We start from the raw sequence: 144,179 nt of genomic DNA on the forward strand, positions 1-144,179 counted from the left end.
CAGTGGGAATCTTTTATTTCAAAGTGTAGTAGAGTGGGAGGGTTGAGGAAATGTTAAGAAACTGAAATGTGGCTCATCAGATTTGACTTGAGTAATATCGTAAAGTGACCACTAGATGGTGCCACTAACCCACTGTGTCTTGTCACTGTGGTGAGCTCAGAGGGACAACAATCTCCTGTGAATTATTGTGCTTAAATGAATAATTATAGCATATAAAAGACTGAATATTCATAAAGACTGACACAAGAAAATAAATACAGGAAGTTTAGCATGTAGGCGCAATTTTCAAGAGAGTAATGGATGCATCAGGTGTACCTGTACTAAACTACATTAATGAATATTTCTGAAAGACTATGGGTCTTCTGTTTAGCTTACAGAACTTCACGTGGTTGATGGTTTGCACCACATACTGAACATGAGAAGTTTTTATGCGTTCATAAAACACTGTGACTAAACATGTAGACTTCTCTGTGAAGCGTTCGGCAAACACTATATAATCTTCTTTCTGTATTTGGCAGAACCTACACGCCCTTTATGGGGCTCTTTAGTTTAAAGTCATGTCACCATAAAATCCATAAGACTTTTAGAGGCTGCAGGGAGAAAACAAATATTCAAACATTGTGCAAACCAAGGTTGAATAAAAGTGAATCTTTGCTTTTATTATTGATTATGAAAATGAACAGGCACCTATTACATGGACCTTGCACATCCCAGAACAAAATGTCAAATATAAATAACACACCCTCAGTGTTGATCACTCACAACAACCTGCAAGCTAAGAGTTCAAACCACATTAAGGAGAAAAAAAAAAAAAAAAAACTTAAGAAAAGAAAACAGAAAAAAAACAAGTCACATCCAAACCCTTGTAACATTTTCACTCTCAAGTTTTTCAAATGTCTCCTGATCTACTGGGTGACTTTGTGTCCCCACACAAACGCTGTCGACTGCATTTCACAATCATTTTCAGGCCCGTCGTCTTGTTCCCAGCGCCGTGACAGCAGACTTTTACAATGAAGCTAATAAAAGAAATCATTGGTTAAATAGATGTCTTTAAGTTATCAATATAGTTTTTGAGATAGCGGTGTGCCGTGGTAATCTCCTCTACAGTATAGAGTATCATCACATTCACTCAAGTTCATTCAGCTAGACCCTGGAAAAAAGCAAATGCAATACAAACAACCCAAGATGTAAAATTCAAGTATCTGTCTGGATGGCGATAATCGTTTCTGTGGGAATAGAGTGATTACCGTCTGATGACTAAAGAGCCACACAGCCTCTGGAGGTGACGTTTGTAATATCCATCCCATAAACCATTGCCTAAATTATGGAAAGACTAAAAGTTGTCACAATGTCTGATGCCAATAAGAAAAAGTAGGGTTTAAAATGGCATGCACCCCCACTGTAAAACTACTAAACTTTTTTTTTGTTTGCTGCCGACCGACTATACACACACCCTTATTAGCAAAAGATGCAGACTAACTTCCAATGAAATAAAGCACTCCTATCATCATTCTGCTATAAAGTAAATGCATCCTCTGCTAGTCTTTCACTTCATCCAACAATTTAAAGACTTATATACAATAGTATCAGACGTGTTATAAGTTTACAACATAACAGTCTCTTTTGGTGAAAATATAGTTAAATTCAAAATATCTGATAAGTATTTTTTTTAGAGGCGATCCTCTTTATTGAAAAAAGTACCTGAGCCAAAACTCTGAGCAGGGGAATCAAACTATTAAGACTCCTTTTCCTCATTCTTTTCCCATTCTGGAGATCAAAACGAAGATTTAAATTAAATAACAAATACAAAAAAAAAATCCTAAATATACTGACCCATCAACACAACTCTCCTTTATAAAGTTTCAGCTAAATTAAAAATAAAAAATCAACCATTTTAGAAGATTAAAGCATGAAATGAAAAAAAACGTCATAAAAATGGATCACGCTACTCCTGCAGACATTCTTTAAATGAAGAGAAGCCACTGCACATCTTCAAGGCCGGACCGGTGAACCCTACACGAGCTCAGCCCAACGTTACGAGGAGACGCACTCTTAGGTCATCTGCTTTTCTGTTTAATTCACATCCGTACTGACATTTTGTCTAACAGCAGAAGAGCTGCAGCCAGGTCTCAGGGTGGAAGATGTTTTACTCTTGATACAGTGGTTACAAACTAAAACCCTTTAACCTGATAAATAAGTGGAGGACCGCTTGGTTACTGTATAACTGCAAGTTGGGGATAACGTTCTAATAATAGTGCCTTTTTTAAACTACATACTTTCACAGTGCATATCATTTAAAACAAAAACAAATAGATGAAGCGTTTTCTCGGGTTGTGATGTTCAGATCCCGTCCAGAAAACGATAAGATTTGGATTTCTCTTTGTAGGCCCAAGCATGCATCCATCAGTTATTATTGCACAACACAAGGACCTTAAAAATGCACCCACACACACACACACACAAACAAAAAAGTAACAATAATAATCTTAAAACAGGAATTATAATTATCTCACTACGACTCCACCTTGCTTGCTGCTTCACTATCTTTCTGCCAAAAACGATCCATCTTGGGTGCATCTAAAAAGTTCCATTATTTTTGCTGTTTATATTACAACTGACTAAAACATGCATCCAACTGCCCGCGTGGGGTGGGGTGGGGGGGAAGGGGGGGAATGCAGACAAGAGCCTCCAGCGCATGGTGTCCATTGTTCCAGTCAAAGGTCAGAGTTCAAAGACTGAATGATTCAAAAGTGCTTTACGTAGGTCAGTAGGACTTCTTTCTTCTACGATTATTACAAAGTTTATACATTAGCATGTATCATCTGTGAAGGAAGACAACAATTATTTAAATGATGTCACTTTTTACAAGCCATTTCTTTTATAGAGCAGGTGGAAAATACTCACCATGATACCACCATTTTGTCTTCTTTGGATTTTTGTTACACGTTCTTACATAAAAGGAGTTATCAGGCGGTCGTCTCTGCAAGAAGAACACATTTATATTTAACAAGCTTATGATTTACATCCCTATATGTGTTCCCTCCCCCCGGGCGGCATCATCACAGGGTTCATACCTTTTCTTTGCAGCTGGACAACATGCTGATGATGCTAAGACAAACTGATTGCACTGAGAGGGCTGGCGACCAATCCTCCGTTAGAATAGATAGACAGATGTGGCCGTTACTATACACATGAGGGTGCACAGGTATATTCTCTCCTGTGAACATTACCTGCAACAGGGAAACAAAGGAAAACAAAACAGCGGTTATTAAGATGATTCATTAAATGTCATAATGATAAGCCTCTAAAAGGTGGACGACTTTAAAGGGTTACTTTGGCATTTTCTCATGTTTTTGTGACCAAGTGACTAATGGGGATAACACTTTGCTTTTATTGCGCTTTAAACATGAGTGAGAGTTGGAGGAAGGAGTGCCGGGAAAAGTTTGTTGGGTTGTTATTGTTATCTAAAAGATTTTTCACCCACGGGGACGAGACTGAACCCTCTTCGTTCAACGTAATCACGCGAAAGGTAAATAAAAACGTTGCATTTCTCTTGTTGTCTCCATAATGTTGTCAGACACTTAGAACAACAATCTGAGCCTTTCAGTGGCAAACAAACACTTTCAGTGGACGTACTTTGACGTTGACATTGGAGTCCTCATCACTGGACCAATTTCAAAATGTGTTTCCCCATTATTCTGTATTTTACACTGAATTGAGGGCATGTTGATGGTCAAAGATACAACTTAGAAGAGCACAAAAAGTGACGATTTTTTCCTTAATGACAGAAAATAATGAGACTTGCTGTATAAGCTCAGGCTTAGCCCTCTACAGCGACATGAGGCTCTGGGATTAGGACAGAGGGGCCGGGATGGGGTGAGAGAGAGGAAGAGAGAATGGAAGACAAAAAAAAAAAGAAGAAAAAAAAGGGACGTGTTCTATAAAAAGTATCAGGAGATGTCAGCCAGTAAAAGGGAGCAAGAGTCATGGAAGATACAGGAAGTGTGAGGAGAAGAGAGGAATTCCAGATTGAGGTGTGGGAGTAGAGAGACGGGGGAGTCAGAGTGGGTGAAGAGGGGAATGAAGGCTAACAATGGGTGGAGGCGGTCTGGCACCAGACAGGGCCTCACAGGAGAGTGCCTCACAGGAGAGTACAGTGCGGAGCGGGGGGGGGGACGTGTTACAGATAGGAGCAGAAAAGTAAAACTGAGCTTGTTGCTTACAGAAAGATCAAATATTTACTGAAACGTCCAATACAGAAATGTCCTGTAGGTAATCTACAAGTTACTATATCCATGTACCATTACAGCTACTCGTGTTCGTCTCCTTTCGAATAAAATAATAAAGTATTTTATTTATTCATTTATTTATTCATTCTATTTTATTTCATTTATTGTATTGATTTTAATTTTATTTCATTGTATTTATTTATTTAAAAAAGAAATTGATTATTAAAATAAATATTTTCCCTTTAACAAGCTGCCCACTTTCTTTCTGATGCAACTGTTGAGTTTGTTTTTTTAAGTGTAACATGAAGAAAATCAACTCTTTCACACAGGCTAAATTTCAGCGACCATAACAGGGCGATACATTCAGCTTTGATTGCCAAATATATCACCTCACGTTCACCATGTAGGTCAACTGAGTCAGGACGACATACGACGAGAAAACCAAGAAAACACAATTAATAATTGCAACTATTGACCTGAGACTGTAGACAAAATGCAGAATAAAGTGTGTTGTAAGGAGCTTAACGTCGCTGTGAGAATAAATGTGGTAGGGTTTCATGTGTAACAGAAATAAGAGGAAACAGAAGCTGTTAATACAAAAGCAATGATCCCAATGTTTGATTAGATTGAATCCCCAGTGAAGCTCCTCTCAACAACAATGCACTGAAGGTCCCTGCGGGGCCCCGAGGACTCCACCAGAGGGCCACTCTGACAGCTTGTCCTTCCTATTTGAGAGGATACGAGCTAAGTATCTAAGTTTATCTAATTTTCTCTACACCTACTCATCCTCTATTTTTAGGTGGCCAGGCTCCTAATGAGTGAAACAAGATTGTGGAGATGAACTAATCCCCTCAACTGTGGCTTCAGACGCAGCCTGTCAGGGACTCCTGGCTCCAATGAGATTCAGCCCACTAACAACTGCAGAGCCGCTGTGCTTCAGCATCACAGTGGATATAAAACATCGTTTACACAGGTAAACCGGCAGCATATGAATCTGTTTTGGAAACCACTTCAATAGTTAAGATCTTCATTCTTTGGTCAACCGTCACGGTGACAACTGCACAGTTTAAACTAAGAGGAACCAGACTGCAGGTCTGTTGGTTCTTTGGTTCATTCAACTAAGCAGTGAAAAAGATTGTCGTAAATTTAATACAAACAATTTCCTTTAAAACTAAACTGAAACGATATTGCCTGGTTAAAATATTAATACAAATGAACACATTTATTTCAGTTTTCTCAAGTTGATTCCAAAATCAAAAGATTTAAATATTAATACCATCCCTACACAGTTCTCCAACCATTACTTTCTGTATATAGAAACTTCTGAGACATTATAGCTGGCCTTAACTAAAAGTCAAATCTAAAATAAAATAAATACAACTTGAAAACTATTATAACTTTGGTTTCCACACCGAGCAAAGCAGCTTGTGGTTGAAGAGAGACGAAGAGCCTCACACTCTCTCTCACACACACGCTCACACACACACACACACACACACACACACACACACACACACACACACACACACACACACACACACACACACACACACACACACACACACACACACACACACACACACACACACACACACAGAGAGAGAGAGAGAGAAACTTACCTGAGGTGAATCAAAAGGATATCGACCACTAAATTTGAAAAGCAGCTGAAATCTCTCTCCTTCGTACAGTGTGCCAGAGGCTCCCTCCATGTCGACAATCCAGCTGGAAGAAAGGCACAATATTAAAAACATGTTAAAATGTCACTCAAACAGAAAGAGTACAAACTTTATACAGAACACAAAAATAAAAAAAAACACATTTAACTTTGTTTACAGCTCAGACTGAAACAGTTTGTCGGCTGTTTTTGACCTCGTAGAGCTGCGACGATTATTCAACTCATCGACTATATTAAATGGAAATGTTGTTTATGAAGGATTATGTTATATATAAATATGTATCTTCACTCTGGAGTAGATTAGTAGGAAACAGAATAACTTGCACATCTCACCATCATTAGAAAAGGCTCATACTGCAGTTAGTGTGCAATCAAAAGCTTTTAGCCTGACTCCATCTGGTGACATTCAATATTCAGCTGGGTTATGACAGCGCTTAGTAATAATGTGATACTCTATTGATCTAGTAGACAAAATCTGTTTTCGTCTCTGCAGCCCGACTACAGAACTGTGCTGACGGAGCCGGGAGGGATTCAGTGTCTTGCTCAGAATGGGAGCTGACGGCACACAGAGGCTGGATCCTGGCGCTGTGATGAAGGACAGTCTACCTGACGGCTTTATAAAACCCAGAGGCTTCACTGGCAAGAAAAGACAAATATTTAAATCCAGTGCTGAACATTTATGTGTATTGCCTGCTCAGAAGAGAGGACAAGGGAGCTCTGATGGCAGCGTCACAATATCTGGCCTAATTTCTTCCGGGTAAGCAGTGCCGACAGGTCACCACTGTGTACAGCCTCGTCTCTCTTTCAAATGTAGCCTCGAGCACTTGATTATTCAAGCCATACATTAGAGGTCAGCCCTGTTTATAATGAACCCTTATAAAGTCCGATGGTCAGAGCGTCTGAAAGGAGCCGTGTTTCCTCAGGAAGTAGAGCTTCGAGGGAGGCAGCAGTATCACTGCACATGATGCTGAGCTACACCTAATGCAACCCACGCTGATCAAAGCCAAAGGACCCCAAGGACATTATGCGCCATTCGCTCAAATTCCCCATCTATAGCCTGGCGATCATATGATCCAGTCAACAGAAATAACAGTGAATCATTTAGAGACAGTGGGGAGAACAAATGTGAGAGACTGCACATTGTTATCTAATGAGCAGCACAGAGACAAAGTGTACTATAAACAAAAGCTATAAAACTAAACACATTTTTATCTCCGTCACAGGCGTCGTCACTGGAGAGGTTTTCTATTTTCTTGATTCTTTAAAAGAATGAATAAGGTTGACTATTTTACTCCACCAGGACACGCTCGAGTAAATCTCTACTAATGTCACCATGACAAAAAGAAAACCCAGGCTTAACAGACCTTTCAACATCAGAGCTGAAGACAAAGACACACCCAGACACGTCAAAGCTCGATGAACTGGTTCATAGACCTTTCAGTCATGTAAACACACAAAAACATTCATTCAGTCTGACGTCGGGCGATTGTTATCTAATGAGGGAGATGCCATTGTAATGGAACATTTTTATTGAATTTTAAACAAGCGAACCTAATATACAAAAGGAAAATTGTAGAGTGCACAGCACATAACTCAATTTAACGGAGAACATCTATGACGGAGGAGCACAGCGAGCAATCTTGTCCCAATCAAACCTAACCCCCACTCGCCATCTACAAGCCAAAGCACCGAATATTAGAAAGGTACTCGTCCTTGGGAGTAATACAGGAAGGTGCTCGAAGTCAGATTTTTATATTTAGAAAAGAGAGAATGGAAATATTTTGAATAAATAAAAAGGGGGATTTAGAAATGGATAAACCGGATATTACATGTTGTATTACTGACAGAAAAACACACAAAGACAAAAGAAGAATGAGGAAATAAGTCTTCAGTGTTACTTTTGTTTGAGTTAGAAACTATCTAAAGTATCTTATCTTTTCAAGGTATAGACAGGACTTGATGTCCTTCAGCCACTAAGAATCTCTCCATCTCAGAGTAATACTGCACGTCTGGCCAAAAGAGAGAAGGACAGTGCGCAGCGTTTGATCGAAGTCTTCCTCTACAGCGGTGCCAAAAGGAGACGAGAGTTCGTTTCTAGGTCAAAATTGAGGATTATGGAAAAGGTTTGGGAAACGTCCCTCCAGTATTTCTCCAGGCGAGGACACGCCCAGAACACGAGAAGCGAAACTCTCCTTCATTTGTCAAAGCACGGATTCACATCTCGATACATACAAGATAGTTTAGCTTTGCACACAGGGGCTCCGTGTGCACGACCTTAAACTGTAGCAGTTTGAATCTACGTCGTCCGACAGTGAAAGTAATGGATCTGTCATTGTTATAAGATTACTAACCACAAGCACTGCAACATGCATTTCATCTTTAAAGTGCCAAACCTTAAGATTTCAGCCCTGCTGGATTCGGGGAAGATATTTACTACAGATCCCTTCAGGGTGCAAAACTAAGTATTTTGTCCAGCGGCCAAATAGCAAAAGAATGTTCAACTTTTACAGTTGAACAGTTGCAGTAGTAGTACCTCACTGAATAGTTGAGAGTGAGCATTCTGCTGCCTACAGCTCTACATTTAACAAGTCACTGTGGCTGCTCCTGACTGTTAGATTACTCAGCGATGCGATATGATATGATATAATATATATATTATATTTTATATTATATATTATATTTGTATTTATAATATACATATATAATATACATATATAATATAAATATATTATATACATATATAATATATATAAAAAATAAATATATATAAAATAAATATATATATTAAATATATATAAAATAAATAAATATATATATTAAATATATATAAAATAAATAAATAAATAAATATATATAAAATAAATAAATATATATATAAAAAAAAAATATATATATATATATATATATATATATATATATATATTTTTCAAACTCATTTGCGGTCACAAAATGACAACTGTCTTGACCCATTTTTGATGAATGATACACACATTGTATGTCCTGTGACTACTTCATAATAAAAGTCAGATAAATGCTTTAAATACAAAGCTGCTGCTGCTGCTGCTGCCGGAAATGTTCTGTTTGCGTGAGCAGTAATTTAATACAACATTTCTTCCGGAAATGTCGCCACAGACTCCCAATTCATAATGCTGCATATAAATATTGCAATACTTTCATCAGTGGCTCAATCACCACAGTGTTACCTCAGTAGGGATGTAACAGACTTATTTAAATGGAAATCTATAATTCTATTACTTTAAGACGGCAGAAGTGCCTCACAATGGTTCTGACCAGGTAGTAACTTTGAAGGTCAATGTTGCGAGCGCACAGCTGAAAGACATTTGAATGACGGAAATGTGTATTGAATGGATTTACAGGACAACTCAGTTGATCCTTACTGCTTATAACACACAATCTGACTCGATCAGTAATCAATCGATAAGGTAATCATGGGCGTTTAAAGGGAAGACACGCAGACTGAAAGGTAAGCTAAGCTGCTTCTGTTCCTTGCTACTCTAACCCAACTCCTGCATGCCAAGCCAAGCAGTAAATATTTTATGAGGATGAACGGTGACACTGTGCATTAAAGACACTCCTGAGAGCTGCCAGTCACTGGAATGACCCCGATTCTACCTCACCAGTAACTGCTGATACAGAAGCTTTGCATCTTAATACTTCATGTTATCGCAACAGTTTACTTGTTCATGCATGTTTCTTTCAAGGAATACTAATACATTTTATTTAAATAGCTTTTCAAAGTACACAAAGACGCTTTACAATAGAGAAACATTTCATACAAGCAACAGACATGTAGTACACACAAGATGCAAAAAATAAGTAAATCTGTAATGCTCTCTTCCAAAACAATCCACTAATAAACTACAATTAATTCAGGACTCTGCTGCCAGGCTTTTACAAGCTTTTTAGAAAGATAGAACATATCAGTGTTAGCTAACCAGTGTCTTTTAGGATTAATTTTAAACCTATTTTAGTTGTTTACAAGGACGGCATACGTTACTAATTCTTTGTTGTTTAATAATCCTTCAACAGCCTCTTAGATCCTCTGCTGCCCTTTTAAAAAATGTATAAAAAACTATAACACAAATAAGAAAATCAGCAGCTTTGTGAACATTTTTAAACGACAATTGAAAACGTATTTATTCAGTCTGTGTTTCTGTGAGGCTCTGTAGACTGTGGCAACAATAAATAATCCATCTATCTTTAACTAACTATTCTTCCTTTTTTTTTATTCTCATCTTTTATTGTTATTATGCCTTCCTTTGTTTTATTTCTATCTTTCCATATTCTATTGTTTTTAGCATACCTGTTCTTATTATTTGCATATCTAGATGCATATCTTATTGAATGATGGTCAGTGGTTCCCAACCCTTTTTTTTTTTTTAAAGACACAAAGCTACAGCCCTATGAGATTAACTCAAGTATCCTTTCATCAGCACCAAATGTGTTCATTTTAATTTATCATTAACTGGATATTATCAACACACTTTTTTTTTCATAAAATGAAACTGTCAATGTTTAGTTAGTTAGAATTTGTACTATTATAAGCAAAAGCTGGACGTTTTATCTATTACTTTCTATCTTTACTTTCTAATACTGTTTAGTCTTCTCTGGTTGCTCACTAACTACTTTTTCACGCAGTCTCAATTCAAACAAAAATAATCAAATTGTTATGGAAAATAATTGTAATTAGTTGAGCTCCATGGCAACGTTTCCATGAACCCTCTGGTAACTGTCCCCCTGCTCAGAAGATGAAGGAACAAACACTTACTGTGTGATGGTGTTTTGTACACTCTTTTCGTTAAGAGTCATTCCTGGGGGTGGATCATTTTGCATGGCTAATAATTCCTTTTGTAGCCTTTTCTGTTGGGGAAAATCAAATAGAAACAAATTTAGCGTGTAGAAAAGATTGCCTACTCGATGCTTCGTTTTATTAAGAGGTCAATAATCAAACCACGGTCAAATATCAGTGATGTTTGTTCATATGATGTATCTTTTATAGCTGTAAATAGTGTACATGTAGTTAAAGCCAAACCCTGACTGATACGACTCGATCCGCCAAATCAAAAGAAACGTTAAATGTTAGACATGAAAACAACAGTTCATCAGATTAATGTATGAAGTTGTCTTTATTTGTTTGTATAAATAATCTAAAATGTGAAGAAAGCGACGCACCTGTTCAGCTCGAGAGGAAACTACAACAGCTCAATCTGCTGCGCACTGGCTCGTTAGCTAGCTAACGACAACGCCAGCCAAACAGCAGCTAGCGCTCATTTAAAATATGAACTTTTAATTTCAACTCATAACATTACATTCCTTGAGTTATCATCTATGTGATGCTGCGATAAAAATACACCACCAGTCATCATTAAATTCACAGGAAGCTGGTTTCTATGTTAGCCTTGGCTCGGTGCTGTTGATGATGATGATGCTAAGTTGTATTGCTAGCAAACACCAGAGCGCAAACAGTTTACAATAAATATCATCGCTTTTACTTTGATGTCATCACTACCTCGAACAAATACATGTACGTAAAGGAAGCGGTTAATAAACTGCCAGGAAAGACCACACTGAAGGTCAGCTGAATTATAAATATGCGGTCGCTGTCAATTGTATTCTTACCTGCATCGACGCCATGATGGAAACCCCCTGCAGCAGCAGAGTGAGGACGCTACGTCAGGCGGTCACGTGACCCAGACAAGTTGTTTTGACAGAGGCCGAGGTCACCTCACGCTCATTTTATTACTATTTTGCGACTTTGTAAACAGAAATTCACAAAATAAAAAAATAAAATAAAGTGTTAAATCTACTGAGGTCATGTGGGTCGATGAGGCATCTGCAATTTCAAGAAACACTGGAGGACAAATATTCAGAGATTGGGAATAAATATTATTTTGGCAGAAATCTTTTATACGCAAATGTCGTTTCTTAACTATTCCCATATTTGCTGCATATCTAAACAAAATAATATTATTACAATTATGAATCCTGATTGACTGCGTGTGTTTATTTTCAAATACATACTTTTTTCGTCTTAAATTTCCTTTTTTATTATTATTGTTGTCGCTCACTCGTTTTTGTTGTGATTTTGTGGACTGTTCTCTTGAATATGTCATGTGCCTTTTTTACAGTGCAATAACCATCTCTTTTTAATCAAGAAGCACTGAGGATAGAACCCCTTTTGGTGATAAATGGTATTGACATTATGAATGCTAAATGCAACAATAAACATAACATTATATGAAAGAAGAAACATCACTCCTACAGGAAAAGCTTTTGGGGACAACATTTTTAAAGGCATTGATTTTGCAGAGTCCTATTACCATATACTGTACATTATTTATTACCAATAAGATTAGACATTGAAAAATAAATTTAAATAAAGTTATTTTACCATTGTATAGTTTATTACATTTTTGGACTAAATAAAATGATATATATTGTATAAAATAAATATAACATAAAAAAAATTAGATTAAAAATGCCATTATACATTTCGAACATGATAAAATAACATACAATTAATTATAAAGATTATATTCTGTTAATGATATGCATATATAACATTATACTGTTCTAAATTATGTTTGTATCACATTGCATACATTATGGATGACCCGTTTGCCTTTAATCATGGCATCTGCTTTTACACTTGTGATAAATTAATATCTTGTTTATGTTGTCAAGAGCTCCCTTTCATGAAGCATGAATGTATAACTTGTTTAGAACCTTTTAGCTTCTCTTTGTACAACGCAGATTGTCTAAACCAGTCTATTTATTTATCTGTCAGCAACATTCAGAGCTTTTTATTCAACTTAACTGTAAAGCCTTTATTATTTTACTTTGTCTACTGTAAATCATCCACGCTAATAACAGGGTTAAATCTGAGGAAATAAAGCAAGCTGACATTTTCAACTGCATTTATTTCCAGAACTATCTATAAACAAAGACATACACGAAGGCTACTAAGAGCTAAATAAAAGCCTAAAGTCAGAAGTGTCACACACACACAGTTTCCATGCCGTTACACTTTTGCCCTAAAAGAGCATTTGACACATCTTATATCTTCCAAACATCATGTTTCAAGCCAGAGCTCCTTCCTGTTATGTCTATAATTATATATAATATGCATTTTAGTGTATACAATCTTTGAAAACTGATCTTTTAAATATTTTAGTTTTGTTTTAACTCGAGCTCAAGCAAAATACAGTTAAAGTTGGATGCAGGTCTTTGTGAAAGTGGTATTGAAAGTCAGCTGTACATGCAAAGTGAGGTAGCCACTGGAAATAAAGTGTGCTCACCAAACAGGTCTTTATTAATCTGGAGAGGTGAGGAAACATTTATGGAGTGGGGACACATTTATCACATTTGGGGGCAAGTGATGCACCCTGCCATTTCCATTTATTACATTAAAATGAAATCCTTTAATACTAATAAAATTATGACAGGAAGCCAGGTGAAAAAAAAAAAAAATAACCAACATGGTGACATACTTATTCATGTTTCATATAAGTAAATGGCGAAAACAATTTAAATATTCAAAAAAATCTAAAACTGTTTTAAGCTGCTACATTACTTGTGTAACTTTAGCAATCCAAAAAGTTTGCAGCCATAAGCAGTTCCAGTGCGATCTCCGGAGCGATGGGGAATTCAGGTATTTCCGTGGAGCTGTTGGTGTAACGGACCTTGTAGGTGAAGTACATGCAGACCTTGGACAGGACGTGAGACGGGATCTCCCTGAAGTTCACTTCGTTGGTTTCATTTTCAGCAAACTGACCTGCAGATGAAGGGTGACAGCAGGTGTCAGAGGTTAGAAACAATGAAAAACACCTTTCAATATTCAATCCTGGAAACAGCCATCAAGATGCTTCCGACTAATAAAATAAAAAACTAGAATTACCGCCTCGCGGTGTTACGCCTCCCCCACAATGTGAAGTTGCAGTTTTCATCCATGACTGTTTAAAGTGTCATCACTTCATAATTTAATCCTAGTAGACATTTGTGTGAAATTGTCAGTTAGTGTGCGATCATTTTAATTAGTGGCATCATGGTCTATGAAGTCGGTTCTACAGAACAAGCTGTGACCAGTTTTCAATTAGGTCCAGAGGTCCAGTTATATGGAACAGCTTTTCTGCTTCACTGCAGTCAATCCTCATTTGATTAATAAAAGAAGATCTTAATGCAACTTCTGTTGATGGCGTACGGTACGATTTATATAAAAAAAAAAAAAAAAAAAAAAAGAGTATAAACGCAAATATTTGTTATTGTAATCTTTAATTTTCTTTCTCTCTTTGATCTCTAATATCTCTGCTTTGGAAATTGTATTCTTTTCTTTCTTTAAAATATTTTTAAAGTATATGTCTGTTTGTAATTTGTTAGTGGGGATAAAGAGTACAGCTGTCTCATGTTAGGTGGGTTCCTTTTACAAGCCCTCAGGGTTTCCTGTGCATCTTCTGATTTTATTGTAATTTATTCTCTCTTGCTTTATTTTATCATATGCACAATTTTATTTAAAAAATGTTTAATACGAGGAAACAAAGCCGCTGTATGGAGGGAGACTAGTGCCATCAACTGGACATGCCAAATAAACTCGATTAAATAAACACCAATACGTTAATTATGATCTTAAACTAGCAGACTCAATCTCCTGCATAAATCTCAAGCAAGCAAAGCTTCCCCACTGCACACCTTTCCTCTACACCTTACAGGATGCAGGCCGGTAGTGTGGGTACACTTAATGGAATGAGCCACTACACCAGTGATACTAATGTAGCTACTTTTTAATGCCCAGTAAAAATAATCTCAGGTTACACATCTCCACAGGTCTTAAAACAGCACTGCCTTAAAGTATCCAAGCAAAAGGTTTGTTCAATATTACCTTCTACAGTTAACAATAAAGTCATAAATATCTGAGTGGCACTAATGGCCAAAAAGCATAACGCTCCGACACTCCTTTCCAAACCCTCCAATGCTCAGTTTATTGTCTGGTCTCGCGTTAGGCCCTTAGAAGAGCAAACCTGTATAACTGGCAACATTCAGCAAATCATTTCAAGCGTAACGCACCTGGACAAAACTAAGTATTTCAATCTACAGGTATATCCAACCTTCTTGTTACTGATCGGTGTTGATTCTACAACATGTAGCTGAACCTCTTGTTCAAGCTGAACTTGGAAAAAGTGGGTTTAAATGCTTTGCTGCATACAAATGGAACAAGCTCCAAAAACATATGAAGTTACATTCTCTTATTTCACTTGAACATTTAAAAAAAAAAAGTTGTGCTTATGTATTTTTAATCACACTTGTAAATTCTTATTGTCAAAATGTATTATGTATGTCTGAATTATCTGTGCGTCTATGCTTGAACTGTATGCGTTTTTTTTGTACACAGGTCTCTCTTGAAAAAGAGACCAACAGGAGTCCAGCAGTGTGGATAGAAATCATCATGAGCTAATCCTCCACTTGTTTCTGACAGCTCCTAAAAATGTGTCACATCGTTGCCTTGTAAACTGGACTTCTTTACCACTCAATGTGTGGAGGATTTCATTTATTCGTTACCTATGATTTCAGTTATTATAATAATAATAATAATAATAATAATAATAATAATAATAATAAGAAGAAGAAGCTTTATTTGTATAGCCCCTCTCATACAAGAATTGCAGCCCAAAGTGCTTCACGTAGTACAAGATTAGACAGAAGAGCATTTACAGTACAATAATCACAGTGATGATATAGTCGAAATAATATAATATAGCAGAATTAAAATTGTATAATAATAGCTGAATTAAAATAGCAGATAACGCGTTATGGTTTCCCCAATTGTTAGTTGTGTTAAACTTTTAGACTTCTCTGGTCGATACTTTACATCCCTTTGTCCCCTTTGTCCCCGTTGTACAAAGTAAGTTAAATCACAATCGTCACTGAGTCCCAGATTTCGTTTATGGTAAAAATCCAGATAAAACCATTAAACATGCTGGTTTAACCTTTTCAGTCTAAGGCAATATTTGACTACTCGTCTTCTCTGCTGTGACTCGTATGAAATACCTCTGTCAAATATCTCTTAGGTCAAAGGACTTCAGTTAAAGTAAAATAGCCTTTAGTTGGCTGTACTTTGAGTAATTTGCCTGAATCCTCACCTGGTCCGCTTAACATGGCTTTGATAGTCCCAGATGTCAAGGCGTGTTCTCTTTTCACTATAAATTCATGGCCATCTGAAGAGATCAGCTTCACATACATGGCATCTGGCCCTTCACAGCCGCCGTAGGTTCTCTCTTCACCGTCTGTGAAGCAACACATATTGACAATCTCAAACAGGTGGAAGACAAATGTTACACATTTGGCCAACTGTAATACTAACAGTTGTTACTTTGGAGATAAAGCCAAAAGAAAATTCTATTGAAAGTTCTGTGAGTGGGCACACGCACACCACCAGGCATTTGATGAATGCATGAAAACACCACAACCGTATGCATTAATGGGAAGGTCAATATAGGACAGGACAATATAAACATACTTTCACAATCTCTCTATTGTTTTATGTGTTTTTAAAACACTGAATTGTTTTTTTAAAAGTGCTGTATAAATATAGTTACTGTTATTATATCATTATTAATAGTAATATAATCAGTTAATTACTTACCCATCCTGCTCCGGGATTTTAGTTTACCCTGAAAGGAAACACAGAAATACAAGTTACAATCCATCACTCGCACCAACACAGTATAAAGTGACCTAGGCTGGAAAATGGCTGTAATGCTGTCATGTTAAGTAATTACTTGTAAGATAAATAATTACGTTAAGGATCCTGCTAACAGTTAGCTAGGCCTTACATTTAGTTTTTTTGTGAATTTGTGACAGTCACCCTGTAACGTTGAGCCAGCACAAACAAATTGCTAACGTTACCAGTAATGTACAACAGCGTAACGTGGCTACCGTTGACATAAACCTGAATAACTTAAGTTACAGCTGTCACTTCACTGCACAGATCCAGTTTAAAGTTGGATGAGTGCTAATTTCTTTCTCTATCCAAAATGTTTTAAGCGAGTCGGCGTTAGCTAGCGATGGCTAACAAGCTAACGCCTCGCCAAACCAACGATAACGTTGTTATTTCTTTTTTCAGGGCATACAATTAATATCGGATAAACAGTCCGAGACACACAAACACACAACTTGTAACCACAAACACAACATTATTACTTACCACTCTGTAGAAGAATGAGGAGTGGAGGATTGCGTTTCAGCTAACTTTAGCCACCAGGCTGTTGATACCCGGAACTAGTTTAGATGAACACCCTCCGCGATAAATGTCTTCCGTGGGATTTCCTTTGCAGAGAGAAACGGTCCCCTTTACTACACACCCTGCTCATCGCGAAAAAACAAATAATATGAATTTAATATTTAAATTTTCCAAAGAGAAAAATATTACTTATGTTATTATCACAACATGCGCAAGAGAAAATGTAACATGCAAAGCAGAGGCTATTTCTGGATAATGAACATTAGGCATCTCCTCTGTCCAAAAAGGACAAAACAACTACAAAGAGAAACAAAACGACTACAAAACGGGCAAAATATCCACAAACAACAAAATAACAAAAGGACAATGACAAAAAGACACAAAATGACCACCAAGAGACACACAATGACTACAAAGAGAGTCAAAATTCCCACAAAGACACAAACGACTATATAGTGATGCACAATGACCACACAAAGACACTAAATCACTACAAAGACACTAAAAAAACAACAACAAAAAGAGGATAAACAATTATAAAGTCTATGTTTTGCTCTTATGTATAGATTGTGTGCATGTGGTCGCGCTTATTTCCCAACCATGCCATGTTGGTTGGAATACACAACCAAGCCTGCGCCCGTTCACGTGTGAGTTGCTGCAACGCTTCGTAATTTTCTTTGTATTTAAACGTCTAAGATTGAAAGAAAATGCCAATCTTGTGCGCAGTGTATAATTGTTGTAATAACGCTACTCGTGACCCAGAGAAACGGTTCTTTAGATTTCCTAAAATTATCAAAAACAACGATCCACAAAAGAGGGATGAATTGCTGTCTACCGAACGCCGTAAGCTGGTTTAGCAACATAACTCGTGAGGATTTAACAGAAGAAAAAGCACAATTCACCCGTGTGTGTGTGGCGACCACTTTATATCTGGTAAGAGCTCATGCTAAAGCTATGTTTTCAATGTTTACGTTAAACATTTGTGCTTATGATATACCCGAACACTGTAAGACCTTACTTATTGCTGACTGGTAAATAAGGCACTTTCTTTACATGTGATGGAAGCCATTTGCTCTTTTCTTCTGTGCATGTTTTTGTTTGTCTTATTCTTGAGCCTACTTCACTTGTGAAAAGCACAAATCCTCAATATAATCCGACGGCTTTAGCGTGTACGGGTCAAGGCCGCACATTTGGACTTTTTCTCTGAATCTTGCCTTTGCAGAGGACTCCAGAGAGTCAGAATACTTTGAAGAAGTCGGAGTTGTTGTTGTTCGCTTTAGACGCCATTGTTGATTTGTTTTCCAACCAACATGGCGTCGCACGCATACGTCACACAGTTTTGTCACGTGTTTGCACACTACCTATTGGGCCTTTTCCGTCTTTGTGCCCAGAGGCCCAGTGTCTCATTATCCACCCATGGTGTCACGAGATAATACGTTTAGATAAGAAGGGGGAAATAAGGACATGAATGTTCATGGATGGCCTTTAAACCAGTGTACATTTGACAAGTCATCTTAGCTCTTTAATAAAATAAAAGAGACAATACTGTCCTGTTAAGCCTGCAGGGGGCGCCTGTATTTCAGGTTACCCTCCCTCACTGTCTCCACGAGCTGTGATGAGTGAGAGCAGGTGCTGATTGGACATGACAGAGACATTTTGCCCATAAATCTGGATTCAAGAAAGAATGGAGAGAGAGAGAGAGAGAGAGAGAGAGAGAGAGAGAGAGAGAGAGAGAGAGAGAGTGTGACATGTACTCTGCTCTTACTCAATCAATTCGCTATATTTTCATTTTATTTTATGCACAGACATAACACTGCATTAAGTCCAGATAATGAAAAAATGGAAATGTGACAGAAAAGGTCAAGAAGTCACAGACTCAACTTATGAGAAAAACATACGGTAACAAATAAGGAAAAACTAAATGAACATAATGTGTAAACATACAATAACAACAAAAAGCACACAACATGAGCAGAAAAATAACCAATCAGTAGACAATCCAATAAAAACAAAGAAATACATTAAAAAACAATAATAATAATTATAAATAATAATTACAATAAATTAAAATATACACGTCAAGAAATAATACCTTTTATTCTCTTTATTGAACCTTGTAAACTTACAAACTAAACTTAAATTAAAGGGTCCAGACTGATAAAAGATATAAATCAAATAAGCAAAAGAAAAAAGTGTTATCTTAAGATCCTTTATTTATTTATATATTAAAATTACACATGAATTAAATATGATGAAAATGTCCTTTTAAAAGTTCTAAGGATAACAAGCTCTCAGTATAAAACCCCCTCCCCATATTGTGCATAACCTTGCAGTGTCATCCACAAACACCAACATTTTCTCAACCAAGTAAATGTTTGTTGTTTGCACCAACACGCGACCAAAGCAGCTAATAAAGTCTCTTGTAGCAGGTAGTGTGTCTGCAGAGACGGCTGAGATTAAGTGGGCACATACTGTAGTCACGATCAGGTTCAGAATGTGACTTTGCCCTGATCCTGCTTCTGTCATGCAGGAAAAGTGATGACTGCTGAAATGTGAGGCTTGCATATGGACGCAGTTATCTGAGCTGGGACACTAAGAGTAGACTGAGCGTGCCAGTAAGCTGTGTGTAATGCTCCTCATAGAAGACGTGCGGAATTTCCCCTCATGTTGTTGTTCATGTACACACAGATATGAAAGAATTGTAGACAGAGAAGATGATTTGTTCTGGCTCTGCTCGTTGTCACAGCACATGTCGATGGTGACTCCTGCAGAGGTGACACCTGACCTGGTATTTGTCTTACAGTAATACCAGGCTTAGCTATGCTGTCAGTTTGTGTTCCAGAAAGTTCCAGTAGCCTCCTGCCTGTTGACTCACACACATACACACTTAGATACACAACCAAAAACAATCACTGACCTTCCAGTCCCCCATTACACCATTAGTGCTTATGATCAGAGCAGGCGGGTGGCGGCAGCCGCTTTGATGTCTCTCTGATACGACTCCCCTCGCTGCAGCTGCTCTCAGCTCTATTTTGGGGAGGCTGCTGTGGGCCCTTAGAACAGGGCTTCCTTAACACACACACACACACACACACACACACACACACACACACACACACACACACACACACACACACACAATGCATTTAAACAATCTTGCCTTGCCAAATGACTTCATCCGTCCCTTTAACACATCTCAGATCTCACTTTCTTGCACATACTCAGGCCATTCTTTAAATGGTGGGATGCAGTTAACTTGCTAGAAAAAGAAAGCCACTTGTCCATCTTTATGGTTGTTAGTTTTATTAAATGTTAATGTGTGCTGCACATGGTTTATATTTGTATAGGCTTGCAGATACAAGGATGTTGACTTACTCTACTTGTGCTCACAGTGGTGGAAGAAGTGCTCAGATCTTTTACTGAAGTAAAAGTTCTGCAGTGTAAGTTGTTATAGGGCTGGGAGAAAACTCTAAATTATATTTTATCGTCTTTCAATGGAATTGTATAGAGATTAAATCATATATCAAGATATCGTGATACACAATTAAGTCGTCTAAATTGATAATAACGAGCAGCCGACATACTAACTCAAACTTCTCAGAAAATCAAACTCAGTTAAATCAAAATATTGTCTTAATTTAATTTCTCTGTATTTGTGTGCAAGCATGTAAACACAGTCAGTGTATAGCTGGAAATATATTTTTATTTCTTCTCTATATTTTCACTTTAAACTGTTAATTTGTCATTTTGCACAAAGTTCTTTATTAAAAAGGAAAATATTTAATTCACATTGGAGAATATAAAACAGGCTGTGGTTACATCATATAGACTTTTTATTTATTGAATTAACAGAAATCATGCAATATCGTGATATATCGTTATTGAAATATGAACTGACCTATATCTGTACTAAAGTACAGTACTTGTAAGTGTACTTAGTTACTTTCCCCCACGCTTCACTATACCGATGGGTAAGTAGACTCGCCCTTTCAATAATTTGACCAGCATACCAACATTTCTGCTTCTTCTTACCACCAGCTTCAACCTGAGTCGGTCAGATGTCAATCATTTATGAGGAGGACAATAGTTGAGTTGAAGAGGCCCCGAATGAAACCAGGTCAGAGTCATGATAGGGAGAGATGGGGGAGGAAAGTCTTTGGGCCTTTCTTCCGTGAAAAGAAGGAAATGCTTGTCACAATGAATTTGAGGGTGCTGTCCCTTTGGCCTGCAGCGAGACACAGTGCCCCGCAATCCTCATGTTGCTCCTAATCTCATGATGAACCTTTGCTAGAGGAGCATCGTCGGCAAGCCACGGCACGTCAGACAGTCACGTCTATAAAATGATTATATGTAATGTAATTAATAATGAGTATTTATTTCAATCATCTGTCTCGATCAGGTGCAGAATGTGACTTCGCCCTGATCCTGCTTCTGTCACTCAATTATTCAGGAAACTCATTACACAATTTAACAATAAAAAAAGTTGGTCTCACATCTATAATGAATGATAAACATGTGTTATAAGCTGTTTATAGAATTCTATAATTATAGTTATAAGCACTCAATATTCATTCATGCTTTATAACAATAATTATAACACATTTTACTGACATTTCTGTTTTTTGCAGGGATCATAGTGTATAATTCCCATAGTTGTAATAATTATATATTTTAATAATGCATTATAATGTGATTATAATTTACCCTAAGTGGTCAACGCAAAACAATATAATATGTAATACATTTAATTTAAAGCCTCCAGTACCCAGAGTCACTTATAATGACATTATAAAGTATTATAACAGTACAAAGAGGCTGAAAGCATTGAATGGCTGAGCAGACAGATAAGTGGACATGACAAGCGTTTACTCTCAGCAGCTCGAGGCTGATGCTCTGTTGCTTGTTTGAACTCTATGACTCAGACCGCGATGATAAAACCTCACATGTCGTTAGACAAACAGGACATGAAGTCTTATATCAAAAACGGCATGTGGGAGCGTTAGCATGAGACAGAAAAAGAAAGTGCAGCATGTTTATTTTATAATCATTAACTTTAGATGATGAGTGATAGCTTTATGGTGTTACGGCTGAGATTTGTTTGTGTAAATATAACAGACGAAGTGATGCTATGCTAAGCTAAGCTATGTCAGGCATGGAAAGGGGATCTGCTTAATACTGATGTCTTAGCAACAAAAAAAACCCGATATCCCCTCACTGCTTACAAGCCTTAATCCAATTTTAGAAGCACAAGCAAGTTGCGTTTGAGTGAGAAGGTGGAGGCTCGCTCTCAGAGCGCGAGGTTAAATATACACACGAGAAACTCTTGCTTTCATCTGACATGCCAGACTTTTTTATACTGAATGTCCAAGCCAGTCCTTACAGACACATATACTTATGTTGTTATATGTAATAATTAGGGCTGTGAAATTAGTGCGTTAATTTAGATTAATTAATCAGAGAAACATTAACGCAGATTAATCGCGCTCTTAGATGACCCATGACCCTTTACGTCACCACGCGGCGCGGCCACAGCAGCCTCGTCAACATGATGAAGCAGATGAGAAAACGTTACTTGGCCCAGTGAATGGAAAGTTTACATTGAATAAACTCCCGGATGTAACTGTTGATGCTCCGTTCTGTGAGATTCCTGCAGCAGAGAATGTTCGAACCATCGGAGAACTTCAAACTGAAATATCACCTCAACGCAAATCACTTAGCAGCTAGCTCGGAACTAGCCAGCACCGTCGCTGATGCTAAAGTGAGCGACCTGTCTCGTCATCTCTCGATCAAGTGTTCAGACACAGAATGAGTCGGTCTACCTGAGACACATTAACAACTCCATCATAAATGTATTGCAATGGACTGCAGGTGGTAGAGGACAGGGGGCTAACGGAGGCTTTACACATGGCGTCAAATGACACAACTTTTAAAGATATTGTTTATTGTGCAATGAAAGATGTTATGCCAGATTTTAATTGCACTTTATGTCAAACTGTTGCTCTGTGTCATACCTGTCAACATTGGAATTTCAAAATTAAGGAAATTTTTTGCCGGACTCCGCCCATATTTTAACGGATCTCAGCCACCAACGTAAACGTAAACACATAAGGGACGGGTATATACATTCAGGAAATACATGTTTATTTAAAGTATGTATTACATGTACAGACATGTTTATAAGATTTATATATTTTATTTATTAGTTATAAGTTATTATCATCAATTTATTTGATGATTGATGAGTTGTGTGGCTTTTGTTTCCCCCTACGAGTAGCCTACTTCCTTGCGATGGCAGAGTCGGGAAACATGTCCGCTACACTGCGACTGAAATCAACGCAGAAGCTGAAGGCTACATTATTTTTAACGCAAAGCATCGACATCTTTCCCTCAGCTTTGGTCACTTGGTCTGCCTCCGACACAGTTCTTGTCACACATGAAGTCATTGACAGTGTATGTTTTTGTGCCTCTTGGCGTGCTTGTGCTTGGACGATTTTTCTTGCTGGCGAACATCGCTTATTCCGCCGTGTGCAATGCTAACATCTGAATGGCACACTTTACAAAAACCACGAGTTTGCCCGACTCTACTTTTAATAAATAAGGGAAGGTCTCCTCCCATTTGGTACTTACATAAAGTTTTAACTTGTTTGGCAGGTACAACTGCGTCTCCATCTATCTCCCGTTCACTGTGACTCTCATCCATATGTTTTAGTCTTCTGTGTTGTTCCTGTTTTCTTCTTCTGTGTGTTTACTGGCAGATAATGTTTTTCAGCTAAAGTTAAACATAATACTGCCACCTGCTCTACCGGAGGCCACTTTACACTTTTTTATAATAGGCCTATTTTTTTTTTCTTTGAAAGGTTAAAAATACGGGATAATTACGGGAAATATTTAAGCGGGAGAAAAACGGGATGGAAGTAATAATACGGGATAATCCCGGGAAAAACGGGAGGGTTGACAGGTATGGTCTGTGTTGTCTAAGATAATTGTGGCATACAAGATATTGGAGAAATAGTATTGAAATAAAAGACATGTTGACCAGTTCATAATGCTACTCATTGATTCACTCATCTTCCAAAATCCATATGCAATTCATTTAGATTAATTAATCACAAAGCATGTAATTAGTTAGATAAAAAAATGTAATCGCATGACAGCCCTAATAATAGTATGTTATAACACAGAATAACAGGTGTGAGCAGTCATATACTAATTATTCAGGTTTAAATCTTATTCATTTTATATGATTGAAAAAAATCGGAATATTTCTGCTTCTAGATTGTCGTCTTTTAAAGGTAGACTATATTATGTAACTTCTCCACATTCAAATGTCTAAAAAGGTCTGTGTTATATATTTAGTTTAGTGTTCCAGAGAAATGTGTAATGTTCCTGAAGGTAACGTTTCCTCTCTTTCCTGTCATGGTGTCATCAGTCCTGTGTTGTATATGTAGTGAGACAGAGAGATGTGTAATGTTCCTGAAGGTAACGTTTCCTCTCTCTCCTGTCATGGTGTCATCAGTCCTGTGTTGTATATGTAGTGAGACAGAGAGATGTGTAATGTTCCTGAAGGTAACGTTTCCTCTCTCTCCTGTCATGGTGTCATCAGTCCTGTGTTGTATATGTAGTGAGACAGATAAATGTGTAATGTTCCTGAAGGTAACGTTTCCTCTCTCTCCTGTCATGGTGTCATCAGTCCTGTGTTGTGTATGTAGTGAGACAGATAAATGGGTAATGTTCCTGAAGGTAACGTTTCCTCTCTCTCCTGTCATGGTGTCATCAGTCCTGTGTTGTGTATGTAGTGAAACAGATACATGGGTAATGTTCCTGAAGGTAATGTTTCCTCTGTCTCCTGTCATGGTGTCATCAGTCCTGTGTTGTATATGTAGTGAGACAGAAAAATGTGTAATGTTCCTGAAGGTAACGTTTCCTCAATCTCCTGTCATGGTGTCATCAGTCCTGTGTTGTATATGTAGTGAGACAGAGAGATGTGTAATGTTCTTGAAGGTAATGTTTCCTCTCTCTCCTGTCATGGTGTCATCAGTCCTGTGTTGTATATGTAGTGAGACAGAGAAATGTGTAATGTTTCTGAAGGTAACGTTTCCTCTCTCTCCTGTCATGGTGTCATCAGTCCTGTGTTGTATATGTAGTGAGACAGAGAGATGTGTAATATTCCTGAAGGTAACATTTCCTCTCTCCTGTCATGGTGTCATCAGTGCTGTGTTGTATATGTAGTGAGACAGAGAGATGTGTGATGTTCCTGAAGGTAACGTTTCCTCTCTCTCCTGTCATGGTGTCATCAGTCCTGTGTTGTATATGTAGTGAGACAGAGAGATGTGTAATGTTCCTGAAGGTAACGTTTCCTCTCTCTCCTGTCATGGTGTCATCAGTCCTGTGTTGTGTATGTAGTGAGACAGATAAATGGGTAATGTTCCTGAAGGTAATGTTTCCTCTGTCTCCTGTCATGGTGTCATCAGTCCTGTGTTGTATATGGAGTGAGACAGATAAATGTGTAATGTTCCTGAAGGTAATGTTTCCTCTGTCTCCTGTCATGGTGTCATCAGTCCTGTGTTGTATATGGAGTGAGACAGATAAATGTGTAATGTTCCTGAAGGTAACGTTTCCTCAATCTCCTGTCATGGTGTCATTACTCCTGTGTTGTATATGTAGTGAGACAGAGAAATGTGTAATGTTCCTGAAGGTACTGTTTCCTCTCTCTCCTGTCATGGTGTCATCAGTCATGTGTTGTATATGTAGTGAGACAGACAGATGTGTAATGTTCCTGAAGGTAATGTTTCCTCTCTCTCCTGTCATGGTGTCATCAGTCCTGTGTTGTATATGTAGTGAGACAGAGAATTGTGTAATGTTCCTGAAGGTAACGTTTCCTCTCTCTCCTGTCATGGTGTCATCAGTCCTGTGTTGTATATGTAGTGAGACAGATAAATGTGTAATGTTCCTGAAGGTAACGTTTCCTCTCTCTCCTGTCATGGTGTCATCAGTCCTGTGTTGTGTATGTAGTGAGACAGATAAATGTGTAATGTTCCTGAAGGTAACGTTTCCTCTGTCTCCTGTCATGGTGTCATCAGTCCTGTGTTGTATATGGAGTGAGACAGATAAATGTGTAATGTTCCTGAAGGTAATGTTTCCTCTGTCTCCTGTCATGGTGTCATCAGTCCTGTGTTGTATATGTAGTGAGACAGAGAAATGTGTAATGTTCCTGAAGGTAACGTTTCCTCAATCTCCTGTCATGGTGTCATCAGTCCTGTGTTGTATATGTAGTGAGACAGAGAAATGTGTAATGTTCCTGAAGGTACTGTTTCCTCTCTCTCCTGTCATGGTGTCATCAGTCATGTGTTGTATATGTAGTGAGACAGAGACATGTGTAATGTTCCTGAAGGTAACGTTTCCTCTGTCTCCTGTCATGGTGTCATCAGTCCTGTGTTGTATATGGAGTGAGACAGATAAATGTGTAATGTTCCTGAAGGTAATGTTTCCTCTGTCTCCTGTCATGGTGTCATCAGTCCTGTGTTGTATATGGAGTGAGACAGATAAATGTGTAATGTTCCTGAAGGTAATGTTTCCTCTCTCTCCTGACATGGCGTCGTCTCCCCTTTGAGCAGCGTCAGTGTTGTGTTTGTATCCAGTTTTAAGACATTTTTTACATCTTGGTGTTTTTAACTATATATATATTTGAAGCGGATGAAGGATTTTAGTCCTTGGACGTCTGGATCTTAAGTTCTCAGAGAAACAAGCTGAGCAAACGTTAGCGGCAGCCGAATGTTTAACCTTTAAATCAGAGGAGAGGAGGAGACCTCAGTGGAGGATTCTTCACCCTAACCCAAAAAACCCAGGGTATCGTAAGAAAACCTAACCGGGAGAAGCTGACTGCAGCATCTTCATGGTGGTGAAGACAACAACTCCCATGATTCAATGCTATTTCACCAAACTCTGTCTTTGGTATTGTCTCGATTGAGCTAAAATGTTGGTTAAATTCTGATGTAATCAGACAGTAAGCACAACAGGAAATATGGAGGTCAGTAAAATTGACTTCTGGACATGTCCATATATCATAAGATACGTCGTACGTGATCATCGTGACCTAGTTGAGCAGGTAGAGTTGCTGCTAAATCCACCATTGCTGAATATAAACAAGATAATTGTAGATTGTCCACTCTGCTTAAACTCAAAGCTGTCACCAGAATGTGTTAAAGAGCTTCTATGAAGGCAGGATACGCTTATAAGGTTTTGGTTTATATTTGTCGAGGACTGCATGAGCAACCAAATTGTATCCAGCATACTGTGCCATATCAGAATAGTAACAGAGATATTCTATACTATCACTGACAAGTTCGGCTTCACAAGTGAAGCGCCAGGATTCAGAATATTCCTTCAGAGGCAAAACGTCTATGATGCTATAATCAGCACGAATATTGACGCCTAACATAATATGTGAGACAAAGTAAACTACTAATATGTTATGATAAACAAAGCAATTTGAATTATGAGCTGACATTTACTGCTCCAGAATTTACACTACGAAATTGTGAGATCAGAAAACTGTGTGCAGGTTTGTTATGGTGTGTCTGCTGGCGTCGGGGCAGAGGGCACAGCATGTGCACAACATGGCAGATTCCAGGCAGGTGCCACTGCTGCCGTAACTCTACACTAATCCCAGGCTCATCAGCAGTGGAAACAGTACAAACTGACCCCAGACAAACTGGGGCACCTGCACCACTAATGTGAGACCCCGACGAAGATGCTTTGATTTCATGCCTCCTCTTTTCCCCCCGGATCTCATTATGAGAAGGTCATCGTGAGGCCATCATTGCTGGGAGGCTGAACATGAGACTGGAATTTAAAACTTTCTTATAAGACGAGAAGGAATCCATCAACACAAATGCATCTGTAGATGTTCAGTCAGTGTTACTGTATATGCTGCATTAAGGTGAGACATTACAGGAAATGTTTTTCAATGCGCTGGTAAATTGAGTTTTGGATGTTTTGTTTCTTCTGTCAGACGAGTGGAGAGAAAACATCAGAACATCAGAGTTTCTGTTTCTAACTTTGTGTGTGTGTAGAGTTCTCAGTTACATCACATAATGCCTCATTTACATATTGAACATGTCAGAACACTTGTAATATAAAAAGTAATTGTGAGTTAATGTGAGTAATGAAGTGGGGAAGTTTCATGCTGATATCTGTTAGTTACATGGTTTACTCTCTTCACCTGCAGCGTCTCCTCTTAATGTTGTTGTATAGTGCATGCAAAAAAATATCCAAAATATAGTTTAACAAGGCATAACATCTTTATTGTTATACACATAACTTCATCGCCAAAGACTTTGCACAAATCAGTGGGGTAACATGAACCTTGAGATATCAAAAGTCTCCCGCAGTTCCTCGTTATATCCTGAAATACTCAAACAATACATCTGCCTTTCACTTCCCCAAATGGTACATACAGTACAACCAATTAGAAATAAACTATATTTTTTCACTGTCAAACATTATCATATGTGCATTACATTACCAATTACAAACAAGTTATATTCATTGTCAAAATACAGGTGTGCAAATTGTTAGAAAAATACCAACTCATACCAGATTCTGGATTGTGCTCTGTAAAAATCCTTACAAATAGTATATAATATCTATATATAAATGACTCCAACATGCAATGTTGCATTTCAAAAAATATCCCATAAACTGTTCTGTTAAACCCTCCGAAACGTCTCCACCATGCTCGAGTGAAGACCGTCAAAACAAGAAAAGAGGGTGTGGCAAAGAAAGGGTGAAAAACTGTTAATGCGTCACATTTGTAATATAACAATGTTTGTGAATAATTTAGTGTCCTGGTCTGCTTTTATTGTCTATTCCACATTTTGAATATATTTTAATAGTTATGTGGACGTTTTGCAAACAGACTGAAGCATTCATGAGCTGCTCGTTGTGTAACAGTGGAACTTCAAAACTGAAATGCAGCAAAGAAAACCTATCGATATTAAAGCCCTTTTTTATGATTTTATGATGACAATGCTCACAAACACATAAGTTTACATTGAATAAATAATTAACCTCGGTAGTGGCGACAGTAAATGTCAACCATATAAATAACCACTTTTTAAAATCAAAGAAACTCATGCCATACCTGCAACAAAGACTACAAACAGCTACGATGAGGCTCGTTAAAAGCGTGATTCAGGTGATGACAACAGTCAAAGTGTTCCCCACGCGACAAAGTTAAGACAAGGATGGCATCTCTTCCCCTCCCCCTTCCTCATCTTTTTCTGAGGTAAACAGAAGTACTGTTAAAGACTTTTAAAGGCATCTCTCCTCCCTGGTGCCACATTCCCCATGGCCTCAACCTGAATAAATTCCACCTCCACTGTCCACACGTCTCCATCCAGCCTGACACGCACGCGAGCGCCGCCGGGCCGACAGAAGCAGCTGCGTGACGGCGTCTTTGCATTTTAGTGGTTTACTGAAACATTGAAAGCAAAGAATAGAGCGAAGGAATTCAAGCAAAATGGTTCATTGACATGTGCAATGAAGTTTCCTTCTGGTTTAATAAATAACATAAGACATTACTTCACTCTCACAGAGCTCAGTAGCTTTTAAAGTGGGAACCTCCTTCCTAAACACAACGCCGGCTCAAAACCAGAATATTCAAATTATGAGAGTCTGACAAAATGAATGGAACATAAGGATTTTTTAAATATAATGGTACAACCCCCCTTCTTTTTTCTTTTTGGCAAAATATACTATAAGCTTTTCTTTGAAAAAATAAAACATATTGCACTTTCAGTAACATGAATGTGTAATGTCAAATTACAACTCAGTTGTTAGAGATGAGTAACATTTCCAAAATAAAAAGGGAAAACTAAAAGTTATTTACTCTTTTTGAGCGGAGGAGAAATTTCCTTTTCAACTACTAGCAGGTAACATTCAGAGAACAACAATGAACAAAAAAAAACAAAAAAACAAGATGTTCAAACTGTACCATGCACGGGGAGTTTCAGAGCAGTGTATCCTGGGTTACAATGGACGGAGCTCGAGAACGCTGCGGTGGTGATTGGGTAAACAGAGTAAGACTGGCGAGTGACCGTGCGAGCACTGACTGCTGCTGGCACCGGCCGTGCCCAGTTTCCTGTTGCAAGAGTAGTGTGAATCCCAGAAAACGCTCCCAACGCCGGAGCACCCGTTGCGACTGTGCCCCCCCCCCCTCCCCTCACATCTCCCCATCAAAACGTCAGATGGCAAAATAGAAAGGCAGCTGTTTGCTCCCGTCATCTAAAAGTGCATCTCCACACTCGTCCAGCAAAGTCCGTCAGCCCGCCGCTCGCTCTGCCAAGGCGGCGGGCCACAGAGACCAGTGCTTGGATCAGCACACGTGTGGGTTTCAATTACTTCTTTTTTCAGACTGTGTATGTTTGGTTGCATTTAAAAACTTTTTTTATTTTTATTTATCTCACTAGACACGACATTTCACCTCAGCTGTCAGAGAAGCCGGAGGAGCTAATTGACAGGGCGGGCCCTGAAGAAGGCCCGTGACGATGCCTTCACTTCCTGATTCTCCTCGGTGTCACGCTGGTTCCTAAACACCTTCGGCCGCCCCGTGTCTCACTGGCACCATTTTCATTTCTCAAGGCCGGCGATGCAACTGGACCGGTTGCCATAGTTTCACTGCAACATAAAAACAGTTGGTTTGGATTTAATTGGCAGAGAAGAAAAAAAGGTCAGATTCATCTTTATAAATACATTAATACAGGGTTCAAAGTGCGACACTGTGGGCCTCCCCGCAGACGAAGCTGGGGAAAAGGTTCCTTCAAATTAAATTAATCTACAACTATTTTTATAATCGGTTTGAGTCATTTTGAAAGAAAAAAAGTTCTGTTTCGAGCTTCTTAAATGTGAAATGTTCTGGTTTCTTTACTCTGCTACGACAGTGAAATTAATATCTCGGAGTTGTGGATAAAACAAGACTTGTGAGGACGTCGTCTTGGGCTTTGGGAAACACTGATTGACATTTTTTGACTTTTTGCAGAGCAAACAAATCGATAGATCAACAATGAACACAATTGCTAGTTGCAGCTCTATGTGTGATCTTGTTTGGATAACTAACGTCACACTGGTCCACATGCATTCACTGAGCCTCTTTAATAACCTTAATAACATTAATTCTGCTCCTTGTTCATGTTTTATTGTTGATGAATAAAAGTGTCGGGGAGAATAAATGAACTTACCTTAGAAACAGCATCATCATGTCAGAAAATGGACAAATATAATTGCAAGGCCAATATTCAGCAGCATCACCATAGCAACAAGGACCGAGTTAGGACCCTGCAAAAAAAATAAAAAAGACATTAAGATCAGATATCACATAATAATCTACAACAACAGTCACATGAACTGTCTATCTTCATTCTAACTGTTAGAATAGAAAGACACAGGCAGCATGAAAGGAAATCCGCTCCTTGGCTTTCATCAAAGTTAGATGAGAAAATAGATTCTCATGTCTGTACGGTAGATATGGAGTTACAGCAGACAGTTAGCTTAGCTTAGCACAAAGGCTTAAAACAGGGGGAAACTGCTAGCCCAGGGGTGTCAAACATGCGGCCCAGGGGCCAAAACCGGCCCGCCAAAGGGTCCAATCCGGCCCACGGGATGACTTTGCAAAGTGTAAAAATTTGTTGTAAACTACTGTTCCAGATACCTGTGACAAAATGTTTTGTGCCTTTGTAGATACAATGTGATCTGTAAGTTGTAATGCACATGTGTAAATGATAAACTGAAGCATAATATTGTTGAAATTGCACATTCTTTTCTCAAGAGATTTCAGGTAGTTCATAATGTGTAGTAAAAAAGATTACATTTGAACATTTTCAGAATGTACTTGTATTTTCTTGCACTAAAACGAAGGGAAGATTTTGGAGTTGTCGTTATTTATAGGTTATTATGCTCTGATTTTACTGGTCCAGCCCACTTGAGATCAAAATTTGCTGTTTGTGGCCAATGAAATATAATGAGTTTGACACCCCTGTGCTAGCCTGTCTGTCTGTATTACACTTGTTAGTCGGACCAATCATCAGGCAACCAGAGGACACTCCAGGAAGTTACTGATTGGGTAAGGGTTGTAGAAAATGTGTCGGTATCACATCCTTAGTGAAGACATAAGAGTACAATAAATCTTCTCATCTTACTTACGGCAAGAAAGCAAATAAGCTTATTTCCCAAAATATCAAACAATTCCTCCAAAAAACAACTTTCAATCCTACAACGGGCACTTACTGTTTCTTCCATGTTCTCTGCAATCTCCATACTGGCTTTCTTTGCGTCTGCGAGGCTCTTTGGCTTTAGGGAATCCTGCTTCCTGAGTTTCGGGTCGCTCTTGTTCTCCCGTAGGGAGGCTGGCTTAGGAGGGATACTGTAGGATTTGGGGGGTTGTGGGGGCATGCGTGCCAGGTCCAGGATACTCGGCTCTTCTTCTATGTCCTCCTCGGGGTCCGGGGGTGGAGGGATCCTTGTCGGGGCCTTGACGTAGTAACTGTGGTACTCGCTGTGGAGCTCGCCGTTGACTGGGACCGCAGGAGGCTGTGGAGTAGGAGCAGAGGCCGCGGCAGGCTGCTGAACCTTAGCGGGTTTGGGTGGAGCCTCGGCATGCACATGAGAACCTTTGGGGCCATCAGTGACGGACGGCCTCTCCTCTTTACTCAGCTTTCTACTAGACCGCTCATCCTTGCTCGTCTTATGACTTGACTTCTCTTCTTTGCTCGACTTGCGGGAAGGTTTTTCCTCTTTGCTGGTTTTGCGGCTGGTGCTGTTGGCGAGCTGACCTTTCTTCTTGCTGGAGTGAGGCGAGGGGGGAGGCGGGGTCACAGGACTGCCCACAGGGGAGCGGGGAGGAGTGGTACCTTTGCGGTAGAAGTTGGGAGAATCTTTTGGGGACTTTTCCTTTTTTTCCACAGGGATCTCTTTAATCTCCACAGGCTCCTTCACCGGTTGTTTTAAGTAGTCAGGTCCTGCAGAGAGGAGAGAAGTGACACACGTAATGAATACATGCCGAAAACTGTGCACCCCAACGCTTTAAACATATTTTAAATTCCGCAAACAAGCGGCGACCTCCGGGTCTGAAAAGTGAAGCCAATGCTGAAGTGCTTAAAGCTAAATGTAACATTTGGTCGACTAAAAATGTCTTCTTCAGTTGCACTTAGCTCCACCCTCTCGTGTCACTGTCGGTGACGACAAAGATGGCGACGGACAAAACGGGTGACATCACTGTGACTACGTCTGCTTCTTATATACAGTCAGCAATGTGATGATCTGATGCGTCTTTAAGAAGAAAACTGTTTCAAAACTGTGGTCAGTTTAGCTTTCTAACTTTCTGGGTTTACCCCTCATAAAAACCCCTGCCTCGTTCATACAGACTCACCTGAATTCAAAATGCTCCATTATCGGAGGTTCAGAACCAAACAAACCCTGAACCAATGCTATTCAGACATTTCGACGCCAGATTGGGAAATCTCTTAATTTGCGATCCATCCTGCCTGCGCTGAGCCGGCCCTAAGCACAGTTGAACTTTCAATTAAAATATTCATGAATCAACATTATATATGCAATCATTCTGCAAAGACTGGAGGAGACAGGGGAACATAGACTGATTAATGCAGGGTCACAAACACCATCTCACAAAGGAAGCCTCCTCTGCAGGCTCATCTTTATCATCAGCCATTCTCTTTTATCAGCACGTTGTTTGTCACATCAAACCTCAGCATCCAACTAGCACGGCTGCACAGATAAAGAGAGTCGACCTCATGAAGTCTGGGGCTCATACATATCACAAATACTTCTGCGTTATTGAACACAGACACTCAGATCTACTGCATCTAGACTAAATGCACGCTCCTCTTTTAACTTTATGTTTTGAATTTCCATCATGGACTAATGTCCTCAATGTCCACTAATGTCCATGTCCTCTAATGCGTGAACAAAAGGGCCTGAACCTGAATGTAAATGCCTTTTTTTTGCATGTGAGAAAAATGACACTTTATCCGTCCCTTTGTTTTGTACTGAATTAATATTTATTAGAGACATCGGGCTCTTTGTTCGCCTGGTTTTTGTTTTTCACTTCGCCTCTAAATGTTCACCAGAAAAGGATCCTCTGCAGCCCAATAGATGATGTGAAAGAGAAATAAATCTAGAAAATATATAGAAATGGATTTTATATTTTCAAGGAGAAAGAAAGGCTTTTTTCACTCCTATTCACCCCACCACATACTATATACTCAGTCAGTGACTGTGTTTACGTGCATAAAATATTCATTTTTTTACCCTTATTCCGTAAAAAGACAATATCCCTACTGAGCTGAAAATTATGAAAAAAAATTTCACTGTACTGTATCGGTACTATAGAAACAATAGGTCTTATATGCTTTGGCCTAAATATAAATAAAACAAACATTAAAAAAAAGAAATCTGTCAAAGTGAACCCGTTTTAGCCATTTGCGCATGGTGGGAAATATTACAATGTAACACATCAAAGGCTCTCTGCTAGTGTGAAGGAGAATAGCTTCTTACAAGGACTAGATAAATGTTCACAGAGTGATAACAGTGGTACTATGTGTTATAGAGGGGATTCTGCCCGGATATGAACACAGGTGTGCCTTGAGATTTTGGCTTGGTCTTTGCTGTGCCTTGGCCACAGAAAGTTTGGGAACCACTGCTATAGAGTATGCATGGCTGCTTGTAAATCCTAATATAAGTTGAATATACATTTTCACTAGTCATGCAAACAGTTTAGTAGGAATATTGTCTGTTTCTGAATAAGAGCAAAAAGCAGAAACGATTCTGTTCATATTTCGTTCAGTCTCGTTTAAATCCAGTTCATCTCAGAGAGATCAATCCAAAGCATTAACGAGATGCACGACACACATTAAGTTAGCGCACTGTAATAGATTTAGATTGGACATCATCCCGTCTTGGAGCCATTGTGCAAACATCAAATCCAGAGAGGAACAAGTACATGCAATCAGCGTAAACGGCCTTAACGCAGAATCTTTTGGGCCTCAGTGCTCATAAGCTCAAAGTATTTTTCGGCCGCATGGCATTCATAATTTGTTTCATAACCGCCACAACCAATAAGACCCACTACAAAGAGACTGGGGGGACATTCGAACATCTGCGGGGCTTAATATATCCGCGCAGCTTAATTTCACACCATAACTCAATAAGAGTTAAGGCTTCGTGGGCGGGCCGGAGCAGTTTCACGCTGTTTGGAGACAGATTCCTGCGAGAAGTTCCAGACATTTTCAGAATCGTTCTGGGCACTAAAATGACCCCCAGCCTCACACACTCACATAGTGGTGCAATACCAGCACTTAAAAAGTACTTCCACATGAAGCCGTGCTGGATGTCAACAATATGCTGAACGTGATTTTATTCAACACTAGAATCTTAGCTGGAGGAATCTTAGATTAATCTAATTACTTGTGGTTGTTTTGTAGATATTTTAGCGCGTGTAGATCTTGTTGTGATTTACTCGACTAAAGAATCCTGCCAGGACAGCTGGAGCATGAACTAGGACTGAAATGCTCGTTGTCGATCAGCTGATCAGTCTGCAGCCATTAAAACGGGCCATTGTGTTAGTCATGACCGAAACAAAAACACGAATAAACACTGGGGCTGAAAGTATTTTCATTATCGATTAATCTGCAGATTATCTTCGTTTGGGAAAACGTCAGACAATAGTGAAAAATGTCCGTCCCAGTTTCGTCCGAGCGGATTCTTTAAATGTCTTGTTTTGTCCAAAACCCAAAGATATTCACTTTAATCTGATATAAAACAGAAACTTGCTGATTATCTTTTAGCGGCTCGTTGCACACTTGATGGCAGAGATGTCTCTTTGAGGTTATTAGAAATATAAAGCTTTTCTTTAAGCTCTGGTGGCCAGTAATCCACAGCACATTTTCTGCTCCAGTGCACTGTTGGCAAAACACACGTGTTGACACACACACACACACACACACACACACACACACACACACACACACACACACACACACACACACACACACAATCATATACTCTCATAAACACACCGGATCGGCCGTTTAAGACCCGGCCTAACCCCTACTGACCTGAATATGAGATGAACAGCAGCGGCAGGAGGGGAGCGTCAGTCTGAGTGTGCATGTATGTATGCGTGTGTGTGTGTGTGTGTGTGTGTATAGGGGGGGGGGGAGTACAGTGTGTGCTATTATCACATCTGTTGCTATTGTGCATCATTTTAGCTTCAACGGAAGATGCATCCAGGGACAGTAGCATATAATCCAAACTGAATTGAAAAGGCCATTCAGCAACTTTTTATTCAACATACTTTATAATCTGCTGCTCTATATGTCATTATGTAATCGGGTGCTTTACGTAAAGAAATGATTGATTTTACAACGTTTTCTGTTCTTGCATAACTTTATGGATCTTTTTGTCACATGTAACTTTTGTCGAATCGTGTTTTTCATGACAATTTAAACATTGACGCAACGCTGTTGCTACTATGAATGCATCTTTGTCAGAAATAAACATCAGAGTTTCATTGAGTCTATATGTCAAATATAATAACGTCTTCCAAGTAGTAGTGAAAAGCATTTCCTTGGTTTGTGTTCTTTGTTTATTTTTGCCATTCTTATATTATATACTGTGTTATATATGTATTAGTGTGTTCTGTGGGTTGTGATCTCAGCATGCTCTTTACACAGTTATATTTAATATTCATGACTCAATTTGCTGATTTTCTCTTTCTTCCTCCCACTCACAGGCAGATGGGCGGCCATCACGGTAGCAGTAGGCAAACGTTCATTCTACTACAGGAGAGACTTCATGCTCTTTGATATTAGAGGAATATAATATGTGTGTGTATCGGTGTCAGCAATCGGCCAAGATGAGCTGAAAAATATCTTCAAAATCCAATATCATGCATCCCTAAAATAATGTTGTCTCCTTGAGAGAAGTTCCTTCAAACCTTTGAACTTCAGCTGAACTTCTTGAAACTAACTCCACGACACCTGCTGCTGAATATAAAGCAGCACCTGCTCATGTCTGCTTTTCAGCTCTGACAGGTCCAGGTGTACCTTGACTGGGTCAAACAGGGCGGTCTCGGATCCCTAACCCGCCACCCCCCCCCCCCGACCGGCTGAAGGAAGGGACAGCTGCTCTGCGTCAGCCCAGGAGAGCGGGGCCCAGCTCCTCAGTGCATAAGGATTCCAGCTATGTCTCCATTAGACCCCTGTGAGCACACATACAGCACCAAATATAGCCCAATTAACGTCACGCCGCAGGCCACGCCCCGCTAACCCTCGCTGCTCCCCCTCCAGAGTGCTGTGTGTGAACCAATCATAAAGGTCAGGGTCCTATTCCCTGTGACCCTGTCTTCCCTTTTGAAGTGCACACTCCCAATCTGGGTGATAATCTGCTATGAGTCTGAAATGCCAATTACAAACAACAAGGGGTTTAGACCCCTGGTTGTTACCGTGGAGAGGACTTATTAGAAGCTGTGTGGGACGGGGATAAGTGAGAATATTTCCACTGTGGAGGTAGACAGGGAGGAAGCAAAGCGGATTAGTTTGGGAAAGTCACACAAATCAATGCTTGGTGCTCAGATTGAGCAGCTTTGTCGCACTGTAACATCGGGATGGACAAATTAAAAATGGTGGCGCTCGTAGCGGCAAACAGGAGAAACTGCTGAAGGACAAACCAGCAACAAGTAGACCGAGATTCACCAAACTGCTTCTGGAAGAATCTAACTTATAGCAATTCAGTGTTGTTTTGCAGGGCAGGTAAATACCTACATGCACCCACATAAACACACACACACACACACACACACACACACACACACACACACACACACACACACACACACACACACACACACACACACACACAAAGAATGTCACATTCTCTGCAGCCCTTATTTATAAAGACTTTCACGAGGTAGGAATAAAAGTAATGTATGGACCAGGGTTTGGCTATCAGCAGGTGCCCGTCTGTCTTCTGGCTGGTTTTCCAGACACGTTTACGTAATTGAACGTTTAAGTGCTGCGGCTCAGATGTCGCCCCACGCTGCACATTATTATGACATCGCCTGTTTCTCATTCATGATCTGACTTATAAGGCAAGGACACTCTCGACTTGTGAACCAGGAGATCAGCCGGCCTGCCAAGCATGATGGCCGTTTTCCACAACACAAACATGCCGCAGGATGTCTCCGGCTTCGTGCGGGGACATGCTTGAATGGGTCCCTCTGTCGACCCTTTTGTCTCCCGCTGTTTTGTGGCGGCTCCTGGCAAGGGCCCAAGGTCGGCCAGCTCAGAGGCCTAAATATATTACAAACAGTGTAAGAGGCAACGCTTGTAAAGATCTTACACGGTCAATAAAAATACACAGAAATGTGTGACAGGGCACTTCTGGTTCTGTCCATCCAAATGAAGGCGATAGAACAATTTCTAATTAACTCAATGTATGAGTTTGCTTTGTTGACATTCTTACAAAACTTAGAACAGGGTTCCTACGCCTTCTTAAACATCCAATTCAAGGACTTTTCAAGGACTTTCCAGGCCCAGCAATTAATGCCTTATTCTTAGACTATTGAATTCAACGCGTTATTTAGAATTCAAGGACCGAAGGACACGGATGAAAGTTAATTTCTGTTACAACACTAAGAATTATTATAATGAAACTATCTATAAGAAAATCTATTCTTGCACAAAATATATAAATTCAAGCACCTTTGTCTATTTATTAAATATTTTCAAAAATATTCAAAAACTTTCAAGGACTGGCTGAACTGCTTAGTAGGTTGAATGCTTGTCAATGCAGGATTATTTCTAAAAAAAAATTATATAATGATAAGATTAAACCTGCTCCTAGAAAATACCAGAATTAACCAAGAAGGGACAACGCTACATTAAAAACTCAATTTAGATTCACCCTTTTCTGATGTTGCCCTCGTTGTGCCCTTGAGTTGAACCTGTTTGACCCAAAATGATTTGTACCCTCACTATTTGTGCAGTATTATATGTCCAGCACTGCCTTGTTAAACTCAGCTTACCTTGTAAACGAGTGGACACCCTATGCTGCGAGCCGCTGCTGCTTAAACCTTCGTGTAGAGGAAAGACGAGACTTTTGAGCAGTCGGGCTCCTTGACCTCCGCGTACACACTGTACCTCACATTCCGCTAAAGCTCGAGATGATCTGAACAGAAAACATTTAGCTTTTCTCACTTTCCTTTGGCAGAGTTCATGGCTGCAACATTTAGCAAGTGTTCCCCGAGCTGTTACAACAGACCGCTGAGAGACCAGGCTTCAATCCAGAATCCAGCAGGCTCTGCCGAAGAACACTCACAGGCCGCTACTGTGGCGTTAAAAGTCCTCAATACCTCTGTAGTCTTCGATTACAGTCCTGGACACCAAACCATTTGTGCACAACAAGCTCATTACCGACAGACAGACAAAGCAGACAAAGAACCTTCTTCCTAAAACTTGGTTTGAACGGACAAATTGGTTTCTGGAGAAGGGTGCAGCTAAAAGACTTATAACAAATAAATAAATCTACTTCCCTTGATGATGTCATTCTTTATATATTCTGCCTATCGATTGCTTTTAAGCTCAATGAACACAGATCATTTCTCGGGCTTGTTGTTAAAAGTTACCTGGTTGGTAGAAGTTGGGGGAGAGTTCCCTCGCAACCGCTCTGGCAATTTCTGAGTCGTGCACCGCGGAGATGGCGGCCTGGTCTGCAGCCTCGCTTTTTGTCCTGGCATGGGCCGTTCTGGAGCAAACAGAGACAAGAGTCAATTATTTTAATTTCGTTGTTTCTTAAATCCCAACATAACGTCCTCAAATGTCTTTATTTGTCACACACACACACACACACACACACACACACACACACACACACACACACACACACACACACACACACACACACACACACATTTTTGAGTCATCCGTGACCCTTACATCATCAGCGGCTTCCCTCTACTCTCTACTCTCTTTTCTCTTTCTTGCTCCTCTCTGACCCGCCATTCCTCCCTCTCTCTCCTCGTCTTTGAGCTGTATCACTCAGCCTGTCCCTCTGGGGATAACATAACACCTCCCCTTGTGCTTCTATCTCAAATCCAAATCCTGATTTTCCAAATGGAGCGCAGCCACATCCAAGCAAGACCTTAATCCAGTCTAGAGCACTGCAGCACTGCTGGACCGTACGAGAGCAGAGCCAAAAGGCATACACACACGCACGCGCACGCACGCACACACCCACACACACACACACACACGTAAACACATATCATATCATGCATTCAGCAGGTGGTGTAGTGAAGGCTTAGGTCTGAATCCCATGTCAGTCAGCAGTAGAGATGCAAATAACGACTATTTTCATTATCGAATAATCTACAGACTATTTTCTAGATTCATCGTTTCGTCTATAAAATGTCAGAAAATATGATTTTTTTTTAATCTTAGCTCCTCAAAGTCCAAAGTGACGTCTTTAAATCTTTAAGTCCTGTTTTGTCCGTAAAATCCCCAACAATATTCACTTTAATATGATATGAAACAGAGAAAAGCAGCAAATCTCCATATTTGAGAGGCTGAAAACAGCATTTTAAAGAAGGAAAATGTCTTAAATGTTCTTTTTTTAAACCAAAATAGTCAAATATAATGTAATAATCAACTAATCATTGCAGCTGATGAGTTATAAAGATAATCTATACAATAATAAACAAAAAATAACAAAATTACAAAGATCTCGTCAGCTCTACTCTATAAACGTCCATCATCATTGAGCCTAAAATAAAAAACTAACTGTAATGACAACACTACTGAGCAGTGCCCTAACATCCGCCTGCAGCCACATCTACTATGCTGATGCTCAAAAACCAAAAAGGCAGAAGATTAATAGTTTCTGGAATCAATGTGAGCTCAGCATTAGCACGGAGAGGTATTATGGGAGCGCACCATGGTGAGACAGACAGACAGACAGACAGACAGACAGACAGACAGACAGGCCCGGGGGTGACCTGCTTAACAAATCCCTTGAAAACTCCAGTGAAAGATATGACCATGCTCACACAGAGCGTGAAGTGTAGGAGGACAGGGAGGATGTTACACTGCTACCACCAGACTCCCTTAAAAAAAGACCTAATTGTGCAACAATATGAGATGCATCAGTTAAAGTCAGTGGATCAGTCACTTGAACCCTTTTCCCACCAAAATCAGCGAATATATGCAGCTTTTTATAAAGATGGGAAAAAAATGCTAAAGATCGGTGATAGACGGTCAGTGGACGAATCTGCTTCTCTGATTTGTTTTGGTGTGTTTCGATGTCATGAAGCCGCTGTCTTGCACCGGATGCAGGGTTAATAAACTGAAAATGTTACGGTGGTTACTCCTTTTATAATATTACTTTAATTAATGTTACTTAATCAGTTTCTCTTTCAAACTCTGAGACCAGAGTTGGTGATTGTTTGACAGTGAACAACTAACAAAGAAGCTTTTTATGAATGACTGTTAAATTACCGTTTCTGTCAATGAAGTCTGGTGGCTTTGAAGAGAGTATATTAAAAGTTAATATATTCTAATAATTGTCCAAATCCCTGTTGACTTTATTTGTTATATATTCACATCAACATGCGTCACATAGCATTGCGCCAGAAAAAAAGTAAAAAAACAAGTGTGTCCATGTGTCGTGTTTCATCTGGTAAAGAGTCGATACATACTGTGACTACTGCAGAGTCATTTGTCCTGGCAATGAATGCTGATTGAAACCTTTCCCACTTAAGACATAAGCCAGATGTTAGTGGGTGTTTTGTTCGGTAGGAAAAATAATTTACTGTATACACTGAGTGGATCTCTGATACAATACATTACAGTGCAACATGCACTGCAAAGATCCAGATGGGCTGTAAGTATTGACAGCTGTGCGTCCTGCTTAACCCCACTCATCCATCTTCCTCTCCCACTTTCCTTCACCATCTCTTCTCTCTTTCAATCAATGCTCCTGTTCCTTCTTCATCTGTCCATTGATGCAGCATCTCCTCATCCTCCCCTCCCTCTGTCAGAGTGACCCCAGCGGACAGATGTCTCTATTTCAGACTCTTTGGACTCTGGGCTGTCCTGCTTTTGACGGGCTGGGACAGTGAGACATTAAAATGCATGAGAAGCCATATGCTGGGGGGAGAGACGGACAGTTCCCTCTCTCTGCATCACCCACTGACAAAGGACACACTCAGGCTGTGTTTGTTACAGCCGCTGGAAAACTGACCAGCTGCAGATAAAAATAAGATTGAAGAAATTATAAGTATATCACACAATGCTTTGCTTCTTACTATGAGTATTACAAACACGTCAGTGGGGCTAAAAGCAGCTTTGTGGTCTTATTTAAGAGCACTTCCCCGTTAAAAACTGACATTAAAGCATTCCTGTTACATCACACCTCTGACATGCAGACATCCACTTGCCACACATGCTACTGCAAGGACATACATGCTTCTATTTCTGAAATGTGTGAACTGTGCAGGCAAATGAAAGGCGTCATGAATGTATACAGCGTGCCCATGACATGTCCTAAGGATCTTAACAGTTCCCTTTAGGTACACTGAGCATAAAGTCACGGGCAGACAGGAAGCGATGCAGACTGTTCACAGACAGGACGTCTGGTGGTGGGAGGTGAAAGCAGAGAATGATGGGAGTAGAGGTGTGATAGAGGAGTGGAACGAGAGTGAAATGAAAGGCGCGAAAACATGGGCATGTGGAGCGTAGAGACGAAAGGGTTGGTTGGGTTTCTTCCAGGCATCGGAGAGTTTTAATCAAACTAGCGAGTGACACCAGCACCTTCCACAATGCATGGACTGTTAAACCTGCAATAATGCATGTTTTGTCCACTTGGGGGCAGCGCAACAAGCTGAAATCAAAACATTGACATATTATCTTCTAATATTCCTTATCTGGCTCTTTAAATCTTTACTTTTTGTAGGTATAAGTACGAACAGAGAAGGAGAACAGTCTGAGTACAGTGAGGTTATCAGAGCGGTAAAAAAGCTTGTAAAACCAAAACAACAAGCTGAAAGATGATAAGATGCTTCGTATAGCAGAGGGAATTGCAGAGTAATGATAATTCTATTGTCAATGCAAATATATAACTTGTAGCAGCTTTAATCTGCATTACTTTGTGCCTTGCTATGCCTGTCGACAATGCGTGAAGACAGACAAACACATTTTTCAGGCCAAATGATGTAATGCATTGTCACACATTCAAGGCAACAAAAGTCTGAGTAAACAACTACATGCAAGCTCACGATTGACCTTCGTAAAAGTTTTAAGTTCTATAACTTGTCAGACAGTCTGAAGCCGATCTGCCTCTGAATACAAAGCAACACCTGTTCATGTCTAGTTTCGGGCTCTGCAGGCTCCTGTCTAGTTGAGTGCTGGGATGGGTCCAAACAAATCAAGGTATTTAAATCCATAAATGCACCTGCTGGCACCAATGCAAATATCACACAAACACACACGTACACACACACAACAGTTTGAAGAAATTTGGATAAAGTGTAGAAAGGAGAAAAGACTTTGAAGCAATTCCTTTTGGACTGAGGCTGGATATTGATGAAGGCCTGGATGGTTGTTTCATTACTGTGACAAATGACTTGTGTGAAAAGTGTTGAGTCAGTTTGGCAGTCAGCGAGGCGGGCACGGCGCTTTCTCTCTGTGGAATGTGTGTCTACGTGTGTGTTTGAGATGGGTGGGAAAAACAAAGAGAGAAGTACAAAACACAGACCAAGAGAAAGGTACAGAAGATAACAGCAGAGACAGAACTGGAGAGAGAGAGAGAGAGAGAGAGAGAGAGAGAGAGAGAGAGAGAGAGAGAGAGAGCAAGAACGAGAGACAGAGACAGACAGACAGAGAGACAGAACTGGAGAGAGACAGAGAGAGAGAGAGAGAGACAGAGAGAGAGAACGAGAGAGACCGAGACAGACAGAGAGAGACACACAAAGAGAGAGAGAGAGGCAGAGAGAGAGAGAGAGAGAGAGACAGAAAGAGACAGAGAGAGGCTGACAGAGCGAGAGCGAGAGACACAAAGAGAGAGTGAGACAGAGCGAGAGAGAGAGCGAGAGACAGAGACAAAGAGAGACAGAGCAAGACAGAGAGAGACAGAGAGAGACAGACAGAGAGAGAGCGAGAGAGAGAGACACAAAGCGAGAGCGAGTCAGCGCGAGAGAGAGAAAGAGAGACAGAGCGAGAGCGAGAGAGACACAAAGCAAGAACAAGCGAGAGAGACCGAGCGAGAGAGACCGAGCGAGAGAGACCGAGCGAGAGAGACCGAGCGAGAGAGAGCAAGGCGGAGTGAGAGAGAGAGACAGAGCGAGTGAGAGAGACATAGAGAGAGAGCGAGTGAGAGAGACACAGAGAGAGAGAGGGACAGAGCGAGAGAGAGAAAGAGAGACAGAGCGAGAGCGAGAGAGACACAAAGCAAGAACAAGCGAGAGAGACCGAGCGAGAGAGACCGAGCGAGAGAGACCGAGCGAGAGAGAGCAAGGCGGAGCGAGAGAGAGAGACAGAGCGAGTGAGAGAGACATAGAGAGAGAGCGAGTGAGAGAGACACAGAGAGAGAGAGGGACAGAGCGAGAGAGAGAGACAGAGCGAGCGAGAGAGACACAGAGAGAGAGAGACAGAGCGAGAGCGAGAGAGACACAGAGCAAGAGAGGCGGAGCGAGAGAGAGAGAGACAGAGCGAGCGAGACACAGAGAGAGCGCGAGTGAGAGAGACACAGAGAGAGAGAGAGACAGAGCGAGAGAGAGAGAGAGAGACAGAGCGAGCGAGAGAGACACAGAGAGAGAGAGAGAGACAGAGCGAGTGAGAGAGACACAGAGAGAGCGCGAGTGAGAGAGACATAGAGAGAGAGAGACAGAGCGAGAGAGAGAGAGAGACAGAGCGAGCGAGAGAGACACAGAGAGAGAGACAGAGCGAGAGAGACACAGAGCAAGAGAGGCGGAGCGAGAGAGAGACAGAGCGAGCGAGAGAAACACAGAGAGAGAGAGACAGAGCGAGAGAGATAGAAGAGAGAGCGAGAGAGAGAGAGACAGAGGGAGCGAGAGAGACACAGAGAGAGAGAGACGCAGAGAGAGAGAGCGAGAGAGAGAGAGAGAGAGAGAGAGAGAGAGAGAGAGAGAGAGAGAGAGAGAGAGAGAGACCCTTTAAAGACTTCTGGGTATTTAGAACTGCTGAGTTATGCATCTCAGCTCCTCTAATTTTACTGTTGGGTTAAATTTCAAACCCCAGCTCACATGTAGCACGGTGCTTCCTCCTTTAAGATTTTCATACCTCTGTGTCTGTTATGTGTGATTGTGAGTTGTATGTGCACATTAGGGATGTCACTCGTTCTACGACGACAGGTACCGGGAATCAGGAATCAGGAATCAGGACAGAGGACTAATGGCTTCCTGTCGTCCATATCTTTCCCCCGATAATGTTACATTGTGAAAATCAAATCCGTGTTGAAATTGACAGGAGAGCTAGCTAATGTTAGCAGTTAGCACAGTCCTGCTCTTATAACTAACAGAACTAACAGCTAACGTTAACAGAGCTCAAAAATGAGTATTGGGCGAAATGTAATCTTGTAGAATTTAGTTTTTGGCGAGAAACTTGAATAAATACATTTGTTTGAAGGAGATGTTTTCAAAGTAATATCAAATATTAGCGAGGGAGTTATGACCTTTGACTAACAAAAAACGGTATGCTAACCGTAATAAACGCGTGCATGTTGGAGAACATCCTTGTTTTGTTTTTGGTGGAGTATCGAGGAGTTTCACGGGTATTGGTATCGACTACAACATTTATTGTAACGTGACATCCCGAGTGCACAATCCCTCGAGTGAAGCTCCAGTCCAGCCATCCCCGGGCTATGGCCTATTTGAGGAATCTCTCTCACATATGCTGACACAGTTCTGCACCCCCTTCGTCTCTTGGTCTCCTCCAACCCCGCCTTTGCTTCTTCCAATATCGCTGCCTCCCCTTTCCCTCATCTTCCTTCTCTCCATCACAGCCTCAGTCCCCCTCCCCCTGCTGACGGGTACAGTATATAATAAGATAGAAGATGAATCTTGACCTTGCACGTGGTAAACATCAGCACTCACTCGCCGTCATCGCCCACAATCAAGAGATCAAATCTGCTCATGAATGGATATTAAGACTGGCCTGTATGTAACCCACACACTCCCCAGGTCCAGAAGAGCAGCACAGAACATCACAGAAAGTCTGCACAAATTAGCACTTAGTTTGCCCTGCGCATATCTGTTATATCCGTGCACGCCTGCTATTGAATTCCCGGCTGGTGCTAATTCAGGATTACTCAAGCATGACTAACACCATTAGGGGTTAGCTAAAACCAACTCCGAAATTATTCAGGAATTATTCCTGGGTTGAGGTCTGGGCTCACATTACCAGGGGCTGCAGTGGCGGGGGGGACAATGGCTACAGCAAATGAGGCTTTAAATGGGAGAAGACGTGGCTGTTATTATGAGATAAGAAGAGAGAGACATGCTGCTGTATAATGAGAACATTTGGCCACGTCCCGTACATGAAGTGTTTTAGATATTAGAACGTGGTGGTGGTTTGGCGTGCTCTGTGCTCATCCCCTGCTTCCTCCTTTCAGTAAAAGTAGAGATATGCATGTCCAAAATAGAAAAGCATCAATTAGGCTTATTGCAATTCTCCCAGTCTTATGACTGGCCTAACATAATACTATGCTTTTTCCTTCACTTTAAACATGCAAGGTTTGTTCTAGGTAGAAAAGCATATATGCAAATAGCACTGCAGCAACAAAAACAGGCACAAATAATGTGCATAGCACAACAATATGAAAAACACTTGCAAGGGTGAAAGCATAATGCAGGGTGTAGGGAAATGACTGTGTCAAGTAATGAAAAGACATTTGTCTATCGTAGAAGAAAAGGAACAAGGCAGGATCCTTACATCTGGAGAATCCCTGGAGGAAAACAATCGTCTTTACTAAATGCACGGCACTGTATGACATCGCTTAAAGGAGAAGAGAAAGTATTTGGAAATTACACAGAGTTACATTTAAAAATCTGCAAAAACCATAAAAACATGACAATAAAAACAAAGACAAAAAAATAGAAAGGCATCTATCACCGTGAGTTAAAAGTCATCGTTCCACAGTGTGGGAGCTGCAAGCCCCGGTCTCCCCTGTGCGTTAACCTTGACCCAACGACAACAAGGAGCATCTGGTCAGCTGACCTGAGTGACCTTGAAGACGTTAAAGGTTGGAGAGATAGGTTGGAGCGAGACATGTTTAAAACTGTGTTAATCCAGGAGAAAATACGTTTCCCTCGAGGGTAATTGAGAATGCAGTTTAGATGTATGGGACCGTCATTTTGTGGGAGAGGAAGTCTTGGCCCAGATATCCGCTAAATCATCGTCAGACAGATAGATGATGGGAAGAGACAGATTGAAATTCAGCTCCCAAACAGACTCGATTTCTGGGAAGAAGAATGAGTAGAATCCATTTTGATTAAACAGAATAAAGTCCCCAAACTCTACTGACATTTGTGCTGTGGATTACAGACGGACCTAATCTCCACTGGGGTTCTCTACTCAGACTTCACCTGGCCTCCATCCAGAAACACATGGCTACAGGTATGTATGTATGTGTGTGTGTGTGTGTGTGTGTGTGTGTGTGTGTGTGTGTGTGTGTGTGTGTGTGTGTGTGTGTGTGTGTGTGTGTGTGTGTGTGTGTGCCTCTGCATCAGGAATGCTTCTCAGAAACTGCTGCAAATATACTGAACTCCGACCGTGCACGTGTCTGTGTGTTCAGAGCTCTGTTATGTCTGCAGTCTGGGACGCTCTCCTCTGACTGCTGATGTGAGTCCTCATTGGTGCGTTGAGAGAGTGACATAGAATCCTTGCTGGGATGATCTCTCTGGTTCTGGTGAAGGGCAGCGGCAGGGATTCTGCTCGCTGCTCTTTGTGTCAACACCGCGAGTGAAACATGGCCGCAGCTGATACAGCTAATGACACAAGGGGGGGGGCTAAACCACACACAGGGACGTAATATCTGTGACGTGTTGAAGCTTGGATTTGATGTTACTGTCGCTTTAAGGCAGACTATTCAGAGAAGAGATGAAGAAACAACTATTGAAGCTGAGACACCTGTCAATCAAGCAAACCTTTCTTCTTTTAAGACTTAAGTGTATCCAAAGAAAACTCATTTTTAAAATCACCAACAAGAAGCACATATAAGACACATGAATGAAGTGGAAACGTATTAAACACCTAAAGGCAGAGTTAGTTAGGAAATGCATCTTAAAGCAAACTGTGTGTTCCTCGATCATTCTCATGCACATTTAACTGACATGTAACTTATATAAAGAATTGGAAGAATTATACAATTAGTGGCAATTACAATCAACGAATAAAGTTTAGAGTTCAAACATACAAAGTTTACTGGTGAAAGGACAAGAGAAGAAGGACAGGAAATCCAAAATGAAGTAAAATGAAGTTCGGTTGCAACTATTATTTTCATTAATGGTCATTTCTCTGATTTATTGTTTAATTGATTGGTTTCCAAATCTGTATTAAGAGATCTGTCTGCTGTTAGCCAGAGATACAAAGAGTTAATGATGTAACCTGAGGTTGTGCTGCACCACAGACACACACAGCGCCTGTCGCTCTGCAAACAGGAACACATGCAAAATCTTTTCCCCGGCACCTTAGAAACACATTTACTCACACACACACACACACACACACACACACACACACACACACACACACACACACACACACACACACACACACACACACACACACACATCAAGTGTGCATGAGAAGTTGAAAAGGAGCATTAGTGGGACGTGCCGTAATGAGACCCAGTGGGACTCCGTGTGAACTAAAGACACCGAGACTCTTCGCAGTGTTGATCTGCGCTAACACACAGTCCATGAATCTTTTGTAAATCTCCAACTGGAACCAGAGATGTTGTTGAAGCCTTAGATGATGAATAAACACAATGTCAAACTAACAACGCCTCCTCACTCCACTACTCCATAAAGAAAATCAACAAATGGCTGACAAGGTGATGACGGCGGTGAGGCAGTAACCACGGTAACCACCAGAGACACTTGAGCGAGCTGTCCAACGAGGCATCTGGTCCGTATTAATGAATCTGCAAATGAACAAACCCACACTAACAGCCAACTGTACGGTACAATCTGCACACAAACACACAAACATCTTCCAAAAGGTGAGACATTTAAGTGAGCTTTGGCAGAGTGAACACACTGCAGGAGGGTTACAACTTGGCTGGAAACACACACACACACACACACACTCCATGCTGTGTCTCATTTAACTATGAGGCTCAACATCCGACGCTGAACCTGTTCGAGTAAAGGTCACATTGCCTGGCAACCACTTGAGCTTAAGGAATAGTTTTAATTATGGTCTGTGCTCTCTCCTCCAATCTCCTGCCACTATTCACCCCACTGTCTGCACACACACACACACACACACGCACACACACACACACACACACACACACACAATCATATAACCACAACCATCAATTTCCTCTCCCGTGCAGAGCCAACAGGAGCATTAGGTTTTATCTGCCCACTGCTGAACAATTGTGATACAATCTTTGTACAATCTGTCTTTTATGGCTATTTCATGAGCTAAATGGAAAACTGATAGTGACATAAAAAAGTATTATGAAAAACGTCCGAGTTGACGTCTTTAAATTTGTTGTTCTGTCCAACACACAAAGATATTCATTTTAATATGATATAAAGCAGAGAAAATCAGAAAATCACCATATTTGAGACGCTAAAAACAGCATAAAAAAAAAAGCAATACTCTGAATCAACAGGAGAAGGGATAAATCCATAATCCAATATGTGAACATCTGGAGGGAAAGCGGCCTAGCTAGCCAATCAGAGAGGCTGCACAGATTTAGCGGGACACATTAGTATCCAGAGGTTAAACACACGGCTGCAGCAGCAGGTACAAAAAAAAAAGAGAGATTTAAGAGTTCAGGCGACTCAAACTGAAATGACAGACTCTTCTTCTTTATCTGTTGACTGTTACATGTGTGTAGAACTGTCTGAAACCAAAGATATCCAACTTAATATTATTTAAATTACATATAAATTTCATCTCTTTCCCTGTCATCATGTCTAAATGAATGCCCCGTTGCAGAAATGATTCAGGCATAATAACCTTATATAAAGTATATAAAGAAATGTTAAACATATGGTATCTCTGGTGGCTGTTAAGGGCCTGACACTCTCACAGTTTGCGTACAGTGGACACTATAGTGAGGATTTATTCTCCTGTACCTCCGGAGCAGCTCATCGACCTGCATCGACAGTTTTTAAAGATGTCTTCCTCACAGAGTCCACAGCTCATTATAATGAACTCGTCACGGACTTCAATGTGGATCCATCAGGAGACTTGTAAAGTTAACAGCTCCGGAACAGGTGCAGAGACACGATTGCACAGTGACATTTTTGGGATTTTTACGTAATATCTTGTCACGTCATGGGACATTCTCAGGAGTGCAACACACACGCACGCACGCACGCACGCACGCACGCACGCACGCACGCACGCACGCACGCACACACACACACACACACACACACACACACACACACACACACACACACACACACACACACACACAGAAAGGGAAATCCTTAGAGATCAAGCTCATTGAACAGTAAATGTGCTTGCTCTCATTATTTCCGTAGTCTACATCTCGGATATGTAACTCACTCCACTGACTCTCTTTAACCGCTGTGACAAACACAATTAACGAGGGGGGGGGGGGGATTGATTTATAAATAAGTTTTCTTTTCTACAAAAGAACAAAGACATTGCTACTGATGGAGAGTAATCCTACACACCAAGTTGTGTCAAACATTATTGAGTTAATTGCTAAGAAGTACAAACAGTTTTTGTTATTTTGTGTACAAATTATTTTTGAAATTGGCCAGATGTAAAAAATAAAAGGACAGTTAGCCTAAGCCTAACAACTTTATATATGTAAATAATTATGTATATATGAAGTCACTGAGAATTGCAAAATATTCTTTTTGTAAAAAGTGTTTATTTTTGCAAGTTTAGCACAAATAAATCATACTTTGTGTCTCAGCTTTGCCTCAGTGTCTTTACATTATTACAATCAGTTGATATAACTTTAAAAAATATAAAAACTCCATAATCTCATTCACACTTTATTCTGCTTTCATGCATCATTGCCACAGCGCCTGTATCTGCACACAGCGGACTGCAGGAGATCCTGACACATATTATATTCTGAATCCAGAATCACTTTTAAAGATTCACAGCAGACACGATCACCTGTTTGAGAATGTAAGGAGTACAGTCTTGCACTAAATGGAGGAAAGCATCTGAACAATGAGTACTTTTACATGTTTAATGGTTGCAGGTGAACCACTGCTTGAGGTCACATGACTCCTCTCATGTCGCTGTCTGTGCTCAGAGAGATTACAAACCACAGCCACAGTGTGATGGCATGTTGGTGAAACCCAATCCCATCGACACGACCCTGCACTCCACGCACGCACGCACGCACGCACGCACGCACGCACGCACGCACGCACGCACGCACGCACACTCAGTCTTTTCTCCTCTGCTCCTGAACAAAGCTTTCATACAGTGGAAGTGGAAGTCACATCCTTTAGATTCTTCACACTTTATTTCCTTTATCAAACATTTACCTTCGATGTAAACTTCTCTTGCTGGACCTGCAGGTCGCAGATAGATTTCTGCCAAATATTTCTCCTCTTGGGAATCGAGAGAAAAATAGCTTTTTTACTCTCACTCTGAAAACGTATTCAGTTTTTCTTTCTACATCCTTCCTATTTGCTGGGATGTATGATATCATAATGTGCATCAGCAGCAGATTTTAGATACATAAATCTGCTCCCCTCTGTCTGGTATGAGCTCTGATTTGTAACATCTCTTTAATCTGTGTGTTTATTGTGTGTTTTAAATGTTTTACAGCTGAGCTGGTGGCACTTATGCACCGCGGTGCTGTAAGCTAAACGCTAACGTCAACATGGGAATCTTGAATTTCATGGAAATCCTCCCAAAAGTTGCTGCAAGTTGAGCTAAAATCTAACAAACTAAGTTCATAATGTTTTTCATTTGTATGAAGAATTTGGTGGAATGCATAAAAGTGGAGCAATATTCATTATTTTGAAGACAAGATTGATTATTTTATTATTGTTGTACGTCATAAGATATGTTAATATTTAACATATTTTTATAGTATTTTTTCAGATTTACATTGTCATTTTCTTTTATTCATATTATTAAATGTTCTCTACGTGTCAATAAACCGGGTTCTGATTGCTGTCACTCAGAGCTCACATACCGTCAGCCTTAAATCATAACATAAACTGCGTATGACATGTTTCCATGACTCTGATGCTACATACTGATAACTTGGTGAAGAATAAGATTACATGCACACACTGTAATTTGATTTCACTGAGGGTCATTTGAAGTCTGCCCAACTAACTCATGATGCATGAGCCATTGCATCAGCTACATTATTTATAGATTTTTCATATGTACAAGCTGGCAATGACGCCGGCCATTAATGTCACTGATATAGATAACACGAGGCACATGTGGCCAGTTATTTCTTGTGTGTGTGTGTGTGTGTGTGTGCCATTTGATTCTGTCAGCAATAAATGTTGTGTTACCTCACACCATCACATCGCCATAAATACGAGACATGTGGAGGATAAATATACGGTGCGCTCCTCTAACACTGGATGCAGACGGCTGGCTGTCATTCCCACAGTTACAGTTACTGTACACTTCATGGCTTCGTTTGCTACTGTACATTTTGTCACTTCATAAAAGAACAAACTTCACATACTTTTAAAAGGTGTGTGGCGCCGCTTCATAACAACTCCATAAGAGGAGGCACCGGCCCTGAGATTAAACTCTCGCGTGGACAAAGAAAACATTTACCCAATTACACCTCAAGTCCCGTAGAGAGGCCAAGTGCCAATGATTATTACGTACCATGAATTACACATGATGTGTGTGAGTTTAAAAGATCATTTCATAAGTAGTAAAAACTAATAAAGTATAAGACTATGAAAATACGTAATTAGAAAGACTACACACACACAAACACACACACACACACACACACACACACACACACAGAGTCGCGTGAGTGTCGTCATAACTTTCTCTCGAGCTGAAGCTCCGTCAGTGTTTTTCTCACGGGCAGCGGGTCTTACTAGTTGTTACGCTTTCCTGTTAAGTTACATTTGTGCGTGGAACATAGCTATGTTACCTAGCCAAGGAAGCGACCATGTTGGTGTTGGCGACGTACATTGTGCGATACGAGAGATTTAAACACTGTGTGGTTTTGCAGAAAGATAAACTGTACTGCAACAAAATTACATATTAAGGGTCCACGGGGGACACCGGACTTCAACTCTCTATTTGGAGCCGAAGAAGTCATCCCCTCCGAGGACAGCCAAGATGGAATCCAACGTGATGGACTGAGGGTCGGGATTATTTTGTTCACATGTTGAAACACAGGCTGATCTATAACTCTCTCCAAAAAGGGCAGGTGGTGAGAGGCTGAGGTCATCACACAGCAGGTGATAAACAAACACCCTCGGATAACACACACACACACACACACACACATACACACACACATTTCCTCTGTTCTCCTGCCAAAACGATAGCAACCTTATCTCATCTCTCACATCTACACACACACACACACACACACACACACACACACACACACACACACACACACACACACATCCACACACACAGGTTCTCCCATTCTCTTCAAATCTTTCCCTCACATTTGTGTGAACATGCACACGCACAGACATTTAGGAGAGATGAGAGTGTGAGTGAGATGGCGGGATGCTATATCAGTGGTGGGACGGGTATATATTCCTGGCTGGTGCTGATAAGCCAACTGATGCCTTGCCTTATTTAGTCAGTACTCACTGCTGACACTCTAGCACCAACACATGCATACTCACTGTATGTTTGTCTGTGTGTGTGTGTGTGTGTGTGTGTGTGTGTGTGTGTGTGTGTGTGTGTGTGTGTGTGTGTGTGTGTGTGTGTGTGTGTGTGTGTGTGTGTGTGTGGAGAGGTGAGTTCTCATTAGGAGCATATAGATAATCTGTGTGTCTGTTTGTAATTGTGTGTGTGTGTGAGAGCACGTGCACTTAAGTTTTTACTACTTATATGTACAGTTGATACTTTTTTATTTATTAAATTGTAAATGTTTCTCCTTTTTAATTTTAGTTTTAGCTATTTATACAATTTTGAAGTGATATTTTTTATTATTACTTTTTGCTAATAGTACCACATTTGGGTACTTAATTTGGGTTTAGGTCAAGTTGTGTATGTATAATATGTTAAATGTAAAAAATCAATAAATATAGTAAAGAAATCTCAGCAGGAAGACAAATAAACTAAAGTAAGTATAAAAGATAAAAACACCTTTGAAATTAAAACTAATTCCCCAACATATTTTAGGGATTTGAAATTATGTAATAACCTCTGACCCAGTGATTTCATAATACAGTAAACAGTTATAATTATGCAAAGTATAACTGTCTGTATTAGTTGGATGTTATACTGAAACAGAAACATGTGATGATGGTAAACATTCAACACTCCCTCGTCTCAACTTTGTGCTGAATGCTGTAAAGAAATAAGCATCATATAAATATCTTTACTCGTCCGGAGAAGCTGCATCGTGTTGGTTAACCGTTCTGCAGAGGCTGCAGAGCAAACACTATCTTAGCATCGTAGCAGCAGCGTGCTGCTTAATCATCTTAATCTGAGGAGAAAGTAGAAAGAAGCTGTGCAGTAATGTTTGCTAAAGCTCGTTTCCCACCGGACAAAAAACACCAACATCTGGCGTTTGTGTTCGGAGGGAAAGGTTAGAATCTGCATTCATCCCCGGGACAATCGACTCTGCAGGCGTCTCGGTGTTCATCACGGGAGAAACAAGACTCGAGCATTTTCAACTCTTTTGAATGCACGCATTGAAATGAAAATATAATAAATCAAATCAACAGGGATTTGGACAATTATTCTAATTTATTAGCATAGAAAAGAAAATGCTTTACCGATCCGGACTCCATTGATAAAAACTGTAATTGTACCAAAACTGTCTTTGTTAGAGTTTCCACTGTTCAACAATCACCGGGTTGTCCTGAATTTAAGAAACCTGCATACATAGATGTGAATTGTTATTTTAAACACACTTCATTTTAAGACTTGTGCTTTTATGAGATAGCACGGTGAGTTCAGGTACAACAAAGACCATAACAGTAGATTACACAGTGACACAGCGCAGAGCCACCAGGACACACAGACTGCTGATCTGTAACAAAAAGGCTTTGTGGGAGAAGCATCATGACACGGTGAACTGTTCAATGACACAGTCACTTATCTCAGTTCACAGGCCTCTGACACACACACATACACACACACACCCAGTATCCAGTGTGTGTGTGTGTGTGTGTGTGTGTGTATAGAAGTCCATTTTACACAGATAAGGCTGACAGCAGTGAATGGGGGGCCACAAACGCAGAACTCCCTCCACCTCATCGCACTCTCTCTCTATTGATTGGCTGATGACGGGCATGAGGTCATCAGCTTCATCCCCAGAGAATGATGGGAATGCTCTTTCGGTACAGTAATTCACAAGGGAGGGGGGGAGGGGGGGGGTTATTTTAAAATTCTGCTCTTTTCATTTCTGTCCACTCCTGACTCCTCAGAAACATCTTGCTCAGCAAAGTTCCCCCCCTCCATCTTATCCAATCACCATTTATCCCCTGGCTCTTTCACTTCAATCCATTTCTACTCTCTCTGTACTCCCCCCCCCCCTGCCAGGGATACGCTCCACATTCAAAGACAGAGCGTCACGTGACCAGAACTGGATCGATACGAGTGCATCTTTTGCCATGCACTGTATAATGACACTTACATAACCTGCTTACGCACAACCGTCACAGTCTCGCTGTTTAGAACACAAACACAAACAGATTTCAGTCAGGAGAGCGGAGGAGCAGCACATGATGGAGCGGCACGTACCAGACAGTAATGTGATCACTTACTACGGTACAGGGGACCTTGTTTGCGTCCATAAACACTTTGTATCAGCTTGAATGCTTTTACTGTTGTTGCTTTGGCACTGTGCACCAGGTCATGTGTTTCCATCTGCAGTAAACTGATCAGCCGAAGAGTGTTTGTGGGTTTACTGCAGCCTCCCTGACAGACACAGACTCATGTACCGGGGTCTTCTCTGTGGGAGATACAGTATGGAGGATGCATGTTAAATCCACCTTATGTAATCTTTATCTCATAGAAATCCGCAGCATAAAGCGTTTTCTCTTCCTCCCGCTCACTGGAGAGGAATTAATATATGTTCAAAAGAATGTCTGGATATTATAATAAAGCTATTCATAGAGTCTGATATTAATGCATCGCTGTCTCCATAATAGTATCCATAATCATTCAGTCTAAATAATGTCGAAATAATGATACTCTTTATAAATAACCAGAGCAATTATTATTGTTTATCTGGTATATATATATATATATATATATATATATATATATAGGATAAAAGACACATTTTAATGATTAATTAATACATTAATTAAAGATAAATTTGCGTTTGTGTAAAATAAAATCTTTTTAATAAGTTTTCTAGCTTGAAGGTTCCTGTGCACCTCTGGAGAGAAAGAGAACAATGAAAACACGCGAGACACAGCTTCAGTCTAACGATTCCCTGATGCTCTGAAACCAGAGGATGTCAAAGCGATGCTGCGTACGCTGAACTGTGTCCCAGTAGGAGGGGGGGCTTTACATGAAAAGGTCACCTCCCATCCACCTGTTAAAGAGCAGATGCCACTTCAGAGCAATACAATACTCGGCAGGAGGAGCAGGTATCGTTATTGGGCACACGAGACGCAGTTGGCGATGCCGCAGGTATGTATATACTGCTCACACACATGAACGCGCAGGTACAAATCTCTCTCTCACACACACACACACACACACACACACACACACACACACACACACACACACACACACACACACACACCGGCCCCTTCTCCCTGGGCATGAAAGATATGGGCAGAGAATAGAAGCAGAACATTTTCAAGGGATGATCACAGAAGCCTCGGAGCAGACTGACATAAGACTGAACCTTCAATCACACCAGCAGATATTCTTCAGCCGCTGCTCTGACTCAACGGTGACAATAAAGTCCAGAGGATGTTCGCCTTGTCCTTCTTGTGTTTACACAGTACACACACACACACACACACACACACACACACACACACACACACACACACACAGTACCTGGAAGCTGCTATTTCCACTTTACTCCTGGCAATGGCTGCAGCCCGCTGTGCCGCCTCCACAGCTCGATCCACCTTCTCTTTGGTTTTGGGGTTCTTAAGAGGAATCAACTGCTTCCTTATTCCACGCACCAGCACGTTATTTTTGTACTTCCCTTCTTCTTTGGTGGCATCTGGGAAAACTGTGCACCCGTACCCATGGCGCTTGTTGTTAAGCCATTCTCCCTCGTACTTCATCCCGTTGGATCTCTCTGAAACACCAAATCCATTGCGCTTGTCATTCTTCCACTCCCCCATGTAGGTCTCGGTGGTGGTGGCATCCACATGGTCCTCCAGAGGTAAATCCTCATCCGGCAGCTCGCCATCACCGATGGATATGGTTGAGTTGGCGTCACTGGAGCTGATGCGGCTCATGGCGGCATCGCTGCGTGCAGAGCTGCGCTTGCTGGAGATTGAGGTCCGAGAGTCAGACTTTCGCAACTGCCGGAGGCTGCCGAAGAGCGAGCCTCGGCGGAACAGGCCCTTCTTCTTGCCGGTGACGACCTCGCTGTCGGAGTGGAAGTTAAGCACGAAGCCGCCACGACTGCCTGTCGCCGTGTCTGCGGGGGAGGAGAGGTCCTGGAGCACGGTGCCGTTGCTCTGCTCAGAGCGCAGCGAGGCCAGAGACGTGCGGAGAGGAGAGCGGATAACGGTGGCCATGCCATACGGGACGCTCTGACGCACGCCGTAGCCATGTCGCATCCCACCCATCCACTGGCCTTGATAGGTACCTGAGGAACCAGGAGACATGGTCAGTGATTACATCATCAGATCCTGATACGTCACAACATTTTAACCTCATGGGCCCTTTAAATGAAGCTTCGTCTGTTGCTTATGTCAATGAATTGTGAGTTTTTCCACTAACGAAGAAGAAGAAGAAGAAGAAGAAGAAGAAGAAGAAGAAGAAGAAGAAGAAGAAGAAGAAGAAGAAGAAGAAGAAGAAGTTTTGCTTGTTTCAAGTGAATATTTTTTAGAATCCAAAGGAGGTCAAACTTTACAGTTCTTCTCAAGAAACAAGCAAAGATAAGAGAAAGTACAGACACAATATGTTATTTCAGAAAGCAGAAGTATGTTTTGTCTTCTTGTCTGTCCTGTATGTACATGTTAGGAACCACTGAAACAATGCAACACAGTAATCATGATAATAATGATAATAATGCACGATGACAAGAGCACTTAGTAGAAGCTGCTGTATTTTCTCTTTTGTTTGATAGCACTATTTGGGCAAGTCCTGTTTATCCATTACTTTACACTAACTATTTTAACTGTTTAACAAACGATTTTAGATCGCTACCTGTTTACACTTCTGTGCTTTTGTGTGCGCTTTTTACGCACACAGTTATGGAACTGTAGTGTTCAGGTTGGACGTCATCTTTAAAGTTTAGCTTCTCTACAATCTTCCCGTGTACTCGCTGTAAACTGCAAAGGTTCGAGGATCCCTGGTTGAGATCTTTGCTCCAGGTGATGTTCTCTGACAACAGCAGAATATTTCAAGATATGTCTGAATAGTTTGAGACTCCTTTAAAGTCACACCAGGGCAACATTTACCTTCACAGTTACAGTGAGTTTGAATTTATATTGGTACTTGAAGAAGGTTTATCTGTTTCCTCTGCTGATATTCTGTGTATCAGCACAAAGTCCTTGAAGCAGCGTTACGTACGGAGCAGAGGAGCCTCACTGTAGGGCTGCAGAGTCTAATGAAATGTTTTCTCTCCTTCCCAGATCTGGGACTGTGAGCATAACTAACTCAATCACACAGATTTGATTAAGGTTCTGATACTGAGGATCACTTGGGATGAATGTGAATCACTCAGCTAGGAGCCTATTTTCAGGCGTCCAATAACTCCCCCACTGACAGTAGGCACATTCACCACCATCCGTTTGTCTCTGACGACAGGGAATTGCTATGAGTCACATAATGAGAGGAATACTTCATTAATGTGCTGCTTAGCCCAATGAGCATGTGCTGTCCTACTGTAGCTTCTTCACAGCATCATATTACAACGCTGATCCTCGTAATAAGAAAGGCTCGTTAAGCCGGCGCTCGAATCTCATTGAGCAATACAATTAAAAAAGCCATAATGGTCAGATTCTAACAGAAATGATACATCAGCCCAGGCAGGAATTTAGATGGATAAACAGTGTGAGATTAACAGGCTGGCTCTGCGCTGCAGTTCAAATGGTTGACCCTGCAGATCAAGTTATCAGGATGTGGCAGGGTCAGACAGCCAGATGTTCCGTAGATCCTCTCGGATCAGCTGATTTCCCAAGGCCAGCCCTCTGCAGCCATCATATGTGAGGCATCTATTCTGCACCATATGGCCTCCTTTAGCGGAGAGGATGCTCACAAATAGTCCGACGACTTGGATGCTGTAGAACCAGAAAGGACTGTCTGCAGAAATCCTTGCAAACACTCATGTCTGTGGGCGGATCAGGATGTTTCTGACCACACAGGTCTCGACACTGAACACAACAACGATTAGTGAGATCAAAGCTCTGACCTGAAGTCCAGGAGTGTCCTGTGCATGGCTCAATGCATGGATGATATATTTGTGCATTTCAGAAGTTAAACAAATCAGAAGATGCATCCAAAGTGTATAAACTAGGGATGCACAATAATATATATTTTTATAGATTATTTATAGATTATGTTAAAGAATTTAATTTGAATTATTTGGCAAAATGCTGTAGCCTTTAAAAGCTAAAGTTATGTGTGTGAAGGCTTTAAATAAATTAACATTTGAACTTAAACTGTTTTGTTTTTCTTGTGTTAGCAACAATGATGTCAGTTAGATTTGGTTTGGTTTAGAGTTATAGAATATTAAATCATCCTTCTCAGGTCTGCATCATAAACTACAGGTTATGAACTTGTTTTTAAAATAAAACAACGTGAAATTATGCTTGATCTTATTGGTATCATCCAGGAGAAGCAGGAAAATATAAAACATCCATATCCTGCATCTTTAGTAAAAACATGTTTTTGTTTTCTTAACTATTAAAGTAGTACTTTTTAAAAAAAGTTAATTTTCTTTGGAAATGTAAGCATTTATGCAGAAGATACAGTTGAAGAGATGTCATTGCAGCTACATGGTACATGATAGAGGAGATAGTCTGGATATAATTGGCTCCAAACTGATTTGCTCTGATTTCCAGACTCCTGCTCGCCGGCACGGAGCCACTCTCCTCCCACTGTCATACGAGGAGCAACCGGTAGTTGCCAAATGAGATGATCAGAATAAGAGAGGAACCATTATGTTAATCTGCAAACAGCAAGTTAACATAACAAGGGCTGATGATAAGTCCTAGTCGTTGGGGGGTAAACTATGAAGCTTGACCACAGTGCGCAGTGCGCAATACCAACTCAGATCATAACAGAAGAGATCCTTGGTGTATTTGCATGAGCCTGCCTTAGTTTGAGTCTGAGCATCCTCACACACACACAGGCTACATAACACACTGTTAAAGCGACACACACTGGGCAACATTGGGCCATATTTATAATGTCTTACCGCCATCGCCGTAGGTTTCGATCCCGTATCCATCCTGCAGCCCGTTGCTCCAGGTACCGTCGTATCTAGCAGGTGTGTTGTGGCTCTGCCGGATACCGTACCGACCCTTAAACCCGTGACTCCACTCCCCGCGGTACATCCACTTTCCTTTATTCTCCACACCGAGCCCATGCCGCTTCCCTTGGGACCAGTAGCCGCGGTAGGTATTCCCACTGGGCCAGGTGTACACCCCTACGATCTCAAAGCCGTGCGACCAGGACCCGGCGTACTCGCCCTGGCCCTTGGGTCCGGTGCAGATTCCGTGTCCGTGGGCTTTGCCATCCTCCCACCCCCCGCAGTAAGTGCCACCGTCGTCGAAGTCAAACCTTCCGCCCGTCATTCAGATATAGGCTGCAGGCTCCAGGACCGTGGCTGCGGGATCCAGGACCGGTGGTGTGATGAAAGGATGAGCCAACAAGATGATGACTAGAGGAGCGAAACAGACAGCAGGGTGAGGACAGACTGACACACGGACATGCAATACAAAAGGCATGCGTAACGGTAAGTAAAGGTATGAATGGTGGGCGTCATTTACCGGAGGCGCACGCCGGGTTCTCCGTTGTGTGTTGCTCGTCTCCCCCCTCTCACCCACTGATCTCAGAGGGAGAGAGAGAGGCGTCGAGTCCCTGCGAGGAAAGACACTGGGCCAATCGCAACGTCACGCTACAGGGACCTCCCCCTCCTCGCGCCCTCCCTCCCCCCCAGGGAAGAGTCTCAACACCCCCCCCCCCCTCCCCCAAAAAATATCTCACTTTACACAGGTTTGAATTCTCACATTACTACTCCCCATAACACCCAACCATTATGATATTTTTCTGTGATTATCAGATTATACTGAGTTTATTTACGCCCATAGTTACACAATACATAATATTCCCATGACAATAATTTTATATTTATTTATATATTTATATATACTAGGACACTGTAATAGTTCTAATACATTTTAGCCATCATACATTTTTTTGCTACATTATTGTTTGATTGTATACTCTGCTTTATATATATATTTTCCACATGTTTTATTGTTTTATGAGCTAAAACACAGTTTTTGTTTTCAAAAAGTGTTTTTGGTAATAATCGCAAAGATCCACGTGACTTCAAAACGACTCCATAAGAAACAGGTTTAGAAAAATCAGGAAGACTAAAAGTAGAAATGTTTTAGAAACGTTTCTCGGCTGCTTTATCTGAGTTATGTTCCTATACTTAGATTTATTTAATGTCTCTTTTATTTAGTATGAATATTATTGCTTTTATTTAAATTAGTTTACTTCTCTTTTTTAATTTGCAAACTTTTGACACAGTTTCAATCTCAAAATACAATAATACATATTTCATAACACCTGCTTTATATCTGTGAATGTACATGAACGTCATTTTATAATTCATTCATATAAATGGAAAAGAGCATTGATCCAAAAGCGTACTGTATGTATAATCCTATTTTGCTTGCTCAATAAAAATATTTGAAAACAAAATGACTCCATTTATGTATAAGGAAAATCTTTTAGTCCACACATTAGTCGGTGACATCATTGATTAATTCCTTCTCTAACATTGACATAAAATGAAGGAAAAATTAGTTTCGTTTTACGTGAGCCTTTATTATTACTAATATTACCAGTTTTTGCATCAGGTCTGACCAAAAACTTGAAGGAACAGTGAACAGCGACCTCTGCTGTCCACCTTCATTTATTGCACACCATATAAATGATAAACAATACAAAACGTGCTTATATAATTAATTTTTCTACAGGTTTCTACAGGTTATTATTGCCCAACTTTTCTGTTAAGTTGTTATTTATATTATTGTTTTTCTTTTTTTAATTGTTTTCTTATAGTTACCCTATGTATATAAAAATTACGTCTATGCAACGAAATTACGAAAAAACTAAACAAAGAAGTGTAGTCATATGTAAACTATTTGTTGTTGTTATTTATTACACTTTTTATATTTAATTACATTTTTAATCTCATACTACTCCGTTATAATGTCTCTATATTATATGAAACAATAAAGACAATTTAAATGGCAAATGGGTAACATATAATGTACTAACAACAAGATGAAGAAAGAAAAGAAGAACATCTGTAAGTTATATATATATATATATATAAACTGTGAATATTGTTGTTCCCCTCCCAGCCAGCAGGGGGCGTGCTCCGCTGACTGAGATGCGGTGTGCTGCCCTCACTCGTCCCCTAAAATACTAACAGATAAAATGGCGTCCGAAAACAGCCCCGAGTCCCAAGAAGAGGACACATCTCTGTTAGAGAAGGACACACAGCAAGATGCACTTCAGGAATGTGGGACAGTCGCGAGACAAAGCGAACCTAAACTGACTGTGTATCACTGGACGCAGTCCTTCAACTCCCAGAAGGTGAGTCTTCTTCACGTTTCAGCACCACACAGCGGACAGCTCCTCGCAGGAGAGCCTTGTAGCTTCATAACGCAGGTAGTCTCGAGGACAGGTATATCTTGTATATCTTTATATATTATACAAATATTCTCTGCTGTGGCTTTATATCTGCTTATAGTGCGAATAAATTAAATATTTTACGATAATTTATTATCCCTACATTTCTTCTTTCTTATGAACATGTACTGTTTGGTTATATTAATTATTCATGTGTTAAAGACAATGACTACTATATTTATTATTTGATGTTACTTCTAGAAAGAAAGATAGAAAATACTTCAATCGGCATTCTTAGTCTTTGAAAGTGATGACAAGCACAACATCAGAAATGATATTTAACTATATCGTTACCTTATTTCATTTTATAAAAAAAATATATAATATATTTTAAATGTATTTCTATTTATTCCAATATTACTTTTTATTTTATTTTATTTATTTATTTTTTAGTAGTTCATCTGGCAATGTTTTAGGGCTGTAACAACATAGTTCTAATCTGTATTTATATCGTAATATGTGGTAACTAAACATTAACTGATAGGAAATATATATATATATATATATATATATATATATATATATATATATATATATATCTGTGTCCTGAGGAGGCATACCTATCAATAGTAATAATGGATTATATGCTGATGTTGTCACAGTTTAGACCCAAATGTGGATGAAGAGCTGAGGAGGCAGCAGGGAGAGTTTCTATTATTTAATAATAAAGATGATTTACAGCTTGAGTCCCAAAACATGCAGGTAACAGAAGTTAGTCCAACACAAAGTAGGAATAGTGTACACTGAAGAAAACTAAACACGAGGAGCAGAAACAAGCGAACTGAAGAGGGAGACGCAGAGTAAACACTCAAAGGACTCATTAACTGAGGAAACACAGGAGTGATAGAAAGCAGGTGAGACAAAGACAGGAAGTAAATGTGTCTCTCGTTTTAAGACTCGTCGAGGTGGCCCATTCTGTTGTGAACCATTTGGCTGTGATCTTTAATGAACAAGAGCTAGCTGATAAGGAAACATCAGATATCTTCGATCAGGAGACACAACCAGATGAACTTATTCATCGTTCCTCAGGTGTAAGCACTGCTTGTTGTTTTGCAGGTGCGTCTGGCCATCGCAGAGAAAGGTTTGCACTGTGAGGAGTACGACGTGAGCCTCCCGCTCAGCGAACACAACGAGCCCTGGTTCATGCATATGAACCCGACCGGTGAGGTGCCGGTGCTCGTCCACGGGGAAAACGTCCTCTGCGACCCGACGCACATCATGGACTACCTGGAGCAGCGTTTCAACGATGGTGAGACTAATCAAAGACACTGTATACGTGTTTCCATGCATTGTTTTCCTCTTTCACCATTTCTTTCAATTAAATATAATTTGTATGTTTTATTTTATTTTCCATTTTCTCTTGGTTTGCTTTGACCCGTCATAGCTTTGTTCTAAGAGTCTCATCCGGTCACCTTAAAAGCAGAGAAGCTCCGGTAAGCATGGAACCATTTCAGCTGAAGCAGAACTTTTCCTCACCGTTGTGTGTTCATCCCTACTGCTGTGTATAAAACCTCTTTACTTCCCCTCTGAGAGAGTCCTAAGGAAACAAAATGACACCATTGCTCCTTCGATTCACGACTTGTTTGTCCCCAGAAGGCACCCCCAAGCTGATCCCTGAGGAGGGCAGCACTTACTACCACAGAGTGCAGCACTACAGAGAGCTGCTGGACTCACTACAGATGGACGCCTACACCCACGGCTGCATCCTCCACCCTGAGATCACAGTGGACTCACACATACCAGCTTACGCTGCCACATGCATACGAAGTAAGACTCACTGTACTGCGCTCGAGGAGTTTTATACAGCTTTGATCCTGCAGCATTTATTGACTATAAAAACGGGCAAAACAACCATAGAGAGACTCAGAAGTGACTTTAAAATGTAACGTTATCTGATGAAGTGGATGCAGTACAGAGACGCACACAAGCTGATATTATCATAATGGACAGAATGGAATTTTCTGTGTTAAATTATTACAAAACGACGAATAAAAATCCCGGTATAATTGTCTAACAGGATGTTGTGTTTTTGTGTGACAGCACAGATCGGAAACACACAGTCTGAGCTGAAGAAGCTGGCGGAGCAGAACCCAGAGCTGAAAGATGCTTATGTAGCAAAGCAGAGACGCTTGAAGGTAAATGATTAAGTATTACCATGTAATCTGTTACCAACCATTACGTGTTGTGTAGGTTTTATGGCAATGATTTAAATAAAATGTTCCTGCAGTCCAAGTTGTTCGACCACGACAACATGAAGTACCTGAAGAAGCTTCTGGATGAACTGGAGGGTGTGATGGACCAGGTGGAGACGGAGCTGCAGAGGAGGGTCGAAGAAACGCCAGGTACAACAATACCTTGTTACTTAGCAACCACTGTACCAATGAGGGGAGACACTACAGGTGAAGAGAGTAAAACATGTAATAACAGATATCAGCAGTAAACCTCCCCACTTCATTACTCACATTAACACAATTACCTTTTATATTACAAGTTTTCTGACATGTTTAAATATGTAAATGAGGCATTATGTAATGTAACTGTTGGTGAGTTTAAATCTACACACACACAAAGTTAGAAACACAAACTCTGATGTTCTGATGTTTTCTGTCCTCTCATCTGACAGAAGAGCAAAACAACCCAAAGACCTGATAACCCTAAAAGATTCAGTTATGACTGTAATGATATTATTCTAAGCATTTTAAGTGTCATGTGATCTGATGCTCTTACGTCTCCTCCACTCGTAGAAGAAGGCAGTCAGTCCTGGCTGTGTGGGGATTTCTTCAGCATGGCCGACGTGTCTCTGGCGGTCACCTTACACCGCCTGAAGTTCCTCGGCCTCTCCCGCCGCTTCTGGGGCAACGGTACCCGCGTGAACCTGGAGACGTACTACGAGCGTGTGGTGGAGCGCCCGGCCTTCAGGAGAGTGCTGGGCCACGTCAACAACATCCTCATCTCCGCCGTACTTCCTGTGGCGTTCCGCGTGGCCAGGAAGAACGCACCGGTCATTCTTGGCACCACTCTGTTGATCGGCGTCCTGGGGGGAGCGACGTACCTCGCTTTTCTTTACATGAAGAAGAGGCTGACTGTCTCCTTCTGAGGGAGACACGTGTTGCTTTGGGACTGGAGGGAGATAAACACAGAGAAATGCGATTTCAGTAATTTAGGCGAATGGAAACAAATATTAATCTTCTTGTTTTCTGTTTTGCTGGTTGCACAAAATGCACTTTTATTCACCCCGACTGCTGCATTCCACCAAATCATCACCTCGGTACTTCATGTTTTTATTTCTTATAACTCACATATAAAATATCTGTTTTTGTAGCGCTACAAAATAAGAGTCAGCTTCCAAACAGCTTTGTATTCACTTGTGTTTCAGTAGAAGGTTTAAATATATTAGATGAAGATGAACAGGTTGTAGGAGATAAACTTTACAGGTGCTGGATTAAACATATAAGGCAAGAATTATTATTATTATTATTTTTTAATTGTGCATCATTTTGATCTAACAGAAGTCTTTGTCAGGCATTGTAAAAATATATGATGAATAAATTAGATGTCAAAATATACAAATGATAGTAGCCCGACTCTTTTAGCTCGTCTTTTACGACCCATATAATAAAATAACATAAAATAGAACTTTATTTATCTCGGGGGAAATTGTTGTGCACCTATCAAATAAACCATAAATATATATTTAAAATATATATAAATATATATTTATAAATGGCTCATGAATGTACCATTCCTGTCTGACAAAATAGAAAATACATGTCCAAAAATGTATACTTGTGACTGTATGCCATGCAAGTGTCCCATAACTTATACATAGTACAAGTAGATTCTCATACTGATTTATAAATGGGCTGAAAGGTGCACAACACAAGCTTGGTCAGGCATCTTTATGTGAAATTAAATCCCTATTAAGAGCCTAATATGTGCATGTTAGAAATGTAAAAAGTACCAAGAGGCCTGAGTCTGCAGTCTGCAGTCTGAGTCTGCAGTCTGAGTCTGTCTACATTTGACAAGCCTCTGTAGGATCTCCCTGTTATCATGTTTTACTGTGTGACTGACGAATAATACTTTGAAATATTCTCTCTGTAACAGCTGAACGGATGCTTTTCCATCAGTCATAATTCATTACTGTGTGGAAATAAACTCCTCCCAAACAATCTGCAGTGTTAAAAACAATTCTTAACTCCGCATCAGTTCACAGACTGTCACACAGCGTGAAGGTTTATTTCACAGGGAAACATCTGAAGGACATTCAGTCAACATCTGCAGTCATTAGTTGTCCGACCTCCAGGCCAGCGTGACAGTCAACATACGCTCAGCTGATTGAAGCTCCTCCTCACACAGACACATGCGACGCCTTTCAACAAAGCCTGGCCTTTGTTTCCAGTGTCCACAGGGCTGGTGGAGCTGTCAAAGAAATGCCTCACACGTGTTAAAGCCACATGTGAGCCGAGCTGTCAGAAGACCATAACCTCATGCTAGTGCGAGCTCTGGAAAATCATACCCCTGCAAAATGGCAACCAAAATGACATCATTTTAGCTCCACGAGTATCTCACACAGGTGTTGTTTTAAGGGAGAAAGGTCAAAGTGATAAATAAAGTGAAAATGTATGCATTCTGCATTTCAGAGAGAGTTGGTGACATACATTTCAAGTGTTTGTGATTATATTCATACCTTTTGACAAAATACAAAAAAAGAAAATAAACTGTTAACTGAAGAATGAATCTGAGGGGTAACTTCACAACAAACACTGGAAACAGATGTTTTATATTTAATTGTATTGTGTATTGTAATGATAACGTTAGGAGACTCACTGGCAACAACCTGCACTACGGATGAAACACATTAAATAAATACATAAACATTTAGTATATGAGTTAATATATGCCTGATATGAACCAAACCCATTAAAAAGTCATTTTAAAGTTGATTTCGAGACAAAAATAACACAACATGCAGCCATTAATATCATTGAAACTATACTATTTATCATCTAAAATAGGACATTTAAAGTTATTGATGAATAAAAACTTGAAAAAGCATTTTTCTGTGTGATGAATAAGAAGAAGTCTCCACTGGGGGGCAGTGTTTCCTCAAACAACTCTGAGTTCTGGGCAGAACACCATTCATCCCATAATTCACTCTGTGAGTTTAAATACTTGTATATTTTCTTTCTTTGAGAAAGCGATGACTCTTTAGAACATGGAGGGTTCATGACGTCTGAGCAGGACATACGGAGAAACTGCTTCATGTTAGAGCCACGAGTGATTCATCTCGCTGACATTATGAACCTCGTGTTGCAGCTGGACACGATCACAAACGCTTTAAATTATTCATCCTGACATCTCGCTATTCTGTTGTTTAAAATCCAAACAGGTGCTTCACAATAATTGGACAGAGTTCTCCTCACAGGCTGCAGAACTATGTTTCTTTCTCCTTTGTTGCAGAGTCACGTAATATTAGCGTATTATGCTATCATTTAACAGGTACAACATAATATTAGAATTACAAACTGTGGGTCTGATGTTTGTAGGAGCTGCTGACAGGTTTGATAAATTAGAAAAGACATTTAAAGGAGACTTTTCCAATGTTTATAATACATTTATAATACTCACTAATATGTGGATCAGAGACCTTGAGACACTTTGCAGAGACGTGTCAGTTTTCTATCAATCAAGTTAAATGAGCTGCCAGAAGAAGGTTTACTGTGACATCCCCGAAGTGCAATGTGCAGAATGAAGATAATTTAGGGACGTGGAAAACACTTCGGCCAAGTATCCAGATTACTAAAGTGACTCTGCTGTCGCTGGTGATACGGAACAATGGGACGAGCACTGGAAAAGATTTAGAGCTTTTCACATTTAGAGCTTTTCAAGCTGAACTAGTAAACTGTAAAACACTATGAACTGTGATTTAGGTTTCTGTGCTGGTGAGAAGTCGTCACAACTCTTTAATAATCTACAGTTAGTAGGAGAGCAGAGTCCTGTGGGGTTAAAGAGAAATGGAAAACCTGAGATTAGATTAGGGAGGTTTAAAAGCACAGTACGTCATTTCTCTTCATCAAGAGAGTAACAAAAGACTGACTTTGTCGTGAAGTAGCGAAGGATCATGGGACTTGTTGTCTTTATTGTGAAACAACAACCATATGTGACGTGATTGGGGTCGTGTCAATGCCAAAACCATCTGGGGAGAGTTTTGCAAATCGGGGGTTACCATCTAGACACGACTGTTTCTGACGTTTGTTCACCCGTACAGTTGCACTTTACGTTGACAGAACGTGCAAATAATCACGAGTGAGCAATACAAACAATAGGAAACAGATTTCTTCCTCACTCTCACGTGTCAGCTGGTGTTTGTCGAGTTTCCCTGGAAGTTCGAGCAACTGGAGGAATAAAAGGGGATACATCTCCATCACAGGTGAACAAATGAAACGCCCCGTTAAAATGACACATTTCTCTGGGTTTGAAAACTGTTGAAACCTTTGGGACAATGAACAGTCATTTGAATGCAGCAACGTAACGTATTAAAGGGTTCAGTGAGCTTTAAATCGTCCAAATAAGTATGAAAGCAAAGTGATGAAACCTTTTCTCAACAGCAGCTCTCATAAAAGACGACGAGATGACGGAGAGTGTTGTGCACTCAAAGGGAAAGAGCTTGATGCTTGAAGACTTATAATCTGTTTCTCTGCCCACCTGGACAATCACGCGCTCGTCAGATTGTCAGTATCAGAAAGTTACAAAAACTGTTGAACGCTGCCCCCTCATTTCCACTTTTATCGTTTTATTATCAGGGGCTGCATCATGTTTCAGGATGTGAGCCTCCTGGTACGTGCATAGAAGCTTCAAGACCCCCTAAAGTCGGCCATGTGAATCATGAAGCCGTCTCAGCGAGGTTCAAGCGATGCAATGAATGCTGCGTGAATGATGAAGCCAAACAGAGGCTGACGTCCCTGATGATGTGGCCTCAGCGCTGAGTCACCTTTGCACCAAAGCTTCTGTTGTACTGTAATACGTAGTCCAACGGGTGGATTATTTGTATTCCCATTTAGAGCTTCTTTAAACCCAGTGGTGTACGTTAGAGATGGTGCCTGGCGACAGCTCAGACCACTAACAGAGTTTCTTTGCTGCCGTTCAAATAAACAAAATCAGCGTCTCGGCATCACAGACTCCCTCTATTCCTTTCTCCCTTTAACTCCCCTTTCTCCCAACACAGTTCTTCTCTTTTGCTTTTTTCCAGTAGGGAGTGTCCACGTCAGAGGGGATGGGTGGGGTCGTGCAGGTGTCTTGGGAAAGGGAGAGTTGCATGGAAACCCCCAGCAGACCTGCATGTTCACAGACAGACAGGAAGTGGAGAGGAAGGATGGAGGCTTGTGGTGGAGCAATGTGCACCGAGATGCAAGCAAAACGTTGGGAGTCGAGGACAAAACTAAAGGGAAATGATTTGGTGTATAATAATCTTTCTTTCAGATTTCCTGCAGGATTGAAACTCTCAACTCTAAGTGAGTGAGGCAGGTGGGGTGATGTCCACAGACAGGCAGGCTGGGTAAACAGAAGCCCACGCAGCACCGTGAGTGTGGGAGCATGGAAACTTTTACACACACTTGTTGCAATCAGGAGATGCGAGCTGCACAGGGAGGGGGGGGGGGGGGTTAAGGGAACGATGGGACTCTGAGGTTAAACCTGGAGCCTCATTACACACAAACTGCTCGTCTTATCTTAAGATTCAAAGATTACAGAAGCAAGTCCTAAACTCACGGCTGAGTCTGATCTCAGAACGATCTTATCTTAAGAAATCTGAACTATAACTGTAAAGTCGATTCTTTAATTGGCACTCTCAAGCCTGTATCTATGTTTAGGCTACTGGAGATGGACAATCCATAATAAGTCGCCCATAGCAAAGAAAGTGCACGTGTGATGCAATTTCAAAATGATTTGTCTTGGCAGTGGATGTATACCCATTACTACATAGTCCTGAAATTCAAAGCGGTTTGAGTTTCAGTCAGTATGTTCGGGGTTCATATTGTTCCAATCTTCCTCATCTGACAGTTATTGTGACTTTAGGACAGACTGTATGTCATCCTAATTAGTTCTGTAATAACTAAATTCCTAAATGTGAGGAGGAAACATGTTTCTGGAATACCAAATATCCTACATGTCATCCTGAATTCAGACTCCTGTAACGAGGCTGCAGAGGAACAAAGTCTCAGAGATGCATCTTCTAACATCTCCATCACATCTGCAGAACCTTTCCTCCGACCGGTGAAGACAAAGAAAGAAGATGTTGGAGGGGAGCTTCCTCTGCTGCTGTGTCTGCATGCAACATCAGGAAACGTGACATGACGTGATGTCGCTGTAGACACAGCAGCAGCCTCGGGGAACGGGGCAGCAGCTGTTTTGCTCTTTGTATGGAGCATCTTTGTTGCATCAGGCCCACTCTCTTATATCTCACTGTTATTTTTTCTCTCATGGTAACCTTGGCAACGCTACTCAGACTCAATGAGGGAAGATGTCCAGAGCGTGTTGGCACCATCAAAGGACTTCTGAGAAATCCACTGCGCCTTTCCAGAAAGCAGCCGTCACGGCCTTTCAGAGCGTCTGCGATGTTTGCAGAGTGGACAGAGGTGGGATCTCATGATGTTGACACTACTGTTAAAATGACCCCCCGCCGACTTGCCCTTCACAGCTTTATGATGAAATCCTGTGCCACCATTCATCCCCACATGTGCTCCTCAAATATTTAAACCCGTCCTACATAAACACTGCGGCGCAGGAGCGATGATACCCGACGCCCGCTGCATTATAAATCTCATGCTCAATTGGCCAGATGTGGCCAAGGCAAACACACCTTCGGCTTTTTATTGTTTTCATGAATGTTCTGTGTATGATAGGCGTGCCATTACCAGGCACATGAACCATAGTGATCTCCGCGGGGATGTGAGGTGATGGGAAGAATTATTTTAACAACTTTTTAAGATCTTCTGTGTGTCTGTTTGACAGCTGGTGTCATTAAGGAGATACTGTACAATGTCAGGACCTCAGAGTCACAATGTAAGGTGTTAAAAGTGAGGGGATTCAAATGAAATAGTGAAAAAGAAGAGCGAGACTGCAACTAAGGAGGTTAGTGTGCATCTGAGTGCATCGATACATCAACCTGACACAGATTAATGTCACCGTCGCTTTAATGTATCGTCCGTCTCGGTCAGTGAAGGTCGCTGCACCTGCTGTCACAGCAAACAAACCCACTGAGGGGGCCAGACGCAGCCCAGGACATCCTAATGTAAATACTGAGCTCACCTCACGCTTTGAAAACACTTCCTGTCCCATGACCTTGTATACGGCAATCAGGAGACAGAATAAGGAAATATGCAAGATATTGACGGACTGTAAACCAACAAAAGGGAATGATATAATAAATAATAGAAGAGCAGATACTGCATGTTTAGATCCACCTGCCATTACACTACAATATTGTGTTTCGCTCATTTGAGTCTCATTCCTCCTCAACAAACAATAACTGAGTTTCAAATTGTTAATTTTCACAGTAATCGTCACTGGACAAAGTAATCCAAGAACCAAGAGCCAAGAACACAGAGGCAGAGAGAAAAATAAAGATTTTAATGAAATGAAAAATGTGCAGAGTGCGCGCTGCAGGTGCTGACCGACGAGCTCCAGAAGCATTCCTCAAAACTTCAGGCGAGGAATGTAAACGTGAGATTTAATACCTCAGTCTGTGAGTGCTGAAGACGGCAAACACTTCCCTGTAACTGCATGTGGCTATTAGATAAATTGCATGTTTGCAATGAGGCTCATTTTGTTCCAAATGTATGCACATTCTCTAATTTAAATATGTGCAAAAATCACAGGATATTTGCTTGGCTTTTGAGATTCACACCGTTTTTCACAACGTATATTTGTGCAGGTTCAGCCGCCGCAAAAGCAGTGAATCCTTCACTGCGGTACCCGATGGTGCAGCTGTCGATGATGCAGAGACCTGGGTTCAATCAATCACCATCTACAGGCGGTGGGAAGCCAGTGAGTGACGACGAGTTCCCCGGTTTCTCACATATTTAGATTACATTTATAGGTCGACTTTGTCCAATCCAGGTAGTGTAGCAGTTTCATACTTGGCGTGCAACGAGGAACATTGTGAAACAGCATCTCACTTAATGCTTCTGTGGCGGCTTCACGGACGTATAACAAGTCTAACGGTCCCTCTGTTGGTGACGCAGGGACAGAAAGCAAAGCAGAAATCATTTTCCAGGTATTTTCTTTGATTGTCGGCAGACAGGAAACAAACTGTCTTTCTTACAGATTGTTGCTTTAAAGTTCGACGTAGACACATAATAACATGACACCCTTTAATAGAGATGATGAAATGAGAGCATGGACAGTTTCAAAGTCTTACACTCCACTATAAATATGGATTTTTAGTTACAGCGTTGGGACGTTAGTTTTGAAACATATTAGGTACCAGATTGTTAATCCATTAAAAATGTAATAAGTAATGTTACTTCACTATCTAATGAAAAGTCCTACACTTACTGTCAAACTTTTATTTAAAGTTCTTCCATTTAACTTGAATTCAGTTTGGAACATAATATTCTACATACAGTATAAACATTTTAAATAATATACCCTGAAGTAATCCCCAACATTTTGATTAGTAACTCATTTAATTGCACATTTTTTCACTGATTACATTGATTTTGTAATTTAATTACTGTTGCATGTAACTAGTTACTCCCAACGCTGCTACGTTCCGATCATTCGATAGCATTTTCATGCTCTGAAACAGAAAGCGCTCAGCGTGGTTTGAGAAACGTCAGTAATCAGTTACTGCTGACGATTCATTTCTGGTGAAACCACATGGAGTTTGGCTTTTCATGGAGGAAGAAAAACATGATGTCTGGACCAGAGTAATTGTTTAAATCCAGTGAAACTAATCTGATATGGCATTGCTGAATATGCAAGATGGACACACTCACAGTAAAACAACGGATTTATTTGTTGCAGACTTTGTTTCTGCTGCATCTCAGATCAATGAGCTGGAAGAGAACTGACATCAGCAGATATGACCACACACACACACACACACACACACACACACACACACACACACACACACACACACACACACACACACACACACACACACACACACACACACACACTATCGTTTTTATTCACTGCTGATAAGTTTTATACATTTCATCACAAAAAGCTACTTTAAATCAAAAGTCTTTCTCTGCTAGAAATGTAACTTAACTCAACACAATCTCCATCAGTAAGAACATATCAGTGAAAACATTACACACATGTAGGAATTCAAGATCAGATCAAAAAACGAGAACCGAAATTGATCCAAATCAGCCGAGTCGTCCTCTCTGACCCGACTCAACAATACGATCTGAAAACACTTTGAGGAGGGTAGTGTGTGTGTGTGCGTGTGCGTGCGTGTTCGTGTGCGTGTGTGCAGATGTGGGTCATTTTCTAGTGTGCAACCTCTGAACTGGTGGTATAGTTCTTTAAATATCCACATATCTTCAAAGAGACATTCAATTTTGGGAGATGGGTCAAAGCTGGAATACTCTCATCAGTGTGTCAAAAATTCCACGTCTCTGTTACAAACCAACATGCTATTTCCAAGATGGCTGCCAGAAAAGAGGAGCAGAGCATTTATTACCATCGCTGGCTCACAGTGTAAAGCTAGCAGTTAACATTGAATGCACACACTGCTGCTGCACTTTTTATTATAATTTATAACAACAATAAATCATAAAACACTATTAATAGACTCATTTTGATGCAGTAACTCACTATTGTTAGTCAGGGCCTGCTCAGCATTTCTACCTGATGTCTGTGCAAAACAGTCGAGGTCACTGAGGACAAACCAGGAAACTAAGAGGATTACGCTCTGAATCTGAAACAACAAAAAGAACACTTTGAAATCAGCATAATTAGATTTACTACACATGCGTAAAATACTTTTTATCAGCCATAACAAACTTCTGAAAACAAAAGGCATGGGAACATGCTGACGTTGTGGATTATCTGGGAGAATAGAGCAGGATAACAGGTGAAACTATATATGGTATTCTAAGCAGGCGTTGGAAAGCAGATTTTGCATTGGCAGGGTTTTAGTGGCCGAATTGCCAAACACAATACTCCACATAATGAGAAACACTTGTTTCAAAATGAACAATCCACCGAGCCTCGCAGCATTCAACAGCAGCAGAGGGAGTTATATTTTACTGGATATCGTTAACAGAGATTACGTTTGGTGGCGTTGGCTCAGAGCCATAGAAATATTCCCATAAAGAAGGAAGATCGTGACTGGACACCATGCGGTGAGCAGCACAGTGTTGAGGAGAAAACAGAGTTTGCAAAGGAAATAAAAAGAAAACGTTTGAAACTGCTTCCCAGGAAACCTGCTTTTCTCTTTACTGCCGTCACACACACACACACACACACACACACACACACACACACACACACACACACACACACACACACACACACACACACACACAGAGTCTGTGTTTGTTTATTCGATGCCAATTTCAATTCTGTTGACTCGTTAAAAAAAAGAAGAAAGATTGAAATGCTGCCTCAACTGAAAATGAAATGGCCTTTTAAAGCTTCTCGTTTGGCTGCGTATCTCAGCAGTATGTCACTGTTACAAAGAGAGGCATTAAACAGCAGAAGGCTTTATTGACATGGCTGTATCCATGGAGGATTGCAGAGAGTAGCCCGAACCCATTAACCCCAGCCAAGTAGAGAAAAACCTTTCTTCCTCCACTGCTTGGATCTCTCAATCTTGAGCCTACAGCCAGGGAGATAGTGCTCACCGTGACCTTACGGGGGCAAGGGGAGTGATAGTAAAGATTTTGTAGTGAGGTGCTTTCAGGGAGATTAAACCACACATGTTCCTGTTTGGATTAATGGATCGGGGAGAGAAAACACAAGTGATGGTGAGATTAATGAGGTTTTTGGATGCATTGTGCAAACTCCAGGGGGAGAGAGTGAAGGAGAGAAACTACATGCTGCTTCTTTCTGAGCAGAAGCCGGATTCTGATTTCAACCACAGAAGCTGACGTGCATTTATGGCTGCGAGTAGATCACTCCAGATTAGAAGAATGGATTTAAGAGCATCTTTGAGCTGTCGCGTGAACATCATCCCGTTCTCATTCATGATGAAAAGGTGACGCGCTGACAAACATCACACCTGCCTCTCAGTTTGCACTTCAAACGGCAGCGAGTGCTAAGTGAGAGTTTTGAACTTTGAAAGTGAGTGAAGTCCACACAGCGAGCGGATTCTCCAGAGGAAGCCGCAGCATCGAGGAGGTGATGTGATGCTGAGACCACTGATGCTGCCAGCAAGGAGCCACTGCTGCTGAGTAGAAATTGATCTACGCCGAATGACATGTGGTAGAATACTACATACTACACTAAATACTAGACTGCTGCTGCACTGCCCTCTGTTGGTGGAGACCTGTAAGCATGTTACACTTTGGCTTTTGTTTGCTGGGACAGAAGGGCTGAACAATATGGGTAAAAATATACTAATAATTTACAGTTTTAGTAATATTCCCCTTAGATTAGAGGTAATTATGGTCTATAATATATGTATTTATTATGAGAAAGGGTTGTTGAGGTTTAGCATAGCATATTGTAGCTTTAAAGCCATCGAATTAAGTGACAAAATGTTAAAGTCTGGACAAAATGGAACCAAGAAAAGGAAATGACGTGTGACGTATGACCCAAGCTGGACTTCTATATCAATCTTCAACCAGGAAGTCATGGTCACATAATGACAGCTGAGCTATCAGTCCGAAAAACCCCAATTATCAAATATAAAATCGACATTCTGAACAATCACAGCATTAAAAAAAAGTGCAATATGTAGTTCCGAGCCTCCTGCTCCAAATAAATAGTACTACTACTGGGTCTATACAGTCTATACAGTGATTCAAATAAATCTTTAATCTATCATATAATCTTCACGTGTGGCGTCGAGTCTCCACGCGTCTCGCCTCCCTCCCTCCCTCCTTCACGCCACTTTGAATTTGTTCCAATAAACAAACTCAGAAACACAGAATCAGATCGTGGACGTGTGATTGACAAGCCCTCGGTGCAGACGGTGACTCACTATCACCTCTAGAGGAACACGTGGTATTACATACTGAACGGGCCAGGGCTAGCTGTTAGCATGCTAACTTCAGTACATATCTCTGCAACACACAGAACGTCAAAGTTTTTATTAATGTGTAAACTACAACTCTAGTTATATCTGACACATTGCACATTAAAACTTGTTGTAGATCTTCCTCTTTTTATGAAAACGAGCTGAGCTTTGTCTTCTCTCCACTCTTATCTGCCAGTAGGAAACATGAGATACTTTTAAACGTATGGACGATGTGATTCACTGCAGTCCTGGAAAGAAATGAAGCTGCAGTGTTTCCAGTGGAACCAGTTTAATTTAGAATGAACAAAAAGCGAATTAGCCTCGTGTTCCTCTGTTTTAATACCAAGGCATTTGAGGTGAGAAGTGAAAGGCCACAATTGGGGCTTTATGTTTTTAGAGGTTTGGTGTGAAGGCTCCATTTCTGGACTGCAGTACTGTACTAACAAACATTTGCACTGATGTGGATTTGCACTCAAACCAGTAAACTGTGGATCCAGTGCAGTGAGTCAGACCTCTCAGAAAGTGATACCCCGCTGCCATCTAAGTCACGCCTTCACACACGGTTGTATTATTCCATGTGCAGTTGGCAAGATCAGCGGGACTTAAACACGAGTGGAAACTGAAACTCACACAGATGATATTTAGAAAATGTACTGCTCTGGAATTTCTGTATTTAATAACCAGATCACTGTTAAAAGTGGATGGAATAAAATCAATTAACATTGTCCTTCAACAACACACATTGCAGCATACAGAACGTGTACCTATTCCCCATTCTGCAAAAGTAATACGGGGCCAATCCATCACACCTGGACACTCACCTTGGGACAGAGGCAACGGGAGAAAAGGCAAATGAAAAAAGAGAAGGTGGATAGAGACACAAGGAGATGTCAGAAATAAAGATCATGGACATTAGAGTGAATACGACGTAAGCAGTGAAATATAAAGTCAAATGAACCGCTGTCCTCTCCTTCACTAGTCTCAGAACACATCTCATGTGGTGACTGCATTTTTTAAAAAGTGTGGGATTGACTAACTTATTTTTTGATAGCGGCTCCAATGTTTGAGGCAGTATGGCACTACTCTCCATCATAGTTGGCTCAGTAGGCCGCTATCGTCCATTGGTTTGGTGAATCGCAGCAGGGAGGTTCAACATTGTTAGGTGGCGATAACTAGCGGCCGTAGTCAAAACATACTTATTTGAACCCAAACCATCTTCTTTTCCTGAACATAACCAAGTAGTTTTATTAACGAAAACCACGTGAACGTTTCACAACGTGCAGGGAGGTGCAGTTTCCCCCTTCTGAAGCATTATAATGGAAAAAAGAGTTTATTGGACCAAAATATGAGACAAGACGATTCCCATTCTTCTGACTGGCAGTAAAGAAATAATGTGAAGAAGGGCACTGCTGATAATCAGCGCTTTTGCAGGGAAGAGCATTTATGAAAAAGATATTCCAATGAATCAAATCAACCCACAGACAGGCAGACAGGGCTTCTCCACTGTAATGCCACTCTCACCCACACCTCACGCGCCGGCTTTTAACTTCAGTTGTTGACCGCTCGTTCCAGCCCCGCCCTGCTCTGTCCAACATCCCCCCCCACATCACAGGCCTCGTGTCCTGAAGCTCACCTAGACTGCAGCTAGCAAGCCAAAGCAAAATAAACCCCATGATCAACTGAAGGAGGTGAAAGTCTCAAGATAAACAAAAGGACTCTCCCACAGTAACTTTGTCTTAGAGGGAGAATCTGCATCTTATTGAGGAAAGTAAAACATTCGAAGGATTACATGAGGTAAGGGAGGGATCGTATATCAGTTACATTTCTGTTTGGCTTTATTCGTCCTGAAATGTGGGTAACCATCATTTGGACTTTGTGATGGATGATGTATTGTGCTGGATAGTTTTATTTCCATTCCACTCAGCACACTGGCTCAGTGGACGGATCATTCCTGTCCAAATATAACCATGAGCTCAGCAACAACCTGCTTTCACTTTCTCTCAAGGAAGAGTCCACACTGAGGAGGTCGGAGGGTCACACATGTTCAATTTTTTTTTACAGTTTTCTTGACAGTTATCAGCATCTGCTGATCTCCATTGAGTATTAATTGTGAACAATACAAACCTTTCTCAGTTATTCATCCAATCTCAATTAATTAACACTGAATATCATTTTACTTTGTGTACAACATGACGTCTTACTTATGGAATAGGTTTTAACTTTGCCAACAACCTTGACAAATAGGACTCACGTTTCTATCTTAGAAACTCTGAAACAATATATTGTACAGTATGGGGCTTTGTACGTAATAATTACATTTTTAAAAGCAACAGGTAGTCAGTGAGAAGCTGAGACGTGGTCATGTTTCTCAGAATCCTCGCAGCAGAGCTGCAGGCGCTGGAGATTCTTGTTGCTGATGCCAGAGAGCAAAGACTTACAGTAATCTAATCGAGTGGTGATGAAGACATGGATAATGGTTTCCAGATCTTCTGGGAGACAGAAATGATCCGATCTTTAAAATGTTTCTGAGCTGATGAAAGCAGGACGGAACCTTTGATGAACGAAGCTGAACTTTTAAACAAAAATGACACCAAGATCTCTGCAACGCCGAGTTCTTGACTGGGACAGAGAACCGAGACTATTTGATATTTACGTTTTCACATCTATGATCAATATCTCTGTGTTATTAGCGTTTAGCTGCAGGAGATTTCATGAAGGCAGTTTAGCAGGTGGACAATGTTCTGCTTTGAGTTGTTTGCAGGTGTGACAACTTAGATAGACCTGAGTGTCATCTGCGTAAAGATGTAAACTGATATTATGTCCGCTTATAAGGTATTCTATTATTATTATAATTAGTATAAGGTGGCCAGAGAGAATTATTCTTATTATAGAAAATGTATTCTCATACCTGCACAGTAGTCTGTACAACATCCATCATCTGACAGGACTTTACTCCCTCTGCTTTAAGGAGTTATGTAAACAATCCCCACAGGCCTATTTAGCAATCTTCTCTTTCTCCCTATACATAATATGCCCTGGTGTGTGTGTATGTGTGTGTGTGTGTGTGTGTGTGTGTGTGTGTGTGTGTGTGTGTGTGTGTGTGTGTGTGTCTGTGTCTGTGTGTGTGTGTGTTGCACATATTTTACTACACTAGTATTGGTGCCATTCCTGCGTCATCTCTCTAATAGCTCTTTGCAATAACACTGGCAGAGTTACATCAGTTTCATCCGCAGGGAATCACACAGATTTGGGAAAAGAACCTCTCATGGGTACACTGGTGAAGCGGTTGTTGTAGTCAACATTCGTGCATTAAAACATCTGCTTTCAAAATGTTATTCTTACGGGAAAATGCCAAAAACTAAATGATGGTTTGTTGACCAGTGAGTGAGCTGAAGTGAGTGCAGATTCACACCCGTGACATCCATCCTGTTTTATGTTCTCAAACATTTCCCTGGAGCAGAAACATAAGAGGAGACAACACGTCTGAAACTGAGCAGAACAGATACAAAGCCTGATACAGTAATATTCCTCACATGTCAGATAACCCAAACATGTGGAAACCATCTTTTATTGCCATACTCGAAAACATTTTGTGCTTAAAATGCCTCAAGATAAGTCCAACCTGCGAGGTGGGGACAAGAGGGGAAGCAGAGAAGAAGAGGATGTTGTTCGAGGGTCTTGTAGTATGTTCTTTGAGCGTGTTTTACGTCACTACCACCCACGGCTTTTCCGCCACGTATGGTTGGTTTCCGAGAATGTGTTTCCTTAGCCTGTTCTTGATGACATGGGTCACCTCACTGACACTGCACATGCTGGGGAGAGATGGACCGACAACTTAAGGCTCAGAGCACATGAAGGATGGAGACTGTTCAGTGTTGTACGATACCCTCGAATTTCCAAGAAGTTACGTATTCTGACTGTGCACATTTGAATCTATAAGAAGTTTTGCTTCGTTTTCAGTCTTAGAAATGGTGACAATTTCAAAAAGAGAAGACTTACTGACATCATACTGTAATGACAGACATCTGTGTGTGTATATGTGTGTGTTTATGTGTGTTTATGTGTGTATATCTGGGTTTCGATCATCTCGCCAAGCCATAGTCCGATCTTGGAGCAGAGGGAGTGTATTGCCACGTCTGCTAACAGCCACAATGGGACGTCTATGTATGTTTTCTTTCACAAAACAGCCTCTCCCTGCCATTACGTTACCGGTGATAGAAATGAGGATGCGTGTGTGTGTGAGTTAACCGCGTTAATCCATACCGTTACACTACAGTTCAGTACCTCAGTATGTATTATAAGGGTAAACTTGAGTAAATGTATTTAGTCACGTTCCACCACCGCCTGTATTTAAGATGAAATTAACAGAACTGTGATTTAATTGAAGTCTTCATCTCAGGGCAGCGACGTGAAAGAAGCAGTTCTCCTTGATTCAAACAGATTCACAGTCTCAGTTTCTCTCCACGACTCAATAAGAGCGTGATGAAGACAGGCAGGTCCCGCTTCTTCTGGAAGCCCGGCTGACGTTACTTTTGTTGGCTTTAAATTACATTTTTGTTACACTCTGTAAAATTGCTTAAAGGTCCCAGAATGAGGGACACTAACACAATAAAACTCAACTTTTAGAAGAATTAAATCCCCAATTTAGTGTACTTTAAACAAAATCCAAGCGTGCCACTACACAGCATCTGACTTTTTCCCATACCACCTCAGAGGCAGGAAGATCCTGGATGGAAAGCATATGTAAAGTAAAGAACTCTTTATTAAATAATCCGCTTCACGCCGGGTGGTGCTCGGTGTAAAGCTGCCTCGGTGTCCAGCTGGAGAGGATTTGCAGGCAAATCTAGAGCTCAAAGTCTTCCAGTTAAAACAGAGCGGCAGCCGTGGATTCCCACTTAGATGCCACTTGGATACAGACGAATGCTAAATTGAGATATTTATGTTCACTTGGTCTAGGTTTACATACTGTGGTGTCTGCACTCGCCAACATTTTGCACCACATTTGTAGAATCAACTACTGTGAGGGGTTAGGTTCAAAAAATAACTTCTCGCTGGTAAAATGCTTTTACACTGATATATTTAATTGCAGAGAACTAAGGGCAGCAACATAATTAAAGCAGCAGATTTATGGTAATTTTAAATAAATAAATTCAAACAAATCAAAATAGCAATTTTCTAAATTGTGGGCCAGATTTCCTCAGTTGTATAATTTCTTGCTAGCACGAATCCTACTTACTCCAGTGATCTCGTGGTACAAACTTGACATTTTAGTTCAATGTTTCTCTGGATTGATTGATATCACATTTGTTGCAGATATTCATGGTTCCCACGAACGACTTACTCTGACTTCTCTTTAGCGCCACCAGCAGGTTGACATTTGTGGTTTTTGAGTCAGACGTCATAAAAACCATCGGATGCATCATCATGAAGAATCGTAATAAACTTGGTATCTTAATATCTTATACTTTATTATCATAATAATGAATCATTTCAATTTATATGATTCAATCTTGATTGAAATCAATCATAAGAACATTAGCTGCTGTTTCACACTTCATGAAATCGGCTCACACTAATGTTTTAAATGGAGTAATCTGCAATGCCTCGGGTACAATTCATTTTATTAAGTTATTAACAGAGAGATTAGCATTCTGCCCAACTCGTTTCATCAGTTAAAGCCCTCTGAAAATTGCAGGTTGAGATAATTAAGATGAGATTCACGTGTGCAACAAAACAGCTGATTAGCTTAGCATAAAGACCGGAAACGGTTAGCCTGGCGCTTTACAAAAGGTAACTAAATCTACAACACCTTGAAAACTCACAAATTATCTTTTTTTTCTACAAATAGATGATAAAATGTTTGTTTGTAATGTTTACCGTTTGGTTGAACACTCAATACTATGACTCTTCCATTAACCCAGAAGAGACATCGATCTTCAATCTCTTCAACTTTTACCTCAGATACGTATATCCCCAATTTAGCCCGCCCGGAAGATAAAATTAATCCAGCTGGTGTCTGATTCACGGAAACGGTAACAAGAGTGCATTAAGAAAAGCCAGTTGCAAAAGACAACTGATCTCATGGACACATTTTAAGAGTAATATTACATAATTTGTTGAGCATATGCATCCTCACACAGTCCCAAATAAAACCACGTTTTCCTGGTGATTTCTTTAGCCAAACATGAAAATATGAGCGCTCCAGATCGAATGATCTCCCTCTCGAGACTTGTTATTTGTTTTTTAATGTGACTGAAGCTTATATGGATATGCATCTTCCTCGCATAGGTCACCCGGGCTGGGAGGGACCACCTCTTCCTCATACCGACCGCAGTCATGGCAGCTGAAGAGTATCCTGACATGTGAGTGCGTTTGAGAGAACACCTGTTTTTCTTATTGATGGGCCACCATTAGCGTTTCACACTTTGTTGGACTGGGTTTCGAGGAAAGTTCACAGACTGTTATTGGCACGGGGGAGCTGTAACTAGGTGAGAAGTCATTTGATGATGTGCACTCACTACCCGTCCTTAAACACACATTGATTGGAATACCTCTCACAGAAGCATAAAGCTTTGAGAGAGGAACCGGCTCTCTCACACATCACACCTGGGGCTGTTTTCATGGGTTTCACTGAGTGACAATAAAATATGGAAACTGCTTTTTAAATAGAAACTGTTGGAAGTTTGGGCATAACTCTAAATAATCTGAATTCATAACTTCTATGGTCACTGGGTTTTACTGGGATTGAAACCCGAAAGTAGACAATGACGCTCCACCAGCGACGCCTTTTCTACCACAGACTGCGTCCATCTGGAATCACTCTGCTACTGTGTGTCTGGGGACGGAGCCGTGCGGGTCAGAGGGCAGCGAGAGGTTTGTCATTACAACAGTGCTGAGAAATACCTCGGCAGGACACCGCTACTGCGCTGAACTTGAAGCTGAAGACTGAACTTCACTTGATAGACACTTTATGAGTTTATTCCAAATAAAACAAGCACTACTGCCTCATGATTTTATATTTACACATGTTCATCTGACTTTAAATTGGCTCTTTGGGTGGATGATGAGTTTAAACTCATTTTAAACAGAATAGGAATAGGTAATGCAAGATAAAGACATGTGCAATGTTAATTATTAGTTAAAGTGTGTGTGTGTGAGTGTGAGTGTGAGTGTGTGTGTGTGAGTGTGAGTGTGTGTGTGTGTGTGTGTGTGTGTTGTAGGGCGTGGCACAGCATCAGACTTCTTGAGCTGTGAGGACAGTTGTGGATATTTTGTCTGGAAGGACAGAAACTCTCCGTTTCACATCTGTCGACTAAATCACAAGTTTTTTTCTTCTTTTTTTTGTGTCATTTCTGGACAAATATCAGTTTATAAAATGACACGGTTTGATTTAGTTCAACGAAAAATGAGCATGGCTTTGAATCCTCTGCCTTTTCACATTTTGGTGAATCGTACCACTGTGAATCTCATTGAACTGACAGCTGTAGGTTTTTCACTACATTCATGTCACTGTTCCAAGGACTACAAAGTCCTCGCCAGCCGTCAAAAGTATCTGCAGTTCAGGTTTGCTTCATTTTCCTCCTGTGTCCTCAGCCTGATATTCTGAGATGATGCTCATCTGGTTGAAGGCAACAGAAACAGACAATAAGAAAAGACCTTGCACTAATTGTAACCATGTGCAGCTGGTGGGAACACTGACCGCTTGTGCAGCAGCAGTGTCTCTCGATGAGTCTTTATAGCACTTTGATATTCAGCAGGAAGCAGGGACAGGATATGTGCATTGGCTTGGGGAAGCTGGGAGACATGTTACGCACTCACCGACGTACAAACCAGAGCAGAAATCCAGCAGCTGCTCTGATTTGTTTTGGCCCAGGTTTGACCAATCCAGGGCCGAGCAAGACCCAGACACATTTCCTGGTTGATAACGAGCAATTTCTGTCACAACAAGCAGCTCAGCTTTGGGAAGATTGACGATGAATTCTACTTAAATGATTCAGAAGCTTACTAACTTATAACTTAAGTGACATGCCATAAGTAATGACCTTAAAGCTAATCCATATTATTTATATTAAAAAGGCAGAATGAGTAAAATGTTCCTAAGAAACAAAGTAAAGCCTATTTAAAAATCCCTCTCAATTATCTTATGATCCACTAGAAGTGTGTGTCTGTATGTGCAGAGACACTGCAGCCCTCAGTCTGGATTTTCTTATTATTTCTAGACGTCAAACTATATAGAAAAGCGACCAGGTGCCAGATCGTAAGCATCCAAGAGGAAGCAACGAAAATGACCGACACAGCACCGAATCATAACTAGTTCTATGTCGTTTTTACCTGTTGGTAGGAGAATAGACGCTTGGAGAAAAGAAAAAGACCCACCACGTAAAAACAGAGATGAGCAGCGCGATGCCCAAGCGGCTTCTGTGCATCTTCCGTGGTGAGTATAGAAGCTTCAGTTAATTAGAATTTAATTGTTGCACCACATCCACGCCCCGTGTCAAGCCTCACAACGTTTACGATAGGATTGACTCTCACAGCTCTCATCCCCATCGATGTAAGCCAGTTTTCCCACTGTGAGCTACAGCGTCAGGGACCAGCTGCTGAACATAATGGAGAATTTAAATGCTAAATCACACGACTTGGAACATCACATATATCGTAGTTTAAAACTAGTCTGTGGAGTCTGGGACTTTCCTTTAACTACAGTCAAAGGTTAAAACTCTCGAACACATGAAATGCAAACAGTGATACAAAGCTAAACTGCTCAGGTCAGGTACAAGGCACAATGAGAGTCGCGGTTTTCAGTTATATAACAATGACGTGAATAATAATGATGACCTTTGGATGGTCCGCATAGTAACACAGCTTTGTTCAGCAGAGAAACATTTAAATATCTGCCGCTGGTCGAGTAAATAGATCAAAAACTGGGAAGGTTTTAGAGGAAGTGAAGTAATAATGTGTGGTTTTCCAGAAGATTAGTGATGATTTGCATACACTGCAGACTGCAGGTCAGTGGAAGCGTCAATCATGTGATAATCTATACATGTGCATGCATAGGATGAATGTTTTTCAGCTGATCAAACTCAAGTCTGCAGAGTGTGAAACTATTTGGCAGATGGGATTACCGTGAGAGGAACGGGACCGCTGACAAGCTGCAGAGAAGAGTCGAAACACTTGCTGATGCAAAGCAGGTCAAAAGCACCGCAGCAATGCACAACAGCCAGACACAAGACATGCGTCAAAGGAAACAAAGAGAAAGTTTACTATGTGGGAACATTCAGAAAGATAGAATTACAAAACAGTACTCGTGCAATGCGAAGGTTTGACAGAGCTCGTTAATATTTGAATTTTTAACCCGGGTTCAAGCCGATGTTGATTATATGCTACTCTAGTTCACATTCATGTAAACAGAGGAAATGGGAAACGGGAAAGAACCTTTCCACACAAACATGACAAATGAAAGGGAAAATACAAAACTATGAACTCCCATCACTCTCCTGTAGACGTACAAGTTTTACACATGATCAGCTCTGTTTCTCAATTCTTTAGAAAACGGAAAAAATACTTAAGACTGTATTACATCACTTACACTTCGAGAGAAATTGAGTTAGTTGACCTTATGACCTCATAAGCAGAAAGATAAATGATGACACAACATCATACTCGTTAATTAGTATTGTTGGCACAACATTAGTTCACTTCTGTACAGTAGTGATGGCAGTGTGATACTGAAGTTTCAATACGTGCTTCAAACCCAGAACTATAATTCCATAGAATCACTGCTTCAAAGCTTGCTTCAAATCACGTGACATATGACGTCCGAAGCAATAACTGCTTCATTCCCTGAATGAATCACCGGACTGGTTCGCGGTCCTATCAGGTGATTCACTGGCACTGATTCGTTTCGATTCTGACAGGTTGAGACAGTTTTGAATTTGAGCGCCTCAACACTTTATAACCGCAAATTTGTGGGTTGTTGTCGTAGTATGTGTTGTTGCTGTTGAGTTGTTGGTATTGCTGTTTGTATTGGATCACTATGCAGCCAGCCAACTAGCGAAACCATTTTTATGCACGCCAGCATCATCTGTTTTTTATACCCTGCCCGAGCGGCCTGGGGTTCGAATCCGACCCGTGGCCATTTGTTGCATGTCATTCTTCTCGAACCCTTCTCTCTATCCAATCTTAAACTGTACTATCATTTAAAAGCCCACTTTTTTTCCCCCTGCACTCTCTTCTCAGAGTCAGTCTTAGATGTGTGCGTCAAAGATTGTTTAAGCCAAAGATACTTTAAATTCACTGCAGCCTTGCACTTTGCCAGTAGAGGTCACTGTACCTGAAGCTTCTAGTAATGAACCCATTTTCGAAACATTTGGCTGAAGTGGTTCAGTGCTTCACAAAAGCTTCATTTGACCATCACTACTGTACTGTCACTCTTTAGTTACCTGCTGAGTTGTCGCTGCTGCTGGAGGAACATCTTGTTAGGCTGGAGCAGAAGATGCTCCACCTGAAGCAGGAAGTAAATACAAGAAGTGGCCAATCAGAATGTACCAAGTATCTGCCACATTGTGGGGGTGGATTGGGATTTATAGTTTAGAGATTTTGTTTATTTCTTTAAAATATATTAGTCTGTTGGTGCTTTTATTAAGTGCAACAATATTTATACTGAGAGACAAATTGTCCTGTTTTGTTTAGGTGGGCGTGTTTGTCTTTGTGTTACCCTGGTCGGATCAGATTCATGTTCCCCTTTGTGTTCAGTTTGTTAGGTCACACTCAGATCAGTGGGGGGCGCCCAGATGTTTATGTTCCTATAAGTTAACATCTACATAGAAATAGAATAAAAGTAGAACCGACATTCCCATTCAAATCAACGTAGCTGGATGGTCACAGCGACTTTAATTTGTATGTGTACCGTTGCCATTGCAATGATTGCGTTGGGCTAACTTCCGTACAAACCGACTTGTGCCAAGTCACAAATTCACTGAGGTGAGGATTGGCAGCAACAACTAAAATGAGCAGATGAGTAGTAACGTAGCATAGAGGGCCAGAGAGTAGGCCTACAATGTAATAACGTAATGCTAACCTTCCATAGACTCTTGTCACAGCGTAAGATAGCATACTGCTATCGCCAGATGAGTGAATATTTTCTGTAACCAGTGTAGCATTGAAGCATATCGGAATTAGCAAGTTAGCTAGTTAGTTAGCTTGCTAAGTCCACCATGCTTTAATGCTACAGCCCCGCCGCTCCGGAGAAGGAAAAGCTACCTAGCTTACTAGCCAGCCATCCATCTCAGGAGCTGTGTCCGCTCTCTTCTCGGCGAGCTACTACTGCACTTTACGGTCCCACTGAAGTGTGTCGTAACCATAACAGCTAACAACAATCGCCATTTTCTTTTGTCCCAAATCACCACGGAAAACAGGTCAATGTCCGTTCTACTTTCATTTGATTTATATGGCTTCTACTTCACAGTATGTCTACATGAAATACAGTATAGTACATAGAGGTGGAAATATGGGAATAAAGATATAATGTCATGAAGTTAAAATGCCTGAAATCTGCAGTTTGGAATTTCTGAAATCATCTCACAGGTACAACAGGATGAATGAAGCCAGGTTTCTCTGTCATGGTGCAACCAAACTGCAGGGACCATGACCTCTCAGTATTTGCTCCATAAAACTTGGTTTGTTTGCATTGAACCAGAAGAACCAAGCTGTAAAATCTTACGAGGGATGCCACCTGCCGCAACGGGTTCAAGCCTCACAAAGGAGGGGGGGCAGGGCAAAACATCTGAGGTCACCTTGTTTGGACCAGTCAGTCTGAGGAGAGGAAGATCAGGAGGGAGTATCCACCATTAAAAGGGTATTTTCAATAACTTTGACCGTTAAAATAAATCCCTTCACCCCAAGCAACTAGAGGGTTCTGGCTCAGTATTTGGGAAATATTCAACGGAGACACTTCCCATCAACTGCAGTTGGGATTGCACAAAACCAACTGCGAGGATGACGAAGACAAGAGGCCAAAAGGGGGGACTCCCAGAACTCCACAGAGACTTTCCTTCATCTTAACTTAAAATCCATAATTTCCATGGAACACAGAGCACACGAAAGCTTGAGCTTTTCTGATAAGATGGATCCAACAATAACACTGATGTCATCGTAAATACGGCCTGGCCAAGAGCCTGCTAAAGACAGATTGATGATTGTTTATTCGACGTCATTGACCCAAACTCAAGTGAGATAAATACGCAAGCAGCCGTCTGATTCTGAACATCTTAAGTTTCTTTATGATCTTAATACTCACAAAATACGTGTGAATCTGTTTTAATTCCAGCGTTATTGCTGTTTTAGTACATAGTCTTCTGAACTCTTCTTGGACTTTGAGGCTTGATTCCCAGATTTCATCTTCAAGTCTAAAACCAAGAGAACAACAACGATGGAAGAATAGTAGAAACAGAAAGAGAACACTTTTTGTTTTCACTGTGTTTCGGGTCTGCTTTAGCGCTAATACAAAACATTAACACAGCATCACAATAAGCGATACTGTATATTGGGAAAAACCCAACTTTCATTTCCATCCCTCACAATATTTTGAAACATGTTGGAGCTGGAAAATGTCCCAGCTCGGTTTGGCACATCCATTCAATTTATAACACAAGCTTCGGTAACATCTTCCTAATCTACTCTGCCAAAGCGCAGAAATCCCCTTTCAAAGCTAATTTATGAACTAACTAACTGTACAATGAAGGTTTCTGTAACAATACTGTCTACTTAGATCATGAAAGGAGCAACCATGAGGGTAACAATGGTATCACTTGTGTTATTGTACTTGGTTGCATGGTTTTTTGGCAGGTACGCTGCTTGAACTGGCTCTAATAGGATCAAGGAAGAAAAGCTGACATAAAAAATAATCCAACATAACAATTTGCATATTCTTTAACGATGAATGGTACACTTCACCAGATGTCACCGCTGCACTCTGGACGCAAATTCTGCAGCTCGCAGTCCTCGTCTGTGCTTTGCAGCCACACAAAAGCTCTTAGCAGGTGCCAAGTAAGCAAGGATCAAGTCTTAAACCACCCACGTAGGGAACGGGTCCCAAGCTTTCACTTTGTCATAATGTCCACTTCTTCAGGAGGAGTGGTGGAAACTTCAGTCGAATCATGAGTCCTGGACAAAAGATTTCAGAACAGATAGACGGTATATATATATATATATATATATATATATATATATATATATTTACCGTATATATAAGTGGACTTATTCCACATCAGTGGTGCAATGTAACTCAGTACATTTACTCAAGTACTGTACTCAAATACACGTTTGATGTACTCATACTTTACTTGAGTATCTTTCTCTGCAACTTTCTACTTCTACATTTCATATTTTTGAATCCAAAACATATAAAGAACTCGACTAGACTACCCAACAGTATATGTGTTAAGTACAGCTTAAGGGATAGAAAGAAACTATATTGATTTTAAATGCAAAAGTATTTCATGCATTGTTCCAGTTTCACAAATAAGACAATTTGTTTCTTTTCATTGACATTATTTTTGAATAATGTTGAGGTTTACGTACTTTTACTTTGAATACTTTAAGTGCATTTTCCTGATTATACTTTCATTCTTTTCCTTCAGTAATTTTCATTTGCAGTTTTGTATTATTAAGGTCTCAGTTTTTCCCAATGAAACTTGATCAATTAGAAGCATGTATTAGTATGACAAAAGTTAGGGTGTCTCGACCTCACAGTAGTACAGTGCGTGCATTACTCTGTCAGGGACAGTCCCAGAGGTCCTGCCTCTTCCAGCCACATGGTCTGTCTGCCAGCGACCTGCTCATTGCTCATCTGCTGTCTAGACGGCCTCCAGGCCTCCAGCCACAGCCTGATCAAGTCAGCCAGCATCTAACCATCTCTTCTGCTCTCAACTGTCCAAGGAAGGCCACAAAAAATCACCTTCATCAGAAGAATCTGCTTTCAGTCGAGGGCTAAATGTGTGCCTGCACTTTGCTTGAGCTGCAGGAAATACTCTTTTCTTGCAATGAGTTAGACTCTCAGACTGCAACGTATCCTAATGCAACGGTTCTTGCACATTTTGTGTGCGTTTTCCTCTGAATGTCCAGCAACACGTGTTTTACTTGCATACAGTTTTTTCAAAATAAACTTCCATCCTAACAGGAAACAACCTGGTTAGGTATAGGCAATAAAAACAACTTGCTTAGGTTCAGGAAAAGATGGTTTGGCTTAGAAAAGTGCCATTAGTTAAGCACGGCAGTAACTTGATAAATTAGTCAACGTCTTCAGTGCGGATGTTTTGCAGGAACAGGGGTCTCTGGGAGAAAGTCCTGTGTTTTTGTCCTGTGGCTTTAGTGTGTCTATCAATCACATTTGTAAAATGTTCCGAACTTCTGCAGAAGTCCAAATCAGTCCTTTCCCATCATGTTAATGTCGTTTATCTGTGTCCATCTTAACAAAAGACCACACAGGCAGCCCATAATCCTGCCTGTTTGGTCCTCTTCCTGCAATTGGGTCGGATTATGTTCTCACTGCAATCGAACCGCACTACGGTTTGCTTGGAAACCGTCTGAGACCACCACGTGGAAGCAGCCCCGCACCGGTTGTTTTGGTCGACACCTGAGTACGATTACTGCGCTCACAACTGACCAAACAAACCGCACCAGAGTTTGATAAAACTGATGAAGTGTTGCCTTGTGAAAGTTCTCTTGTTGGCTTATTTTATTAAAATCTGGGAGCAGGGGAAACAGCTTGGCTCAAAAGGAGTCATTTTATATTTAAAACAAACGAGATACAGTATAGATATATTTATTTTAGATTTATTGATTTATTGTTTTACCTTTAAACTGAGCTTGTGTTTCTGTTTCTCTCGATGTCAAACTATTCCTGTAAGAATTCAAACATAATATAAATCCATAAAGTGGGTTGTAAATATAAATAATGACACATAATCTGTATGCATAAAAGTAAAGGTTTATCACAGCTTTTCAGAAAACTCTTTATAGGTTGTTTTGGTTTTGGCAGCTCCCTCCTGAGTCCCAGGTGATATTTTTTGTTACCTGCTGTCATGAAAATACATCATAAAACGCTTCAGCTCTAACTTTAGATCCTGCTGGATTTTCATGTTTGCCTGTCTCTCTCTCAGCTGACATCTGAACCTCTTGAGAAATGTCTGAGTGTGACCACAGCCCCGTCTCTGTGCAGTCTTACAGGCCCGAGCATCAAAGATGGTTATACATGTCTTATAGATGGGTGAGAATATCTGGGGGCAAAGGAATGTAACATGTCAAAAATAGATACGCAAGCTGGGCGACTTATTCCTGGCGAAAAAGCCCCCCCCCTCTAGTAATCCCTCAGGTTTTTTCCCACACTCTAAACAGAGTTTCGGGAAAAGGGTGTTTAATTGTGTATGTTCTGTTGACTTAATGTTTGTTAAGATAGTTTTCAGCACTTTACAGGCCCTTGCATAAAGCTTATGGTGCAGCAACTTGCACGTTTTTTATTTTCCCTTGTCTCTTAAATTCAAATTGTTCTAATTATGCACATCATTTGGAAATAAAATGTTTGAATTTAGCTGAATCTGAACCTGAAGCGCTCTCACTGTCATTTGTCATGTTGCCTTAATGGTCTTTAAGGTCTGATTCCTTCCTGTGACCGAGGTTTGGGGACAAAGTCACCACTGAGCCGCCAAACAACAGCCAGACTTGTATCCAGACAACAGTGGAAAGCATCCTGTCAGCCGATACGAGACGATGTGTCTTTGGGTTGTATTGGGTGATTGTTCAACAACTGTAGTGACAGTACCAGCTGGCATTGCAGCCAGTTGGATTCTATAACACAATAGTTGTTTTATCAGTGATGTTGTATGAACACCTTGGTGTATATACAGTCTAAACACAGCAGGAATTTAATTTAGAATTAAATTGAAGCTCAGCGAGGGCACTCTTTGATCAGGCGACTCAGATATTTATTGACTTAATTACTGTGCTTGTTACTCTTTGGACAAGGGAGGAGTAATAATCCACTCCTGAACTTCTGACGGGGACACAGAGTTGAAGCTTTCTCACCCGAAGGTTTTTTCACTGTCAACAAGCCTTCGCCCCGTCGTAAGTTAGCAGACTGTGTGAAACATACAGTATTTGCTATGTAACTGCATATTCCACTGATACATTGTGTAACAGCTGTGTGTGGACGAAAGCAGCCTGGGCAGCTTGAAGTTAGAGACTGGGCTTCTTACCAATGTAAACCACTTTTTTTTTTTTTTTGCCGCCTGGCCAACAAAAACCAACTCACGACATAACAACTTCCCAGCTGCCCCGATACAATTGCCTTTCAAAAAAACAATATAAGTATAAGACTAATTTTCTTAGTAATAGATACTCTCTTCTATCAAACTCCTATATTTGCATTGCTTGGTAAGGCTGGTTAAAAGAAATGTGGTTGATACCACTTTCATGTCTGAAGCTTCTGCGGCTGCATTGGTTAGCTTAGCTTAGCATAGCTTAACTTAGCTTAAAGACTAGAAACAGGGGGAAAGAGCTAACCCTACGCTTCCTAAGGTAACATAGGCCGCCAACCTGTCATGACTCTGGATTTGTGTTACTGTTTTATTTTTGTAGAGTTCACCTCCCTTGTGTCATGTCTTTTGTTTACTTCCTGTCTTTGTGTGGTTTCCCGCCATCGTCAGCGTCTGCCCCGCCCCTGATTGTTTCCACCTGTTCCCACTCACCTCTTGCATAAATTGTCCTGTCTCCCTTAGTCTTGTGCCAGTTCGTCTGGTCATATCCTTGTCAGATCATGTGCAACTACCAGTGTTCCATGAAGTGTGCTTTTCAGAGAAATTTGTATATCCTCCATGTGAGTGTTTTGAGTTGTTATTTTATTGTTTTTTGGAAGTAAAGTTTTTTTTTTTTTTACACTTTACATTTGTGTCTGGAGTCGTGCAATCGTGGAATCTTCCTTCTCTGTGTTCGAGTCGTAACAGAACGAACTGGCCAGAATGGACTCAACCGACTCCAAAAAGCTTCAGGATCTAGCAGCATGAGAATCAGCTGGTATTAGTCAGTCGAGGAATCCAGGACTTAGCAGACCGTCAAACATAGTTCCAAGTCTCTGTTTTCTCCTGACAACACAGATGCAACAGCTCCTCAATCAACTGCTCCTCCAGTGACGTCACCCGCTGCAGGTTCCTCTTCCCCTGTCTCGGTTCCTGCTGCCGGGCCGCAGCAGACTCCCGTTCCTGCTGCCGGACCTCCACACACCTCCGTTCCTGCTGCTGGACCTCCGCAGACAGCGTTCTCCTGGCCCCTCGAGACCCCAGTCCCTGCGTTCTCCTGGCCCCTCGAGACCCCAGTCCTTGCGTTCACCTGGCCCCTCAAGACCCCAGTCCCTGCGTTCTCCTAGCCCCTCGAGACCCCAGTCCCTGCGTTCTCCTGCCCCCTCGAGACCCCAATCCCTGCGTTCTCCTGGCCCCTCGAGACCCGAGACTCGAGGCCTATTCAAATAGTGGGCCAGATACGGCCCTTCTGAACCTTTTTCTGGCCCGCAAGAGGTTGCCTGCAAATCGGGCTGTCATATATATAGCATAAATAAAACTAAAGCCTGATTCACACCAAATGCGGCAAAAACGCAGCTGTTTCCATTCCACGGCGAGCTGCAGCGGCGTCCGGGAAAACCGCACTCTGTCCGCACCTGCCATCGGCTCAGTCAAGCTCACGCTGAACACTGGGTTGGCGGGCCACAGAGAAAGTCAATCCCTTACTCCCTGCTCTCTTCCTTCTCTTCCTCTCTCCTCCCCTCCCTCTCTTCTTCTCCCTCTCTATCTGTATGCATTTATGTAAATGTATGTTACTAACTCATCATCCGGGCCCCGGAGTTTCTGTCTCATGTGGCAGGTTGCCACTGATAAAGTTTACGTCAGGATCAGGAATCGTGGCTGTGCCTGCTGACCTGGTCCTGCTGGATACCGGGAAGCCTTTTTGACATTTTCCTGGATTCATCCATACTTTCTCTTTTTTCAACACAACATAATTTCTGTCAAATGTTGTATTTGTACTCTGTTGTTTATCCTATACACACGACATCTATTGCACAGTCTGTCCATCCTGGGAGAGGGATCCCTCCTCAGTTGCTCTCCCTGAGGTTTCTTCCATTTTTCCCTGCTTTAATTATGGGGTTTCTTTTAGGACGTTTTTCCTTGTGCATATGCGAGGTTCTAAGGACAGAGGGTGTCAGTAACCTGTACAGTCTGTAAAGCACACTGAGACAAATGTATAATTTGTGATATTGGGCTATACAAATAAATTTGATTTGATTTAGCTCGACACGCTAACAACACGCTTCAAGATGTTTCTCTCCAAGCCAAAGAAACCTAGAGTTGATTCTGAAAATCGTCACTTCCAGAGCGAATGAACGGACAGATTTCGAGACCCCAGTTCCCGTGTTCCCCTTGACTCCCGAGACCCCCGCGTTCCCCTTGACTCCCAAGACCACCGCGTTCCCCTTGACTCCCGAGACCCCCGCGTTCCCCTTGACTCCCGAGACCCCCGTGTTCCCCCTCACTCTCGAGATCCCCGTGTTCCCCCCGACTGTCGAGACCCCAGTGACTCCGGCCAGGCCTCCAGAGCGGCTCCTCCGGCCATTAGCCCGGCCTCCAGTCCGGCCTCCAGAGCGGCTCCTCCGGCCCCCAGCCCGGCCTCCCCGAGCTGACTTCACCGGCTTCCAGCCCAGCCTTTCCGCCGGCCTCATGAGTGTCTCCGCCGGCCTCATGAGTGTCTCCACCGGCCTCCTGCGCGGCTCCACCCGTCTCCAGCCCGGCCTCCCGAGCGACTTCACCGGCTTCCAGCCCGTCATTTCCGCTGGCCTCCTAAGTGTCTCCACCGGCCTCCTGCGCGGCTCCACCTGTCTCCAGCCCGGCCTCTCCGTCGGCCTCCCGAGTGTCTTCGCCGGCTTCCAGCCCGGTCTCTTGCCCGGTCTTTCCGCCGGCCCAACATGGCCTTGGCCACTGTTTTTTTCAATGGAGTCTGGTGTGTTTGAAGAGAGCCTAGATAACGGCTTCAGTTCTCCGTCAGAAAGGTCCGACTGACAGCGAGGTAAAGAGGGGAAAATATTCTAAATATAGTGTAGGCCTACACTTAAACTGATTTCTTTAGGTGTGTTAAGCACGTTTTTCTGCAGCCCCCGTCCACAGCAGTAACTTACTTTACTTCCTGCTGGTACTCCAATCTGTTTCTGCAAACTGCCATCTACTAAGTAATACACTGAATATGGAGAAATACATCATACAACCACACTTCAAACATCTGAAATATCCCTTTAAAATTTGTAATTTGTTCAATCTGTGTAAAACAACACATTGTGGTTTTACAGGGGTTATGTGCCAGACTATTTTCCTGGAAATGACATAGCTTCAGTTAGCAGTTAGCTGTAGCTCAGCCACAGCACTGGGGAACTGCAGACTCCCTGTTGCTGCTGTTACACAGTTCCAGCTCTCCAATAAACATTAGAGATCGTATGGACGCAGTTTAGAGGTGAAATCCTGCCTCATATTTCTTTGGAGCAGGCGGCTCGGAATTACACGTTAAACCTTTAAATGAGATTCACATCAACTCAAAGAATAAAAGTATATCCAAATACAAACCACCACAACACACAGCTTACTATCTCTTCTTTCAAACTGCCTTTAAAGGTTTTGCTCTTTCAAGTCACATTCAACCTCTTTTTTTTCATTCATCCATTCACATGCTGCCGATCTCTCTTCCCATGCACGGGGACTCTGCCAGTGCAGTAACAATAGCCTTGGGTGGAGTGCACAGCTGAGCTGGAGTCTGCAACATGTGCTTTGATTGCTGGAATTGTGGACAGAGCGAGGAGCCATCCAGATTTAGTTACTTATTGAATTGTCCAGGTCCGAACTCTGTGCTCCAGACCTGCAGTCGAAAACTGTCCAACACTCATTGGCTTTAACCTGCATGAAAAACAGATGATTGGTTGTTTTGCTCTTGGATTTATTGCACAACCAAATGCACATTGTGCTGCACACTAGTCAAAACAATGCAAATTATATTTCCTCAAAATGTTTTAGTTTTTAATTATTCTCCCTTGATTGCATCTAGAATCATAACACTCGTTGAATCTATGCTATTCCTCTTCCTCGCTTTCCCTCTTGCTCACCACTGCACCTCTTTCTCTCTGCTGTACTGGCATCAACACTGGGCTTTGAGAGGCCTCCGGAGAGGGGGAAACATGGGGGAAACTTGGAACAATATATTGTAGGTAAATAAATGCTCTGTCTGAAAAAGAATGCCTTTCCAAAACAGACCCAAGGCCCCTCAGAGCAGCGTGCGTCCCAAATAATGCCCTAATTACTCCAATAATATGATAATAACGCTTAGACTTTCTCAAAGTCACTGGGTTCACTTTGCAAACAAGTACCAGCACTCTAAGGGAATATCATCTGGGGCCTTGAGGAGTGTGTGTGTGTGTGTGAGTGTGAGTGTGAGTGTGAGTGTGAGTGTGAGTGTGAGTGTGTGTGTGTGTGTGTGTGTGTGTGTGTGTGTGAGGGAGAGAGAGGGAGAGAGAGGGGAAGCGAGACCCACAGTGGAAGTGCAGCATTCTATTGAATCCTGGTTTTCCACAATAAAATCCAACTTTTGCCTCCATTGTTTAGTCTTGGATCAGAAGCCTATGGCTCAATACACATTAAGATAGTGTGAAAGGCTGTGAAACAGGTGAATAGCTAATCTGATAATATGGACAATAATATGGCTATAAACCTGCGGAGAGGATCTCAACGCCGTGTCCATCAGAAACTGTGGCTGGCAGGCCGTGCTGGCTGCACAGTGGTCTCACTATTGATACCAGATGAGAGGATGAGTCAAAATACTGAGCAGATGTGATGGAGCAGGAAAAAAAGAAAACAAAATCACATCATATCTTTAAATATATTGAATGGGTTAAATAAATGTATTTGTCTTTGGGTATATTCTGTGGAAAATATAATAAAAAGCAGGTTTTTTTCTAAAGTGTGCGCCCAATAGTAGTTCAACTCTTTCACCACAAGTATTCAGAGTTCAGAGGGAGCTGATGGTCTCTTTTAGTTTGGAATAAAAGATGAAAACTGTTCCTCTTTCCTCAGCTGTGTTATTTAGGTACAAATATATAAAGCCAACGTCACATCTCCAATCCTCCTGGGCACTAATACCATGAAGTTGTTCCTGCTAAAGTACAAGAATCAATTCTGCTTAGTGTCCTGGCGTTAAGCAAAGCCCTGGATCAGGTCGAGGAAGTACAAATATTAGCCTGTCATGATTTATGAGGAAGAGCTGCAGGAGGAGCTGAAATGTATGGATGGAGTGAAACAGAGGAGAACATCTTTGCCGTGCACTCTTCAGTGATATATTCCTGCCACCAGTTCCAGCACCTGAAAAGTTCATCACTTCCAAGATTTTTCGGGAAAGCACCAATGTGTCTGCAACCAGAGAGGAGGAGGGAAAGAGTGAGAGAAGAAAAAGGGAGGAGGAAAATAGTTCCTGCGTCACGTTTCTTTAATTTGTTCACCAGCTGCCAATGAAAATGATGACCTGCGGAGGTTCTTTCCCTCCTCTCTCGGCTCTGCGTCGGCCCTGGCACAGCACACAGCTGGAGCCACGCACAGAACAAGTGTCATCTTTATAGTTATAGTTATAGCTAAGAACACTGATAGGACACATGGATGCAGCTCGCACTGATCTGTCTCATAAAACTGCTGGACTCCTGTCACCCAGGAGTTTATCTTGACCTGTGACCAGGGGGGTTTGTGGGAAGTGCACATTTTATCACCTGCATAAATCACATCCATATTAGCAAACATACTTCAACACATGATGAAAATGTGCTTCTGAGAACCCAGAAAAAGTATTTAATAGTTATTAAATATGCTTAATCCACCTTGGTGATCTTTATTAATCAAAAGTTGTATTTCCACATCCTGCAGCTGCGCAAACTTAAAGCTGATGTCATGATGAAATTGAGCAGCAGTTGCCAGGAATGGATTAGGAAAAACCAGAGGAGGAAGAAGTACTCAGATCTTTTACTTCAGTAAAACTAGTAAAACTAAAGTGTAGAAGTTCTGTGTTACAAGTCAAAGTAAATCATTTAAATGTACTTAAAGTAGAAGAAGTAAAAGTACTGTAGAATGGCCAATTTCAGAATATTATATGTTATATGATTGGATTATAATTATTCATGCATTAATGTGTTCATCACTTTAAGGATGCAGCTGCTAAAGGAGGAGCTTTTTATTTTTATTTTATGAACCAATAAAGTTTTATCTTAAACTATAATAATACATGATAACATATTAGTTGATTATATTTTGCATTATTAATCCAAATCTGAAAAGTAACTAAATCTGTCTGATTAATGTAGTGGAGTAAAAAGTACAATATTTCCCTCTGAACTGGAGTGAAGTAGAAGTATAAAGTAGCAGGAAATGCACATACTCAGGTAAAGTACCTCAACATTGTACTAAATATAGTACTTGAGTACTTAGTTACTAGTTTCAGGTGATTGGAGGGACTGCGCGTCGACCTCCGAGGCAGGCGCGCACTTCCTGCGTCGTCCACTCCTCTGCCTATATAAACCCCAAAGAAGGACTTCAGCTGAAGCACTCACTAAGTTTGCAAAGCGCAAAAACTTCTCACTGCCCTCCCTCTCTCCATTACTGAGGCTTTAGAGGTGACACAGCCTGGACACGCAGGCACAAGGTAAAGAAAAGGTAGGAGCAAAGAGTGTGCATGTCTCAGATTTGTGACGCATCACCGCGACAACACTTACAGTTTATCTTCTTGTTTTCTTCCCAGATCACTCCGAGCTTCGGGATATTCTGCCAGTTTCATAAAACCAAACATGAAAGCTCAGCTATTTGCCGTAGACTTAATACTTCTGTGCATATCTTGCGGAGCAAGTGCATTGGCAACGACTGTTCCTGCAGTGTCTGCGTTTCTGCCAGCAGCCAATTTCACCGATGCTGGCGCAGCGTCCAGCTATGGAACAGACTCCACGAGCATTTCTAAAACCAGGAGGAAGAGATACATCAGTCAGAACGACATGCTCGCCATTCTTGACTACCATAACAAAGTGAGAGGGAAGGTGTTTCCCCCAGCATCCAATATGGAATATATGGTAAGAGAAACATTAATTAATCTTTTAATCAATGTGCATTTCCACTTAATGCATGACATTCATGCAGCCATGTGTACCTCCTGTGTTATTATCACATGCATGTTCTGCTAGTGAAATACAAATCTTTAGTCATAGGAAGAGATGGAAAGTCAGATTTTAATAGCTGCAGTTTTGTAAGGAAGCCACACATGTCTTGAGGTTTCTCTGCACGTTCAGCTGTTGAGCAGATCGCTCTGCAGGAGACCACCAGAGTAGTCACTTCCAGAGGAAGCGGGTCACGTGACAGTAGTCGTCACTTGATAGGCAAAATCCAAAAAATCCTGAATCAGACTTTTAATTTAATCTATAGTTTAAATCTTCAACATCAGAATAACGTTTAATGTTGTGAAGCAGCATGAAAAAAAAATCCTAACACTCAAATCTGTACAAAACTCTTATTGATGCTGTTTTTAGTTAAGTAAACTGAGTCTCTATTATTATGTGAATCAGCTCATTTTACTTTGAAAGGTTGTTCCAGCCAAAAGTAGCCACTGTGCTGACATATTTCCATTTTTAAGATTGGCTGCATTTCTATTTTCTATAGTTGCACTGGTAATAAGATGCAACAAAGTAACTTAGTCAGTTATATTTATATTTTATTTATATAGCACCTCACATTGACATACAGAAAACATGGCGTCTCTCCTCTTGACAAAACTACTGTTGGACGAAGGCTCCGGTCACATTAATTCATGCCCAGTGAAGGAGTCCCATTGGACACTGGGAAACTAACTTTCTCCGCTTATGTAACTGATGCAAAAGTCATCCATCAAGGATGACTTTTGCGTCCTGCCATGGCAACACCCTCACAGAGCCGACTCTTGTCTCACATGCTGGATGAAGATGATCTTTTCTCTTATGTAATGGTCTCCCCCCCCCCCCGGCTCCCCCCCCTCCCCCTGTGTGTTCAGGTGTGGGACGACACCCTGGCTAAGACGTCTGAGGACTGGGCTCATGCCTGCCTGTGGGAGCACGGGCCACCTCACCTCCTCAGGTTCCTGGGTCAGAACCTCTCGGTCAGGACAGGACGGTGAGTGACCTTTGACCCCCCTCCCCCTCCTCGACATCTGCTGCTCCTCTCAGGGACGACTCTCTCTCTCTCTCTGTCTCTCTGTCTCTCTCCCTCACTGTGTCTCTCTTTCCCCCTCTCTCTCTCCTCCCTTTCCTCTCTCTGTCTCTCTCCCCCTCCCTGTCTCTCTCTCTCTCCTTCTCTCTCTCCCCTTCCCTCTATGTCTCTCTCTCCCCCTCTCTCTCCGTCTCTCTCCCTCTCTCTCTCTCTCTCCCCCCCTCTCTCTCTCTCCGTCTCTCTCTCCGTCTCATCTCCTCCCCTCTCTCCCTCTCTCCCCCCTTTCCTCTCTCTGTCTCTCTCCCCCTCCCTGTCTCTCTCTCTCTCCTTCTCTCTCCCCTTCCCTCTATGTCTCTCTCTCCCCCCTCTCTCCGTCTCTCTCCCTCTCTCTCTCTCTCCCCCCCTCTCTCTCTCTCCGTCTCTCTCTCCGTCTCATCTCCTCCCCTCTCTCCCTCTCTCCCTCTCCCCCTCTCTCTCCCCATCTCTCTCTCCATCTCTCTCCCCTTCCCCTCTATGTCTCTCTCTCTCTGTCTCCCTCTCTCTCTCTCCCCCCCCCTCTCTCAGCAGTCATGGTCGTTGCCTTGCCGCCCCCCCCCCCCTCCTTCTTTCCCCTGAAGGTCTTTTGCACTGTGACCCGGTGACTGCTTGAGGAATGCTCCTGTGACCCTTCATGTAAACAAAAGTTGTGTTTCCAGCCATGACCCCAGAGGACAAAGGCACATCCCTTTAGTGGGTCTTGACTTTCCATTTGGAAACACGGGGCACCTTCACGTGTTGCTACATTTTTAGATTTTATTGAGGAATAACATGAGACCTGGGGGAGCACAGCTCATTCTACTCTGACTAAAAGTCAGCATTTTGCTAACTGTTGTTAAAATGTCTCTACAACGTTTTAGATCTTCCCTTTACCTGAACTGCATGTCCCGAAACACCATGAATGAAAACAATATACAATCATATTCATGGGGAGGTAGATTTCAATGACTGTGGGAGGAAAGGAGCACATGGAGGGAACACACACGAGCATTAAAATAGAGCTGAAACAATCAGTCGATTAATCGATTAAGTCGATCGAGAGAAAGATAATTGGTTATAATCGTTTCAGTAATTTCTACAGTGAAACATCTCCAATATTTTCTGATTCCAGGATCTCAAATGAGAAGATATTTTGTCAGATATCATTGCGATATAAATATTTCTGGGTATTTGGATTTCTTAACAAGACATTTGAAGACGTCACGTTTGGACAATATTTCTTTGGACAATAATTTCACATTATAGTGAAAGTCCTTCATAGTGTAAACGATTATCGATAAACCGAATAATTTGACGCAGTGTGGCGACGACGTCAGCCTTGTTAGTTTAGTTTCATCAACATGTCTTCTGTTCACAGATATCGATCCATCCTGCAGCTGGTGAAGCCGTGGTACGACGAGGTCAAAGATTACTCCTTCCCGTACCCCCGCGACTGCAACCCCCGATGCCCCCTCAGATGCTATGGACCCATGTGTACTCATTATACACAGGTACACAGACAACCATCAGTATTACACACCAGACATCGGATGATATGAAAGTATCCATACAAAGAATCCGTCCCCATTTCATCCTATTAATTGGTGTAACAATGGCATTAATGGGTTGTCTCTTTTTTTACAGATGGTGTGGGCGACGTCCAACAAAGTGGGCTGTGCAGTCCACACGTGCCACAACATGAACGTGTGGGGCTCAGTGTGGAAGCGGGCAACGTATTTAGTTTGCAACTACTCACCCAAGTAAGTATAGAGCGTCTCCTTTAGTGTTAGTTACAGGAAGCCTGGTAATTCTAAGGAACCTGTTAACCCGATGAGGCTTAATCCCGACACAGACGGCTCTGTTCTGTGCTGAGTTGGGAAATACCACCCGTGTCGCGGGGAGATTCAGATAACCTCGATACAAGCCTGTGAACCGGTACCGCATTACCAGGAGCCTCGAAACAGAGGACAAGTTCTCGAAAACATTCCAAGAATCAAAGCCCGTTTTGGATTTGTGACTGACATGTGACCCAAGCCCTTTAATCCCACTGGGTAGAGACACGACAAGCAGGCTGAGGACATTGAGGACATATTTTAGCTCGCTAATTGAAAATGTGGCCTTGTGTCTTTCTGCTCTGCAGAGGTCCCTGTGTGTAAGAGAAGCTGAGCTGCCATCTTGAATCTCAATGGTGTCAAGAGCTGCTTAACATTTACATGTTCTCTGATACTTAAGTCAGATCGGTTAAAGTATTTCATGTCAGAAAATGCTGTTTTCAGCCTCAAGTGTGAAGATTTTCTACTTTTCTCTGTTTTACATATTCATATTAAATGAATATATAGTTTTGGACGGACAAAACAAGACATTTAAAGACGTCACCTTGGACTTTAAGAAACTGGGACGGACATTTTCCACTATTTTCTGACATTTTAGAGATCAAACTTTTAATCGATAATGAAAATAATCGTTATTTGCAGCTTTACTCACAAAGTCCAGGTTGCTTAAATAAGGACTCACAAAACAATCTCTTCATGACTTTATGACTTTATATTATTTATGTCTGATCTCATCTTGAGGGTCATTTGTTCTGGAGCTTTCAGTCATATCCCATGATCTTCATCAACAGATAGCGTTTGCTCAGATGTCAAAATTCTAAATTAAGGGCTTTTGGGGAAACTTCAGATGAAGATCATGTGATTTCAGTATTTTCCTCTTTGAAACGGACATTAATCAGAATCAGTTAACGCCTTCATCATCTCTGACTCTGACAGGAAAGCTTTACTGATTCAAGTTAATCTCGTATTCACTCCCCTGACTCGGTCCCTGTCTCTGTCTTCCAGGGGTAACTGGATCGGAGAGGCTCCCTACAAAGTAGGCGTCCCCTGCTCCGCCTGCCCCCCCAGCTATGGGGGCTCCTGCAGCAACAACATGTGCTTCCCTGCTCTGAAGACAAACTACCTGCACTGGTTCAAATAAACACAGGTTTCCTCTGGACATCAGCTGACATCCCACAGAGACATTATTTCAATCCCGTAAGGATTTGCACAACAGTCGTGGACTATTTTGTATATATGAGTTTATTTAAAGACACAAACATACATTTCAAGGCAGCAGACGATTTTGATGACTTGTAAATAATCTGTAAATTAATTTGTTACATGAATTTTCTAATTGATGAAAAATAATTTATGTGTAGAATGGGTCCTTAAACTACGATGGCGTATTAGGGCCATTGTAAGTAAAACAATAAATAAAAAACGGAGCCGGGGGGGGGGTACTTTAATTATCTCTGAGATTACAGTTGTAAATCTAAGCGAACACATTTTAAAAAACGATGTTTTTCTCATAAATTTGTGACTTTATTATCTCAGAGAATTTTCAAGTTTCTTTCTCCTAAATTTGCGACGACAATCTCGGAAATTGTGAGCTTTTTCCTGTAACATTACCGGCTCTGTGGTATATTTCTTAAACCTACAATGGACATTACACGCCGTCGTAACAAACGCAGTACATACTGTATTTGGTGCATATTTCACTATGTTATTTTAATGTAGTCATTAAGGACTTAACACGATCACAGCTGCTCACTTTGGTGCTCTGGCATCACACCTTCATGTTGTGTGCGCTGCCTTCACAGGAATGTTGTGATAATAAGATGAAAAGCTTTTGACCTCAGAGGGTGAAACCTACACTGGCAGCTTTGTAGCCGCTGTAGGTAAAACTAACTTCATGCTCGACACGAATGCAAACTCCATTTGAGTCCTTCAACAAATCGGCAACAATTTGTTGACAAAAGTGCACTTACTGTAAAATATCGGTCTTTATCTGAACGCATAGATGACGCCTCTGTTGTCAAAAGTTAGTTCAACATGTCGTGCAGTTTTAATCTGACGTGTCACAGGTCATATGTCATTTTATATTTAAGCTAATGAGAGCACGTACAATTCATCTGACCCACATATCTGTTTCATAATCCATCTTGTACACGGTGTATTGGTATATTATATACCATCATATTGATATATTGGACAAATCCATTGTTTATATTTTTGTTATGATCACTGATGTAGTTTGTTTTTGGAGTTAGGCACTCAAGTGCACCTTAATTGTTTTAAAATTTCCGAAATACCAGGAAATCCTTATTGTTTTGTACATGTAGATAATCATTATACCTTGACTATCCTAAACAAGTATACTGTAAGTTATTCATTTTTATATGGGAACAAATATTTAATTGATATCGTTTTTTTTTATTGTTTTGTAAAAGGATTGTAAATATATCTGAACGATTAAAAAGTACTGAATATGGTTCTATTGCATGTGAACGTTTTTAATGTTGACGGAAACGTGACATAATATTGGCGAGTTATTGCCTCAACACCTCTAACTTTGGCAAATGTATCAGAATGTATTTTCAAATCAAAGTGTAAGTGAGACAAATACAAAAAACTAAACAAGAAACGTTGCCATTGGTGCAAACTTTAGTGGGAGATAATGCATTACAAAAACATATCCCGCACTGACTGTATTAAAATCAACAACAAGCTATTTATGCAATGAACTGCGCTTTTCCTCTTGTGTTTTATATTTGTAATAAAATGTTCTATTTTGATAGTGTCTTTTTTTTTTTGTACAATTCAAGCCGAGCCTTGCAGCTCTGATCTCTTTGATTCTCAGCTTTCACTTACAATTAAAACGGTGCCATTGCAGAGTCCCACATCCTTGCGTATCAAAGGCTCAGAGGGAGAAGAGAAAAAACTCTACGACTACTTCTGAATCCTAATAAGAGAGAGTTGACTTTGGCCCATGTCTACACAAACGAACAGACAGCTGATAGGGTTTCAGGGGAGCCTCTTGTTTGAGTTTGTCCAATGAAACCATTGACCTCAGATGGGGAGAGACAGGGAGAAGAGAGGAATGCTGGGAGATGGAAGAATGAGTTAATACAGAGACACTAAATCAAAATGTGGGCAAGGAAAGAGACAGACAGTCTGAAAGACGTTGACATTTTTTTGCTACTTGGAGAGAGTTGGGAAGAGGTCGGGACAAACATGGAGCCATAAATGTTCCGATGTGTCGGGCAGATGCTGCACTTTTTACTCGTTTCTCCAGCTGGCAGTGCAGGATATAATTCTGCATCAACCGGTTATCAAGCAAAGAAACGAACAAACCAACTGGACTTTAAACATCTGCGTTAAGTTCAAACTGAGCTGCATGAGACGTCTCTCCAGGCTGAGACGTTTGCTGCACTTTGGCAGGTGAGAATGCAACGCCTCACATGTTCATGCTCAACTTTGCAGGCGTTTGAAACCACTTACTGCACTTTATTCAGAAGCTTCATCGTCCCTCAGAGCAGCACGCTCCCTGGAATAAACCAGCGCAGAGTTTTCGAGGAACACATTAGTATGCATCGGGGGAAATCATTCTGTCGGAGCGAGCGCCTGACCCGGAGCCAAACTGGTGATTGGTGGATATTTTAAAGGCACATCAGCAGGATGAGAAGCCAGATGCTCTGACCAGTTAGACAAACCTGCTGCTGACGTTTACCTTTAAAAAATGACATTTCAGCAGCTTTCATCACTTACACGTTCACTGACCCACGCACCAAACTAATTTATTTTCTTCAGCTGACACTTCAACTACTTTCAGATCTTACACTTCATCTACATTTTAACTACACACACTCTACTCTAACTCTCACACACTGTACTGTATTTAAACTGTCTTCAACTGAACACATTACCATTTACACATTGACGCTTCAAACCCTTTCAAACTTCATCTTCAGCTCTTTTAACTCACTTCCTCTGTTCATACGCAACTTATTTCAACTGCCGTATCGAGGCTTGTGTTGATGACGTATGTGATGACATTCGAAGCCTCGCGAACCTGCCGTACCACGTGACTGATTCAGGTTGATGCGAGTTTGGCGTGCGATTTGAAATATAAGGGGGAGCGAACCGCAATTGAGCCCCCTCATAATCAACACTTTATATAACCGCGAATTTGTGGGTTCTTGTTGTCGTAGTATGCATTGTTGCTGTTGAGTTGTTGTTATTGCGTTTGTATTGGATCATTATGGAGCCAGCCAACTAGCGAAACATTTGTTATGCACGCCATCATCATCTTCCTTGTGAGCAAGTAAAGATACCAAATCTAAATCTGTTGAAAAGATAATGTACATCCAACGTGTACATTACACATCCCTGGTGGCGTAGCTCGTAGAGCAGGCGACCCACATTCAAGTGCTTGCCGCAGCGGCCCGTGGTTCGATTAGACCTGCTGCTATTTGCTGCATGTCATTCCCCTTCTCTCTGTCCAATCTGCACTATCATTTAAGGCGTAAAAAGCCCACATTTTTTTCCAGGCACTCTCTTCTCAATAACACGTAATGACATCAATCTTTATTTTTAAATAGAATATTATATTCAGTCTTATATGTGTGTGTCAAAGAATCTTCAGGGCAAAGATACTGTAAATCCTCTGCAGCCTTGCACTTCGCCGCTTGATGGCGCAGTAGAGCAAATGAAGCACCATGAAGCTTCGGCACATGAGCAAACCAATTGGATGGAAAGCTTCAATGCTTCATGAAGCTTCATCTCGCCATCACTACTATTTATACAATTAAACTGGCACTTGCTCCCTCCAGGTCTTCCACTTCCAACACTATATGTCACAGACACTTTTAATTTCAGCTCCTTTCAGTGTCTTAACATCACATTCATGTAAACTGATCCTTCACTTTTACACAGCGCTTTCACGTATGTTGACGCTTCAACTTCGCTCACCTATTTGTGCTTCTTTTAGCATCTGTATTCCAACCTTTTGGTGCCTTGTCATTAGTTGTTAAGTCTTTCTTACTACTTGAGTAAGAAACTTACTCACTTGAGTTTATTATTCAATTTAACATTTTATAAAACATTTTTATTGTTGCCTTTTTTCGTTTTTGATTTTTTTTCTGTGCTGATTTAATCTTGCTTTGTTAAGAACTTTGTGCTGCATGATTGTATAAATACAGTTGAGTTGAGGGAGTTTATTCCATGAATGCTTCACCCAACCAGGAGTTGTTGTAAGCAACATGAGCTTTGATGAGCTCACGATGAGACAAAGAGCAGAAACACAGGAGAGGAGAAACAGAGACTTCCAGTCTCCAGTTGCTGCAGCAATAAATGCTGTTCAGCTATTAGCCAGAGCCGACACCGACTGAGGCCACGATGTCTGCTCATCCCGAGGTGCAGCACTTTACCTAATAAACACATGAATTACTGACCTGTCAGATAAACTGTTATTGCTTAAACAGTTTCAGCCTCCCTCAAGTGTGAAGGTGGTGAAACGTTTATTTGGAAAGAAGATGTGAGACATCAAAGAGGACCTCGGCAGGTTGAAAGATTATCAAACGGGGAGAGTCACTTCACAAAATGTGCAAGAAGTTGTCCAAACTCCAATAATGGTGAGGAGTTTCCTTTTCTTTCCTTGTCTTTTGTTTTGTTTTGTCTCCTCTCCTCTGGTCTCCTTCCTTTCCTTTCTTTTGTTTTTGATTCCTCCCCCTCTCTCCCTCTCTCCTCTATATCCTAAGAAGCTAGAAAATCGAAAAGAGATACATCTATAGCAGATACGAGAGAACCGTCTTCCTCCGTACAAGTCTCTCCTCCTCTACTCTCCTCTCTCTCCTCGTTCTCCTCTCCTCTCTCTCCTCTCTCCTCCTCTCTCATCTCTCCCTCCTCTCTGCTCTCCTCTCCTCTCTCCTTTCTCCACCGTCTCCTCTCCCCTCTCCCCTCCTCTCTCCTGTCCTCTCTCCTCTCCTCTCTCCTGTCTCCTCTCTCCTGTCCTCTCTCCTCTCCTCTCTCCTGTCTCCTGTCTCATCTCCTCTCTCTTCTCTCCTCTCTCCTCTCTCCTGTCTCTTCTCTTCTCTCTTCTCTCTCCTCTCTCCTCTCTCCTCTCTCCTCTCTCCTTACTCCTGTCTCCTCTCCTCTGCTGTCTCCTGTCTCTTCTCCTGTCTCCTGTCTCCTGTCTCCTGTCTCATCTCTCCTGTCTCCTGTCTCCTGTCTCTTCTCCTGTCTCCTGTCTCCTGTCTCCTGTCTCATCTCTCCTGTCTCCTGTCTCCTGTCTCGTCTCTCGTCTCTCCTCTCTCCTCTCTCCTCTCCTCTCTCCTCTCTCCTCTCTCCTCTCTGTACTCTACAACCTCTCTGCCCTCCCTGACTTTAAGCACTGAGTGGTTGTAAACTTGGCTTCTCTTTGCCTCCAGGGGGACGTTGGGAGAAACCTCTTTCTAATTCATTGGATGTTTATTTTGCTCCCTTGCAGCTCAACCATCGGAAATGCAGCCTACGGCCTGCGGCCCGGCCCGAGCCTCGCTGTGTCCTCCAACCTCCCGAAATCTGCCACTGCAGCTTGAGGACATCAAGCTGGAGCTGGAGTTAATAAAGACAGGAATAAATCATGTCATGACTGTACACAGCACATACAATAACAAAGGCCCTTCACAATACAATATCAACTCAAGGGCCACTTGCTGGCTTTTTTGGAGCTTTTCACCACATCTCACACTCTTCATATATCTGTAATATCCCTTTTAAAGTAGAGCCAACTTGCTGTATTTATACCTACGACATGTCTTCAGGTCAGGTGGGAGCATGTTGACGTATGTGTTTCCCAGAGACTGATGTCAGCTACTTGAAGCATGTTTTGGGATCTCCTCAAATGTTGGCGTGTACATGATAAAACTCTTTAGTGACCATAAATCTCTCGGGGGAGCAGAGTTAACTGCAGGACTCTTTACAGTCCTTCTTTTAAGTTGGATGCCCTTACTTCAAACAGGGAGTAAAGAAATAATGTTTTTTAGGTACACAAATCATTTGCGGTGTCTCAGGTGTCTATTTTGGTCTCTGACGGTGTTTATTCAGGAGAGTGCCGCCCCTGACATGTAGGGAAATACTTAATCTTTCCCAGGTTTACATGTACTCCCTCCGCAACTGATGCTTCATCCATCAGCCACAATGAAATAAGACACCATTTCAGTTTATGTTATAGTCACTTTTCTCGTCTACTGACTTTTCCGTGGCAAAGTCAGCTCCTCACATGGTCTGGTAAAATATAAATAAAGCATATCTGGCATAACTCACTATAGATATTCCTTTTTATGACGATGGATGTAAGCTGGTGTTGTGTAATGAAACTGTGTAGTCTGTATTCACCTTTTAAAGTAATGACATGCTGTCAAACCCGACATGTCAGACCCTGCACTGTTTATCACCACACTGGCTATAAATCTCCAGTACGAGGCAGACTTGACCTTCTGGTTCAGTCTGAGAATATAAACTGAGGCGAAGGTGTTCTTAGTTTGCCCTCCTTATCCTACTGTAGTCTTTGTCTTGGACCGGGCCGAGCAGCGACTTCAGACGAGGGACGTCCTGCAGCTGCAAGATGTGGGCCAAAATCAATGTCCTCTCAGAAACACAGCGCTGGGAGAGCTGCAGAATCAGATGGGCTCTCCTCTTTCACTCTCTTTTCTACCTGTAGGCAACACGCTCACAGAGGCTTTGATGCTGATACTCTTATGCTACATTGACCTCATTGTGCTCATATTGAAGCATTACTTGATTCCCTCTAATGGGATATTCTGTGCAAAGAAAAGAAATTCACAAAATGCCTCTCTGTTCCCTCAACTCGTATAAACAACTGTAGCTTCATTGTCATATTTATGGCTCAAAGAGAAAGTATTTTGACATCCTATGTGGCAAATCAACCCACATATCAAACCAAGAGCATGCAGGATGATTGCATTCTGCATTGTTGAGAAAGTTTTGGTTTGCACCACAAGCAGCGATCCAATAAACACTCAGCACCGAGAAGCAAAACTATAATACGATTTTACCCACTGCTCCCCAGCTGTGCATCATCAGTTCACTCACTTTACTGTAATAGACGGGTCTCGCAAGAAAAAGTCAAGAGTTGTCTTTGTGGTGCAAAAGAAGAGAAGCTGAAACATTTGAATTTATCATCATGAACTAGTTTGTTTCTTTTCTTTTCTAATCTGATACCTTACAGATCCTTGTTTCTCTGACAGTCCCAGCATGCAGGTTGTATGTTGCAGGACACTGACATCTGGTGGCTGTGTGGACAGTTTGCTACTGAATCTATTAAACATACACCCACTGTTGCAATATTAAATGACAGATATTTTATACATCACAAATGAAAGATTAAAGAATGTTCTCTGCATTTTGTTAACTCGTGTAACAACAGTGAATATAAATCCAGGCTGCTGTGTGTAAGTATCTACTTTATATGCAGGACTTATGCCTCATGTTTCTGTGAATATAAAGCATATGGGGAACATAAGGAGGACGTCGTGGAGGTTTTCTTCAAGTTGTAACAGATGACTTAAAAACACACACAATTATATTCACTAAAAAAACACACACACACACAGGTTGGAAGGTAAGTTGTGTCGATGAGGAGGATAATGAGTTGATAAGAAAGAGACATAAAAAGTAACAAAAATGCATTGTATGCTTTGTTCCAGACTGAACTACCAAACTGTGTAGAATATAATTACATATAAATACAATTACCTTCATCTCACAACACAATCCAACACTTATGAGGGACGTGTTTCTGTTAACAGGACTTTTACTTGTAATGGAGTATTTTTACATTCTGGTATTTGTATTTTTACTTGAGTAAAACACTTGTATATTTGACTTGAATATTAACAACATGTGCTGTGCATGAAATGCTGATGACAATTTAATAAATGCACCACAGGAATGAGCTACTGCTTTTGCTTCGTCTTGTTTTTCTTGTGTTGCATTAAAGGACTACGACTGCATCTCGTTGTGCAACTCTGTGTTACAGAGTGCCAATAAACGCTCTTTGAATCCTGGGTATAGAACATATTAACATACAAAATGATGCTCGATGTGAAAGTTACTGGATGAAAGGTAAGAACAGGGAGACAACACATAACTCAAGATTGTTTTATTTTGAAGGGGCCATCCCATGTTAGTGTATGCAATGCTTTCAGTCTTGTATTTAATATGGAAGCATAAAATATAAACATAAACTATGCAGTCTCAGCTCGCAGTACATTGTATTCAGGGCTCACAGGTGTATTGCCATGTCTTCACCACAAGGGGGTGGAGGCAGACAAAATAAGACAAAGTGACCTGAAGTAGATATCTGAGGCAGCCTTCTGCTGCACACTGCTGATAATGTCACCAAAGCAATAATGTAGAGCGTCTGCCAAATGACCTTGATGCTCTTTACTCTCATTCTCACACCGAGGCCGTTCCAACGCTCTGACCTCAATCCAGCTCACCCAGAACCATTAGGGAACATCGTGCCAGATAACGCGGGCCAGCAGAAAGTGTTCTTCCACAGTGTTTGTGTGGTTTGCTGTTGTGTGCAGAGGCTGCTGTTGTGTGCGGATATGGAGTCTGGCACGGCTGATGCATTATGCTGAGTTCATGGGGTTTCTCTCTAGACCACATGCTGAAGCCACAGGTCCGAATGCAGCATGTGGACCCGTGTGGCTTAACAGTGACTGTGTGGGTGAGATAGAAAGAACAAAAGGGAGGAGAACGACAAGCAGAGGAACTGAAAGAGAATATGTGTGGAGAGGAGGTCAGGTAGGAACAATGTGAAATATTAAGACAGACAGTACCGCAGGAAGCAGAACAAAACAACAGATGCAATAAAGAAGAAGGAATGATAGAGATTACTCTGGTGAAAGGCAAACATGGGCAGATTGTGAGACAAGGCCCCACCACCTCTTCTAGCAACATACACACTGTGTAGTTGTTCAGCTGCTTTGTGTTGCTGTTTTGTGTATGTTTGTAGTTCTTATGTTTCTTTGTAGTTCTTATGTCTCTTAATAGTTTTGTGTCTCTGATGGACATTTTGTAGAGGAGGGCCCCGATCGGTGATCCATTCATGCTGCTAACACAAGAAGCCCGAGCATGAAATCATTTATATTGCTCCGCCGCCGGCACAAACAGTGTATATTTACTGTCAGGCATTGTAATAAACATTCATCAGAGAATGTCTCGTCTGTTACAGATGGCCTGACCTAAATGACCACGCTGTAAATCATAGAAATCTCTGAGCAGTAAGTAAATATTTCCTTTATCCTCACAATTTCATTTTACAGTCGAAGGTCAGAGACGTGCTCTTACAGTCAGTCTTTGTGTACTAAGGCTTAATCTTAATGTAGTATAAGTCACTTCATATCCCGAGCCCATAAAACTTATTTAGAGTGTTTGAAATGATTGCATGTTTTATGTATTGACTCATATATTTATGTTATGAAGGCAGACCAACACACACACACATGCACCCTGTCAGTCCTTTGCTGCCTCACCTCTCACTCTCTTTCTGTCGAACAGAGACACACACACACACTCTCTTCCTCGCTGTCACACACACATCTAAATGTAGAGCAGCATTAATTCTATAGCAGATGAATGAGTGTTCGCGGCGGTGCTTCCCTCCTGGGAGTTTTACAGCGTTGCTATTTCAGCTGCGGTGTAACAGGGGAGGGGGGGGGGGGCTGGGTCTGACCGCAGAGAGAGGGCCGCTGCTGGAGCTGTGGCCGAGGTCCCTGCTACTGACCCAGGGAGCAGACAGTAAACCCTGGGTTTATGGAAGTTCAGCATGCGGTGGGTCCTCCATGTGAGAGCTCTTGTCTCATATTCAGAAGCAGGTTAGCAGAAGAGGCGTCCTGGAAGAGACACTTTATATACTTCTGCATCACTCAGTGCACTTATCTATATCTTTATGCATTTTAACAACAGTGGTGCAATCTAATCAAATACCTGCATTTTGAGGTACTTGACCACGGTTATTTCTATTTTATGTTACTTTATACTTCTACTTTACTGCATTTCAGAGGATAATATTGTAGTTTTATCTTTACTAAGTAGTTTTTACTCTTTCCTGGATCTTTTTCATATGTTCGTATTATAGGTATAACTTTCGACACCCAATGGTTGGTACGGTTTTGATGTTTTGGCCGTCGCCATCTTGTTTTTTTGGAAACTGAAGTGAACACACTGAACACAAACTGTGAAAGGGTTAAAGTTGTAAGATGAAAACACAGACAGCACTGTGGTAGCGACCTGTCAATCACACAATCCCTAAAGAGATGCTGCTTTATAATCTATTTGAAATGTTTCCATAAGTTTCTAAATGAACATCACGCCCCCTGCTGGATGTTACAGAGGAGTCTCCTTCTGCTGGATGTTACAGAGGCGTCTAATCCCGCTGGATGTTACAGAGGAGTCTCCTGCTACTGAATGTTACAGAGGAGTCTCCTGCTGCTGGATGTTACAGAGGAGTCTCCTCCTGCTGGATGTTACAGAGGAGTCTCCTGCTGGATGTTACAGAGGAGTCTCCTGCTGGATGTTACAGAGGAGTATCCTCCTGCTGGATGTTACAGAGGAGTCTCCTGCTGCTGGATGTTACAGAGGAGTCTCCTCCTGCTGGATGTTACAGAGGAGTCTCCTTCTGCTGGATGTTACAGAGGCGTCTAATCCTGCTGGATGTTACAGAGGAGTCTCCTGCTGCTGGATGTTACAGAGGAGTCTCCTCCTGCTGGATGTTACAGAGGAGTCTCCAGACTCCTGGATGTTACAGAGGAGTCTCCTCCTGCTGGATGTTACAGAGGAGTCTCCTGCTGGATGTTACAGAGGAGTCTCCTGCTGGATGTTACAGAGGAGTCTCCTGCTGGATGTTACAGAGGAGTCTCCTGCTGCTGGATGTTACAGAGGAGTCTCCTGCTGGATGTTACAGAGGAGTCTCCTGCTGGATGTTACAGAGGAGTCTCCTGCTGGATGTTACAGAGGAGTATCCTCCTGCTGGATGTTACAGAGGAGTCTCCTGCTGCTGGATGTTACAGAGGAGTCTCCTCCTGCTGGATGTTACAGAGGAGTCTCCTTCTGCTGGATGTTACAGAGGCGTCTAATCCTGCTGGATGTTACAGAGGAGTCTCCTGCTGCTGGATGTTACAGAGGAGTCTCCTCCTGCTGGATGTTACAGAGGAGTCTCCAGACTCCTGGATGTTACAGAGGAGTCTCCTCCTGCTGGATGTTACAGAGGAGTCTCCTGCTGGATGTTACAGAGGAGTCTCCTGCTGGATGTTACAGAGGAGTCTCCTGCTGGATGTTACAGAGGAGTCTCCTGCTGCTGGATGTTACAGAGGAGTCTCCTGCTGCTGGATGTTACAGAGGAGTCTCCTCCTGCTGGATGTTACAGAGGAGTCTCCTTCTGCTGGATGTTACAGAGGCGTCTAATCCTGCTGGATGTTACAGAGGAGTCTCCTGCTGCTGGATGTTACAGAGGAGTCTCCTCCTGCTGGATGTTACAGAGGAGTCTCCTGCTGCTGGATGTTACAGAGGAGTCTCCTGCTGCTGAATGTTACAGAGGAGTCTCCTTCTGCTGGATGTTACAGAGGAGTCTCCTGCTGCTGGATGTTACAGAGGAGTCTCCTGCTGCTGGATGTTACAGAGGAGTCTCCTGCTGGATGTTACAGAGGAGTCTCCAGACTCCTGGATGTTACAGAGGAGTCTCCTCCTGCTGGATGTTACAGAGGAGTCTCCTGCTGGATGTTACAGAGGAGTCTCCTGCTGGATGTTACAGAGGAGTCTCCTGCTGCTGGATGTTACAGAGGAGTCTCCTGCTGGATGTTACAGAGGAGTCTCCTCCTGCTGGATGTTACAGAGGAGTCTCCAGACTCCTGGATGTTACAGAGGAGTCTCCTCCTGCTGGATGTTACAGAGGAGTCTCCTGCTGGATGTTACAGAGGAGTCTCCTGCTGGATGTTACAGAGGAGTCTCCTGCTGGATGTTACAGAGGAGTCTCCTGCTGCTGGGTGTTACAGAGGAGTCTCCTGCTGCTGGATGTTACAGAGGAGTCTCCTCCTGCTGGATGTTACAGAGGAGTCTCCTTCTGCTGGATGTTACAGAGGCGTCTAATCCTGCTGGATGTTACAGAGGAGTCTCCTGCTGCTGGATGTTACAGAGGAGTCTCCTCCTGCTGGATGTTACAGAGGAGTCTCCTGCTGCTGGATGTTACAGAGGAGTCTCCTGCTGCTGAATGTTACAGAGGAGTCTCCTTCTGCTGGATGTTACAGAGGAGTCTCCTGCTGCTGGATGTTACAGAGGAGTCTCCTGCTGCTGGATGTTACAGAGGAGTCTCCTGCTGGATGTTACAGAGGAGTCTCCAGACTCCTGGATGTTACAGAGGAGTCTCCTCCTGCTGGATGTTACAGAGGAGTCTCCTGCTGGATGTTACAGAGGAGTCTCCTGCTGCTGGATGTTACAGAGGAGTCTCCTCCTGCTGGATGTTACAGATGAGTCTCCTCCTGCTGGATGTTACAGATGAGTCTCCTCCTGCTGGATGTTACAGATGAGTCTCCTACTGGATGTTACAGAGGAGTCTCCTGCTGCTGGATATTACAGAGGAGTCTCCTGCTGGATGTTACAGAGGAGTCTCCTGCTGGATGTTACAGAGGAGTCTCCTGCTGCTGGATGTTACAGAGGAGTCTCCTGCTGCTGGATGTTACAGAGGAGTCTCCTACTGGATGTTACAGAGGAGTCTCCTTCTGCTGGATGTTACAGAGGAGTCTCCTCCTGCTGGATGTTACAGATGAGTCTCCTGCTGGATGTTACAGAGGAGTCTCCTGCTGCTGGATGTTACAGAGGAGTCTCCTGCTGCTGGATGTTACAGAGGAGTCTCCTCCTGCTGGATGTTACAGATGAGTCTCCTACTGGATGTTACAGAGGAGTCTCCTGCTGCTGGATGTTACAGAGGAGTCTCCTGCTGGATGTTACAGAGGAGTCTCCTGCTGCTGGATGTTACAGATGAGTCTCCTGCTGGATGTTACAGAGGAGTCTCCTGCTGCTGGATGTTACAGAGGAGTCTCCTGCTGGATGTTACAGAGGAGTCTCCTCCTGCTGGATGTTACAGAGGAGTCTCCTCCTGCTGGATGTCACAGATGAGTCTCCTACTGGATGTTACAGAGGAGTCTCCTGCTGCTGGATGTTACAGAGGAGTCTCCTCCTGCTGGATGTTACAGAGGAGTCTCCTGCTGGATGTTACAGAGGAGTCTAATCCTGCTGGATGTTACAGAGGAGTCTCCTGCTGGATGTTACAGAGGAGTCTCCTGCTGGATGTTACAGAGGAGTCTCCTGCTGCTGGATGTTACAGAGGAGTCTCCTCCTGCTGGATGTTACAGAGGAGTCTCCTCCTGCTGGATGTTACAGAGGAGTCTCCTCCTGCTGGATGTTACAGAGGAGTCTCCTGCTGGATGTTACAGAGGAGTCTCCTGCTGGATGTTACAGAGGAGTCTCCTGCTGCTGGATGTTACAGAGGAGTCTCCTCCTGCTGGATGTTACAGAGGAGTCTCCTGCTGCTGGATGTTACAGAGGAGTCTCCTCCTGCTGGATGTTACAGATGAGTCTCCTGCTGGATGTTACAGAGGAGTCTCCTCCTGCTGGATGTTACAGAGGAGTCTCCTGCTGCTGGATGTTACAGAGGAGTCTCCTCCTGCTGGATGTTACAGAGGAGTCTCCTGCTGCTGGATGTTACAGAGGAGTCTCCCCCTGCTGGATGTTACAGAGGAGTCTCCTGCTGGATGTTACAGAGGAGTCTCCTGCTGGATGTTACAGAGGAGTCTCCTGCTGCTGGATGTTACAGAGGAGTCTCCTGCTGCTGGATGTTACAGAGGAGTCTCCTACTGGATGTTACAGAGGAGTCTCCTTCTGCTGGATGTTACAGAGGAGTCTCCTCCTGCTGGATGTTACAGATGAGTCTCCTGCTGGATGTTACAGAGGAGTCTCCTGCTGCTGGATGTTACAGAGGAGTCTCCTGCTGCTGGATGTTACAGAGGAGTCTCCTCCTGCTGGATGTTACAGATGAGTCTCCTACTGGATGTTACAGAGGAGTCTCCTGCTGCTGGATGTTACAGAGGAGTCTCCTGCTGGATGTTACAGAGGAGTCTCCTGCTGCTGGATGTTACAGATGAGTCTCCTGCTGGATGTTACAGAGGAGTCTCCTGCTGCTGGATGTTACAGAGGAGTCTCCTGCTGGATGTTACAGAGGAGTCTCCTCCTGCTGGATGTTACAGAGGAGTCTCCTCCTGCTGGATGTCACAGATGAGTCTCCTACTGGATGTTACAGAGGAGTCTCCTGCTGCTGGATGTTACAGAGGAGTCTCCTCCTGCTGGATGTTACAGAGGAGTCTCCTGCTGGATGTTACAGAGGAGTCTAATCCTGCTGGATGTTACAGAGGAGTCTCCTGCTGGATGTTACAGAGGAGTCTCCTGCTGCTGGATGTTACAGAGGAGTCTCCTCCTGCTGGATGTTACAGAGGAGTCTCCTCCTGCTGGATGTTACAGAGGAGTCTCCTGCTGGATGTTACAGAGGAGTCTCCTGCTGGATGTTACAGAGGAGTCTCCTGCTGCTGGATGTTACAGAGGAGTCTCCTCCTGCTGGATGTTACAGAGGAGTCTCCTGCTGCTGGATGTTACAGAGGAGTCTCCTCCTGCTGGATGTTACAGATGAGTCTCCTGCTGGATGTTACAGAGGAGTCTCCTCCTGCTGGATGTTACAGAGGAGTCTCCTGCTGCTGGATGTTACAGAGGAGTCTCCTCCTGCTGGATGTTACAGAGGAGTCTCCTGCTGCTGGATGTTACAGAGGAGTCTCCCCCTGCTGGATGTTACAGAGGAGTCTCCTCATGCTGGATGTTACAGAGGAGTCTCCTGCTGCTGGATGTTACAGATGAGTCTCCTGCTGGATGTTACAGAGGAGTCTCCTGCTGCTGGATGTTACAGAGGAGTCTCCTGCTGCTGGATGTTACATGAGTCGCGCCCTGCTTTCTTCTTTTTTTTATACATAAAAACACATTATGAGATTATTATCCACACAATCCCACAATCTACTACCTGTGTCTTCCTCAGCTTCCAGTGAACATCTGAAACGTGGCACTGATGATGAACAACCAAACTGAAATATGTACATAACTGAGTCTGACTCAGCTGATGGGCTACAGCATGAAAACATTCAGGAGTCATGGAAACAAGAGCATTTACTGAAGGAGACAGAACGGCTGAGTCAGCGTTGGGTTTATTATGTTTGTCAGGTGAAACACAAGAAGATTGTGTCTCTCTGTGGAAAGTGAGTCTGTACAGGGGGCAGACACACTGGGGGTGATTAGCTTCTGTTTCCACATGTTCAACAGCCACCAGTGAAAATGTCCAGATGACAAAAGACTAAACCTGTTTCCATTATGGAATCTGAAGCGTATTGCAGCGGGAGAGGAAAAGGTGACGACAAGTATTAACAGAGAGTTGGTTTGTGTTTTAATCCCCCTGAAGGAGTCACCTGTGAACAGTTACACTCAGGAGGAGGGGGCCACTGCGGCGGGAAGACCCACAGAGGAGCAGATCTGCTTTACATTAATACTTTTTAGTTTTTTTTACCAAAGCCAGTCACCAGGTAAGAGTTCAGTCAACAACTGTAATGTTACTGTTTGAGGATCAACTGGCAAGGAATCTTATTTAAGTACAATAGTGGGGGAATTTAAGTACACATTTGAGGTACTTGAGTATTTTCTTTCCAGGCCACTTTCTATTTCTACTCCACTACATTTATATATATATATATATATATATATATATATATATATATATATATATATATATATATATATATATATATATATATATATATATATATATATATATTACAGCTGAAATGATTAGTGTGTTGACAGAAACTATTTTGATAATTGTTTAAATCATCTAAAAGAAAATACAAAGACATATAGTTATGGTTCGAGCTTCACAAATGTGAAGATTTGCAGCTTTTCCATTTAATAACTTTAACTTATTCTATAATAATGGTGAAGTTCTTATAAATTGAGGAGGCTACTTTGACTTTGAGTACTTTAAATACATTTTCCTGATTATACTTACATATTTTTAGGAACATTTTTATTTTCAGACTTCAGAGTATTAATACAGTATCAGTACTTCCTCCACCTCTGACCAATAAGATCGCTGTTAAGTTAAGTACAGTAAACAATAAAAGTATCTGCAAGAATATTACAGACTTGTGTGTTTTTGCTGGCTAATAGAGACTTTCTGTGCGTTTTAGAGTTTCACATGTACAACATTAGAGAGAGAAAAGTTCCTGCGTATGAGACACGCACGCACGAGGACGGAGGTCTTGGCACGAGGGTGGAGGGGGCTGTTTCCAGCCTCTTGGAGAGGCGTGGTCAGGGGCGGCACTGTCAGAGCGCAGCCAAATTGAGGATAAAATGTGGATAAGTGATGCTTTAGCGGCTTTGGTGCAAGAATCCCGAAAGAAGAAAGAGCCACTCTCAGGTTTTTATTGAAACAGAGTGAGCGACCTCATCACATCTGTGATTTATGTCACATGGCAGCCAGCGACAGTCCTCGCAGCTCCACCTGAGCTCTGCACTTTGAAGCCGGACTTTTTCTTCTTCTTCTTCTTGCTGCTGAAGTTTTCTCTGTGCCAGGATCTCAAAGAGCGGGCTGTATTCCAATCCATTAAAGGTAAATTATATCCAAAGTCTACATTAAATCACACCACTGTGTTTCAGTTTCAATATGCATTACTGTTCTTCACGTTTTCCATTAGGTATTGGCACGTTATACCAGCTGTCAGCATTGCAGCATGCAGCCACTGAGAATATATGTGTAACACAGTATTGTTAATGCATTAGTTACATTGTGCATCATTTTTGTGCAATAAACTGCATTTATTAGTACTGCTTAATGTGATTCTGAACTGCAGTATTTCTTTTTTATTTAGGAAAGAAGTTGTAAAATCCTTTTTTAAATTACTTTAATGCAGGTATTTACAGGAAAAAGCACGTGTTTCGTCACTTGTTTCATTCATCCTGCCACATTTATACATTTTAACTATGAGTTTAACTAATAAAGGAAAGAAAAGTGATGATAATAGTTGTAAATTAAAATCTCCAAGAAAGCTCAACACCAGTGAGATTTGTCTAATCCACACTTCAGTGAACTCCATGAGATTATCCGTGGCACAGCACCAAACCAAGTATCTGCAAGCCAACGCTCCGTCTTCACCAAGTTCAATATTGACCCAAGTTACTCAGCAAATTTGATACAGAACATTTGATTCCAATCCTCCAATAATCCTGTTTTTCTCTCTCCTCTCGGCTGCTTTGCCAGCTCACACTGGAGACGAAGAAGAGCGTCTGTCTGTGCTGTCCCCCGTCTCACCACATCCACCGTCACTGTCTGCAGCTCTTGTCCAGGATGAGGCATGTCTCTCCATGCTGGCTGAGGGGCGTCTCCCTGCTCCTGCTGCTCCAGACGGCCACTTCCATGGTGATGCTTCCAAACTCCACGGGCTGGGAGCAGATTCTGGACAAGTATCTGGACGAGGAGGGGGACTGGTGGGAGGCCAAGCAGAGAGGGAAGAGGGCCATCACCGACAGCGACGCTCAGCTCGTCCTGGACCTTCACAACAAGCTCCGAGGCCAAGTTTACCCTCCTTCTTCCAACATGGAGTACATGGTAGGTGGCTGGAGGGAGGATGGGATTGATTCTGGAGGAATGCATTGTAGGGTTACACTCTTAGTCTTTTTGCTCTGAGTCGACATCTCTGGTGAACACGTGACTCAAAGTGGTGCTTTGTTGAAAAACTCAAGTTTGCACAGTTAGTTGTGCAAGAATTTCTTTAGTTGAAGACAGCTCTAGTGCATTTAATACCTCATGCAGTTTATATATTAAAATGCTTCGACCCCGTTCTGAACTCCATAAGAGTCTTGCACACTTGTGGATCACATAGCTTAGCAAACTGACCCAGTCACCAGACCGGCTGGCACTGGTGCCTCTTGGCTCACACACAAGCAGCATGCCAGCATCTAAGCACCTTCAAACATGCCCCCCCGCCCCCCGCCCCAACCTCCACACAGACACACACACACACACACACACACACACACACACACTATGGGACTTTGGTTGTTTTGCCAGAAGAAAAGAATTCCACCAACTTGCCAATGATCACATTACTACTGCGTTTTTTTAAAAACTCATGCTAAGAGATTTGTTTGACTTTATCCTTTAGCCATCACGTGTGTGTACAGCGCCAGATCACTTTTCACAGTGCAATTAGAATCAGAGCACGGCACCGGGGCTTGTTTTACCAGCTGTCTACCCCCCACTAAACACACACACACACACACCTTCTAAAAGTCAGTGCGCCACAGATCTGGAACTTTTCCAAATACACTGTAAGCACTGCTTGACCGCCACAGTGCATTGCCACCAACAGTACTTTAGGAGGTTAAGAATCAATACAGTGTGCAGAAAGTAATGAGGTTTTATCATCCTTTCATCTCCACTTAAAGAGCTGCGGAACAAAAGGCAGTATTATTCTGTGGTAAAGGCAAATAAACAGTTCCTGCTGGGGGCGATTGCTGGACTGTGTAATTGTATAATTGAGAGGTTGGACTTGTGTGTGTGTGTGTGTGTGTGTGTGTGTGTGTGTGTACATGTACGTGTGTGAAAGCAGCACTCTGCCTGGCCGGCTTCTGGTAGAAGCACACTCTAGTGGAGAAATGCTGAGCCAGCAGCTTTCTACTGTCTCCTGTTACAGTCGGCTGGGCTTTTTAAAAAAATGTTTTAGCTGCAGGGGCACCCAGGGGTGAAATATGGAGAGGCAGGCAACAGGAGGATTTGAGGTGAGGAAAAAAAGAGTGAAAGCTAGCATGGAATACAGCAGGTAAATAAAAATAGAAGTGTTAAAATGATGGAGTGTTTCACATCGAGGTGATGTGATTTAAAAAGTGATTTAAAAAGTGTAAAAATAATTTGAAGAAAGATGAGGAGGTGAGGGGAAGTAAAAGAAAGATGGAGACATTTGGAAACAAAGTAAAAAGAGACGACGATTATCTCATTTGAAGTTCTGTAGATGTCAATATCTTCCAGGTAAGAAACTGTTCAGGTCACATGTAAAGTGGATTTTCTGCGCTTTATTTTGAAAGGGCTCCACATTTCTCAGATTTTCCTTTGATCTGTGTTGAACTGCTGTCACCTTTCACAAACCTCACAGCTTCACTGCACTGGAAGACTTCATAGACATGCTCCCCTGCTCTCCCTACACACTCATGCATGCAGATACACACACACAGCCATTTGCCCATCAGCTCTGTTATTGTCTGCCATTGTATTAAACCGTAACCCGGCTGACCCTCTGTGGCAATCATCTCAGAGACTCAGAGACTCAGAGCTCTCTCTCTCTCTCTCTCTCTCTCTCTCTCTCTCTCTCTCTCTCTCTCTCTCTCTCTCTCTCTCTCTCTCTCTCTCTCTCTCTCTCTCTCTCATATATCCCCGTGGCTCCGTTCCCATTCTGTCATTTTCCAACACAGAAGCCCCAAAAAATTCCCTGGATCAGCATTCACACTCTGTAGCGATCCACAAAGCTTCAATGCACCTTCAGTAGGAGGGTCAACGGCTCTGCCCCTCACTCAAATGTTGACCCACAGGTATAAACAGAGAGGTGTCAGTGTTTGAAGCACTGCAGACAGACAGATGGCATCGTGGGAGAAAGGCCCCCCCCTGCCTTGATGTTTGACTTGGCTGCACTCGGGTCTGAGGTTGAGGTGACGTTAGTGGTTTAAAATAAAGCTTCATCGACAGTTTTCTGTTCGGGATGAGTCAGAGATGTGCTGCAGGCAACGGCTGTTTTAATTCATTGCTGGATAATGTGGTCGTCCAATCAGACAATAATTAAGGTCTAGACTGTTAAATAGGATTGAATTAACTTTACTAATATCTTTAATTATGGGAATGTGGACAAGCATGTAGAACAGCTGATAAAGGGATGGTTAAATATATTCCCTCTTACATTTAGTGCTATTTAACGATTGTTTGCAGTGTTCCTTTCTTGAAAACATGATGATAAAATTATAAAATAATCAAGATTCTAAATGAAAGTCTGTGGATTATCTTGAAAAAAAACGAGTTTTTCAAATGTATTTTATTATTTGTTTTGGCGCTTTGAGCCCCACAAGTGAAGTGAATCTAGTTCCTTTATATTAGACAGAAGGCCGACATCTCTAGAAACTAGTTTAGATGAATGAAATTGTCTAAAAGGTCTTTTATTTACTATTTTCAGAGCTCTCAGGCCAGCTGGGAGATTTAATTTCTCCCGTGAGTCTGGATCCAAAACAATCGCTGAAAACACGTCCGAAACACAAAGTAGGTCCTCCTGAATAACGTCCTGCAGCTCCTAAGAGTTCTCCCGTCCACATCGAAGGTTGCGCTCCAGTGAAGCCAAAAGGACGATCCCAAAATAGCAAAGATGCCACCCTAATGTCTCAAAGCTGCACACCCTCACTGCATCCTGTCCACGGATATCACAAACTGTCTCCTTGTGGGAGTCCAGTGCCCACAATGCCAAGAATGAAAACGCTCTTGCTCCAAATGAGTTTATAGAGAATGGCCTGCAATAAGCACCTTCCAGGAATACTTCAGGGAGCGTGGTGGTAAAACTTTGCAGTGATGCAAAGCACATGTAGATTAAATTAGCAAATTCCAATGACCGCACAAATATCTGTGAAGCTTTACGCCCGAGAGGAGCAGAGGAGAAGCCGACCATTTACCTGTGTGGCTCACTTCTGGTGCCCGAGAACGTTTCCTGTTTATCTATAATGATTGGCTACAGTGTTCCGGTCATGTTCCTGTTATTACATGTGAAGGGAGATAATGGTTCAGACACTGGTCTGGGCTGGAATGTGCTGCACTAAAAGAGCTGCATGCTCTATACTGCTGTGGGAAATGTTAGTAGTAGTTTGTGCAGATGATTTAACTATTGATCACTTTCCCCTGTCTTCTCTCTCACACCATCTTCTCCTCCATCTTTCTCCAATCCCCATATCTTCCCCTTGCTGTTTTCTTTTTTTAATGCACCATCGATTTTGAACAGGAAACCGAAACTTGCAAAGGAAGTACACCTCTGTCCTCTTTGGACTGCAACCAGATGACCTAAAGTAAAAAAAAACAGAAATCTGGCCGCTAATGAAGTGTTAAGCGAAATACACAATGCTGTGTGCACTGTGCTGAAAGACTTAAGCAGGGGAGGTGTTTTTCTTTACGGGCCCCGAGCAGAAGTGCGGTCAGGGCGGGTGGGGAGGGTGGATTTGGTTACGAGGCCTCCCCTGCTGGGCTAACTGTGCAAACAACAGCAGCTTGACAAGCCGGCTGCAACAGATTCAACAGCTGAAGAATAAATGTCTCGGTCGACACTTTCTGAGCCTGCGTCCTCTGCAAGAGTTTGAGGACGGAGGAATGACTTCCTCAGCTGGAAGGGTGCTGCGTGTATTTAACGTTATTTGTGGCCACAGTTAAACATTTTCAGACCCATAACCGTTAATTAATGCTCAATAACATTGTGTTGACCCCGCTTGCAGATTGTTCAGCAGTTACCACAACTCAATGTGATGTGTTTCAGTCTGCTTATCAGTGCAAACATTGATTATTTCTTCGTGCGAGGAGGTCACTTGTCGAGGAAATCGAAGGGGAAAATGGCGTTGATAATAGCTTCCTGGTGCATTTTTCCACATCTGACGATGACCTTAAAGCTCTTCAATGTGTCTGCGTCGTAAGCTATCGTCCAGGCAAAGAGAGAGAACTAGAGGGGGGAAAGCAAACAGATATGACAATACTGACATTTATTTGCAGCTCACTGCCAGCAGAGGTCATTTCTGAGCAGAGATAGAGTTTCAGGTAAACAAGTTCTCCTTCCTGTTTTAGCCCCGCGGTCTGTCACTCATCGTTTGGCCTTATTGTGCAAGACGGAGCGCAGGCAGGTGATGTTGCTGTAACACCGATACGCCCCCTCTCTGCACGTGTAGAGCTAAATGAAAAATATACTCCACACCTTCAACAGTTTATTTGTTCTATATGCTACTTGCGTAACATTTCTACAAGGCTTTGTGTTGAAATCTGACAGAGAAGAGTCGGCCAATATTACCATGGCGTTGTTGATTTGAACAAATACATCCTCTCAACATCTCGCTGGATTCCCAGAAAGAGCTGGTTAAGTGTTAAGAGTTAATTTGCGGCGCTGCCAGACATCCTGTTGTTAGGTAGGTTTGTGTTTTGGGAGTAATGCAGAGAACAGCAGTTGTCTCTGGTGGGACTGAGTGGCTGATGGGCGACGGGGAAGGAGGCTGCGGTGGAAGCGAGGGAGTTATTTTAGTGTCTGTTAATGGATGAGATTTCAGTGAGGGTAAGCTATGACTTCCAGAGCCTGATGTGTGAAATGTGAAAACTTGTGACACCTCCTCTGGCATATGCACACAAACCATAACTAATTGACTTTCCCCACACTGAAGGTGAAAGTGAAGGTGTGCAATTAAAGCAACATGCAGCGTCCTTCGGAGGAATTACAGCTGCTGTTATTCTAACGGTTTTTACTTGGTAGAATGTAGGTCAGCGGAGAGGAAGGACGCTCTTTGCATTCCCAGAAAACCCCAGAATGTGAATATGATCCCTTAGTATCCAACCAGAGCCAAACTTAACTGAGAGGGCAACTTAGAGAGAGGCAGTGAAACAAAAGCTTGCACCCACACATCTCACCAGACATATGGAAGGTATTACTTAAGGAAAAACAGCTTTTGCATTTTTTGAATAACACCCCATCCTACGGGAAACCCCATCTGGGGGAAATTAGCTGAGCAGCAATAAGAGAGTGAAAAAGCAGCAACACGTCAACATAGTGCTGCACTTAGTTTAGAGATGAGTGCACTTACTTAACCATAGCAGCTCCGAGTCCCTATTACTTATTATGACGTGTGAAAAGTAATCCTTGTTCAGTACGTGTTTGAAGACCTCACGTCACTGACAGCTGAACGAGCCCCGGAAGCAGCTTTGAGGTGCACTGGGGCGCTTTACTTCCACTTGTTATCAAATGAAGGCAGAAAACTTCATATTTTTTCTTCCATCTCATGTCCCGTACAGGTGTGGGACACAGAGCTGGAGCGTACGGCAGAGGAGTGGGCCGAGACCTGCCTGTGGGAGCACGGCCCTGCCAGCCTCCTGCCACAGATCGGACAGAACCTGGGAGCACACTGGGGAAGGTAAACTACAGTTAGTGTCTGTATGTAAAGACGTTATCAAATTTCGAGGGTAGAAACTGCCATGATAAAAACATTTTACATTTATTCTAGTGAGCGACTGCCAAGTGAAGTTTACGCTCCTCGTAAAACCTCAATGTGTTAAATAAACATGATAATGTGTTAATTACTAAGCTTTAGTTCAGCTCCACTGCTAGCTAGCTGGCTTGCCATGACCAATTTCTTACATTTCTATTTGTGTACGGATTAATCAAACAATATTTAATGCTTTAGTTTAGCACAAAGCTTAACATGCAGAGAGATAAAGAAGCTGCTCAGTTTTCTCATGTTGATTTAGATTGTCAATGTTATGAATGAAGCTTCAAACGGTTCCGTGCCAACACAAACATGTTTATACGGAGGACATATTGTTATGAATTTGCTACATTTGTTCACTTGCTTGTTCACTTGTTCTCTCCGTCCCCCATCGAGCATCTGAAAACAGCAGAGCTTCACATAAGAGGCTTTTGTTCCACATCTAATCACATCACTTCACAGTCAAGACGTGCGCTTGATTCTAATCAGATTAACTAGCAACACCTGGTGCCGAATCAGTGTCACTCCTTTGTGACTGCAATTTATTCAGAGAGCACAAATGTTCTGCTAAAAGATGGCAGCAGATGTGTTTACATTGCCGATGGGTGCTAACTACAGATGGTAACTGCATGTGCTGTGTACAGTAGCTGAGTGTAGTGCAAAGTACTTTATCTTTTAAAAGGGTCTTGAGTCAAGTTAAGACGTGTTCACGGTATGTTGCTCTCTCAGCTCCCATCTGTGTCTCAAAACTAAAGAACATTTTTATAAATGTAGTGTTTTTGTTAATGGTTGATTCTCGTGCATCTTTTCCCAGAGTCGCTTAGTTTTCAAATAATAAACTGTATGGGATCATGCATATAGGTTCTGGAACGAGGACCTGCAGTAAGCAACTCTCACGGATAGATGACTGAAGGGGCCTCCAGGATACCGGGCCAGGGACAAAATGTCACTGAAAAAAATCACAAAATGACCAAAAACTACAAGGAGATGGAACATGGAACAAAAGGAGACCATTTAAATGACTAAAAATAGATACAAAACAACCACAAAATGATCACAGAGCAGCCAAATGACTAAAGATAGATGTAAAACCACCACAGAGACCCACACTTACTACAAAGAGATGCACAATTATTAAAAATAAATGCAAAACAATCACAATGATGTGACAAAATGACTATAAAGAGACATAAAGTGACCCAAATTAAATGCAATAGGGAAACAAAGAGAAGACTCTTTGAGTTTGGGGGTCTTGACCTCCTACATGTCTGTGCTCAGGGGCCCATAACCCGTCCTAACCATAACCAAAAGAAACACAAGATAATATAAATGTTTTTCTTGAACATTGTCATCAAAGGTTCTTCCTTATCTCTCCAGGCATCGTCCACCCACGTTCCATGTGCAGGCCTGGTACGATGAAGTGAAAGACTACTCTTCCCTTACCCTCAGGAGTGTAACCCTTACTGCCCCTTCAGATGCTCCGGCCCTGTTTGTACTCATTATACACAGGTAGATAGGATCGCACCATTAACCAGTTACATCTGTAGATGTAATCAGGTTTTCATGGTCTGCCTCGTCATTGTTTTGCAGCTGGTGTGGGCCACCAGCAGTCGGATTGGCTGTGCCATCAACATGTGTTACAACATGAATGTGTGGGGACAGATTTGGGCCAAAGCCGTCTATCTTGTCTGCAACTATTCGCCAAAGTAAGCATATTTGTTTAAATGTTTTTCACAGCTGCATGACGGATATACAGGTTGAATTCATAATCTTTCATAATCAACGTTTCTTTCAACGTCACACACAAAGGAGGAGAACATTTGCCACCTTTTATGTGGATGTCCAATCAGTGTTGATAATCAATGTAGTCATGCGCCAGCAGGGCCTCCATGTACCAGGATTTATTGCATGCGACCCTCTGACGCCCAGGGTCCCAGACAGCCATATTCTCTGTGCAGTCACAGCCTCAGACTCACTCACACGCTCAACACTGTGAAATGTTTCCTCGTCCATAACATCCTCTGCACTCATATTTGGGATGCCATTTTCACTGTTGGGAATGTGGCTAGTTTGCAATACCAGCGAAGAGAACAAGGAAGTTCTGTTTTTGAGCAGCATCTAGAATAGGGATGGGCAACTTTGAAGATAGTGAGGGCCACAAACAATGTGTCCTCACTACCAGAGGGCCACTTTGATTATAAAAAACATAATTGTTGCGACGGGACGGTGCTAGTTCTCTCCTTTCCTTTCCACCACTCTGCACGTGTGTGTGTGGGTGTGTGAGCGAAACAGAGGGGAGGAGGGAATGTGAATGCACCAGGCTTGCGGAGCTCCGACAGATTGATTTCTGGAAATTGACTCGCGGGCCGCACAAAGTGAGGGCTGCCCATCCCTGATCAAGAACAAACCGGCTGATTACCCAGAGGCGGAGACTAGAGATCTGAACATTGTTTGTAGTTCTTCCTTACATTAAACTACGTCACTGTCGTCTCAAATGACGACGCTGGCTGCAGGAAGAACTGATGTTCCGGCTGTGAGGAATTTATTGTTTCAATCAACTACATTTACCATCAATACTGATTGGAAATCCACGTAAAAGGCGAATGTTCCCTTTAAGTAGTATGTGTTCAATAAGCCTTGCTTGTTCTATGATCTGAACAGGGGAAACTGGTGGGGGCACTCACCTTACAAACATGGGACCCCATGCTCTGCCTGTCCTCCCAGCTACGGAGGAGGCTGCAAGGACAACCTCTGCTACAAAGGTATGTGTGTGTCGGGCAGAGGAAGACATAGTAAGAAAGCCTGAGGGACAATATGCTCACTATACCCTGCTTTTTGTGACTTTACTCGAAGATGACAACTTCAACACTGTACAAGAGGAAATGGAAGAAAACAACTTCATCGAGCCAGAGGCCCCCCGTGCTCCACAGAAGCCCCGGTCTAGGGCCTCCAAGCCCGAGCCTCCCAGTCTCCCCGCTCCAGCCCCTACCAAGCCCCCCACAGAGGACCTGCAGAAGAATGAAGTGGTCAACACGCAGCAGATGTGTAAGCTGCCATTTAACTGTTTATTCTGGATATAGTTTCATCTCAAAATGGGGGGTGTAGGATCTGGTTTCGGGTTGGGAGGTGCACAGAGGGGCGAGAAATATAGGACACGACCCAAAAGAAGAAATTGTGTCAAAACCAAAGAATTTAGAGTTGAATAAGCAATATTACAAATGCAAAAGAATACGCCTTGACCGGAAATATTTTCTTTCAATTCAATCTTAAATTATCTTGAAGATCTCCCTCGTTAACCCTGACTGTTCCTGAAGCAGACTTAATATTGCAAGTCACTCTTTGGAGGGGAGGTCTGTTTCAGCATGATCCCCTGGGTGTGTGTTTGCTTTTGGCCGGCTGAGAAGGGTTGAGGGGTGAGAGGGGCTCCATGCGGTTTTTAAATGGCTTCCTCTCCGCAGTGAAACGGGCCTGCACCTGTAAGCTGAGACGCTTCCTCAAGAACTGCTGACCACCCTGAACCTTGTTGCAGGAATTCTTCTCTTTGGTTCTTGAAGCATCACAACAGTAGTCCTCACTGAGTGTCACTAGTCGTCTGCATTAGAGCAGGTTGGTTCCTGCACGAGCACTGAAAGACCTTCATGTTTATGTTTTTCAGCTCAGCTTATGACCTGTGACACTAAGCTACGAGATCAGTGTAAAGGAACACCGTGTAACAGGTACAGTCAAGATGAAATATAATGAAATATAACAACACGAAATGGAGTTCACGGTTCACTTCACCTTATTTTTCTCTTCACAGATACGAGTGTTCAGCTGGGTGCATAGATACTACAGGAAAGGTAGTGGGGACAGTATACTATGAAATGGTGAGTAATCCAAATAATGTAGTAGATATTAAACCAGTTAACAGCTGTGTGTCCTGTCAAAGAGTCCCTGAGACACATGCTTACAACTGTCAGCGTTAATGTAAATTATGTTGTCAATACAATATTCCATTTGCAGCAATCCAGCGTGTGCAGAGCTGGTCTACATGCTGGTGTCATAGATAATGACGGAGGATGGATGGATGTAACAAGACAAGGCAGAAAGGACTTTTTCATCAAATCCAACAAGAACGGAGTCCAGTCTCTTGGGTGAGACCTATTACAAAGATCATCATGATTGTATGCTGATGATATTTGATGGCAAAATGTACTCCCAGTAAGTGAAAATAATGTAGTCTCATGTCAATGTTGTGTTTCCTCTTGACAGGAAATATCTAAGTGCTAATTCCTTCACAGTTTCCAGAGTAGCAGGTTAGTTTGACAATAATGTGACACTGTAATTATAGATAAGTAACATTTTGTGTGAAATGACTTATTATAAGCTCTGCTGCAACTGTGTTTGTTGACGCGCATTGTTATTCTCTCTTACAGTCAAAGCCATCACATGTGAAACCACAGTTGCACCGATGTGTTCGTACCAGAAGCCTGCAAAACATTGTCCACGGTATGAACCTGTCTGTCTGTCTGCATACGTTTAGTTCTGCAGCCTCATGTAACTTCATTACTCATTTCCAACTGTTCTATTTTTAGGTTATACTGCCCGAGAAACTGTTTGGAGGAGAATCCTCACATATCCAGAGTCATCGGCACCAGAATATACTCTGATGTAAGTCCCTCTTTTTGAAGATGAATTCACTGCTAGGGTAATCAATTTGTGTTCATGAATTTAGAGACTGAATCAACATTTCTTCTTGCATATTGATGTAGAAGTCCAGTATATGCCGAGCAGCGGTCCACGCCGGAGTAATCAGGAATAATGTGGGTGGTTACATCGATGTGATGCCGGTGGACAAGCGGAAACACTACGTTGCCTCATACCAAAATGGAATTTTCTCAGAGAGGTATGGGATGCTTAATCTAGTAGCATGTAGTATGTGTATTTTGCCTTGTGCAGTTATCTTCACTTTTGCAGTAAAACATATCAGCCCTATTGTAACAGAACTGAAGTCCTCAGTCAGCTTTCTGTTTTACAACTGAAGTGAAGGGGTTAACGTGCTGAAGCTCAGTGAAGAGGAACGACAACCAGAATGCAAAGCAGTAAAAAGCCAAAGCATATGCATTGAGGACGAGGACATCTCACACAAAGGGGATATAAGGGGGATACAAGGTTACATTTTAGATATTTTTAGCTTAGTCCAACCAATTGTGTGGATAAACGTAAGCATGTGGAGAAGGACTGAAGACCTGTTCCTATTCTTTTTGTCAAAACATGCATTTAAACTCAGTCTCCTCCCACTACTCACCAAACATGGTGGGTGCATATGAGTTAAAATCAGGCCATGCAGAATAGAGGCAACCTTTTTTTGCATCAGCATTATAGTCCGAGCATGGTCTTGGTGGAATATTCTGGACTGGAAGCTTTAAATGATCTCTATTATGTCTCCAGGACAGGTACAAAATGTAAACTGTTTTAATACAGTAAGAGTTGCTCAATGATAGTGGGGAACACGACACTTTCTGCTATTTCTGATATTGGTCTGTCAATTGTTCCATGATAGTTATAATGATGTTTGTCACCGTCTTCCTCCAGAATGGGTCCTCGTTGAAGAACATTTCACTTTTAACAAAGAGGGGAGCTTGTGATTGCTTTGGAAAATACTTTGCTCATGCTAATAAAGTGAGAGCATGTACAACAGCATTAAGGTTACAGGTCCGTACCAGCCTCGGTGTAAAGCTTAAGTGACCCACATACTGTATAGTAAGATTTTAAAGTGCACTTTGGATTGTTTTGAGCTCTGCAGAATGACTATAACACGACCTGTGTAGAGGACAAACAGTCTCATTTATTGTGTGGCCTTCCCTCTCTCATTCTGTCCTCCCCCTCTCTTCTCTTGCCTCTCTCCACCACATTTATCTTTGTCACTCTGCTGAGAGGCCTGACGTCTGTTAGTATCTGCTCATCATTTATCTGTCCCCTTTAACTTCACAACATATCTGTCTTTGTTGGATTAACACATGAAGGTCTCCTGTGTTTGTGTAAATGGCTGGTTTATATGTTTTCTCAGGGAGCCTCGACCTCTATCTGCTTGTGTCCTATCTGTCATCAGAGTGTCAGACAACACACTGACGTGGACATTTCTCCATAAAAACCTGAAGTCCATCTGTTTGTGTGTGTCTGTCATATACGTCTCTCTGTAAAAGGCTGGGACATGTTCTGTATCTGACACATGCCGCACCTACACTGACTCTCCCTCTTCTTTCTCTCCTCGCTGCAGCCTTCAAAACCCCCCTGGAGGGAAGGCGTTCCGGGTGTTCGCTGTGATTTGAGTGCCCCACAGGGCGGCTTCACCAAACAGAAAGCGCACTTGGGCTGTTGAATAGGCGGTAATCAAGCCCTGTTGTCAAACTCAATGACTGAAATGTTTCTGGCTTTGCTACACTCCAGGGGTTGGAGGTCGTCTCCATGACAGCGTAAACCTAGCAATGAAAACCTGACACACACACATACAATGAGAAACTGTCAGCACTCACTCGCATTGAGTTTTCAATTTGTCATCTCTAGCAGGACATTTTATTAACTGTAAATATCTCTGAATATTTTGTTGTACATATTTGTAAATAGTATTACACTTGTTTGCCTTCGTGCCATTACCCTTTTAACAAATAGCTGATGAATACTGATTATATAAATCCTATGATATAACATTATAAAGGCACTTAAGGATGAACAACGTTGTTATTGTATTAAGTCTGGCACATTTTTACTGGTGCTCTGGAGGTTTCTTGTCATATTTTTTACTTTTTAATGATTGGCGAACAAATGGTTATGCATTTATTTTTATATGATTTTGCTTTATATCAATATGATTCATAAAGGATGCTGCTATATGTTTTGTACTGTTATTGTAATTGCCAGTGTGATGGGTTATTTTTCCAGATAATGTGGTTTAGTTAAAACTCCCTGCAGGTCGGGAAGTTCACTCCTAAACAAACCTCAGCGCCGGACTTCATCATGCATCGCATCTGACTGGACGTCGCTACATCAAATATGTTTTCACGTCATATCTATGCATCTGTCTTTGTCATAAATAAACAGAAGCAATACTATGCAACGGTTTTATTTCAACGGCATGTAAGGGAATGGTGATTTCTAATCAACACATATATTTGCTCATATTCTTACCAGCTTTCTTTTAATTAAGCTGCATCAATATAAATGGAGCAATTTTTCTCACTGTTTCTCTGCATTATATATATTTTCCTACCTCAGATCGTTAGGAAAATCCATTTTGCAATAAAATATTACAACCACCACAGTTCTTTATTAAAGTCATTTATTAAAGTCAACGTGAAAAATGCATTTTTACATTTGAACTCCACTTAAAAACCTCATTTTATTATTATCGGCTTTTATTACCATAATTGATATCTAATGTTTTGCAATTCAACTTGCCGTTACACTTCTTCAAGTCTCTGCTTTAGAGCTGCTTCCCCCAAAAAACATCTATTCCATGAAATGCAAGATTCAGCTTTGAAATGAACAAATGTCTCCTTCTTGTTAGTATTGGATTTCCTGCTGTAGATGTGTGCTGGTTGTGGTGATTGGGTGGTGCTCCATATTCATTCTCGAATATTTCTTGTAAGTAACATGATCTTAACTAAACTTGTGCTGATTTATCCCGACCTCAAACACCACTGCTGCCTCAGATTAATTTCACCTCAAGCGTAGTCAAAGATAAATCTGGGATGAGTCATTTGAAGCTGCATACTTTATAAAGACAGCATTTCCTGTCAGTAAAAAGGAAAAAGCTTCTTCTACATAACATATCTTAAAATGATCAAATATTGGCACTTTGAAAATGGGAATCCACGTCCACAGAAGGCTACGGTCCATGAGCAGTTCATCTGATACGGGTCATAATGCCCTCATATTAAAGCTGGCAATCTGCTCTAAAACCTCATTGGCAATGAGTCATTTCACATCCGCTATAACCCGATGGATAAGCATGCAGAGCCAAAGATCAAAGTGCCTCAGGGAGTCACTGAAGTGGTAGGTTTTGTGGGTTGGATGTAGACTGAAGCCAATCCCCTGGACTTCAAGATCCATTGCTCCATTTGAGGGAGAAGCCGGCACTACCGACGTCAAAGTCTCACAGGATGTGTCACCCCTCTCACCAATATCCATACCGGTTATTCATTCAAACCATGGCGAGCGGAAGCGTTTGATTTTAAATGTCCCAGCTTTCCTCTCAGGGTCCGTCACCAGGGAGCGGAGTCGTCACTCCTCATTTGCTTCTGAGCAGCAATGGAGCGAGATGACCATACCATAATGACTTCCACCATCTCCATATCCGGCTGTGTTATGATGTCTGGAGGGCTGCGATAGGTTGTGACTTAGGCTGCCAGTCTTTGTTATTCCCCAGACAAGCGCTACTAAATCTTAAATGATGGCTTGAATATACAGCTACTGGCCCGGTGACACCAATGTGACACAATATAAATCTTCATAAATGAATTTTCTATGAGTTTTAGGGATGTGAGGGACTAGTAATCACATATCTATCTGCATTAGCACATTTAGTTGCACATGTGGGAGAGTAAATTCTACATGCACCCCGACCCTCACGACATGTGGAAAACAACTTATTGGTCATGAACCGTGCAGAAGTATTTAGACCTTTTACTTATATTACTTAGTTACTGTCCCTTGGTCCGTGTGTGTGTGTGTGTGTGTGTGTGTGTGTGTGTGTGTGTGTGTGTGTGTGTGTGTGTGTGTGTGTGTGTGTGTGTGTGCAGGAGGTTGACAACCTATATTACTTTATTGAGCTGGCCAAAAGCACACACAAAACATCAAGTTCAAGCACGCGTGTGTGTGCATGCTCAAACATTCATGCACACACTCATTTACGATCCGACACGCCACGTTTCGAGTAAACCCAATCACTTGTGATTGGTCGAGCTCTGCGAGAGAAGGGTCTGCAGAGTGAGCGATAGGCCGCCCATGTGCACCACAGGTCCTGTGAGAGAAAAGAGAGGCATACATCAGACAGGTGTCAAAATTCACAGCAGGATGTGGTGATGGGTGGCGTTCAAGGGCTCAGAAAAATGTAAGGCGAGAAGATGAGGAGGATAGTGAAAGGGAGAAAGTGCGGGACAGAGGAAAGGGCAGAGAGAGAACTTGAAGGCAAAAAAAAAACAGTGTGAAGTTTTGATTCTCTGACACCTTCATGAGCATGAGGGCTACCATCTGCAGAGTTCTTCATCTTAACTTCTAGGCCGAGTCCATACGGGTATTTTTGTTTGGGTTTTATCCTTCCTTTTTTTCAAAAAAATCCTGTCCACACAAGAAGTGTTTTAAAAAATGCAATAAAGTTTTGCAGCAGCAGTTTAATACAGACGGAAACCTTGTGTTCTGAAAAGTGAAGCGCCTTAAACCTGCAGTCTCTCTAATGTCCAGCAGGGGGCGACTCCACTGGCTGCAAAAAGAAGTCTGATTGTATAGAAGTCTATAAGAAAATAACTACTTCTCACATTTGACAAGTTTATGGCCTAGTTTCAAGTCTTCTTCTAAAATACAGCAGGATGTTCATAAAGTAAATTATGTCCCATTTAGGGTAAAACGATAAAGCAGCGTCTGCTTTAGGGCGGAGCTACCTTGTGATTGACAGGTCGCCTTCACAATATTTTCTGATTTGGGTGTTTTTTTTCAATCTTTTCACTCACGTAGCTCCCCCCTCTCGTGTCCCTGCTCTCGTGACCAACATGCTTCAAAATCAGTGACTACGTCCACTTCTTACATACAGTCTTACAACATTGTTGGACATTGTTAGTTTAAAAAATGCTGAGGTGCAACACATCAGTTGATAACAACATATTGTTGTTTGCCTTCATATGTGACCAACCAGCCAGACCAGGGTGCATTAGAGCTACAGCCACAGGCCCATTAGCACCAAGGAGACTGAGTGGCGTGAAGACAGATGGGATGAAAGACAAGCTTGCAGCTCGCAGGGTCTGCATGGTGCCACCAGTGTTTTCACACTGTCGTTTAAAATAAGGAAGGCCATTAATAACCTCCTCACTGTGCTCTGCTCGGCTGCAGTCTGGCGCTTCTTGCAGAGCTAAATGTGGCGCTGCATGGCAGCAGACTGGCAGACTGTGTCAAAGAGACCTTATACACCTGAGGAGAGGGAGACAGGCACACACAGTGTGAATGTGCCTCTGCTTCTGTGTGTGAGTGTATGTCTGTGTGTGTGTTGCTGTATATCTAGGTTTAATTGTTTTGCTGCTCACCTGTTTGTTTATGTGCTATGTCTGTGCAGCCTGTGCCACTACGGTTGGATGGAATCAGATAGCAGTGATGCAGCAGGGAAGCCGTCAGCACCCAGGTGAAAAGTTACGGGTGCCAGTGGTAATGACTGTGTTCCTTCTTGTCAAACCTTTACTTTGGCAGATGAACAAAACACAAAAATATGACAGGGAGTGGGTTTTTTTCCCCTCATGGTCCAAAAATATTACATGTACATTAGCCACACTGTGAATGTGTTTTTGTAAAGATGGAGTGGGTACTTTGGTGGAGAAAAAATAAGCTTTTCCTGAGTGGCAAGGTGACTCATATAATTATTGAGTTATTTTAGGCCTCTGTGCTTTTAAAACAAACCTCTGACACATCTTAGACATTTGATTTATAATAACCGTGCATTACCAGCTGGCTCTCCTGTGACCAACCCACCCAACTGCTTCAGTGAAATTGAAAATCTTATAACATGCAGTCAAATTAGTGCTGAAGACCATTCAGTTAGTGAAATCTGCTGGAAGATATTCAACTTCATACTTCATAATTAATCAGGGTCCATCTATTGCTGGAGATTGGTTTTTCTGCACATGTTTTTCTTGCTCATGTGAAGCATGAACAAAAAGGTTGTTAAAACCTCACAAAGGTTTTACTGAGGTGTGAGCAGTGTGACCTAGTACTGTCAAACCAAAGGTAACCTTCACGTGATTGCTTATGCTATAATCTGTAATGTGAGCCGTGGTGTTGCACATTCAAAATTGTGAATCTGAAGTTACAGCAGCTACACGATGAACGCAACTCTTTCCCAATCTGTTGCACCGGCTGAATGCAAGAGGCTTTACTAGATCAAATACTTCCTCTTCTCCTCAGTCCAACACAAATAAATGAGACTTTCCGAGAGAAAATGCTGCTTTGTTTGATAGGAAATTAAGAAACATGTGAGATTTTGTTCCTGCGAGATTATTTTGGTCACAGGTGGGAGTAGAAAACCAATGAAGAACATCTGGCAAAGATTCCCCATCTACATATTTGTCTTCCTCTTGTACACAGCATCTCACACAATGATGAACAAACATTCATCTTACTTCTAGTGACAGGCAGGACTACAGACATATCTTTAAACGCTTTATTACGAAGGGAGATACAAAAAACTGCACATCAGATGATTTATAGTCAACAATTTGCACACATAAGACATTAACACTGACATTTGTTTCTGTATAAATGGTGTCAGTGAAGCAGTTTTATGCTCTGGATGCAGATGTGGGCCACATGTAAAAGCCTTTCCAAAAAACAAACACGGCAGAGAAGGAAAGTTGTGCTTACAGTACCTCTCCAGGAGGGGCTGGCTGCCTCCCAGACTGCTGTTAGAGCTGGAGAATAGATAATCACAGTCTACATCATCTGGACACTTACAGAAAACAATTTATATCTCCTCTCTGAAGGAAGTGTTAAAGCTGGGACCAGATTTTAAGTCTACCACTCTTTATTCTTATATCACATAGAACATATGGTGACAAACTCAGTGCTTTAAATACAAGCAAGGATTCCTGTTAAGAAACATGTTTACATCAATTACTTATAGGAATAGAAATAGCACAGTTATTGTCGAAGACAAAAGGAAAATAAAAGACAATTGAGTTAATAAAATAAAAACAATATGGAGCTGAGCAAGGGGCTGGAGTACATTATATTAGACATAAGTGTAGAGTTTACTGGTATGGGAACATTTGACCTTTTTCATAGAGAGAATTAATGTTTTATTGCAATCCCCAATAGAGGGTTTAATCCTACCGTTCTCTCTGGATAACTTATCAATGTTTCAGAGAACTGGGAGCACACTAATTGGGCTGAGGTTTCCTGTTTATCCTCCAGATGTGATTGCATTAATGATAACAATACTAACAAAGCTGTAGCTCAGGAATGTGGCATCTATTCTCACATATAAAGCCATGGATAACAGAAGATATGGCTCCAGTTTCAAAGAACGCTGCCTATCCAAAGCACAATCAGACAACCTGCATGTAAAAAAACACAAATAAATGTGGAGGAAGAAGAGGAACAGAGTAGACGAGATCTGGCAAGACAACAAGGAGCTCGGCTGAGGGTCATGGCCGAACAATAAGGCCATGCATGGTAGATGGACGCACATACTCCTTTGCAGTCAGTCATAATACAAGAGAAAGGAAGTGGGAGAGTCTTGGGACAAGGCCGAGAGGGCCCAGGGGTAGTGGGAGAAGAGCTCCGCATGAAAAATGAAGAAACTACAGTTCATAGTAGACTACATCAAAAGGAATCCCAGAATAAGTTTGTTTTTAAGTTTTTGTACGAGTCAGCAAAAATGTTTGTGCTTGCAACACATGGTACAGTAGACAGACTTATGAGCAGCGGGCGATACACCAAACACAATTCTGTGACAGAAGTGTTGGAGTGTATTTATGTTGGGATCATGGTCAGGGAGCAAAGAGTACAAAATATAAAGAGCTGCAACGAATCAGGCGCCGGCGATGGGCCGCAAAATCACGGAGGAGGCTGTCCTCGGACTCTGACGTCATCACTGACCTTTCGTGTATTTACAGAGGAGGTTTGATTTCCACTCCTTTTCCATGCTAACACATGAGCCGTTGTGAAGCGGGCCCTGGAGGTAAAAGAGTAGCTTTGTCCCGACCTGGACGGTGAGCGCTGGAGTCATGTGCTTCTGCCAATCCCGAAGAAAGGCCCACAAGCCAGGGCCATTGAGAAAAGCACAAGAGTCACCTGTTTTATATTAAATCTGTCAGATTAAATAAGGAAGCCAATAACCTGCAGCAATAACCAGCCAACGTTGACCCTGCTACTCTGATCATACTTCTTCAAACTGTTTTCAAACTGAGCTGAAGGACAGAACGAATGCACCTGGTCGTTTGTTGCATATTAAATAAGATGCACGGGGATAAAATGTCTGCTTCTACATTTCAGCAAACCACAAAGCCTCTTGGTTTTTATTTGGGGTAATGCAACTTCTGTTAAATCCCTGACTGAATTTAGTTTTTCTGCAGCAACATAAACTTTTTGTTTCACAACCTGTATGTTGCTCATTCATCAGCTTTATTAAACAAGTATAAAGATCTCATTATCATACAGTAGAAAGATGAAGACAGTTAAACTGCCCTTTGAAAGTACTCCCCCTAACGCAGCAGACAATATTGCCCTCTACAGGGCATACATATTAGTCACGCTAAGGAGGGGAGGCTGTGATGAGCACCACATGTGTAGATGAATGTGTAATTACACAGTGTTTACAGAGCTGCAGGATCAGGGGCAGCCTGAGATCAAGACCCTGGATTACACCCTCCTGACATTTAGCATCTGCCTTCCTCTGCTGTCCTTTAGCATCTACCTTCCTCTGCTGTCCTTTAGCATCTACCTTCCTCTGCTGTCATTTAGCATCTACCTTCCTCTGCTGTCCTTTAACATCTACCTTCCTCTGCTGTCGTTTAGCATCTACCTTCCTCTGCTGTCTTTTAGCATCTACCTTCCTCTGGTGTCGTTTAGCATCTACCTTCCTCTGCTGTCCTTTAGCATCTACCTTCCTCTGCTGTCCTTTAGCATCTACCTTCCTCTGGTGTCATTTAGCATCTACCTTCCTCTGCTGTCCTTTAGCATCTACCTTCCTCTGCTGTCCTTTAGCATCTACCTTCCTCTGGTGTCCTTTAGCAGATACCTTCCTCTGCTGTCCTTTAGCAGATACCTTCCTCTGCTGTCCTTTAGCAGATACCTTCCTCTGCTGTCCTTTAGCATCTACCTTCCTCTGCTGTCCTTTAGCATCTGCCTTCCTCTGCTATCCTTTAGCATCTACCTTCCTCTGCTGTCCTTTAGCATCTGCCTTCCTCTGTTGTCCTTTAGCATCTACCTTCTTCTGCTGTCCTTTAGCATCTACCTTCCTCTGCTGTCCTTTAGCATCTACCTTCTTCTGCTGTCCTTTAGCATCTACCGTCCTATGATGTCCTTTAGCATCTACCTTCCTCTGCTGTCCTTTAGCATCTACCTTCTTCTGCTGTCCTTTAGCATCTACCGTCCTATGATGTCCTTTAGCATCTACCTTCCTCTGCTGTCCTTTAGCATCTACCTTCCTCTGCTGTCCTTTAGCATCTACCATCCTCTGGTATCCTTTAGCATCTACCGTCCTCTAATGTCCTTTAGCACGGATATCTACTAGCTTCATATAAGCTTGGAGAAGCAGAATGAAGTTTATTGCAAAGTAACTTTTCACATGCAAGAAACTTGCTTTGCTGTTTTGGTGCATAACATAAACTTAATAATACAAAATGAAACGTAGACAAGTAGCCTATTGGAAAAATCAAGAAACATACATTTGAAAAAGAAGAGACTGTGAGGACAAATCCAAATGAGTATTTAAAAGAGGAAACAAACATGATGCCATCTTATGACTTCAAATGAATGTGTTGACAACAAGGTTTAATAATGTGAAATTAAATTTAAAAATGATTATGCAGATTGTAGACTGATCTGGGCTCTAATTCATCAAGTGTCTCTGACTATAGATAGAAGATTAAAACGAATGAGACGGACACATGAAGGACTTTCAGTGATCCAAGACCAGCTGCAGACCACATGAGCTGCGTGAAGAAAGAAGAAGAAACAGGCATCTCATCTTGTGGCAGGGGAGGGAGGCACCTATTCTACTCTTCTGACTCCCAGGAGGAGCTGAGTGTGATGAACTGTTTGGATTCAACCTCCTCCAGTCATTTCTATGAGGAACGCCGCAGCAGCAGAACAGCTACGTCTGCAGAGATCCAGCCGGGGTTCAGCCTCACTGTCACATAAGATGGACCCCAATTTATAACACAAAGACCGGGTCAAACCAGCAGGAGCTGCAGCCTTTCCCTGAGAGCGAGCCGGTCCTCTTCCAGTCATTGTGACGTCACCATGCTCTTGTGTTTTCTCCTCTGCTTCATCCTCATCTGTCTGCATCTCCTTCCTGTTTCCCCTCATTCATCCCCCACCTCTCATCCTCCTGCATTAGCATAATGATCATTAGTGTACCTACACAGTTTACTTCGAAAGTTCACTGTCTGACTCATGCGCTCATTTACAATTATAAATCCTCTCCGAATACAAATGCGGGAATTTAAACCGGACAATCATGAGAGATGTATCTGTGGCACCGCCTTGCAAAGCAGACACACGGCCGCAAAATTTAATCTCAACCTTCTGAGTACATATTTAGTTAATTTGGTAATGCGGGGAACCTTTGCAACAGGCTTAGACGCTCGTCTGATTGAAGTAAAGGACCCTCTTGAATCACACTCACCTTCTAGAGAAGGACAGAGAGGCTCTCCAACCACTTCTACTTCTGTGGAGTTAATCACAAACATGTCAAGACCCGATCTTCGGGGACTACGTACAACCTTAGCTGTCCTGTGTTGTGTGACTGACCAATGTCCTCCTTGGAAAGCCAAGGACCCACTGAGCCCGCATCTCTTATTCTGAGAAATT

At 41.9% G+C, this 144,179-nt stretch overlaps 6 protein-coding genes across 9 annotated transcripts; 3 read left to right on the plus strand and 3 right to left on the minus strand.

Annotated features, from left to right (window-relative positions):
• Positions 1-633: 633 nt before the first annotated feature.
• Positions 634-11,628, minus strand: ube2wb (ubiquitin conjugating enzyme E2 Wb). Of its 2 annotated transcripts, none has more exons than XM_029457775.1 (6): positions 11,545-11,628; positions 10,694-10,785; positions 5,849-5,951; positions 3,075-3,230; positions 2,905-2,980; positions 634-2,822 (listed from the first exon to the last, which is right to left on the minus strand). In XM_029457775.1, the coding sequence occupies exons 1-6, from the start codon at positions 11,557-11,559 to the stop codon at positions 2,809-2,811; spliced, it is 456 nt and encodes a 151-aa protein (XP_029313635.1). In that variant the 5' UTR covers positions 11,560-11,628; the 3' UTR covers positions 634-2,808. The 2 variants fall into 2 exon arrangements, with proteins under 2 accessions (XP_029313635.1, XP_029313636.1); XM_029457776.1 differs by lacking the exon at positions 11,545-11,628 and adding an exon at positions 11,098-11,492.
• Positions 11,629-12,825: 1,197 nt separating this feature from the next.
• eloca (elongin C paralog a) lies at positions 12,826-17,247 on the minus strand. The gene is made up of 4 exons (XM_029458314.1): positions 17,123-17,247; positions 16,562-16,589; positions 16,059-16,202; positions 12,826-13,699 (listed from the first exon to the last, which is right to left on the minus strand). Exons 2-4 carry the CDS (start codon positions 16,563-16,565, stop codon positions 13,509-13,511), a joined length of 339 nt encoding a protein of 112 aa, XP_029314174.1. The 5' UTR covers positions 16,566-16,589; positions 17,123-17,247; the 3' UTR covers positions 12,826-13,508.
• An 11,192-nt stretch (positions 17,248-28,439) lies between these two features.
• On the minus strand, positions 28,440-61,846 carry jph1a (junctophilin 1a). Its single transcript, XM_029457532.1, has 7 exons — positions 61,755-61,846; positions 61,181-61,645; positions 57,634-58,402; positions 39,855-39,973; positions 32,441-33,171; positions 31,396-31,492; positions 28,440-30,835 (listed from the first exon to the last, which is right to left on the minus strand). Exons 2-6 carry the CDS (start codon positions 61,557-61,559, stop codon positions 31,412-31,414), a joined length of 2,079 nt encoding a protein of 692 aa, XP_029313392.1. The 5' UTR covers positions 61,560-61,645; positions 61,755-61,846; the 3' UTR covers positions 28,440-30,835; positions 31,396-31,411.
• On the plus strand, positions 61,644-68,251 carry gdap1 (ganglioside induced differentiation associated protein 1). 2 transcript variants are annotated; one of them, XM_029457533.1, is made up of 7 exons: positions 61,644-61,720; positions 63,366-63,600; positions 64,753-64,945; positions 65,290-65,463; positions 65,737-65,831; positions 65,924-66,038; positions 66,441-68,251. In XM_029457533.1, the coding sequence occupies exons 2-7, from the start codon at positions 63,442-63,444 to the stop codon at positions 66,791-66,793; spliced, it is 1,089 nt and encodes a 362-aa protein (XP_029313393.1). In that variant the 5' UTR covers positions 61,644-61,720; positions 63,366-63,441; the 3' UTR covers positions 66,794-68,251. The 2 variants fall into 2 exon arrangements, with proteins under 2 accessions (XP_029313393.1, XP_029313394.1); XM_029457534.1 differs by having other exon boundaries at positions 65,293-65,463.
• Positions 68,252-100,561: 32,310 nt separating this feature from the next.
• Positions 100,562-106,798, plus strand: pi15a (peptidase inhibitor 15a). 2 transcript variants are annotated; one of them, XM_029457873.1, is made up of 6 exons: positions 100,562-100,662; positions 100,748-101,069; positions 102,020-102,138; positions 103,568-103,700; positions 103,834-103,949; positions 105,027-106,798. In XM_029457873.1, the coding sequence occupies exons 2-6, from the start codon at positions 100,794-100,796 to the stop codon at positions 105,160-105,162; spliced, it is 780 nt and encodes a 259-aa protein (XP_029313733.1). In that variant the 5' UTR covers positions 100,562-100,662; positions 100,748-100,793; the 3' UTR covers positions 105,163-106,798. The 2 variants fall into 2 exon arrangements, with proteins under 2 accessions (XP_029313733.1, XP_029313735.1); XM_029457875.1 differs by having other exon boundaries at positions 100,569-100,651.
• A 14,614-nt stretch (positions 106,799-121,412) lies between these two features.
• crispld1a (cysteine-rich secretory protein LCCL domain containing 1a) lies at positions 121,413-135,692 on the plus strand. Its single transcript, XM_029458271.1, is given in 16 exon segments — positions 121,413-121,764; positions 122,413-122,760; positions 128,215-128,333; positions 129,783-129,835; positions 129,838-129,914; positions 129,996-130,111; positions 131,067-131,167; positions 131,259-131,450; positions 132,061-132,121; positions 132,205-132,271; positions 132,408-132,538; positions 132,657-132,700; positions 132,821-132,893; positions 132,980-133,055; positions 133,157-133,290; positions 134,665-135,692. Coding segments are annotated over 15 exon segments (1,557 nt in total). The 5' UTR covers positions 121,413-121,764; positions 122,413-122,499; the 3' UTR covers positions 134,717-135,692.
• The last annotated feature ends 8,487 nt before the right edge of the window (positions 135,693-144,179 follow it).

This window comes from Cottoperca gobio, chromosome 20 (genome assembly GCF_900634415.1).
Source record: "Cottoperca gobio chromosome 20, fCotGob3.1, whole genome shotgun sequence".
In the NCBI taxonomy this organism is placed as follows: Eukaryota; Metazoa; Chordata; class Actinopteri; order Perciformes; family Bovichtidae; genus Cottoperca; species Cottoperca gobio.

Coding starts and splice junctions, on each gene's coding strand:
- gdap1 (XM_029457533.1), top strand. CDS start 63,442: ATGGCGTCCGAAAACAGCCCCGAGTCCCAAGAAGAGGACACATCTCTG. Junction 64,946..65,289: donor GGAGCAGCGTTTCAACGATG/GTGAGACTAATC, acceptor GTTTGTCCCCAG/AAGGCACCCCCAAGCTGATC. Junction 66,039..66,440: donor GAGGGTCGAAGAAACGCCAG/GTACAACAATAC, acceptor CTCCACTCGTAG/AAGAAGGCAGTCAGTCCTGG.
- jph1a (XM_029457532.1), bottom strand. CDS start 61,559: ATGACGGGCGGAAGGTTTGACTTCGACGACGGTGGCACTTACTGCGGG. Junction 33,172..39,854: donor CCCCAACTTCTACCAACCAG/GTAACTTTTAAC, acceptor TCCTCTCTGCAG/GACCTGACTACTTAAAACAA. Junction 31,493..32,440: donor CAGAGAACATGGAAGAAACA/GTAAGTGCCCGT, acceptor TTTTTTTTGCAG/GGTCCTAACTCGGTCCTTGT.
- pi15a (XM_029457873.1), top strand. CDS start 100,794: ATGAAAGCTCAGCTATTTGCCGTAGACTTAATACTTCTGTGCATATCT. Junction 101,070..102,019: donor CATCCAATATGGAATATATG/GTAAGAGAAACA, acceptor CTGTGTGTTCAG/GTGTGGGACGACACCCTGGC. Junction 102,139..103,567: donor CTCTCGGTCAGGACAGGACG/GTGAGTGACCTT, acceptor TTCTGTTCACAG/ATATCGATCCATCCTGCAGC.
- eloca (XM_029458314.1), bottom strand. Junction 13,700..16,058: donor AGCCATGTTAAGCGGACCAG/GTGAGGATTCAG, acceptor CTTCATCTGCAG/GTCAGTTTGCTGAAAATGAA.
- ube2wb (XM_029457775.1), bottom strand. Junction 5,952..10,693: donor GTACAAAACACCATCACACA/GTAAGTGTTTGT, acceptor CCTTTCTTCCAG/CTGGATTGTCGACATGGAGG. Junction 2,981..3,074: donor TGTCCAGCTGCAAAGAAAAG/GTATGAACCCTG, acceptor TTCTTCTTGCAG/AGACGACCGCCTGATAACTC.